The 124,500-nt window shown below is 46.5% G+C and overlaps 5 protein-coding genes across 5 annotated transcripts in view; 3 read left to right on the forward strand and 2 right to left on the reverse strand.

Annotated features, from left to right (window-relative positions):
* The window catches only part of znf106a (zinc finger protein 106a), a 65,824-nt gene extending 59,324 nt beyond the window's left edge, over positions 1-6,500 (reverse strand). Inside the window, 2 exon segments of the mRNA XM_065025940.1 lie at positions 363-462; positions 6,393-6,500. Of these exon segments, the coding sequence (XP_064882012.1) occupies positions 363-416 (54 nt within the window). The 5' untranslated portion in view covers positions 417-462; positions 6,393-6,500.
* Positions 6,501-13,615: 7,115 nt separating this feature from the next.
* pacc1 (proton activated chloride channel 1) lies at positions 13,616-20,126 on the reverse strand. Its single transcript, XM_029675973.2, is given in 9 exon segments — positions 13,616-14,550; positions 14,553-14,694; positions 14,901-15,011; positions 15,256-15,397; positions 16,318-16,460; positions 18,223-18,377; positions 18,698-18,907; positions 19,433-19,538; positions 19,876-20,126. Coding segments are annotated over 9 exon segments (1,080 nt in total). The 5' UTR covers positions 19,912-20,126; the 3' UTR covers positions 13,616-14,515.
* A 2,659-nt stretch (positions 20,127-22,785) lies between these two features.
* nenf (neudesin neurotrophic factor) lies at positions 22,786-28,352 on the forward strand. Its single transcript, XM_029675983.2, has 4 exons — positions 22,786-23,345; positions 23,659-23,719; positions 24,286-24,389; positions 27,627-28,352. The coding sequence occupies exons 1-4, from the start codon at positions 23,163-23,165 to the stop codon at positions 27,801-27,803; spliced, it is 525 nt and encodes a 174-aa protein (XP_029531843.1). The 5' UTR covers positions 22,786-23,162; the 3' UTR covers positions 27,804-28,352.
* A 4,174-nt stretch (positions 28,353-32,526) lies between these two features.
* On the forward strand, positions 32,527-83,583 carry ezra (ezrin a). The gene is made up of 14 exons (XM_065025941.1): positions 32,527-32,970; positions 40,975-41,058; positions 43,541-43,636; positions 47,393-47,515; positions 47,639-47,790; positions 57,912-57,995; positions 68,642-68,788; positions 69,774-69,870; positions 70,516-70,679; positions 74,024-74,154; positions 77,037-77,197; positions 79,900-79,992; positions 80,406-80,654; positions 81,531-83,583. Exons 1-14 carry the CDS (start codon positions 32,959-32,961, stop codon positions 81,693-81,695), a joined length of 1,758 nt encoding a protein of 585 aa, XP_064882013.1. The 5' UTR covers positions 32,527-32,958; the 3' UTR covers positions 81,696-83,583.
* A 2,194-nt stretch (positions 83,584-85,777) lies between these two features.
* kcnk3b (potassium channel, subfamily K, member 3b) lies at positions 85,778-88,662 on the forward strand. Its single transcript, XM_029676204.2, has 2 exons — positions 85,778-86,105; positions 87,731-88,662. The coding sequence occupies exons 1-2, from the start codon at positions 85,823-85,825 to the stop codon at positions 88,660-88,662; spliced, it is 1,215 nt and encodes a 404-aa protein (XP_029532064.1). The 5' UTR covers positions 85,778-85,822.
* The last annotated feature ends 35,838 nt before the right edge of the window (positions 88,663-124,500 follow it).

Genomic DNA, 124,500 nt, shown 5'->3' on the forward strand with positions numbered 1-124,500 from the left:
CAAACCATTCACACCTAAAGACATGATATTTATCACAACAAACCATTCACACCTAAAGACATGATATTTATCACAACAAACAAACCATTCACACCTAAAGAAGACATGATATTTATCACAACAAACAAACCATTCACACCTAAAGAAGACATGATATTTATCACAACAAACAAACCATTCACACCTAAAGAAGACATGATATTTATCACAACAAGCCATTCACACCTAAAGACGACATGATATTTATCACAACAAAAAGGTCATGGTGATGAAAGCGCCGTCTTTAGGTTTTAGAAAAGCGCTATAAAAAATGTTTTATATGACTCGATTTCTTTCCAGGAGGCTTTGAAAAGGTTTTTTACCTGTTTGGAGCCGTAAACGATCTGACAGAGAATGCACTTCCTTTCCCTCCCCATGGTGGATATTGGTGATGGGTTTTTTATTAAATCAGGCCATTACGTACTGTTGGGAGAGAAAAATTGAAAAGGAGAATTATTGAAAACAGTCTAAAAAGCTTCACTGACTGAACTGACACTGTGCAAATTGTTTGTATAACATAGATATAATATATATATAAACGTCAGCTGCCCAAATACATGTGGACTATATTATGTTACGTACAAGCATGCAGGACTGCTGCCAGTGACCAGCTATCCTCTGACTGCCCAAAGCCCCAGCGGAGTGTGTGTGTGTATATGAGACTTGACTGGCAAAGGCCCATCAGCTGGGACAGAGGGGAGCGGAGGTCATCTCTGCCCCATCAGCTGGGACAGAGGGGAGCGGAGGTCATCTCTGCCCCATCAGCTGGGAAAGAGGGGAGCGGAGGTCATCTCTGCCCCATCAGCTGGGACAGAGGGGAGCGGAGGTCATCTCTGTCCCATCAGCGGGTGACAGAGGGGAGCGGAGGTCATCTCTGTCCCCATCAGCTGGGACAGAGGGGAGCGGAGGTCATCTCTGCCCCATCAGCTGGGACAGAGGGGAGCGGAGGTCATCTCTGTCCCCATCAGCTGGGACAGAGGGGAGCGGAGGTCATCTCTGCCCCCATCAGCTGGGACAGAGGGGAGCGGAGGTCATCTCTGCCCCATCAGCTGGGACACAGGGGAGCGGAGGTCATCTCTGCCCCATCAGCTGGGACAGAGGGGAGCGGAGGTCATCTCTGTCCCCATCAGCTGGGACAGAGGGGAGCGGAGGTCAGCTCTGCCCCCATCAGCTGGGACAGAGGGGAGCGGAGGTCATCTCTGCCCCCATCAGCTGGGACAGAGAGGAGCGGAGGTCATCTCTGCCACATCAGCTGGGACAGAGGGGAGCGGAGGTCGTATCTGCCCCCATCAGCTGGGACAGAGGGGAGCGGAGGTCATCTCTGCCCCATCAGCTGGAACAGACGGGAGCGGAGGTCATCTCTGCCCCATCAGCTGGGACAGAGGGGAGCGGAGGTCATCTCTGCCCCCATCAGCTGGGACAGAGAGGAGCGGAGGTCATCTCTGCCACATCAGCTGGGACAGAGGGGAGCGGAGGTCGTATCTGCCCCCATCAGCTGGGACAGAGGGGAGCGGAGGTCATCTCTGCCCCATCAGCTGGAACAGACGGGAGCGGAGGTCATCTCTGCCCCATCAGCTGGGACAGAGGGGAGCGGAGGTCATCTCTGCCCCATCAGCTGGGACAGAGGGGAGCGGAGGTCATCTCTGCCCCATCAGCTGGGACAGACGGGAGCGGAGGTCAGCTCTTTCCCAGCGCCCACGTCTAGCTGGCTCTTCCTCAACATGCTTAAGATCACCACCCAACCCTAACCCAATCTGGCCTCCCCTGAATGCCAGCCCTACAGCACAGACTCTGCCAGTCCACAGAGTTCACACTAGCCTAATTCCAGACTCAGAGTACATCTCAAATGGCAATTTTCCCTATATATAGTGCACTGCTGTTACAAATTACTCCACTACATAGGGAATAGGGTGCCAGTTGTGGTTAACAGTAGTGCACTACATAGGGAATAGGGTGCCATTTGGATGACCTGGTGATAGAACAGCTCTAGAGCCAGACAGCAGGGCTGGTGGAGAAGCTGGTGGAGAGAACAACTCCAACCCCTCTCCAGGAACAGGGTTAGAGTTCAAACCCACAGGACGGTATCTCTCCAAGAACAGGGTTGGAATGAAAACCCACAGGACGGTCTCTCTCCAGGAACAGGGTAGGAGGGAAAACCCACAGGACGGTCTCTCTCCAGGAACAGGGCTGGAGTGAAAACCCACAGGACGGTCTCTCTCCAGGAACAGGGCTGGAGTGAAAACCCACAGGACGGTCTCTCTCCAGGAACAGGGTAGGAGGGAAAACCCACAGGACGGTCTCTCTCCAGGAACAGGGCTGGAGTGAAAACCCACAGGACGGTCTCTCTCCAGGAACAATTGCTTTGTCACATGTTTTGTAGTTTTACTTTAGTTCCTTGTTGCAAACAGGAAGAATGTTTTGGAATATTAGTATGTCTTTTATTTGTATTTTTTTCAATTTCGTGATTATTATCTTGTCTCATCGCTTCAACTCCCCAACGGGCTCAGGAGAGGCGAAGGTAGAGTCATGCGTCCCCCGAAACATGACCCGCCTAACCACGCTTCTTAACACCCGCTCGCTTAAACCCGGTAGCCAGCAGCACCAATGTGTCAACTGATGACCGGAGTCAGCTTGCAGGTGCACGGCCTGCCACAAGGGGGAGCTAGAGGGCGATGTGCCAAGTAAAGCCCGCCCCTGGCCAAACCCTCCCCTAACCCAGAAGCCAGCAACACCAATGAGAGGAAACGCTGTTCAACTGACGACCGAAGTCAGCCGGTTGTGACGCCCGACCCGCCACAAAGAGTCGCTAGAGCGCGATTAGTCAAGTAGAGGATCGAACCACAGGCTGTAGTGACGCTGCAACACAGCGATGCAGTGCCTTAGACCGCAGTGCCCTTTGGGAGGCCAGGGATATCTTGTATCTGTAACAGGTTTCCTTCTTCTCACTCTGTCATTTAGGTTAGTATTGTGGAGTAACTACAATGTCGTTGATCCATCCTCAGTGTTCTCCTATAACAGCCATTAAACTCTGTCATTTAGGTTAATATTGTGGAGTAACTACAATGTCGTTGATCCATCCTCAGTGTTCTCCTATAACAGCCATTAAACTCTGTAACTGTTTTAAAGTCACCATTGACCTCCATGGTGAAATCGCTAAGCGGTTTCCTTCCTCTCCAGCAACTGAGTTAGGAAGGACACCTGTATCTTTGTAGTGACTGGGTGTATTGATACACCATCCACAGTGTAATTAATAACTTCACCATGCTCAAAGGGATAAACAATGTCTGCTTTTTACCCAGCTACCAATAGGTGTCCTTCTTTGTGAGGAAATTGGAAAACCTCCCTGGTCTGTGTGTTTGAAATTCACTGCTCGACCAAGGGACCTTAAAGATAATTCTATGTGTGGGGTCAAAACCCATGCAACTTATGCTAATTTTGACTCCTGAACTTATTTAGGATTACCATAACAAAGGGCTTGAATACTTATTGACAAGAAATTTCAACTTTTTAAAAACTTTTATTATTTACATTTTTTTTTAATGGCGAAAAACTATTTAACTTTGACATTATGGGGTATTGTGTGTAGGCCATTGACAAAACATCTCAATGTAATCCATTTTAAATTCAGGCTGTAACAACAAAATGTGGAAAAAGTCCAGGGGTGTGAATACTTTCTGAAGGCCCTGTAATATGGTTCAGTTTACCACTGAGGTAAAAACCGAATATCAAATATACAATTAACTTTACCTAGTTTCAGGATGTATACCAATTCATTGTGTATTACAAGCCTGATTCATCAGACGAACCTTAGTAGTTTGCTAACTAGCTGTGTGTGTGTGTGTGTGTGTGTCTGTGTGTCTGTCTGCGTGTGTGTGTGTCTGCGTGTGTGTGTGTCTGCGTGTGTGTGTCTGCGTGTCTGTGTGTGCGTGTCTGCGTGTGTCTGCGTGTGTGTGTGTCTGTGTGTCTGCGTGTGTGTCTGCGTGTGTGTGTGTGTGTGTCTGCGTGTGTGTGTGTCTGCGTGTGTGTGTGTGTGTGTGTGCGCGCAGTAGCGACCTGTCATTCAGGGCTTTGACCTGTTTTAGTTTATTTGTTTATTTATTTGTTTTAGTTTATTTAGTTTATTATTTTAGTTTATTATTAGTTTATTTAGTTTATTATTTTATTGTTTTGCTTGTTATTTTGGCATTAATGTGTCACATGTCAGTTTGAAAACAATGTAAAAAAAAATAATAATAATTGAGTTAATAAAGCCGCATATAAACATGGTCTCTTTTTGTTTTCTTGAGTAAGGCAGCTCCAAAATACAGGTGTTTCAGCCTAGATCCGTGCTTTCTGTGGTGGTGGTGGTTGGCAGCAATGCAGAAAAAAAAACAGAGCATAGGGGTTGGTAATGTTCTCTAGTTGTGCCGTGATTGGCTCAGTGTTCTGTCACTCATGGGGACACCCCATCACTGCAAACTCTAAGGGTAGAGCTCGAACATTCAAGCCCCTTGGGTGCTGCCATAGTTACATTAAAAGTGCCCATCAAAGAACGCTCAAGGTCATTGGCCACAGATAAAATGAGGTCAAATCACACTATATCTACCGTAGCTTTGATTGGGCTGATCACGTCAACATCATACTTTCACAATCTTAGCTCATCGGCCATTGGACAAACATTACACAACAAGTTGGAAATCGCAAATTCAAAAGCGGAGTGGTTTGGAAGGAATCAGTGGCTAACTGCAAAGCAATCAATACACTGCTGTGTGTAAGGGTCTCTTTTCCAAGCTTAACAGGATAAACATTCACATGCAACACCATCAGCCAGAAAAGATTGAGAACATTGGTCATGCTGTCAATCCTGCATGACTTCTGGGAACTCTGGGGAAGAAAACGGTCTTCCGACTCGGTATTCCAAGTCGGGAACTATGGCCTCTTTCTAGATCTCCAACCTGAAGATCCCTGACGTCATGATTCAACATTGTGTCGCCCCCAGAGTTCACAATTGTCTTGGGAAGAGAATGCCACAATTTGCTGACAAAATTTGCCCTTCCTGTTCAAGTGAGCACAGCACAACAAGGTGAGTCCAAATATGCATTGTATGCTGCTGCATATATGATGTAATATGCCAGGGAGATATGTATACTGTAGCTAAGATAGTAATACTAAGTGTATGTTGTGTAGTAAGCTATTAGTAGCACATGTGCCTCACCCTAATAATTTGGTCACTTTCCCCCTCATAACTTAGCCTACTGTTCTGAATTGGTGGTGCACATGTAGCCTATCGCCTGTTTAAGATAAACGTAATCACGGAATATTGTAAGAGCTTTCAATGTCTGCTTATAAGCCCCCTTTATTTATCCCGCAGTTATGACTTGGTGTACCGGGAGAATACTGTAAGAACGGCTCATGTTCTGAATATTGTCACTGTACATTTCAAAAGTGCTGAACAACTAGTTATAGTGACTACGTCCGTCCTAGCTCGGCCATGAATGTCTTAATAGAAATTACAGATGGCCTCTTATCTGCTCCTCATCCCCTTATGCCATAGTTTGTACATCTCAATTGACAGTAGAAACCACATTTGTTTAAACAAGTCAGCCATATCAGCTATGTTTCTTTCAAATGCAGTAAATGAAGCTGAACTAACTGTTTCACTGCCAGAAAGAGCTCTGCTGATATTAAGATGTAGCAGTGGTAAGGATTCACTCCATGGTGCTGAACAAAAAAAGGTCTGCTGTTGGGACAGCTTTATGTATACCCTAACAGTTGGTGGGCACCGTTCGTCACCGTTATAGTGTAAATAATGTGTTGTATTGTGTACTGGCTTCGCTGACATGTACCTAAAAAAAGAAAATAAAAAAATTAGTTTGCCAACCAAGACTGACATGCTAAAATCGCCACTGTTTTGTGTGTTTGTGGGGGGGCGTGGGTTGTCAATACATGCGTTGCGTGGCTATCAACAAACACCTGCCATATCCAGTCCATTGTTTTGCTAGCAAGCTAGCCTTGTTTAGGATGGAGCCTTTCCGTACACATGGCTCTGTTCACAACTAGCTAACTGCTCTGGCGAACAAGTGGCTAGCCAACGTAGCTACTTCAGACACAAATGTAAATATATTAGCTACTTTGTTATATTGTTGTTTGTATACGCATGAGGTTAGCTACTAACTACATACGGTTAGCTAGCTAGCTACCGTTAGCTAAAATATGTATGTCTAACTAGCTACATTAGCTAACGTTACTTCTATCTAGCAAGGAAACAAACGAACTGTTCTCACGGCAGTTCTTCAAAACTGACCCAAAACTCTTCTCATTTAAGTTATAACTGTGTGTATGTAGCTAAACGCATGTACATTTAGCAAGAATACCTGTGAAAATATATCGTTTAGTGGCGCAAGTTCATCCACTTCCCGTCTTGTCGCTGCATCGACCCGGGTGACCCTCCCAGATGTGGACACGGCCGTGAAGACGCGAAGCCAAAAAGGTTTTTACCACAGATAGAACAATGAGACAAATATTTCACCGGATGTATCTATTTGAAGCTTCCGCCCGGCATTTCCCCTCACTACCAAATATGGCCAATACCACAATCAGTGGGGAGAAGATTGGATGAAATAAATATTTAAAAATATTTAATCTCAACACAGTTTTCTTTTCCAAAAACTAAAATATGTTACGACAGACTTTACCCGGTTAGACTTTTTTAAAATTCGCATTGTTTAGAAGGGGCGCAAAGGCACAAGCGCACATCGCAGAGTAGGCGCTCTCTAACGGAAATATGCAAATGATTGACAGAACGAACCAATAGGTTCGCGCTAAATCGTGCTTGGCTCTGCCCACCTCCTTGCTTGTTCTGCCCACTGTGACTACTTTGTTTCCGTTTGAAACGATAGGCTGTGGGTTATCTTGGATTAGTTATAAAATCTTTAGTTTCATTCAACCCAAAATCTGTCCATGAAAATAAGCCCAAGAAGTGTGGAATTTTTGTGTTGAAGTCACCGAGAGAGATTGTCGAAATTAGTCAGCAAAACATGTAATTGCTAATTTACTATGTGAGGCTTATTTGATCGAGTATAATTGAGAATCTATCAAAAAAAGTGCAACATCCAGAACTCTCAGTTTTACAATTATTTACAAGTAAAGAAGCCATCTTACTAAAGCAGTGGAACGTAATAAAACCCGTAGTGATATACATCCTTTAATTAAACATATAACAAAGACCTATAACCAAGTAAATGCTAAGAATGTGCTGGGGGACATATACAGAATTATCCAAGAAGAAACAAAATATGAGAATATTACAGTGGTAACTGACTGGGAAGATGAGCTGCAAATAGTACTAACCAAAGAGGACTGAGAGGGCATATCAAGAGACATGTCCAAGATAACCAACTCTCTACTTTGGAGGAGGTAATATTCTTGGAAAACTCCTATAATACAATGAAAATACAACCGTGACATCACACCAAGTTGCTGGCGTTACTGTAGGGAGAGCAGAGCTAACTCACATATTATATTCCTGCCCGGTCCTCAATCATTTCTGGATTGAAGTATATAAAGTATTGGACGATACTTTCAAACGTTTGGCGCTTTCTCTAAATCCAGAACACATACTCTGAGGGGAGAACCCCTCATGCCCTGTTCCTCTACTCTGATAAACATACTCTGAGGGGAGAACCCCTCATGCACTGTTCCTCTATTCTGATAAATATACTCTGAGGGGAGAACCCCTCATGCCCTGTTCCTCTACTCTGATAAACATACTCTGAGGGGAGAACCCCTCATGCCCTGTTCCTCTACTCTGAACACATACTCTGAGGGGAGAACCCCTCATGCCCTGTTCCTCTACTCTGATAAACATACTCTGTGGGGAGAACCCCTCATGCCCTGTTCTGTTCCTCTACTCTGATAAATATACTCTGAGGGGAGAACCCCTCATGCCCTGTTCCTCTACTCTGATAAATATACTCTGAGGGGAGAACCCCTCATGCCCTGTTCCTCTACTCTGATAAATATACTCTGAGGGGAGAACCCCTCATGCACTGTTCCTCTATTCTGATAAACATACTCTGAGGGGAGAACCCCTCATGCCCTGTTCCTCTATTCTGATAAATATACTCTGAGGGGAGAACCCCTCATGCCCTGTTCCTCTACTCTGATAAACATACTCTGAGGGGAGAACCCCTCATGCCCTGTTCCTCTACTCTGATAAATATACTCTGAGGGGAGAACCCCTCATGCCCTGTTCCTCTACTCTGATAAATATACTCTGAGGGGAGAACCCCTCATGCACTGTTCCTCTACTCTGATAAATATACTCTGAGGGGAGAACCCCTCATGCCCTGTTCCTCTACTCTGATAAATATACTCTGAGGGGAGAACCCCTCATGCCCTGTTCCTCTACTCTGATAAATATACTCTGAGGGGAGAACCCCTCATGCCCTGTTCCTCTACTCTGATAAATATACTCTGAGGGGAGAACCCCTCATGCCCTGTTCCTCTACTCTGATAAACATACTCTGAGGGGAGAACCCCTCATGCCCTGTTCCTCTACTCTGATAAATATACTCTGAGGGGAGAACCCCTCATGCCCTGTTCCTCTACTCTGATAAATATACCTCTTCAGAATTATGAGAATAACAGCGTGTAAACAGATAACTAGAAAGAAACTGGCTTAAACAGCTGGAACCACAAATAACCAATTGGAAAGAAACAATTAATTACAAATATAGTATGGAAATAATTACTCATAGAATTACTATTTGAGACATGATGGCGGAACGGACATAATATTATGAAATATATATATAGGCCCTAACTGGAGATAACATATACATGTTTTGAACGGACAGTGTGTGTGTGTGTGTGTGTGTGTGTGTGTGTGTGTGTGTGTGTGTGTGTGTGTGTGTGTGTGTGTGTGTGTGTGTGTGTGTGTGTGTGTGTGTGTATGAGTGGGTGCATATCTGCGTGTGTGTGTGTGTGTGCATGGGCGTGTCAATGTAGATTAGGGGATGCCAGGATGCCAATACAACACTAAGAGATTTAACCATCAAAATAATAAATACATACATTAAAACACTACAGATTCAATGCCCAATGGCAAACAAAGGATCCATTCAGAAAGTAACCAAAAAAGTGTTAAACAAACCTGAAATGTATTTTATATTTGAGATTATTCAAAGTAGCCAGCCTTTCCCTCGAAGACGGCTTTGCACACTTATTTTGTATAATACATTTTGTAGCCTACAAAAAAGTCATCATTTGGTGTGTCATCATAGTGGTTTCTGATTGGTGGTCATCATTTGGTGTGTCATCATAGTGGTCTCTGATTGGTGGTCATCATTTGGTGTGTCATCATAGTGGTCTCTGATTGGTGGTCATCATTTGGTGTGTCATCATAGTGGTCTCTGATTGGTGGTCATCATTTGGTGTGTCATCATAGTGGTCTCTGATTGGTGGTCATCATTTGGTGTGTCATCACAGTGGTTTCTGATTGGTGGTCATCATTTGGTGTGTCATCATAGTGGTCTCTGATTGGTGGTCATCATTTGGTGTGTCATCACAGTGGTTTCTGATTGGTGGTCATCATTTGGTGTGTCATCATAGTGGTTTCTGATTGGTGGTCATCATTTGGTGTGTCATCATAGTGGTTTCTGACTGGTGGTCATCATTTGGTGTGTCATCACAGTGGTTTCTGATTGGTGGTCATCATTTGGTGTGTCATCATAGTGGTTTCTGATTGGTGGTCATCATTTGGTGTGTCATCACAGTGGTTTCTGATTGGTGGTCATCATTTGGTGTGTCATCATAGTGGTTTCTGATTGGTGGTCATCATTTGGTGTGTCATCACAGTGGTTTCTGACTGGTGGTCATCATTTGGTGTGTCATCATAGTGGTTTCTGATTGGTGGTCATCATTTGGTGTGTCATCACAGTGGTTTCTGATTGGTGGTCATCATTTGGTGTGTCATCATAGTGGTTTCTGATTGGTGGTCATCATTTGGTGTGTCATCATAGTGGTCTCTGACTGGTGGTCATCATTTGGTGTGTCATCGTAGTGGTTTCTGATTGGTGGTCATCATTTGGTGTGTCATCATAGTGGTCTCTGATTGGTGGTCATCATTTGGTGTGTCATCATAGTGGTCTCTGATTGGTGGTCATCATTTGGTGTGTCATCATAGTGGTCTCTGATTGGTGGTCATCATTTGGTGTGTCATCATAGTGGTCTCTGATTGGTGGTCATCATTTGGTGTGTCATCATAGTGGTTTCTGATTGGTGGTCATCATTTGGTGTGTCATCATAGTGGTCTCTGACTGGTGGTCATCATTTGGTGTGTCATCATAGTGGTTTCTGATTGGTGGTCATCATTTGGTGTGTCATCATAGTGGTTTCTGATTGGTGGTCATCATTTGGTGTGTCATCATAGTGGTTTCTGATTGGTGGTCATTTGGTGTGTCATCACAGTGGTTTCTGATTGGTGGTCATCATTTGGTGTGTCATCATAGTGGTTTCTGATTGGTGGTCATCATTTGGTGTGTCATCATAGTGGTTTCTGACTGGTGGTCATCATTTTGTGTGTCATCATAGTGGTTTCTGATTGGTGGTCATCATTTGGTGTGTCATCATAGTGGTTTCTGATTGGTGGTCAGTGGTTTCTGATTGGTGGTCATCATTTGGTGTGTCATCACAGTGGTTTCTGATTGGTGGTCATCATTTGGTGTGTCATCATAGTGGTTTCTGATTGGTGGTCATCATTTGGTGTGTCATCATAGTGGTCTCTGATTGGTGGTCATCATTTGGTGTGTCATCATAGTGGTCTCTGACTGGTGGTCATCATTTGGTGTGTCATCATAGTGGTTTCTGATTGGTGGTCATCATTTGGTGTGTCATCATAGTGGTTTCTGATTGGTGGTCATCATTTGGTGTGTCATCATAGTGGTCTCTGACTGGTGGTCATCATTTGGTGTGTCATTATAGTGGTCTCTGATTGGTGGTCAAACTCGCTCAGGTGGAACAAACTTAAACTTGCGCCTTTCTTCAATGCTTATTTGAATGTCATTGAGAAAACAGAGAAGTGTCAAAATGTTTTTTTGCAAAAAATCCTCTGAGTTTTAAAAGAAATCCTCGAAGTAATCATCTAGTTTTTCAAAAGAATCTGTAATCTGATTACAATATTTTTGCTGGTAACGTAACGGATTACAGTTACTTTGTTGTTGTTTTTGTAATCCCTTACATGTGACAGATTACATGTCATCTATTACTCCCCAACCCAGGGTACTGATGGGATTGAAGCCACCAGGTCGGCCATATTAGTACTCCCCAGTAGGAGCAGTCCTCCATAGGAATGAATAGAATTCTACAGTATTTCAATGAAATATTTCAAGGACAAAATTACATGTATTTAAGTATATACTTTAGAAAGGATTTTTTAATTTTTAATTTGTTATGTTTAGCTCACATAATATCATTTAAAAGTATGAATGAAGGTGTCTGTAATAGAAGAAATGTGGCAAAGACAAATGTAGACATTCATAAATGGATTTCTATAGATTCCTAAATACTTGTTACTATGGTGGGGGAGTTCCAAGATGGAGGCACGGTGGCTTCAACAGCGCCCCCCTATCAGTCATCTAGTGTATATATAAATCAATGGTGGGGGAGTTCCAAGATGGAGGCACGGTGATTCAACAGCGCCCCCCTATCAGTCATCTAGTGTATATATAAATCAATGGTGGGGGAGTTCCAAGATGGAGGCACGTTGATTCAACAGCGCCCCCCTATCAGTCATCTAGTGTATATATAAATCAATGGTGGGGGAGTTCCAAGATGGCGGCACGGTGGCTTCAACAGCGCCCCCCTATCAGTCATCCAGTGTATATATAAATCAATGGTGGGGGAGTTCCAAGATGGAGGCACGTTGATTCAACAGCGCCCCCCTATCAGTCATCTAGTGTATATATAAATCAATGGTGGGGGAGTTCCAAGATGGAGGCACGTTGATTCAACAGCGCCCCCCTATCAGTCATCTAGTGTATATATAAATCAATGGTGGGGGAGTTCCAAGATGGAGGCACGGTGATTCAACAGCGCCCCCCTATCAGTCATCTAGTGTATATATAAATCAATGGTGGGGGAGTTCCAAGATGGAGGCACGTTGATTCAACAGCGCCCCCCTATCAGTCATCTAGTGTATATATAAATCAATGGTGGGGGAGTTCCAAGATGGAGGCACGGTGATTCAACAGCGCCCTCCTATCAGTCATCTAGTGTATATATAAATCAATGGTGGGGGAGTTCCAAGATGGCGGCACGGTGGCTTCAACAGCGCCCCCCTATCAGTCATCTAGTGTATATATAAATCAATGGTGGGGGAGTTCCAAGATGGCGGCACGGTGGCTTCAACAGCGCCCCCCTCCCCCCAAAATAGTAATCTAGTGTATACTGTATATAAATCATTCGTTAACCAACAACTGATTCTTATAGTGGATTTGGGGCGCCTGGTCATAGAAAGTGACTAAACACAATCAATTTGCACAGCAAATGGTTTTATTTCACAGTAAAAGCTCTACACAATTTCAAGTAAATCCCAGGTGCTTGTTGATCAGTCCAGTTTTTCCAAGATGTGTAAATAAAGTAGAAAGCTCACAGGCAGGATGAGGTGGTATTCGTAAATATTTGCCTAGTGTGTAGAAGCAAAGAAAACAGTAGTAGACTATTACTCTGGGTTCAGTAACAGTCAGTCGTTCAGTCGTATGAGTCAGTCGTTCAGTCGTATGAGTCAGTCGTTCAGTCGTATGAGTCAGTCGTTCAGTCGTATGAGTCCGTCGTTCAGTCGTATGAGTCCGTCGTTCAGTCGTATGAGTCAGTCGTTCAGTCGTATGAGTCCGCCGTTCAGTCGTATGAGTCCGCCGTTCAGTCGTATGAGTCAGTCGTTCAGTCGTATGAGTCCGCCGTTCAGTCGTATGAGTCCGCCGTTCAGTCGTATGAGTCCGCCGTTCAGTCGTATGAGTCAGTCGTTCAGTCGTATGATTCAGTCGTTCAGTCGTATGAGTCAGTGGTTCAGTCGTATGAGTCAGTGGTTCAGTCGTATGAGTCAGTCGTTCAGTCGTATGAGTCAGTCGTATGAGTCAGTCGTTCAGTCGTATGAGTCAGTCGTTCAGTCGTATGAGTCCGTCGTTCAGTCGTATGAGTCAGTCGTATGAGTCAGTCGTATGAGTCAGTCGTATGAGTCAGTCGTTCAGTCGTATGAGTCAGTCGTTCAGTCGAATGAGTCCGTCGTTCAGTCGTATGAGTCCGTCGTTCAGTCGTATGAGTCCGTCGTTCAGTCGTATGAGTCCGTCGTTCAGTCGTATGAGTCCGTCGTTCAGTCGTATGAGTCATCCAGTGAGATTGACTCCTTCGTTCTAGATTCACCCATTCTTTGTATAAAAAAAGGAAACAAACAACGGAAGAACAAACAAATAAGCAATTGCATCATGGTCCACATTTGGTCAGTATTACACATTGTTCCCTTTACATTGTTTTTATCTACAGTATATACATAGAATATCCAGTAATTTAGAGGTGATAAGATACTTAAGAATTTTTTAAAAAATCAAAAAAAAAAAACATGTTTTAAAACATCTCGCTGCTCAATTGAAACTCAGATTTAAGAATGTTATGGAAGGTAAACTGAGGGAGTTCCCTTTGGCTTACATGTCAGTAGTTCATGTCAGTAGTTGATGTCAGTAGTTCATGTCAGTAGTTGATGTCAGTAGTTGATGTCAGTAGTTCATGTCAGTAGTTCATGTCAGTAGTTCATGTCAGTAGTTCATGTCAGTAGTTGATGTCAGTAGTTCATGTCAGTAGTTCATGTCAGTAGTTCATGTCAGTAGTTCATGTCAGTAGTTCATGTCAGTAGTTCATGTCAGTAGTTCATGTCAGTAGTTCATGTCAGTAGTTCATGTCAGTAGTTGATGTCAGTAGTTGATGTCAGTAGTTGATGTCAGTAGTTGATGTCAGTAGTTGATGTCAGTAGTTGATGTCAGTAGTTGATGTCAGTAGTTGATGTCAGTAGTTCATGTCAGTAGTTGATGTCAGTAGTTCATGTCAGTAGTTGATGTCAGTAGTTCATGTCAGTAGTTCATGTCAGTAGTTGATGTCAGTAGTTCATGTCAGTAGTTGATGTCAGTAGTTGATGTCAGTAGTTCATGTCAGTAGTTGATGTCAGTAGTTGATGTCAGTAGTTGATGTCAGTAGTTCATGTCAGTAGTTGATGTCAGTAGTTGATGTCAGTAGTTGATTTTCCCAGTCACATTTTGGAACGCTACAAATGACGTATGTATAAAGGAATAAAAATCGTTGTGAATTCGACCTTTAGTTGAGTTGTCTAAAATCAGATTACGTTACAAACTCATCAATACTTAAAACATACTAAATGTGAAACAACATTTCAAGAAGTTTGTTCACGGAAAAAAATGAAAGTTATTCTTCTATTCTATTAATGTCAGTATTAGTTACTACGTATCTCTGAGACGATGTGGTCGGTTCCCTGTTTCTGTTCCTCAGATGCCTCTTACGAATCTTGATGACCCATTTCACACTAAAACTGGCAAAGTTAGCCGCCTTGAACAGAGCCATGAACACACCACACAGGATGGCTACAGTATTCCACGGATTGGCTGTCACAATCTGAGGAGGAAACAATGGGTCAAATATTTCATTGATTCGTTATAGGCTCCCCTCCTCTTCTCAGAACAGAGATAGGCGAAATAACTACACGAGTAGTCTAGAATAAGATAACCTAGAATAGGATAGAATGGAATAAAACAGAATATAGAAGGGGGGAATAAAAACAGATACTTCTCTCATAATACAATCTGAATGTGTTCACTTACATCTCTGACTTCTTGTACGAAGGGATCCCTCCATTCAAACACAACAAAGAAAAGCTGGATTGCTTTTTGCTCTGATACAGGCCTCTTGTCATTATATTTGACCACACTAGACTGGGAAGAACAGACAACTTTTCTATAACTTTGTCATGATGAAAAAAGAAAAAACAAATTTGTAGCTGTCGTTAGAAAATAATGTCAGCTACAACAAGGAACATGTCATCTTTGTGCGACATGTTGTATGTTTTCTGCCACAGTAGATGCTAAACTTAATAATTTTGCTTTAATCTTATTAAACATTTTAAAAAAAATAGACAACATTTAAGGAAACCTGAATGTTTACAAACGATAAACTGACCTCTTGCCGGAACTCCATGGACTCGTTTTTCTTCCCAGAGGTCTTGACCAGTGACATCTTGACCCAGGTCCTGAAGCCTCCAGAGAACGTCACCATGGAGTAGTTCCTCTCACAGTCCTGCATGAACCCTGATTTATCCAGACTACAACAGAAGGTCAAAGGGCAAAACGGTTGTTGTTGTAACGCACATCTCATTACACGTAGGTTTCACGCTATTTCACTCTAAACCAGAGATTTAAAACTCTATTACACTCTAAACCAGAGATTTAAAACTCTATTACACTCGGAACCAGAGATTTAAAACTCTATTACACTCGGAACCAGAGATTTAAAACTCTATTACTCTCTAAAGCAGGGATTTTAAACTCTATTCCTGGAGGCCTGAGTTTGTGCTGGTGTTTAAAAAAAAAATCTCTTTTCAATTCATGTCCAATCAAGACCTAGATAAGGGGAGGTGAGAGGAGTTCCTAACTAATCAATTACCTCAATTGATCTATCAAGTATAAGGGGGAGTGAAAAAACCTGCAGACACTCGGCCCTCCAGGAATTAAGTTTGAAACCTGTGCTCTAAACGAACAAACTGGGCCAGTGCATTACCTCCCGGACGGGTCGTTGCATTAAACTGGGCTGACAGGTCGTTGTATTAAACTGGGCCAGTGCATTACCTCCCGGACAGGTCGTTGTATTAAACTGGGCCAGTGCATTACCTCCCGGACGGGTCGTTGTATTAAACTGGGCTGACGGGTCGTTGTATTAAACTGGGCTGACGGGTCGTTGTATTAAACTGGGCTGACGGGTCGTTGCATTAAACTGGGCTGACGGGGTCGTTGTATTAAACTGGGCTGACGGGTCGTTGTATTAAACTGGGCTGACGGGTCGTTGTATTAAACTGGGCTGACGGGTCGTTGTATTAAACTGGGCTGACGGGTCGTTGTATTAAACTGGGCTGACGGGTCGTTGTATTAAACTGGGCTGACGGGTCGTTGTATTAAACTGGGCTGACGGGTCGTTGTATTAAACTGGGCTGACGGGTCGTTGTATTAAACTGGGCCAGTGCATTACCTCCCGGACAGGTCGTGGTATTTGTCGAAGAGCATGTATGTGATGGCACTAAAATCCTCTTCCGTCTCGTTCTGACTGAACTGCAGGAAGATCAACTCTCTGTTTCTGACATCTGTTGGACCGCTGACCACCAAGGCTTGCTTCTACAACAACCAGGAGAGGAATTAATGTATTAAATGAATGACTGAATGGCTGACTGAACCAACCAACTAACTAATCTCAGAAACCCAGAACTAAAATATTACATAACTCCGTCAAATACCATTTATGTTACGTGTCCTGTCCATGAGAGATTAATAAGCAATCAAGCAACCAACAGATCAACCAAGCAAACAATCAAGCAACCAAGCAACCAACCGACCAATCAACCAATCAAGCAACCAACCGACCAATCAACCAAGCAACCAACCAAGCAACCAACTGACCAATCAACCAACTGACCAATCAAGCAACCAAGCAACCAACCGACCAATCAACCAATCAAGCAACCAACCGACCAATCAACCAAGCAACCAACCAAGCAACCAACTGACCAATCAACCAACTGACCAATCAAGCAACCAAGCAACCAACCAAGCAACCAACCGACCAATCAACCAAGCAACCATCCAAGCAACCAACTGACCAATCAAGCAACCAAGCAACCAACCGACCAATCAACCAAGCAAGCGACTAACGAGTGAATGAAAATGCTTAGAAGAAATGTTGCCGTGATCTATCTATAGACGTGTTGTTCTCACCAGTGTGGTTGGTGTAGGGGCTCTATAATAGTATGGTTCTCACCACAGTGTGGTTGGTGTAGGGGCTCTATAATAGTATGGTTCTCACCACAGTGTGGTTGGTGTAGGGGCTCTATAATAGTATGGTTCTCACCACAGTGTGGTTGGTGTAGGGCTCTATAATAGTATGGTTCTCACCACAGTGTGGTTGGTGTAGGGCTCTATAATAGTATGGTTCTCACCACAGTGTGGTTGGTGTAGGGGCTCTATAATAGTATGGTTCTCACCACAGTGTGGTTGGTGTAGGGGCTCTATAATAGTATGGTTCTCACCACAGTGTGGTTGGTGTAGGGGCTCTATAATAGTATGGTTCTCACCACAGTGTGGTTGGTGTAGGGGCTCTATAATAGTATGGTTCTCACCACAGTGTGGTTGGTGAAGGGGCTCTATAATAGTATGGTTCTCACCACAGTGTGGTTGGTGTAGGGGCTCTATAATAGTATGGTTCTCACCACAGTGTGGTTGGTGTAGGGGCTCTATAATAGTATGGTTCTCACCACAGTGTGGTTGGTGTAGGGGCTCTATAATAGTATGGTTCTCACCACAGTGTGGTTGGTGTAGGGGCTCTATAATAGTATGGTTCTCACCACAGTGTGGTTGGTGTAGGGGCTCTATAATAGTATGGTTCTCACCACAGTGTGGTTGGTGTAGGGGCTCTATAATAGTATGGTTCTCACCACAGTGTGGTTGGTGAAGGGCTCTATAATAGTATGGTTCTCACCACAGTGTGGTTGGTGTAGGGGCTCTATAATAGTATGGTTCTCACCACAGTGTGGTTGGTGTAGGGGCTCTATAATAGTATGGTTCTCACCACAGTGTGGTTGGTGTAGGGGCTCTATAATAGTATGGTTCTCACCACAGTGTGGTTGGTGTGGGGGCTCTATAATAGTATGGTTCTCACCACAGTGTGGTTGGTGTAGGGCTCTATAATAGTATGGTTCTCACCACAGTGTGGTTGGTGTAGGGGCTCTATAATAGTATGGTTCTCACCACAGTGTGGTTGGTGTAGGGGCTCTATAATAGTATGGTTCTCACCACAGTGTGGTTGGTGTAAGGGGCTCTATAATAGTATGGTTCTCACCACAGTGTGGTTGGTGTAGGGGCTCTATAATAGTATGGTTCTCACCACAGTGTGGTTGGTGTAGGGGCCAGTGTAGGTCACTTCCTCCATGACACAATCTCCTGGCTGGGGCTTCCCTGGGGTGACCAGCGGGGGGATATGGGCGTGGTAGTGGTGTTTACAGCTCAGTAGCTGAGCCGAACCAGGGTACAGGGCGATGCCTGCTCACAAACAAAGACAAGAAAATAAAGTTTCATCAAGAAAACTAAGAATTAAATCAAATTGAACTTGTTCTCTCAAAAAAAGATAAATATAAGCGTGTAATTCTTTTACTTCTTTTTTTAAAGTATGCTTAAAAGCGACATTCTCTCTGATCAGTATTGTAAAAATAAAACCTGCTGAATTGACACCTTTATTAAACATAGGGTGAAGTTGCCCCTGGACGCTGATCTAGGGTCAGTTTTTTGCATCCCACCCCTTTAAGGTTAGGATTGAGCGAGGCTGATCCTAAGATCTGTACTTAAGAGCAGTTCCACCTTACCCGGGGCAGAGAAGGCATCCACCTCCTTGTATGTGACAGACATGACAGGGTGACTGAGCTTCTCCATGAAGTCAGTGACGGTTTGATAGGCCAGGAACACAGCCACAGCAGTCAGCACCAGGTAGATGAACAGCAGCAGGACCGTGAACACGTTCTTCAGACAGGCCTTGTTGAACAGTGTAAATGGACTGCTGTTCACCATGTCCTCCTCTGGAATAATGCAGTGAATATAAAGGACAAAACTATTCAAATAATAATTAAATAGTAAGGAAAGATTGTTAATCAATACATTAATTACATATTATAGGTAATAAAATAGAGATTATATGAATATTACAGTAGTCTTTACAATATTTTTTGTGGGGGAATAGACTATAATAGGATAGAAAAGAATAGGATATAATATAATAGACTATAATAGCATAGAAAATAATAGGATATAATATAATAGACTATAATAGGATAGACTATAATACGATATAATATGATATAATAGACTATAATAGGATAGAAAAGAATAGGATATAATATAATAGCCTATAATAGGATAGACTATAATACGATATAATATGATATAATAGACTATAATAGGATAGAAAAGAATAGGATATAATATAATAGACTATAATAGCATAGAAAAGAATAGGATATAATATAATAGACTATAATAGGATAGACTATAATAGACTATAATAGAATAGAAAATACAATTGAATATAGTAAAAAAAATAGAACCTGGTAGAACACTGGCAATGGATTCTTCTGGCTCCTCCGGGCCACCGTTGGCACTGTCATTGTCTTGGTAGAAGTCTGGGGTTTGAAGTTCTTCCTCGTCATTGAACTGTATCAAATAAGGGTACAGATTTATATTGTTAATGGTTGATTTAACACAAAAGTATCAGCGTATATAAAGTACACAGTGTCATCCACTTTTCGATCAGGTAGGTCTGTAGACTTCCAAGTACCCTACTGTAATTGTAAAGCAAACGTCTTAAAAGTCACATGATATTGTTTCTATACGAGGATCACCTCCTCGAGAAGTCCCAATGTTTTCCCCCCAACTTCCTGAAAAATGATCGATCAATACAGATAGATGCGATTGTAAAGTAATCGATAATGATGTGAAATCAATAATCAATTAAAAATCCATAACAGTCAGTGGCCATAACAGAACTTACTTCGTGGTATGACCGGGAGGTCTCCTTCCGAAGCATTCCGATTCGTCTTTAAAGAATACTTTGACTTACTATATAGTTCATTAAAACTCCGGATATTATAAATGATCCATTTTTATTCATAATATAATTTTCTCATCATGTGGATCTCGCGCAGGTGGAGATATTAAACCGGCGGATTCGTTCACGTTCGTGCGTAGTTTTAAAGCAGTAGAAAACACCTTTATTGTACTACTTATTCTGCGAGCACTGACGATGTGACGTCCATTTCCTATGGTAATGAGGAAACTTTCAAAATAAAAGCCCGCGTTTCAAAACATTGCAAGGTGGATAACTAATTTAAAAGATATTACATTTTAATCAATGTCGAATTTCTTACTGTGCTTATAAACAAATGCAAGAAGGAATTTATGTTAAAAAAAAAATAGTTAAACGTTATTTTAAGACCATGTTGCCAATATTGGGCTTATAGTTACATTTACATTTACATTTAAGTCATTTAGCAGACGCTCTTATCCAGAGCGACTTACAAATTGGTGCGTTCACCTTAAGACATCCAGTGGAACAGCCACTTTACAATAGTGCATCTAAATCTTTTAAGGGGGGTGAGAAGGATTACTTTATCCTATCCTAGGTATTCCTGAAAGAGGTGGTGTTTCAGGTGAAACATTTTTTTTATTTGTGCCAATGTAAACGTGGGGTCTGTAGAATCTATATATGGTGTCATTTAATTTCAACAAGTGCTCTGCTCAGCATATGTGGGAACTCCTTCAAGACTGTTGGAAAATCATTGATTGAGAGAATGTGTGCAAAGCTGTCATCAAGGCAAAGGGTGGCTACATTGAAGAATTTGATATTTTAACACCTCTTTGGTTACTACATGATTCCATATGTGTTATTTCATAGTTTTGATGTTTTCACTATTATCTTACAATGTAGAAAATAGTAAAAAATAAAGAAAACCCCTTGAATGAGTAGGTGTGTCCAAACTTTAGACTGGTACTGTAAGTATTCAGATCCTTTGGAATGAGGTTCTAAATTGAGCTCAGGTGCATCCTGTTTCCATTGATCATCCTTTAGATGTTTCTACAACTTGATTGGAGTCCACCTGTGGTAAATTCAATTAATTGGACATGATTTGGAAAGGCACACCTGTCTATATAAGGTCCCACAAGTTGACAGTGCATGTAAGAGCAAAAACCAAGCAATGAGGTCAAAGGAATTGTCCGTAGAGCTCCGAGACAGGATTGTGTCGAGGCACAGATCTGGGGAAGGGTACCAAAACATTTCTGCAGCATTGAAGGTCCCCAAGAACACAGTGGCCTCCATCATTCTTAAATGGAAGAAGTTTGGAAAAACTCTTCATAGAGCTGGCTGCCAGGCCAAACTGAGCAATCGGGGAAGAAGGGCCTTGGTCAGGGAGGTGACAAAGAACCCAGTGGCCACTCTGATAGAGCTCCAAAGTTCCCCTGTGGAGATGGGAGAACCTTCCAGAAGGACAACCATCTCTGCAGCACTCCAGTAATCAGGCCTTTATGGTAGAGTGGCCAGACAGAAGCCACTCCTCAGTAAAAGGCACATGACAGCCTGCTTGGAGTTTGCCAAAAGGCACCTAAAGACTCTCAGACCATGAGAAACAAGATTTTCTAGTCTGATGAAACCAAGATTGAACTCTTTGGCCTGAATGCCAAGCGTCAAGTCTGGAGGAAACCTGGCACCGTCCCTACGGTGAAGCCTGGTGGTGGCAGCATCATGCTGTGGGGATGTTTTTCAGCGGAAGGGACTGGGAGACTAGTCAGGATCGAGGCAAAGATGAACGGAGCAAAGTACAGAGAGATCCTTGATGAAAACCTGCTCCAGAGAGCTATGGACCTCAGACTGGGAAAAGGTTCACCTTCCAACAGGACAACAGCCCTAAGCTTGTTGTGACTTAGTTTAAGATCAGATCAAATTTGATGACCAATTTATACATAAATCCAGGTAATTCCAAAGGGTTCACATACGTTTATCTTGCCACTGTATATAAATAAGGTATTTCTGTTTTAAATGTTTATTACATTTGCTAAAATTTAAAAAACAGTTTTGGCTTTTTCATTATGGGGTGTAGACTGATGAGGCGAAAGTTTGGAGCCTGCTGGTTTTACATTCTACCTGATAATTTTTTACCTTGATGACTTAAATGACTTAAATGTACCTTTATTTAACTAGGCAAGTTAAGAACAAATTCTTATTTTCAATGACGGCCTAGGAACAGTGGGTTAACTGCCTGTTCAGGGGCAGAACGACAGATGTGTACTTGTCAGCTCAGGGGTTTGAACTTGCAACCTTCCGGTGACTAGTCCAACGCACCCCCCTGGTGTCCCAGGTCTAAATCAGTCCCTGATTAGAAGGGAACAATGAAAAAACACATTGGAACTGGCTTGGAGGTCCAGATTTGAGTTTGAAAGCGCAACACAATAGTTTTCAACATACCAGTATTGGTGTAAACTTTCTAAAGAAATGCTGGTATAAATAATACAATATATGTATAAACGAAGTTATTACATTTAAGTTAATTATCAATAGAAAAAAAAATGCAATGCCGTGAAAAAATAGTTGTACTGCACTAGATTAGGGGTACCCAAACGTTTTCGTACGGGTCCCCCCTTCCAGCATTGGGGGACATCTACCCAATTTCGAAATTGCACCTTGTGCGTTCTAATATTACAATCACTGAACTAGATTTTTTAAAATCGATATTCCCAAAGTTTAGTACGTCTTTGTAGGGGGACTCTTATTTTGAGGAAAAATAATCCGCAACCGTGCTGCCAGCATTATGTCCTACTGCCAGGAGAACGGTAATATATATTTCCGTCTATTGGTAGAGGAGTGGAGGCATTGCCCTTAACTGCTGATGACAGGGCAGTTTTATTTTTTCTTTCTCGGTAACTGTTCTTGGATTGTGTGGAAGTGTAAACTGGTCCCAGAACGGTTTTAAAAGAGGAAACCAATTTGTCCCGACTATCACATGCACAGCACAGCACTGTTTTGGCCGCGGGCAGCATATCATTCTTAGGAACGTGATCAGAAACCACATGACCCATCTATTCAACGTTAGGGAAATCAAATATTTATCTGGGGACATGGATCAAGTTTACCTCAAACTTTAATTCAACTCTCCTCTCTAGTAGCCTACTTGTGTTAGCGGACTCATTTCTTGGTTTCTTAGGGCAGTTAGAGCGAAAGAGAGAGAGAGAACCGGAACTAAAAGAAGCAAATGATCTCCCAAGAAGAGGACATCGGAATTATTTATGAATGTTGTTGATGCTTGTCCAAATAGCCAGACAACCATGGTAACACCAGTGCAACTTTTTATCACATTTGTGCTTCTCGTGTTGAGTTTGGCAGGCGATAATAAACTAAAACACAAACCAGCCTCAAAACCAGTCCGACTGTTCACAGACGAAGATTTAAAAAGGCACGATGGGAGTGAGGTAGGTACTTGTTATTATGTAAGTCTATGGGTAGGCTACCTCTGGTCGATGGCGTTAGATAGTTAGTGGAGGAACACGCACTAACGCCTTGGACCAGAGCTATGGATGTAGCTAACCCGTGATTTTCACTACAGTAGTCCTAGTCTACAGTAGACTAATGGAGGTATGAATAGCTCGTCTTGGTATATGTAAATGCAATGGACTATCAGCGTGAGGGTGTGGTCAGCCAACACAGTGACATCGTTTTCTTTATCACTGATAATGCTAATTGATCTTTAATAAAAAACATAATGTAACTGTTGCTGTGTTTTAGGACGGGCATCCCATTTACATGGCCATAAAAGGAGTGGTATTTGATGTCACCAAGGGGAAAGGTAAATAGCACACACACAATGTTGGGATCCTCCCCATCTCTGGAACAGTGGGCGATAAAGGTATCAAACTCCACAGACTGCTAGTGTGGCGTGATGATAATGTCACCAATGATATCAATAGTAGTTCAGGCCAGTAAAGAGACAAGATAAAGTTATGTGTCAATGCTGAATGAATGATCCTTCACAATCACTGGTATCTGCATAGGAAGCTGTGTAATTACCAGGGTTGGGGTCAATGCTTGCTGTTTGGGGTTTTAGGCTGGGTTTCTGTACAGCACTTTGAGATATCAGCTGATGTACGAAGGGCTGTATAAAATACATTTGATTTGATTTGAATTGCAGTCAATTCATAAAGTAAACCAAATTCCAATTCCACATTTTTCTACTTGAAAAGCATTGAAGAGAATTGGAATTGGAGTTTGAATTGTCTGGAATTGAAATAGAATAGACTCCAATCCTGGTGATTACATGGGAAATAACAAGATAGTACAAACGGCAAATATGTAACAGCTGTAAGTACTGAGGAGCTATTGTTACAGTGGGACTAATATAGTTTATCTTTGTAGAGTTCTATGGGAAAGATGGACCATACAATGCCTTGGTTGGAAAGGACTGCACCAGGGCTGTGGCCAAGATGTCCCTTGAGCCAGCTGATCTGACTTCTGACACTGTGAGTAAAGGAAAACAAAACAAACGGTTGGGCTGGGGAAGGGGTGCAGCGTCACCAAGGGGTGCAGCGTCACCAAGGGGTGCAGCGTCACCAAGGGGTGCAGCGTCACCAAGGGGAAGGGGTGCAGGGTCACCAAGGGGAAGGGGTGCAGCGTCACCAAGGGGAAGGGGTGCAGCGTCACCAAGGGGAAGGGGTGCAGCGTCACCAAGGGGAAGGGGTGCAGGGTCACCAAGGGGAAGGGGTGCAGCGTCATCAAGGGGTGCAGCGTCATCAAGGGGAAGGGGTGCAGCGTCATCAAGGGAAGGGGTGCAGCGTCACCAAGGGGAAGGGTGCAGGGTCACCAAGGGGAAGGGTGCAGCGTCACCAAGGGGAAGGGTGCAGGGTCACCAAGGGGAAGGGTGCAGGGTCACCAAGGGGAAGGGGTGCAGCGTCACCAAGGGGAAGGGTGCAGGGTCACCAAGGGGAAGGGTGCAGCGTCATCAAGGGGAAGGGGTGCAGCGTCATCAAGGGGAAGGGTGCAGGGTCATCAAGGGAAGGGGTGCAGCGTCACCAAGGGGAAGGGGTGCAGCGTCACCAAGGGGAAGGGGTGCAGCGTCACCAAGGGGAAGGGTGCAGCGTCATCAAGGGGAAGGGTGCAGCGTCATCAAGGGAAGGGTGCAGCGTCACCAAGGGGTGCAGCGTCACCAAGGGGAAGGGTGCAGCGTCATCAAGGGAAGGGGTGCAGCGTCACCAAGGGGAAGGGTGCAGCGTCACCAAGGGAAGGGTGCAGCGTCACCAAGGGGAAGGGGTGCAGCGTCACCAAGGGGAAGGGGTGCAGCGTCACCAAGGGGAAGGGTGCAGCGTCACCAAGGGGAAGGGTGCAGCGTCACCAAGGGGAAGGGTGCAGCGTCACCAAGGGGAAGGGTGCAGCGTCATCAAGGGGAAGAGGTGCAGCGTCACCAAGGGGAAGGGTTGCAGCGTCACCAAGGGGAAGGGGTGCAGCGTCACCAAGGGGAAGGGGTGCAGGGTCACCAAGGGGTGCAGCGTCACCAAGGGGAAGGGGTGCAGCGTCACCAAGGGGAAGGGGTGCAGGGTCACCAAGGGGTGCAGCGTCATCAAGGGGAAGGGGTGCAGCGTCACCAAGGGGAAGGGGTGCAGCGTCATCAAGGGGAAGGGGTGCAGCGTCACCAAGGGGAAGGGGTGCAGCGTCACCAAGGGGAAGGGGTGCAGGGTCACCAAGGGGAAGGGGTGCAGCGTCATCAAGGGGTGCAGCGTCATCAAGGGGAAGGGTGCAGCGTCACCAAGGGAAGGGGTGCAGGGTCACCAAGGGGAAGGGTGCAGCGTCACCAAGGGAAGGGGTGCAGGGTCATCAAGGGGAAGGGTGCAGCGTCACCAAGGGGAAGGGGTGCAGCGTCACCAAGGGGAAGGGGTGCAGGGTCACCAAGGGGAAGGGGTGCAGCGTCATCAAGGGGTGCAGCGTCATCAAGGGGAAGGGGTGCAGCGTCACCAAGGGGAAGGGGTGCAGGGTCACCAAGGGGAAGGGGTGCAGCGTCACCAAGGGGAAGGGGTGCAGGGTCACCAAGGGGAAGGGGTGCAGCGTCACCAAGGGGAAGGGGTGCAGCGTCACCAAGGGGAAGGGGTGCAGGGTCACCAAGGGGAAGGGGTGCAGCGTCACCAAGGGGTGCAGCGTCACCAAGGGAAGGGGTGCAGCGTCACCAAGGGGAAGGGTGCAGCGTCACCAAGGGAAGGGTGCAGGGTCACCAAGGGAAGGGTGCAGCGTCATCAAGGGGAAGGGTGCAGCGTCATCAAGGGGAAGGGTGCAGGGTCATCAAGGGGTGCAGGGTCATCAAGGGAAGGGGTGCAGCGTCACCAAGGGGAAGGGTGCAGCGTCACCAAGGGGAAGGGTGCAGCGTCACCAAGGGGAAGGGGTGCAGGGTCACCAAGGGGAAGGGTGCAGCGTCACCAAGGGGTGCAGCGTCACCAAGGGAAGGGGTGCAGCGTCACCAAGGGGAAGGGTGCAGGGTCACCAAGGGGAAGGGGTGCAGCGTCATCAAGGGAAGGGTGCAGCGTCATCAGGGGAAGGGTGCAGCGTCACCAAGGGAAGGGTGCAGCGTCACCAAGGGGAAGGGGTGCAGCGTCACCAAGGGGAAGGGTGCAGGGTCACCAAGGGGTGCAGCGTCATCAAGGGAAGGGGTGCAGCGTCACCAAGGGGAAAGGGTGCAGCGTCACCAAGGGGAAGGGGTGCAGCGTCACCAAGGGTGCATCGTCACCAAGGGGAAGGGGTGCAGCGTCACCAAGGGGTGCAGCGTCATCAAGGGGAAGGGTGCAGCGTCACCAAGGGGAAGGGTGCAGCGTCACCAAGGGGAAGGGTGCAGCGTCACCAAGGGGAAGGGTGCAGCGTCACCAAGGGGAAGGGGTGCAGCGTCACCAAGGGAAGGGTGCAGCGTCACCAAGGGAAAGGGTGCAGCGCCACCAAGGGGAAGGGGTGCAGCGTCATCAAGGGGTGCAGGGTCATCAAGGGGTGCAGCGTCATCAAGGGGAAGGGGTGCAGCGTCACCAAGGGGAAGGGGTGCAGCGTCACCAAGGGGTGTAGCGTCACCAAGGGGAAGGGGTGCAGCGTCACCAAGGGGAAGGGGTGCAGCGTCATCAAGGGGAAGGGGTGCAGGGTCACCAAGGGGAAGGGGTGCAGCGTTACCAAGGGGAAGGGGTGCAGCGTCATCAAGGGGAAGGGGTGCAGCGTTACCAAGGGGACAGTTAAATTCAGGGCTGGACAAGGTAGAGATGGCTGTAGTAAATGGCATGGCTAGCTAACTGTTGACATGAAACTAAACTCGAGTTTTAACCCCGGTGTTGCGCTTGTGCGTAGCAGGAAGCTAATTCTTATATGACCTGTTTGTAGAATGTTAAGTCCCCTTGTTGACTGAGGTGAATGAAACTACAGCATCAAGGTGATAATGGCTAGAGTCAATGTTGCTTGTTTTTGCTGTTCTCCAAAATTGCATTTATTTTTCTTTTCTCCAATTGTGTAGAAGTGCAGTAAAAATAAAAATCATTGAGGGGGGATGATGCCCCTGCTCTGGTCTGCAAAGAACCTGTGTAGATGTTTAACTCCCATCGAACCCTTTTTGCAGAACTATAAAGGGTTCTTCAGAAAAGGTTCCACAAAGAACCCATAGAAAACCCTCTTTTTTTTCCTACTTTTCTCTTAGTAATGAAATGGGTGTCTCTTGTCCTTTTTTCCCTCCCTCTCTCTTTCAGACGGGCCTTACTGAAGAGCAGCTCCAATCCCTAGAGAGTGTATTTGAGGGCACATACAAGACAAAGTACCCTATTGTAGGCTACACTGCCATACGCATCCTCAACCAGGATGGAAGCCCCAATGAGGACTTCAAGCCTGAAGACCAACCTCATTTTAACATTAGAGACGAGTTCTAATCCAAAGGATTTATTTTTATTTTTATGGGTACTGTTTTTGTTCTTCTTTTTTCTCTGATATATTTTGGTACGCCAACAAAACAAAAAAAACTGTGGAGACCATGAAGATTCAATACTGTGTGATCCTCAATTTGCTCATGATTTGAAAAATGATTATTTCTGAATTCCCAGGCAGATCCATGTGTTAGGACTGCATGTCTGGATGTTCTGTGATGAAGCCCGTAAAGGGTGGCCTTTACCAAGGGATAGGCAGCCATGTGTTTCAGCTCTATTTTTCCTTTACCTTATTTGAAGACCATATTTATATCTTTAAAAGATATGTTATTTTTTTAAGATATAATTTTATGTTGACGACCAATGAAAAACATGGAATGTTTGTTACCATGTTGTTAGTCAAATACACAAGAATTGAATGTTTTCCATTGATCATTTAAATCATTGTAATTGGTTATAATGAGCTATGAAGCTGCACAGGCCCTATACCATTAATTGAATGTTAAAGTCGTTTAAAACATTATTATTATTATTATTAAAATAGTAGGAGCGAAAGGTTTGTTGGCTTATTTTCAAATCAAATCAAATTTTATTTGTCACATACACATGGTTAGCAGATGTTAATGCGAGTGTAGCGAAATGCTTGTGCTTCTAGTTCCGGCAATACATTTCCACCTGGATAGGACAGGTAGTTTCCTCCTGGATAGGACAGGTAGTTTCAACCTGGATAGGACAGGTAGTTTCCTCCTGGATAGGACAGGTAATGCAGACATCTTCTACATAGAAGAATACAGTGCCTTTGAAAGTTATTCAGACCCCTTTACTTTTTCCACATTTTGTGACGTTACAGCCTTATTCTAAAATAGATTAAATATACAATTTTCCTTTAGCAATCTACACACAATACCCTATAATGACGAAGCAAAAACTGTTTTTTAAATTTTAGCAAATGTATTAAATATTTAAAACAAAAATACCTTATTTATATACAGTGGCAAGAAAAAGTATGTGAACCCTTTGGAATTACATGGATTTCTGCATAAATTGGTCATCAAATTTGATCTGATCTTAAACTAAGTCTCAACAGTAGACATACATAGTGTGCTTAAACTAATAACACAAATTATTGTATTCAAAATACATCTTTTAAAGAAAAATACACCTTTTAAACATTCGCAGTGTAGGTTGGGTAAAGTATGTGAACCCCTAGGCTAATGACTTCTCCAAATGCTAATTGGAGTCAGCTAACCTGGAGTCCAATCAATGAGACAAGATTGGAGATGTTGGTTAGAGCTGCCCTGCCCGATAGAAAACACTCACAAAAATTGAGTTTGCTATTCACAAGAAGCATTGCCTGATGTGAACCATGCCTGGAACAAAAAAGATCTCAGAAGACCTAAGATGAAGAAGTGTTGACTTGCATAAAGCTGGAAAGGGTTAAAAAAGTATCTCTACATTCATGATGTTCATCAATCCAGGTTAAGACAAATTGTCTATAAATGGAGAAAGTTCAGCGCTGTTGCTACTCTCCCTAGGAGTGGCCATCTTGCAAAGATGACTGCAAGAGCACAGCGCAGAATGTTCAATGAGGTTAAGAAGAATCCTAGAGAGTCAGCTAAAGACATCCAGAAATCTCTGGGACATGCTAACATCTCTGTTGACAAGTCTACGATACGTAAAACACTAAACAAGAATGGTGATCATGGGAGGACACCACGGAAGAAGCCACTGCTGTCCACAAAAAACATTGCTGCAAGTCTGAAGTTTATAAAAGAGCACCTGGATGTTCCACAGCGCTACTGGCAAAATATTCTGTGGGCAGATGAAACTACAGTCGAGTTGTTTGGAAGGAACACACAACACCATGTGTGGAGAAAAAAAGACACCAACATCAAAACCTCATCCCAACTGTAAAGTCTGGTGGAGGGAGCATCATGGTTTGAAGCTGCTTTGCTGCTTCAGAGCCCGGACAGCTTGCTATCATCGACGGAAAAAATGAATTCCCAAGTTTATCAAGACATTTTGCAGGAGAATGTTAGGCTATCTGTTCTCCCAATTGAAGCTCAACAGAAGTTGGGTGATGCAGCAGGATAACAACCCAAAACACAGAAGTAAATCAACAACAGAATGGCTTCAACAGAAGAAAATACGCCTTCTGGAGTGGCCCGGTTAGAGTCCTGACCTCAACCCGATTTGAGATGCTGTAGCAAGACCTCAAGAGAGCAGTTCACACCAGAAATCCCAAGAATATTGCTGAACTGAAACAGTTTTGTGAAGAGGAATGGTCCAAAATTCCTCCTGACTGTTGTGTAGGTCTGATCCACAACTACAGAAAACATTTGGTTGTGGTTATTGCTGCCAAAGGAGGGTCAACCAGTTATTAAATCCAAGGGTTCACATACTTTTCCCACCCTGCACTGTGAATGTTTACACGGTGTGTTCAATAAAGACATGAAAACCCATAATTATTTGTGTGTTATTAATTTAATCAGATTGGTTGTCTATTGTTGTGACCTAGATGAAGATCAGATCTAATTTAAAGACCAATTTATGCAGAAATCCAGGTACTTCCAAAGGGTTCACATACTTTTTCTTGCCACTGAAAGTATTTAGACCCTTTGCTATGAGACTTGAAACTGAGCTCAGGTGCATCCTGTTTCCACTGATCATCCTTGAGATGTTTCTACAACTTGATCGGAGTCCACCTGTGGTAAATTCAATTAATTGGACATGATTTGGAAAGGCACACACCTGTATATATAAGGTCCCACAGTTGACAGTACACGTCAGAGCAAAAACCAAGCCATGAAGTCAAAGGAATTGTCCGTAGAGCTCAGAGACAGGATTGTGATTATGGCACAGATCTGAGGAAGGGTACCAAAACATTTCTGCAGCATTGAAGGTCCCCAAGAACACAGTGGCTTTCGTCATTCTTAAGTGGAAGAGGTTTGGAACCACGAAGACTCTTCCTAGAGCTGCCCGGCCAAACTGAGCAATCGGGGGAGAATGGCCTTGGTCAGGAAGTTGACCAAGAACCTGATGGTCACTCTGACAGAGCTCCAGAGATGGAGAGAACCTTCCAGAAGGAGAACCATCTCTGCAGCACTCCACCAATCAGGCCTTTATGGTAAAGTGGCCAGACGGAAGCCACTCCTCAGTAAAAGGCCTATGACATCCCGCTTGGAGTTTGCCAAAAGGCACCTAAAGGACTCTCAGACCATGAGAAACAAGATTCTTGGTCTGATGAAACCAAGATTGAACTCTTTGGCCTGAATGCCAAGCGTCACATCTGGAGGAAACATGGCTCCATCCCTACGGTGAAGCATAGTGGTGGCAGCATCATGCTGTGGACAACGCAGGAGTGGCTTTGGGAGTCTCTGAATGTCCTTGAGTGGCCCAGCCAAAGCCCAGACTTGAACCCGATCGTACGTCTCTGGAGAGACCTGAAAATAGCTGTGCAGCAACACTCTCCATCCAACCTGACAGAGCTTGAGAGGATCTGCAGAGAAGAATGGGAGAAACACCGCAAATACAGGTGTGCCAAGCTTGTAGTGTCATACCCAAGAAGACTCAAGGCTCTAATCGCTGCCAAAAAATGCTTCAACAAAGTACAGTCGTGGCCAAAAGTTTTGAGAATGACACAAATATGAATTTCCACAAAGTTTGCTGCTTCAGTGTGTTCAGATATTTTTGTCACATGTTACTATGGAATACCGAAGTATAATTACAAGCATTGCATAAGTGTCAAAGGCTTTTATTGACAATTACATGAAGTTGTTCTAAAGAGTCAATATTTGCAGTGTTGACTCTCTTTTCTTGATGATCTGATAAATGGTTGATTCAGGTGAAATCTTACTGGCAGCAATATCCTTGCCTGTGAAGCCCTTTTTGTGCAAAGCAATGATGACGGCACGTGTTTCCTTGCAGGTAGCCATGGTTGACAGAGGAAGAAAAATTATTCCAAGCACCCAACCTCCTTTTGAAGCTTCCAGTCTGTTATTCAAACTCAATCAGCATGACAGAGGGATCTCCAACCTTGTCCTCGTCAACACTCACACCTGTGTTAACGAGAGAATCACTGACATGATGTCAGCTGGTCCTTTTGTGGCAGGGCTGAAATGCAGTGGAAATGTTTTTTGGGGGATTCAGTTCATTTGCATGGCTGAGGGACTTTGCAATTAATTGCAATTCATCTGATCACTCTTCATAACATTCTGGAGTATATGCAAATTGCCATCATACAAATTGAGGCAGCAGACTTTGTGAAAATGAATATTTGTGTCATTCTCAAAACTTTTGGCCACAACTGTACAGAGTAAAGGGTCTGAATACTTATGTAAATGTGATGTTTTAGTAGTTTATTTGTAAACCATTTGCAAAATTGTCTAAAAATCTCTTTTTGCTTTTTTCATTATGGGGTATTGTGTGTAGATTGATGAGGATGTATTTAAAAAATATATATAAACCTGTAAAGTAACAAAATGTGGAAAAAGTCAAGGGGTCTGAATACTTTCCGAAGGCTCTGTTTGTCACATGTACATTTTGAGGGTAGTGGTATAGTTTTTATTTAAAAAAGTCTAGGATAGTATTTTTTTCTGACCCTGGAATATAAATACAATATACATGTATCACTAGTCATAACTTCAAGGCTGTAGCTGTCGTCTGAACGACCAAAGGTCCCCATTGACACTAGTCATAACTTCAAGGTTGTAGCTGTCGTCTGAACGACCAAAGGTCCCCATAGACACTAGTCATAACTTCAAGGCTGTAACTGAAAGGACCCAACGGCCACGGTGCGTCCGGATGGCACTACAGTAGTAGTCAGCAGCCCGTTCTGTTCTGTAGGGTGGAGCTTTTAACCACACTCAGGTAGGTCTTCGGCGTCATCGAACAAGGTTAGGCTCTCCTCTGCTCTGGCATTTTTATGTATCTGATTATGAGTCAGACATGAGTAGCCTACCACGTCAGTATAAGTAATCTTCACAGCCAAGTTCAGAGGACAGGCGCCCAACCGTTTCAGAGAGTGTCCCCTTACAGAGAAGGAGTAGCGTTCTTTATCACGGACTGAGAGTTCCCCAGACAAGTAAACTACTACGATCTCTTTCCGGTACTTTGGAGTCCGCGTTCCGTCGCTAAACCTGATACACCACCCAGAACAAAGATGCCTAAAACGGTGAGTTTAAAAAAAATAAAAAATAAACATTTTATTTGTCCGACTATATAAAATGTCATGTATGTACACGTAACGGTAATCGGTTACTTTCTATCTGAATAAATGTAACGGAGCCTAAACCAAACACAAGGCAGGTCAAATGAATGATCATGTTATTTCAATGTCCAGTATACCAGAATAACCTCTTGTTTTCTATTAATTGTCCATTGTTGTCTAAGATTGATGATATAGCCTTACACTAATTAATTTACGATGACAATCACTGAAGTTGCCCTGATTATTTGTCAGTGTTATTTGGCCTTATTTGTAATAGCTGTGAGTTACATTTGAGGTGTCCTGGCCTTAGTTATCTTTGTTTTCTTTATTATCTTGGTCAGGTCAGGGTGTGACATGGGGGATTAATGTGTTTTGTCTGGTCTAGGGGTTTTGTATGTTTTATGGGGTGTTTTCTAAGTCTAGGTGATTATGTAAGTCTATGGTTGCCTAGATTGGTTCTCAATTAGAGGCAGGTGTTTATCGTTGTCTCTGATTGGGAACCATATTTAGGCAGCCATATTCTTTGGGTATTTTGTGGGTGGTTGTCTTCTGTCTTAGTGTCATTGCACGAGATAGGACTGTTTCTACTTTTTTCCACGTTTTTTTGGGGTTTTTGTAATTGTGTTCATGTTTAGTTTCTCCTATTAAAAAAAGATGTTGAACACTAGACCACGCTGCATTTTGATCCTCCTCTCCTTCAGCGGACGAAAGACGTTACATGAGGCCTCTCAAAAAGTTAATCAATATGATCCAAAACCATTTGAGGCCTGCCATCTCAAAAAAGTTAATCAATATGATCCAAAACCAGAGTTGGGAGGGTATATGCTTTAATGTGATGCAATCTTTAAGAATATGCTTTGGTTTAACTTAATATATAATAAAGATAATATAATAAAGATTGAATATATAATAATTATTTAACGTAATATATAATAATTATTTAACGTAATATATAATAATTATTTAACGTAATATATAATAATTATTTAACGTATTAGTTAATATATAACCCAGTTCCTTGACAAAGTTATTCGGTAAAAGTGTTCCGTTTCTCTACAATGGAGGATTTTCCTTCAGAGCAGCAAGATGGTGGTACTGAATGATACTGTTTCTCTCCCTCCCTATTTCAGCAATGTTCTCATGGTGACTGAGATGCACCATTTGTAAAATAACTACAGACCAAGTCTGCAGTGGATGAGTATTGTATTGTGTCGATAACAGTATCGGAAGGAAGCCATCTTCTGTTTGAAAGAAACCGTAAGAGTCCATTTTAAGTGTGAATCCTTACCCGGGCCTTACTTATTAACTAAACTCAAGAGTTTGACCCACAGGTCTCTGTCTCCTGACTGGCTACGGTAGGCATTACTGGATAACCATAGATTAGCTCTCGCTGCTGTGCTAAGGCATTTGCACAGCAGTTCTAGAATCATTAAGAGATTCTGTGTTGGAACCCCATGATGTAATTTTGATAACGTAGAGCCACGTAGACATTTTAATCAGAGAGCTCAGTTTTACGTGGCTCGGTCTCGGTTCCATAAAAGTACTGCGTCTTAAACAAACACTACAATAGCAATAACCTTGGGATGGTATTCTGTTGATGGAGTTTCACTTGGAGCATAGCAACAGCACTCCTTGAGAGAGTCCGACCGCAGGGGTCAGTCTGACATCAATCTGACGTCATTTCTGTGACATTCTTCTCTGGAGAGTCAGAGTAGATAAAGCTTTCACCACTATAGTAAATACTCCAGGGCTGTATCCCCAATGGCACCCTACTGTATACCCTATATAGTGCACTACTTTACGACCAAGCACTACGGGCCCTGGTCAAAAGTAGTGCACTATAATGGGAATAGGGTACAATTTGAGATTAGTCCCAGGGTTACTAGGGTTACCCAGGGAGGTGAGATGAGACCTTGGGTTACCCAGGGAGATGAGACCTAGGGTTACCCAGGGAGATGAGACCTAGGGTTACCCAGGGAGATGAGACCTAGGGTTACCCAGGGAGATGAGACCTAGGGTTACTCAGGGAGATGAGACCTAGGGTTACCCAGGGAGATGAGACCTAGGGTTACCCAGGGAGATGAGACCTAGGGTTACCCAGGGAGATGAGACCTTGGGTTACCCAGGGAGATGAGACCTAGGGTTACCCAGGGAGATGAGACCTAGGGTTACCCAGGGAGATGAGACCTAGGGTTGCCCAGGGAGATGAGACCTAGGGTTGCCCAGGGAGATGAGACCTAGGGTTACCCAGGGAGATGAGACCTAGGGTTACCCAGGGAGATGAGACCTAGGGTTACCCAGGGAGATGAGACCTAGGGTTACCCAGGGAGATGAGACCTAGGGTTACCCAGGGAGATGAGACCTAGGGTTACCCAGGGAGATGAGACCTAGGGTTACCCAGGGAGATGTTGTCCGGGTTTTACCGGGTTAGGCCGCCATTGTAAATAAGAGTTTGATTTTGAAACTGACTTGCCTTGTTAAATAAAGGTTAAATAAATGTTTTTATTAAATACCCAGGAAGATACTGGGGAGTGGGTAGAACAGGGTTCAATCATGATTGTTGTTGTTCTCCAAATCCAATGGAACAAAATCCACATCTGATCAACTGGTCCTGTATCTCATCTCTAAACCCAAATCTTCTTTGATCAGTAAAATAATAAACAAAAAAATGTGCCTGACTAGAAAGTGTAGCATAGAAAGTGTAGCATAGAACGTGTAGCATAGAAAGTGTAGCATAGAACATGTAGCATAGAACATGTAGCATAGAACATGTAGCATAGAACGTGTAGCACAGAAAGTGTAGCACAGAACGTGTAGCATAGAAAGTGTAGCATAGAAAGTGTAGCATAGAACGTGTTGCATAGAAAGTGTAGCATAGAAAGTGTAGCATAGAAAGTGTAGCATAGAACGTGTAGCATAGAAAGTGTAGCATAGAACGTGTTGCATAGAAAGTGTAGCATAGAAAGTGTAGCATAGAACGTGTTGCATAGAAAGTGTAGCATAGAACGTGTAGCATAGAAAGTGTAGCATAGAACGTGTAGCATAGAACGTGTTGCATAGAAAGTGTAGCATAGAAAGTGTAGCATAGAACGTGTAACATAGAAAGTGTAGCATAGAACGTGTAGCATAGAAAGTGTAGCATAGAACGTGTAGCATAGAACGTGTTGCATAGAAAGTGTAGCATAGAAAGTGTAGCATAGAAAGTGTAGCATAGAAAGTGTAGCATAGAACGTGTAGCATAGAACGTGTTGCATAGAAAGTGTAGCATAGAAAGTGTAGCATAGAAAGTGTAGCATATAGATCGAGCCCGTGTCCAGTATGCTCATGGTGAGTATATGGTGATTTGCTAGGAAACGTAGCTGTTAAATGGTCAGATATGATCAGACTGAAAAAAGAGCAGCATACAGATCATGTATATATATATCTATCTACTCACGGTGATGTGTTAGGAAACATGGAGGTGGTGGAGGCCGATGTTCCAGTTGTTGTTGCGCAATTTAAGATGGGTTTATCTTTATGGCGCTGGGGCGTGTTGGAGGGTAAGTTTATAAAGAGGTTGTGTAACGCAGCAGAGAAAGCCAACGCTTCAATTCTCTGTCAAGGTTCAGGGAACAGTTATGAGAGAGAGAGAGAGAGACAGAGTCAGAGAGAGAGAGAGAGAGAGTCAGAGAGAGAGAGACTGGTTGCCCTTTTCTTGTTGCCACGAGAAAAGGGCAACTACTGAAGAACAAACAACATTGTAAATACAACCCATATCTATGCTTATTTATTTTCCCTTGTGTACTTTAACTATTTGTACATTGTTACAACACTGTATATATATATATATATATATATATATGTCATATATGTCAATGTCATATTATATATATATATATATATATATATATAATATGACATTTGTAATGTCTTTATTGTTTTGAAACTTCTGTATGTGTAATGTTTACTGTTCATTTTTATTGTTTATTTCATTTTTGTATAATATCTGCCTCACTTGCTTTGGCTAACACATGTTTCCCATGCCAATAATGCCCCTTGAATTGACAGAGAGAGACAGAGAGAGAGTGGTACACAAGTACTGTTCTGTGTGTTGCTATATTGCCTGGCCTTGCACCTCTTTATGTACAGATGCCACATCTTAATTTGATAGCACTGTTGTTGCAGACATGTTCCTGCCATGCAGGAAATGCAAACTTATAGTGCATGCAAGGTTTAAAATGCTTCTAAAGTTTGTAATTTCACCTTTCAAATGTCAGACTTGAAACAGGGTCAAATTAAGATGCAGCATCTGTATCATATCAATGGTATATATTATATAAAGTATATATTATATAAAGTGCCATCGGAAAGTATTCAGACCCCTTGACTTTTTTAACATTTTGGTAGGTTGCAGCATTATTTTAAAATGGATTAAATAGTTTTTTTCCACCTCATCAATCTGCCTGCACATAATTGCCCGTAATGACAAAGCAAAAACAGGATTTTAGAAATGTTTGATAATTTATAAAAAAAAATTTAAAAAACTGATATCACATTTACATAAGTATTCAGACCCTTTACTCAGTACTTGGTTGACGCACCTTTGACAGCGATAAGAGTCTCAAGTCTTCTTGAGTATGACGCTACAAGCTTGGCACACCTGTATTTGGGGAGTTTCTCCCATTCTTCTCTGCAGATCCTCTCAAGATCTGTCAGGTTGGATGGGGAGCGTCGCTGCACAGCTATTTTCAGGTCTCTCCAGAGATGTTAGATCAGGTTCAAGTCTGGGCTCTGGCTGGGCTTCTCAAGGACATTCAGAGACTTGTCCTGAAGCCCTTCCTGCAATGTCTTGGCTGTGTGTTTAGGTTCGTTGTCCTGTTGGAAGGTGAACCTTCACCCCAGTCTGAGGTCCTGAGTGCTCTGGAGCATGTTTTCATCAAGCATCTCTCTGTACTTTGCTCCGTTCATCTTTGCCTCGATCCTGACTAGTCTCCCAGTCCCTTCCACTGAAAAACATCCCCACAGCATGATGCTGCCACCACCAGGCTTCACCGTAGGGATTGTGCCAGGTTTCCTCCAGATGTGACGCTCGGCATTCAGGCCAAAGAGTTCAATCTTGGTTTCATCAGACCGGAGAATCATGTTTCTCAAGGTCTGAGAGTCTTTAGGTGCCTTTTGGCAAACTCCAAGCGGGCTGTCATGTGCCTTTTACTGAGGAGTGGCTTCCGTCTGGCCACTGTACCATGAAGGCTTGATTGGTGGGTTACTGTAGAGATGGTTGTTCTTCTGGAAGTTTCTGCCATCTCCACAGAGGAACTCTAGAGCTCTGTCAGAGTGACCATCGGGTTCTTGGTCACCTCCCTAACCAACGCCGTTCTCCCACGATTGCTTTGTTTGGCCGGGAGGCCAGCTCTAGGAAGAGTCTTGGTGGTTCCAAACTTCTTCCATTTAAGAATGATGGAGGTCACTGTGTTCTTGGGGACCTTCAATGCTGCAGAAATGATTTGGTACCCTTCCCCAGATCTGTGCCTTGACAGAATCCGGTCTCGGCGGTCTATGGACAATTCCTTCGACCTCGTGGCTTGGTTTTTACTCTAACATGCACTGTCAAGTGTGGGACCTTATATAGAAAGGTGTGGGCCTTTCCAAATCATCCAATCAATTGAATTTACCTCAGGTGGGATACCAATCAAATTGTAGAAACATCTCCAGGATGATAAATGGAAACAGGATGCACCTGAGCTCAATGTCGAGTCTCACAGCAAAGGGTCTGAATAGTTATGGAAATAAGGTGTTTCTGTTTTTTTTTATTTTTAATACATTTGCAAAAATAAAAAAAAAAAACAGTTTTTGCTTTGTCATTATGGGGTATTGTGTGAAGATTGCTGAGGCTGTAACGTTACAACATTTGGAAAAAGTCAAGGGGTCTGAAAGTACTGTGAAAATAAAAGATCGTCTGAAAGTACTGTACCTTTAAAAGATGTCTTGGCTGAAAATAGGCAAGACATCTTTTCAATAATCCACAATCTCTCTGCCTACAATCGTTTTCCATGGTAGAAAATCTGATTATGATACCTGGTCTGTATTGAAGAAGCAGTCTGTTACAATACTCATCCTTTTTCATAAGTCTTATTTCTAAACCACTGTGAAATATATTTTGTACCTCAAAATATTGTATTTTCAGCTGTTTGAAGCTGAAATAGAGCACGTAGAACAGATCTACAGCTTCTTAGACTGGCTTTCAATGAGAATGACAGCTCTATAACACACATTTCTATGTGAATTTGGTTGGGTCGCCCAAAAAGTTCAATATTGCAGCTTGAAGTGATTGTGATATCTGTCTATCCCTCCTCAGTAACAGATTAAAGGCAGTCCCTCAGTAACAGTGTAAGGGTAGTCCCTCAGTAACAGTGTAAGGGTAGTCCCTCAGTAACAGTGTAAGGGTAGTCCCTCAGTAACAGTGTAAGGGTAGTCCCTCAGTAACAGCGTAAGGGTAGTCCCTCAGTAACAGTGTAAGGGTAGTCCCTCAGTAACAGTGTAAGGGTAGTCCCTCAGTAACAGTGTAAGGGTAGTCCCTCAGTAACAGTGTAAGGGTAGTCCCTCAGTAACAGCGTAAGGGTAGTCCCTCAGTAACAGCATAAGGGTAGTCCTCAGTAAGTCCTCAGTGTAAGGGTAGTCCCTCAGTAACAGTGTAAGGGCAGTCCCTCAGTAACAGCGTAAGGGTAGTCCCTCAGTAACAGTGTAAGGGTAGTCCCTCAGTAACAGTGTAAGGGTAGTCCCTCAGTAACAGCGTAAGGGTAGTCCCTCAGTAACAGCATAAGGGTAGTCCCTCAGTAACAGCATAAGGGTAGTCCCTCAGTAACAGCGTAAGGGCAGTCCCTCAGTAACAGTGTAAGGGCAGTCCCTCAGTAACAGTGTAAGGGTAGTCCCTCAGTAACAGCGTAAGGGCAGTCTCTCAGTAACAGCGTAAGGGTAGTCTCTCAGTAACAGCGTAAGGGTAGTCCCTCAGTAACAGCGTAAGGGTAGTCCCTCAGTAACAGTGTAAGGGCAGTCCCTCAGTAACAGATTAAGGGTAGTCCCTCAGTAACAGTGTAAGGGTAGTCCCTCAGTAACATATTAAGGGCAGTCCCTCAGTAACAGTGTAAGGGTAGTCCCTCAGTAACAGATTATTGGCAGTCCCTCAGTAACAGATTAAGGGCAGTCCCTCAGTAACAGATTAAGGGCATATTTGGTTTCTACCACCTCATAAAACTTGCCCACCCCTAGACGTTGAGGTTCATGTTTTTCTTGAGAGAGACATCTGTACTTTGGCAAGCGTCGAATGCGTTGTTATGTCAACCTTGCAGGCCCTGCTAGTCCAAAGTCTACTGAGATAGTAGTTAGCAATTAGAGATGGTTTATGAGGAAATTACATCACAGCAGCACCACAAAAGGTATAGTTTACCTTAAACAATGACATTATTTATGTTTCCTTACCTTGAAAGTAGGTGTATGGACTAGAATAGATTGCGATCTACATTCTGTCTCTGTATACACAGCTACAGCCACTATTAACTAACGTCAGCTGACTAAATCAACTATGAGAGAATGAATGAACTAAGCCTCAATGAACCTTTATCCCCAAAATCACCTCAAAGTAACTTCAAATCAAGTCACTGAGTTGCACAATACCTTCTGAAGGTGAAAAGGGTTGCAATCATTCAACAAAGTATATTGGAGAAGAAAGCGTGCACCGTCGGATGAGCTGTATTCTGTGTATTCTGTGTTTTCTGTGTATTCTGTGTATTCTGTGTATTCTGTGTTTTCTGTGTATTCTGTGTACTCTGTACTCTGTGTATTCTGTGTGTATTCTGTGTATTCTGTGTTTTCTGTGTATTCTGTGTATTCTGTGTAATGTAAGTTCATGTCAGCACCACTTGACCAGCTCAGATTCCTGGTACATGGAAACGTTGCTGGTGAATAAAGGCGGTTCTTATTCTGAATCTCCAGGTCAATGTCCGGATCACCACAATGGATGCTGAGCTGGAGTTCTCCATTCTTCCCAGCACCACCGGCAAACAGTTGTTCGATCAGGTCAGTTCACATTCACTAACTAACTAACTCTCTGTCTCACACACACACACTCCCTCACTAACTAACTAACTAACTAACTAACTCTCTGTCTCACACACACACACACTAACTAACTAACTAACTAACTAACTAACTAACTAAGTCTCTCTCACACACACACACTCCCTCCCCCTCCCTCCCTCCCTCACTAACTAACTAAGTCTCTCTCTCACACACACACTCCCTCCCTCACTAACTAACTAACTAACTAAGTCTCACTCACTCACTCACTCACTCACTCACTCACTCACTCACTCACTCACTCACTCACTCACTCACTCACTCACTCACTCACTAACTAACTAACTCACTAACTAACTAAGTCTCACACACACACACACACTCACTCCCTCACTAACTAACTAACTAAGTCTCACACACACACACTCCCTCCCTCACTAACTAACTAACTAACTAACTAACTAACTAAGTCTCACTCACTCACTCACTCACTCACTCACTCACTCACTCACTCACTCACTCACTCACTAACTAACTAACTAACTAACTAACTAACTAACTAACTAACTAAGTCTCACTCACTCACTCACTCACTCACTCACTCACTCACTCACTCACTCACTCACTCACTCACTCACTCACTCACTAACTAACTAACTAACTAAGTCTCACTCACTCCCTCACTAACTAACTAAGTCTCTCTCACACACACACTCCCTCCCTCACTAACTAACTAACTAACTAAGACTCACTCACTCACTCACTCACTCACTCACTCACTCACTCACTCACTCACTCACTCACTCACTCACTCACTCACTCACTAACTAAGTCTCACTCACTCCCTCACTAACTAACTAACTCTCTGTCTCACACACACACACTCCCTCACTAACTAACTAACTAACTAACTCTCTGTCTCACACACACACACACACTCCCTCACTAACTAACTAACTAACTAACTAACTAAGTCTCTCTCACACACACACTAAGTCTCCCTCCTCCCTCCCTCCCTCCCTCCCTCCCTCCCTCCCTCCCTCCCTCCCTCCCTCCCTCCCTCCCTCCCTCCCTCCCTCACTAACTAACTAAGTCTCTCTCACACACACACACTCCCTCCCTCACTAACTAACTAACTAACTAAGTCTCACTCACTCACTCACTCACTCACTCACTCACTCACTCACTCACTCACTCACTCACTCACTCACTCACTCACTAACTCACTAAGTCTCACACACACACACACACACTCACTCCCTCACTAACTAACTAACTAAGTCTCACTCACTCACTCACTCACTCACTCACTCACTCACTCACTCACTCACTCACTCACTCACTCACTCACTCACTCACTCACTCACCACTCAAACTAACTAACTAAGTCTCACACACACACACTCCCTCCCTCACTAACTAACTAACTAACTAAGTCTCACTCACTCACTCACTCACTCACTCACTCACTCACTCACTCACTCACTCACTCACTCACTCACTCACTCACTAACTAACTAACTAAGTCTCACTCACTCCCTCACTAACTAACTAACTAACTAACTAACTAACTAACTAAGTCTCACTCACTAACTAACTAACTAACTCACTCACTAACTAACTAACTAAGTCTCACTCACTCCCTCACTAACTAACTAAGTCTCTCTCACACACACACACTCCCTCCCTCACTAACTAACTAACTAACTAAGTCTCACTCACTCACTCACTCACTCACTCACTAACTAACTAACTAAGTCTCACTCACTCCCTCACTAACTAACTAAGTCTCTCTCACACACACACACTCCCTCCCTCACTAACTAACTAACTAACTAAGTCTCACTCACTCACTCACTCACTCACTCACTCACTCACTCACTCACTCACTCACTCACTCACTCACTCACTCACTCACTCACTCACTAACTAACTAACTAACTAACTAACTAACTAAGTCTCACTCACTAACTAACTAACTAACTCACTCACTAACTAACTAACTAACTAAGTCTCACTCACTCCCTCACTAACTAACTAAGTCTCTCTCACACACACACACTCCCTCCCTCACTAACTAACTAACTAACTAAGTCTCACTCACTCACTCACTCACTCACTCACTCACTAACTAACTAACTAAGTCTCACTCACTCCCTCACTAACTAACTAAGTCTCTCTCACACACACACACTCCCTCCCTCACTCACTCACTCACTCACTCACTCACTCACTCACTCACTCACTCACTCACTCACTCACTCACTCACTCACTAACTAACTAAGTCTCACTCACTAACTAACTAACTAACTAACTAACTAACTAACTAACTAACTAAGTCTCACACACTCCCTCACAAACTAACCCGTCTCATTATAATGACCATGTTGTAGGAAAAGGTGAACAAGGTTTTGTAAAAATCGTCTCTCCAGTGTAAAATTTTTATTTTGTTTTTCTCTCTGTCTCCTCTGTTTTCTCCAGGTGTCCAGAACGGTCGGTCTGCGGGAGCTCTGGTACTTCGGCCTGCTGTTCGTCAACAACAAAGGGTTCCAAACATGGCTGAAGTTTGATAAAAAGGTAAGTTGGTATGTGTGATCCAGTGGTTACAGCTCTGTATGCCTGAGTCGACATGGGTTGGAACCCGACTCCGTGCTCTGTATGCCTGAGTCGGCGTGGGTTGGAACCCGACTCGCTGCTCTTTGCCTGAGTCGGCGTGGGTTGGAACCCGACTCGCTGCTCTTTGCCTGAGTCGGCGTGGGTTGGAACCCGACTCGCTGCTCTTTGCCTGAGTCGACGTGGGTTGGAACCCGAATCGCTGCTCTGTATGCCTGAGTCGGCGTGGGTTGGAACCCGACTTGCTGCTCTTTGCCTGAGTCGGCGTGGGTTGGAATCCGAATCGCTGCTCTGTATGCCTGAGTTGACGTGGGTTGGAACCCGACTCCCTGCTCTGTATGCCTGAGTCGACGTGGGTTGGAACCCGAATCGCTGCTCTGTATGCCTGAGTCGGCGTGGGTTGGAATCCGACTCGCTGCTCTTTGCCTGAGTCGGCGTGGGTTGGAACCCGACTCGCTGCTCTTTGCCTGAGTCGGAGTGGGTTGGAATCTGACTCGCTGCTCTTTGCCTGAGTCGACGTGGGTTGGAATCTGACTCGCTGCTCTGTATGCCTGAGTCGACGTGGGTTGGAACCCGAATCGCTGCTCTGTATGCCTGAGTCGGCGTGGGTTGGAATCCGACTCGCTGCTCTTTGCCTGAGTCGACGTGGGTTGGAACCCGAATCGCTGCTCTGTATGCCTGAGTCGGCGTGGGTTGGAATCCGACTCGCTGCTCTTTGCCTGAGTCGGCGTGGGTTGGAACCCGACTCGCTGCTCTGTATGCCTGAGTCGGCGTGGGTTGGAACCCGACTCGCTGCTCTTTGCCTGAGTCGGCGTGGGTTGGAACCCGACTCCCTGCTCTGTATGCCTGAGTCGGCGTGGGTTGGAACCCGACTCCCTGCTCTGTATGCCTGAGTCGGCGTGGGTTGGAACCCGACTCCCTGCTCTGTATGCCTGAGTTGGCGTGGGTTGGAATCCGACTCCCTGCTCTGTATGCCTGAGTCGGCGTGGGTTGGAACCCGACTCCCTGCTCTGTATGCCTGAGTCAGCGTGGGTTGGAACCCGACTCGCTGCTCTGTATGCCTGAGTCGGCGTGGGTTGGAACCCGACTCCCTGCTCTGTATGCCTGAGTCGGCGTGGGTTGGAACCCGACTCGCTGCTCTTTGCCTGAGTCGGCGTGGGTTGGAACCCGACTCCCTGCTCTGTATGCCTGAGTCGGCGTGGGTTGGTGGGTGAGTGGAACCCGACTCCCTGCTCTGTATGCCTGAGTCGGCGTGGGTTGGAACCCGACTCCCTGCTCTGTATGCCTGAGTCGGCGTGGGTTGGAACCCGACTCGCTGCTCTTTGCCTGAGTCGGCGTGGGTTGGAACCCGACTCCCTGCTCTGTATGCCTGAGTCGGCGTGGGTTGGAACCCGACTCCCTGCTCTGTATGCCTGAGTCGGCGTGGGTTGGAACCCGACTCGCTGCTCTTCCTATCTAAATTATGATGGCTACACCTTAAGCTGCACAGTGACACCTAAATGAAGAATCAACACAGCCGTTGATACGTAGTGCCATCTGACATACATAGCTCACCATTATGTACTGTATAAGTGCGCTGTAATGTTAGGAACTGCCCTAAGGACACAAATCATGTTTATTTGAATGGAATGGTTTCAAACACTATGGTCCCACTTATTCCATTCTAGACATAACAATGTAACCTACCCCTGATTTATTGTGTAGGTCAGTGGTATTCAAACTATTTCAGGGAGGGACCCCATTGGTTTCTGTCAGAATTTATGCGACCCCATTGGTTTCTGTCAGAATTTATCGCGACCCCATTGGTTTCTGTCAGAATTTATCGCGACCCCATTGGTTTCTGTCAGAATTTATCGCGACCCCATTGGTTTCTGTCAGAATTTATGCGACCCCATTGGTTTCTGTCAGAATTTATGCGACCCCATTGGTTTCTGTCAGAATTTATGGCGACCCCATTGGTTTCTGTCAGAATTTATGGCGACCCCATTGGTTTTTGTCAGAATTTATCGCGACCCCATTGGTTTCTGTCAGAATTTATCGCGACCCCACCTCCAATGACACAACCTTAAAATCTGTACATTTCGAATTTTTACATTGATGGGTTCGGATTTCTAAACTTTTAAATATTGATAATCATCAGTTATAGTAGAGACATGAGGGGTGCCGTAGTCTGGTTTCCACACCAGGAGTTAATGGGTATCGGTAGGAGGAAGGTATATGGTGGAGGCAATTTTAAGCTTGGAATGTACTGAGTGAAGGAAAGATGATCACATGGTTGCAGTCACTGATAATGGTGGAGAGATGTGGTTTAGTGAGGAATGGGGGTCGAGGTCAGGTCAGGTCACATTAAGGGAGAAGGAACAGTCACTTCCTGCCTAGCAATAAGGATGTAATGTTTAGAGAGAGTCCACCCAAATTAGGGTGTATTTGCAAATAAATTCATTAAATATCCTACAATGTGATTTTCTGGATTTTTTTTCTTTCTCATTTTGTCTGTCATAGTTGAAGTGTACCTATGATGAAAATTACAGGCCTCTCTCATCTTTTTAAGTGGGAGAACTTGCACAATTGGTGGCTGACTAAATACTTTTTTTGCCCCACTGTATATTACCACTGGTGAATACATGTCTTTGTCTTGTGCAGCTTGTACCAACCCAGTGGGTGAAGACATGTCTTTGTCTTGTGCAGCTTGTACCAACCCAATGGGTGAAGACATGTCTTTGTCTTGTGCAGCTTGTACCAACCCAGTGGGTGAAGACATGTCTTTGTCTTGTGCAGCTTGTACCAACCCAATGGGTGAAGACATGTCTTTGTCTTGTGCAGCTTGTACCAACCCAGTGGGTGAAGACATGTCTTTGTCTTGTGCAGCTTGTACCAACCCAATGGGTGAAGACATGTCTTTGTCTTGTGCAGCTTGTACCAACCCAATGGGTGAAGACATGTCTTTGTCTTGTGCAGCTTGTACCAACCCAATGGGTGAATAAACTCCGTTTAAGCTTTACTAATCAACATATGACCTTCAATTCATTGCAACAAAAAAAAATCCAATTCATTTACTCAATAACATTTTATTTTTCAAATGATCTCTCTCAGAAACGTGTGTGTATATTGTCCCAGATATTCATCTCTACTCTTTGGTTTTTTATTCCTAAATAAATACATATTTTGGCAGCCCCACTGCTGTTTCCCCTGACGTTCAATACCACTGACATGGGGGTTACTCATGTCATAACCACACCCCATCATCCCCTCTCCTCTCCTCCTCTCTCCCTCTCCTCCCCTCTCATCCTCTCTCCTCTCTGACCCATCCTCTCCTCTCATCTCCTCTCTCCTCTCCTGTCTCCCTCTCCTCTCTGACCCATCCTCTCCTCTCCTCTCCTGTCTCCCTCTCTTCTCTGACCCATCCTCTCCTCTCATCTCCTTCCCTTTCCTCTCTCCTCTCCTGTCTCCCTCTCCTCTCTGACCCATCCTCTCCTCTCCTCTCCTGTCTCCCTCTCCTCTCTGACCCATCCTCTCCTCTCCTGTCTCCCTCTCCTCTCTGACCCATCCTCTCCTCTCCTCTCCTCCCCTTTCCTCTCTCCTCTCCTGTCTCCCTCTCCTCTCTGACCCATCCTCTCCTCTCCTCTCCTGTCTCCCTCTCTTCTCTGACCCGTCCTCTCCTCTCATCTCCTTCCCTTTCCTCTCTCCTCTCCTATCTCCCTCTCCTCTCTGCCCCCCCAGGTGATATCCCAGGAAGTAAAGAAAGAGGTTCCTCTCAAGTTCCGTTTCCGGGCCAAGTTCTACCCAGAGGACGTGGCTGAGGAGCTGATCCAGGAGAGCACCCAGAAACTGTTCTTCCTGCAGGTAACACACACACACACACACACACACACACACACACACACACACACACACACACACACACACACACACACACACACAGACCCCCTCCCCCAAGTGATCCAGACGTTTGTCTCCCACCTCCAGGTGAAGGAGGACATCCTAACTGATGAGGTGTACTGCCCTCCAGAGTCTGCTGTTCTGCTAGCCTCCTACTCTGTACAGGCCAAGTTTGGAGACTTCAATAAGGAGACACACCAGAATGGTTACCTGACCAATGAACGCATGCTGCCCAAGAGGTGAGTCAGTGAGGAGCAGGGGGTAAATGAACCTCCAGATGGACAGGGGGTAAATGAACCTCCAGATGGAGCAGGGGGTGGATGAACCTCCAGATGGAAAGGGGGGTGGATGAACCTCCAGATGGAGCGGGGGGTGGATGAACCTCCAGATGGAGAAGCAGCAGGGGGTGGATGAACCTCCAGATGGAGAAGCAGCAGGGGGTGGATGAACCTCCAGATGGAGAAGCAGCAGGGGTGGATGAACCTCCAGATGGAGAAGGGGGTGGATGAACCTCCAGATAGAGCAGGGGGTGTATAAACCTCCAGATGGAGAAGGGGGTGGATGAACCTCCAGATGGAGAAGGGGGTGGATGAACCTCCAGATGGAGAAGGGGGTGGATGAACCTCCAGATGGAGCAGGGGGTGGATGAACCTCCAGATGGAACAGGGGGTGGATGAACCTCCAGATGGAGAAGCATTAGGGGGTGGATGAACCTCCAGATGGAGCAGGGGGTGGATGAACCTCCAGATGGAGAAGGGGGTGGATGAACCTCCAGATGGCAGCTGTATGACTTGTTCACTACAGAATTAATACCCATATATCTAATATATATATAATACCAAGAAGTGTTCTCACTTCCTGTTATTTCATGGCAAAATTAGCATCATAAGCAACAGGTGTATGGTGTGGTATATTTACGACATGCTGTCTGTGCTTGAGGTTAGGTGTTATATTACAGTAAGATGTGTGCTTGAAGTAAGGTGTTATATTACAGTAAGACATGTGCTTGAGGTAAGGTGTTATATTACAGTAAGACGTGCTTGATGTGGGTGTTATATTACAGTAAGACGTGCTTGATGTGGGTGTTATATTACAGTAAGACGTGCTTGATGTGGGTGTTATATTACAGTAAGACGTGCTTGATGTAAGGTGTTATATTACAGTAAGACGTGCTTGATGTGGGTGTTATATTACAGTAAGACGTGCTTGATGTAAGGTGTTATATTACAGTAAGACGTGCTTGATGTGGGTGTGCATTACACAGCCTCACGAAACCTACAGTACCGTATGTGATATCAACAGAGAAGTGTATTTTCTGGGTGATTTTTAAATATTGACTGGCTCTCGTCAAGCTGCCCACTCAAGAAAATGCTTCAAACTGTAACCAGTACCTGCAACCTGGTTCAGGATGTCAGTCAACCTACCAGGGTAGTTACAAACAGCACAGGAATGAAATCAATATGTATTGATCACATCTTTACTAATGCTGCAGAAATGTGCTTGAAAGCAGTATCCAGATCCATAGGATGTAGTGATCAGTATATAATATCCATATCTAGGAAAACCACAGTTCCAAAGACTGGGCCTAATATAGTGTATAAGAGGTCAGGCTGGGCCTAATATAGTGTATAAGAGGTCAGGCTGGGCCTAATATAGTGTATAAGAGGTCAGACTGGGCCTAATATAGTGTATAAGAGGTCAGGCTGGGCCTAATATAGTGTATAAGAGGTCAGACTGGGCCTAATATAGTGTATAAGAGGTCAGACTGGGCCTAATATAGTGTATAAGAGGTCAGGCTGGGCCTAATATAGTGTATAAGAGGTCAGACTGGGCCTAATATAGTGTATAAGAGGTCAGGCTGGGCCTAATATAGTGTATAAGAGGTCAGGCTGGGCCTAATATAGTGTATAGGAGGTCAGGCTGGGCCTAATATAGTGTATAAGAGGTCAGGCTGGGCCTAATATAGTGTATAAGAGGTCAGGCTGGGCCTAATATAGTGTATAAGAGGTCAGGCTGGGCCTAATATAGTGTATAAGAGGTCAGACTGGGCCTAATATAGTGTATAAGAGGTCAGACTGGGCCTAATCTAGTGTATAAGAGATCAGGCTGGGCCTAATATAGTGTATAAGAGGTCAGACTGGGCCTAATATAGTGTATAAGAGGTCAGACTGGGCCTAATATAGTGTATAAGAGGTCAGACTGGGCCTAATATAGTGTATAAGAGGTCAGACTGGGCCTAATATAGTGTATAAGAGGTCAGGCTGGGCCTAATATAGTGTATAAGAGGTCAGACTGGGCCTAATATAGTGTATAAGAGGTCAGGCTGGGCCTAATATAGTGTATAGGAGGTCAGGCTGGGCCTAATATAGTGTATAAGAGGTCAGGCTGGGCCTAATATAGTGTATAAGAGGTCAGGCTGGGCCTAATATAGTGTATAAGAGGTCAGACTGGGCCTAATATAGTGTATAGGAGGTCAGGCTGGGCCTAATATAGTGTATAAGAGGTCAGGCTGGGTCTAATATAGTGTATAAGAGGTCACAAAATACATTTTGTAGAGATTCCTATGTTGATGATGTAAAGAATAGTTGCTGGTCTGTGGTGTGTAATGAGGAGCAACCAGATGGTGAACTTGACACATTTATGAAATTGTTTATTCCAGTTACTAATAAACATGCACCCATTTTAAGAAAATGACTGTAAAAACTGTTAAATCCTCGTGGATTGATGAGGAATTGAAAAATTGTATGGTTGAGAGGGATGATGCTGTTACGGTTTTCTTGAGTTGAAGGAGAGGCGGACCAAAATGCAGCGTGGTTTCTATTCATGGTACTTTAATAAAGACACATGAACAAACTAACAAATCAATAAACGTAACGAGAAAACCTAACAGCCTATACTGGTGCACAAACAAACACAGAGACAGGAACAATCACCCACAAAACCCAACACAAAACAGGCTACCTAAATATGGTTCCCAATCAGAGACAATGACTAACACCTGCCTCTGATTGAGAACCATATCAGGCCAAACATAGAAATAGACAAACCAGACACACAACATAGAATGCCCACCCAGATCACGTCCTGACCAACACTAAAACAAGGAAAACACATACGAACGATGGACAGAACGTGACAGATGCAAAAGGAATGGAAATTAAGTCTGACTGTACAATTGATTGGCAAACGTATTGCAAATTTAAAAATCACGTGAATAAACGAAATAAAAATAAACTATACTATGAAACAAAAATAATTGATATAAAGAATGATAGTAAAAAGATTTGGAGCACATTAAATGAAATTTTGGGAAAAAAGGCAAACTCTGCTCCATCATTCATTGAATCAAATGACTCATTCATTACAAAACCCACTGATATTTCCAACTACTTTAATGATTTTTTCATTGGCAAGATTAGCAAACCTAGGCATGACATGTCAGACAATAAAAGCTGACACTACACATCCAAGTATATCGGACCAAATTATGAAAGACAAGCATTGTCCTTTTGAATTACGTAAAGTCCGTGTGGAAGAAGTGAAAAAAGGATTGTTGTCTATCAACAATGACAAGCCACCAGAGTCTGACAATCTGGATGGAAAATGACTGAGGATAATAGCAGATGATATTGCCACTCCTATTTGCCACATCTTCAATTTAAGCCTACTAGAGCCCTCAGGCCTGGAGGGAAGCTAAAGTCATTCCACTACCTAAGAATAGTAAAGCCCCCTTTACTGGCTCAAATAGCCGACCAATCGGCCTGTTACCAACCCTTAGTAAACTTCTGGAAAAATGGTGTTTGACCAGAAACAATGCTATTATACAGTAAACAAATTGACAACAGACTTTCAGCTGATAGGGAAGGACATTCAACAAGCACAACACTTACACAATGACTGATGATTGGCTGAGAGAAATTGATGATACAATGATTGTGGGGGCTGTTTTGTTAGACTTCAGTGCAGCTTTTGACATTATTGATCACAGTCTGCTGCTGGAAAAACGTATGTGTTATGGCTTTACACCCCCTGCTATAATGTGGATAAAGAGTTACTTGTCTAACAGAACACAGTGTTCTTTAATGGAAGCCTCTCCAACATAATCCAGGTAGAAGCAGGAATTCCTCAAGGCAGCTGTTTAGGCCCCTTGCTTTTTTCAATCTTTACTAACGACATGCCACTGGCTTTGAGTAAAGCCTGTGTGTCTATGTATGTGGATGACTCAACACTATACACGTCAGCTACTACAGCGACTGAAATGACTGCAACACTTAACAAAGAGCTGCAGTTAGTTTCAGAATAGGTGGCAAGGAATAGGTTAGTCCTAAATATTTCAAAAGCTAAAAGCATTGTATTTGGGAAAAATCATTCACTAAATCCTTAACCTCAACTAAATATTGTAATAAATCATGTGGAAATTGAGCAAGTTGAGGTGACTAAACTGCTTGGAGTAACCCTGAACTGTCATGGTCAAAACATATTGATGCTGTAGTAGCTAAGATGGGGAGAAGTCTGTCCATAATAAAGCGCTGCTCTGCCTTCTTAACAACACTATCAACAAGGCAGGTCCTACAGGCCCTAGTTTCTACCTTCTTAACAACACTATCAACAAGGCAGGTCCTACAGGCCCTAGTTTCTACCTTCTTAACAACACTGTCAACAAGGCAGGTCCTACAGGCCCTAGTTTCTACCTTCTTAACAGCACTATCAACAAGGCAGGTCCTACAGGCCCTAGTTTCTACCTTCTTAACAACACTGTCAACAAGGCAGGTCCTACAGGCCCTAGTTTCTACCTTCTTAACAACACTATCAACAAGGCAGGTCCTACAGGCCCTAGTTTCTACCTTCTTAACAGCACTATCAACAAGGCAGGTCCTACAGGCCCTAGTTTCTACCTTCTTAACAACACTATCAACAAGGCAGGACCTACAGGCCCTAGTTTCTACCTTCTTAACAACACTATCAACAAGGCAGGTCCTACAGGCCCTAGTTTCTACCTTCTTAACAGCACTATCAACAAGGCAGGTCCTACAGGCCCTAGTTTCTACCTTCTTAACAACACTATCAACAAGGCAGGTCCTACAGGCCCTAGTTTCTACCTTCTTAACAACACTATCAACAAGGCAGGTCCTACAGGCCCTAGTTTCTACCTTCTTAACAACACTATCAACAAGGCAGGTCCTACAGGCCCTAGTTTCTACCTTCTTAACAGCACTATCAACAAGGCAGGTCCTACAGGCCCTAGTTTCTACCTTCTTAACAACACTATCAACAAGGCAGGTCCTACAGGCCCTAGTTTCTACCTTCTTAACAACACTATCAACAAGGCAGGTCCTACAGGCCCTAGTTTCTACCTTCTTATCAACACTATCAACAAGGCAGGTCCTACAGGCCCTAGTTTCTACCTTCTTAACAACACTATCAACAAGGCAGGTCCTACAGGCCCTAGTTTCTACCTTCTTAACAGCACTATCAACAAGGCAGGTCCTACAGGCCCTAGTTTCTACCTTCTTATCAACACTATCAACAAGGCAGGTCCTACAGGCCCTAGTTTCTACCTTCTTAACAACACTATCAACAAGGCAGGTCCTACAGGCCCTAGTTTCTACCTTCTTAACAGCACTATCAACAAGGCAGGTCCTACAGGCCCTAGTTTCTACCTTCTTATCAACACTATCAACAAGGCAGGTCCTACAGGCCCTAGTTTCTACCTTCTTAACAACACTATCAACAAGGCAGGTCCTACAGGCCCTAGTTTCTACCTTCTTATCAACACTATCAACAAGGCAGGTCCTACAGGCCCTAGTTTCTATCTTCTTAACAACACTATCAACAAGGCAGGTCCTACAGGCTCTAGTTTCTACCTTCTTAACAACACTATCAACAAGGCAGGTCCTACAGGTCCTAGTTTCTACCTTCTTAACAACACTATCAACAAGGCAGGTCCTACAGGCCCTAGTGTTGTCTCACCTGGACTACTGTTCAGTCGTGTGGTCAGGTGACACAAAGAGGGACTTGGGAAAATTGCAAATGGCTCAGAACAGGACAGCGCGGCTGGCCCTTGGATGTACACAGAGAGCTAACATTAATGAGATGCATGTAATTCTCTCATGGCTCAAAGTGGAAGAGAGATTGACTTCATCACTACTTGTTTTTGTAAGAGGTATTGACCGAGCTGTCTGTTTAAAATACTTGCACACAGCTTGGCCACCCATGAAGAGTAGCTGCTGCCTTGGCAGGAACTAATGGGGATCCATAATAAACCCCAGGAAGAGTAGCTGCTGCCTTGGCAGGAACTAATGGGGATCCATAATAAACCCCAGGAAGAGTAGCTGCTGCCTTGGCAGGAACTAATGGGGATCCATAATAAACCCCAGGAAGAGTAGCTGCTGCCTTGGCAGGAACTAATGGAGATCCATAATAAACCCCAGGAAGAGTAGCTGCTGCCTTGGCAGGAACTAATGGGGATCCATAATAAACCCCAGGAAGAGTAGCTGCTGCCTTGGCAGGAACTAATGGAGATCCATAATAAACCCCAGGAAGAGTAGCTGCTGCCTTGGCAGGAACTAATGGGGATCCATAATAAACCCCAGGAAGAGTAGCTGCTGCCTTGGCAGGAACTAATGGGGATCCATAATAAACCCCAGGAAGAGTAGCTGCTGCCTTGGCAGGAACTAATGGAGATCCATAATAAACCCCAGGAAGAGTAGCTGCTGCCTTGGCAGGAACTAATGGGGATCCATAATAAACCCCAGGAAGAGTAGCTGCTGCCTTGGCAGGAACTAATGGGGATCCATAATAAACCCCAGGAAGAGTAGCTGCTGCCTTGGCAGGAACTAATGGGGATCCATAATAAACCCCAGGAAGAGTAGCTGCTGCCTTGGCAGGAACTAATGGGGATCCATAATAAACCCCAGGAAGAGTAGCTGCTGCCTTGGCAGGAACTAATGGGGATCCATAATAAACCCCAGGAAGAGTAGCTGCTGCCTTGGCAGGAACTAATGGGGATCCATAATAAATACACATACAGTGCATTCGGAAAGTATTCAGACCCATTGACAATTTCCACATTTTGTTTTACGTTACAGCCTTATTCTAAAATGGATTCAATTGTTTTTCCCCTCATCAATCTACACACAATTCCCCATAAAAAGCAAAACTGTTTTTTACAAATGTTTACAATTTTATTCTAAATAAAAAACTGAAATGTACGTAAGAATTCAGACTCTTTACTCAGTACTTTGTTGAAGCACCTTTGGCAGTGATTACAGCTTTGAGTCTTCTTGGGTATGACGCTACAAGATTTGCACACCTACATTTGGGTAGTTTCTCCCATTCTTTCCTGCAGATCCTCTCAAGCTCTGTCAGGTTGGATGGGGAGCGTTGCTGTACAGCTATTTACAGGTCTCTCCAGTGATGTTCAACTGGGTTCAAGTCCGGGCTCTGGCTGGGCCACTCAAGGACATTCAGAGACTTGTTCCGAAGCCCCTCCTGCATTGTCTTGGCTGTGTGCTTAGGGTCGTTGTCCTGTTGGAAGGTGAACCTTCAACCCAGTCTGAGGTCCTGAGCACTCTGAGCCGGGTTTCATCAAGGACCTCTCTGTACTTTGTTCTGTTCATCTTTCCCTCAATCCTGACTAGTCTCCCAGTCCCTGACACTGAAAAAAATCCCCACAGCATGATGCTGCCCCCACCATGCTTCACCGTAGGGATGGTGCCAGGTGTCCTCCAGACATGATGCTGCCATCACCATGCTTCCCCATAGGGATGATGCCAGGTGTCCTCCAGACATGATGCTGTCACCACCATGCTTCACCGTAGGGATGGTGCCAGGTTTCCTCCAGATGTGATGCTTGGCATTCAAGTCAAAGAGTTCAATCTTGGTTTCATCAGACCAGAGAATCTTGTTTCTCATGGTCTGAGAGTCCTTTAGGTGCCTTTTGGTAAACTGCCAGCGGGCTGTAATGGGCCTTTTACTGAGAAGTGGCTTCTGTCTGGCCACTCTACCATAAAGGCTTGATTGGTGGGGTACTGTAGAGATGGTTGTTCTTCTGGAAGGTTCTGCCATTTCCACAGAGGAACTCTGGAGCTCTGTCAGAGTGACCATCAGGTTTGTGGTCACCTCCCTGACCAAGGCCCTTCTCCTCCGATTTTCAGTATGGCCGGGCGGCCAGCTCTAGGAAGAGTCTTGGTTGTTCCAAACTTCTTCCATTTAAGAATGATGGAGGCCACTGTGTTCTTGGGGACGTTCAATGCTGCAGAAATGTTTTGGTACCCTTCCCCAGGTCTGTGCATCGACACAATCCTGTCTCGGAGCTCTACAAACAATTTCTTCCACCTCATGGCTTGGTTTTTGCTCTGACATACACTGTCAACTGTGGGACCTTCTATAGAAAGGTGCCTTTCCAAATCATATCCAATCAATTGAAGTTACCAAAGGTGGCCTCCAATCAATTCGAGTCTCATAGCAAAGTGTCTGAATACTTACGAAAATAAGGCATTTCTGGGGGGGGGGGGGGGTGGTTCTAATACATTTCCCTCCATTTCTAAAAGCCTATTTTCACTTTGTAATTATGGGGTATTGATGTGATGTCGTTATGGGGTAGTGTGATGTCGTTATGGGGTAGTGTGATGTCGTTATGGGGTAGTGTGATGTCGTTATGGGGTAGTGTGATGTCGTTATGGGGTTGTGTGATGTCGTTATGGGGTAGTGTGATGTCGTTATGGGGTAGTGTGATGTCGTTATGGGGTAGTGTGATGTCGTTATAGGGTAGTGTGATGTCAATATGGGGTAGTGTGATGTCGTTATGGGGTAGTATGATGTCGTTATGGGGTAGTGTGATGTCGTTATGGGGTAGTGTGATGTCGTTATAGGGTAGTGTGATGTCAATATGGGGTAGTGTGATGTCGTTATGGGGTAGTGTGATGACGTTATGGGGTAGTGTGATGTCGTTATGGGGTAGTGTGATGTCGTTATAGGGTAGTGTGATGTCAATATGGGGTAGTGTGATGTCGTTACGGGGTAGTATGATGTCATTATGGGGTAGTGTGATGTCGTTATGGGGTAGTGTGATGTCGTTATAGGGTAGTGTGATGTCAATATGGGGTAGTGTGATGTCGTTATGGGGTAGTGTGATGTCGTTATGGGGTAGTGTGATGTCGTTATAGGGTAGTGTGATGTCGTTATGGGGTAGTGTGATGTCGTTATAGGGTAGTGTGATGTCGTTATGGGGTAGTGTGATGTCATTATGGGGTAGTGTGATGTCGTTATGGGGTAGTGTGATGTCGTTATGGGGTAGTGTGATGTCGTTATGGGGTAGTGTGATGTCGTTATGGGGTAGTGTGATGTCGTTATGGGGTAGTGTGATGTCGTTATAGGGTAGTGTGATGTCGTTATGGGGTAGTGTGATGTCGTTATGGGGTAGTGTGATGTCGTTATAGGGTAGTGTGATGTCATTATGGGGTAGTGTGATGTCGTTATGGGGTAGTGTGATGTCATTATGGGGTAGTGTGATGTCATTATGGGGTAGTGTGATGTCGTTATAGGGTAGTGTGATGTCGTTATGGGGTAGTGTGATGTCGTTATGGGGTAGTGTGATGTCATTATGGGGTAGTGTGATGTCGTTATAGGGTAGTGTGATGTCGTTATGGGGTAGTGTGATGTCGTTATAGGGTAGTGTGATGTCGTTATGTGGTAGTGTGATGTCATTATGGGGTAGTGTGATGTCGTTATAGGGTAGTGTGATGTCATTATGTGGTAGTGTGATGTCATTATGGGGTAGTGTGATGTCGTTATAGGGTAGTGTGATGTCGTTATGTGGTAGTGTGATGTCGTTATGGGGTAGTGTGTAGATTGATGAGGATCTTTTTTTTATCCATTCAACAATAATGGAAAAAGTCAGAGTTTGAATAGTTTCCGAAGACACTGTGTGTGTGTGTGTGTGTGTGTGTTAGTGTGTCTTTCAGAGGTGATAAACAGAAGACACATTTCCTGACTGAAAAGAAAATGGACTAATAAAGTCTTCTTCTTCTCCTTCTTCTCTTCTTCTTCTTCTTCTTCTCCTTCTTCTCCTTCTTCTTCTTCTCCTTCTTCTTCTTCTCCTTCTTCTCCTTCTTCTTCTCCTTCTTCTTCTTCTTCTTCTCCTTCTTCTCTTCTTCTTCTTCTTCTCCTTCTTCTCCTTCTTCTTCTTCTCCTTCTCCTTCTTCTTCTCCTTCTTCTTCTTCTCCTTCTCCTTCTTCTTCTTCTTCTCTTCTTCTTCTTCTTCTCCTTCTTCTTCTTCTTCTTCTCCTTCTTCTTCTTCTTCTTCTTCTTCTTCTTCTTCTCCTTCTCCTTCTTCTTCTCCTTCTTCTTCTTCTCTCAGAGTGCTGGATCAACACAAGCTGTCTAAAGAACAGTGGGAGCAGCGGATCCAGACCTGGCACGAGGAACACAGAGCTATGCTCAAGTAAGTGTGAACGCTAATTACAGTTAGGATCCAGACCTTTCCCACCAATTACATTTAGGATCCAGACCTTTCCCACCAATTACAGTTAGGATCCAGACCTTTCCCACCAATTACAGTTAGGATCCAGACCTTTCCCACCAATTACAGTTAGGATCCAGACCTGGCACGAGGAACACAGAGCTATGCTCAAGTAAGTGTGAACGCTAATTACAGTTAGGATCCAGACCTTTCCCACCAATTACAGTTAGGATCCAGACCTTTCCCACCAATTACAGTTAGGATCCAGACCTTTCCCACCAATTACAGTTAGGATCCAGACCTGGCACGAGGAACACAGAGCTATGCTCAAGTAAGTGTGAACGCTAATTACAGTTAGGATCCAGACCTTTCCCACCAATTACAGTTAGGATCCAGACCTGGCACGAGGAACACAGAGCTATGCTCAAGTAAGTGTGAACGCTAATTACAGTTAGGATCCAGACCTTTCCCACCAATTACAGTTAGGATCCAGACCTTTCCCACCAATTACAGTTAGGATCCAGACCTGGCACGAGGAACACAGAGCTATGCTCAAGTAAGTGTGAACGCTAATTACAGTTAGGATTCAGACCTTTCCCACCAATTACAGTTAGGATCCAGACCTGGCACGAGGAACACAGAGCTATGCTCAAGTAAGTGTGAACGCTAATTACAGTTAGGATTCAGACCTTTCCCACCAATTACAGTTAGGATCCAGACCTGGCACGAGGAACACAGAGCTATGCTCAAGTAAGTGTGAACGCTAATTACAGTTAGGATCCAGACCTTTCCCACCAATTACAGTTAGGATCCAGACCTGGCACGAGGAACACAGAGCTATGCTCAAGTAAGTGTGAACGCTAATTACAGTTAGGATCCAGACCTTTCCCACCAATTACAGTTAGGATCCAGACCTGGCACGAGGAACACAGAGCTATGCTCAAGTAAGTGTGAACGCTAATTACAGTTAGGATCCAGACCTTTCCCACCAATTACAGTTAGGATCCAGACCTTTCCCACCAATTACAGTTAGGATCCAGACCTTTCCCACCAATTACAGTTAGGATCCAGACCTGGCACGAGGAACACAGAGCTATGCTCAAGTAAGTGTGAACGCTAATTACAGTTAGGATCCAGACCTTTCCCACCAATTACAGTTAGGATCCAGACCTGGCACGAGGAACACAGAGCTATGCTCAAGTAAGTGTGAACGCTAATTACAGTTAGGATTCAGACCTTTCCCACCAATTACAGTTAGGATCCAGACCTTTCCCACCAATTACAGTTAGGATCCAGACCTTTCCCACCAATTACAGTTAGGATCCAGACCTTTCACCACAATTACAGTTAGGATCCAGACCTTTCTCACCAATTACAGTTAGGATCCAGACCTTTCTCACCAATTACAGTTAGGATTCAGACCTTTCCCACCAATTACAGTTAGGATCCAGACCTTTCCACCAATTACAGTTAGGATTCAGACCTTTCCCACCAATTACAGTTAGGATTCAGACCTTTCCCACATTCAGACCTTTCCCACCAATTACAGTTAGGATTCAGACCTTTCCCACATTCAGACCTTTCCCACCAATTACAGTTAGATCCAGACCTTCCCACATTCAGACCTTTCCCACCAATTACAGTTAGGATTCAGACCTTTCCCACCAATTACAGTTAGGATCCAGACCTTTCCCACATTCAGACCTTTCCCACCAATTACAGTTAGGATTCAGACCTTTCCCACCAATTACAGTTAGATTCAGACCTTTCCCACCAATTACAGTTAGGATTCAGACCTTTCCCACCAATTACAGTAAGGATTCAGACCTTTCCCACCAATTACAGTTAGGATTCAGACCTTTCCCACCAATTACAGTTAGGATTCAGACCTTTCCCACCAATTACAGTTAGGATCCAGACCTTTCCACCAATTACAGTTAGGATTCAGACCTTTCCCACCAATTACAGTTATGATTCAGACCTTTCCCACATTCAGACCTTTCCCACCAATTACAGTTAGGATCCAGACCTTTCCCACATTCAGACCTTTCCCACCAATTACAGTTAGGATTCAGACCTTTCCCACCAATTACAGTTAGGATCCAGACCTTTCCCACATTCAGACCTTTCCCACCAATTACAGTTAGGATTCAGACCTTTTCCCACCATTACAGTAAGGATTCAGACCTTTCCCACCAATTACAGTTAGATTCAGACCTTTCCCACCAATTACAGTTAGGATTCAGACCTTTCCCAACAATTACAGTAAGGATTCAGACCTTTCCCACCAATTACAGTTAGGATCCAGACCTTTCCCACCAATTACAGTTAGGATTCAGACCTTTCCCACCAATTACAGTTAGGATTCAGACCTTTCCACTAATTACAGTTAGATTCAGACCTTTCCCACCAATTACAGTAAGGATTCAGACCTTTCCCACCAATTACAGTTAGATTCAGACCTTTCCCACCATTTACAGTTAGGATTCAGACCTTTCCCACCAATTACAGTTAGGATCCAGACCTTTCCCACCAATTACAGTTAGGATTCAGACCTTTCCCACCAATTACAGTTATGATTCAGACCTTTCCCACATTCAGACCTTTCCCACCAATTACAGTTAGATCCAGACCTTTCCCACATTCAGACCTTTCCCACCAATTACAGTTAGGATTCAGACCTTTCCCACCAATTACAGTTACAGTTAGGATCCAGACCTTTCCACCACATTCAGACCTTTCCCACCAATTACAGTTAGGATTCAGACCTTTCCCACCAATTACAGTTAGGATCCAGACCTTTCCCACCAATTACTCCAGTTAGGATCCAGACCTGGCATCGAGGAACACTTTCCCAGTTAGGATCCAGACCCTTACAGTTAGGATCCAGACCTTTCCCACCAATTACAGTTAGGATCCAGACCTTTCCCACCATTACAGTTAGGATCCAGACCTTCCCATGCCTGTAAGTGTGAACGCTAATTACAGTTTCCAGACCTTTCCCACCAATTACAGTTAGGATCCAGACCTTTCACGAGGAACACAGAGCTTCAGTAAGTTGAACGCTAATTACAGTTAGGATCCAGACCTTTCCCACCAATTACAGTTAGGATCCAGACCTTTCCCACCATTACAGTTAGGATCCTTTGCCCACGCTAATTACAGTTAGGATTCAGACCTTTCCCACCAATTACAGTTAGGATCCAGACCTGGCACGAGGAACACAGAGCTATGCTTAAGTGTGAACGCTAATTACAGTTAGGATTCAGACCTTTCCCACCAATTACAGTTAGATCCAGACCTGGCACGAGGAACACAGAGCTATGCTCAAGTAAGTGTGAACGCTAATTACAGTTAGGATCCAGACCTTTCCCACCAATTACAGTTAGGATCCAGGCTCAAGTAAGTGTGAACGCTAATTACAGTTAGGATCCAGACCTTTCCCACCAATTACAGTTAGGATCCAGACCTCACGAGGAACACAGAGCTATGCTCAAGTAAGTGTGAACGCTAATTACAGTTAGGATCCAGACCTTTCCCACCAATTACAGTTAGGATCCAGACCTTTCCCACCAATTACAGTTAGGATCCAGACCTTTCCCATTACAGTTAGGATCCAGACCTTCAGAACACAGAGCTATGCTCAAGTAAGTGTGAACGCTAATTACAGTTAGGATCCAGACCTTTCCCACCAATTACAGTTAGATTGGCACGAGGAACACAGAGATTCAGACTAATTACAGTTAGGATTCAGACCTTTCCCACCAATTACAGTTAGGATCCAGACCTTTCCCAGATTACAGTTTCCAGACCTTTCCCACCAATTACAGTTAGGATCCAGACCTTTCCCACCAATTACAGTTAGATCCAGAGTTAGGATCCAGACCTTTTCACCAATTACAGTTAGGATTCAGACCTTTCCCACCAATTACAGTTAGGATCCAGACCTTTCCCACCAATTACAGTTAGATTCAGACCTTTCCCACCAATTACAGTTAGGATTCAGACCTTTCCACATTCAGACCTTTCCCACCAATTACAGTTAGGATTCAGACCTTTCCCACATTCAGACCTTTCCCACCAATTACAGTTAGGATCCAGACCTTTCCACATTCAGACCTTTCCCACCAATTACAGTTAGGATTCAGACCTTTCCCACCAATTACAGTTAGGATCCAGACCTTTCCCACATTCAGACCCACCAATTACAGTTAGGATTCAGACCTTTCCCACCAATTACAGTTAGGATTCAGACCTTTCCCACCAATTACAGTTAGGATTCAGACCTTTCCCACCACAGTAAGGATTCAGACCTTTCCCACCAATTACAGTTAGGATTCAGACCTTTCCCACCAATTACAGTTAGGATTCAGACCTTTCCCACCAATTACAGTTAGGATCCAGACCTTTCCCACCAATTACAGTTAGGATTCAGATCTTTCCCACCAATTACAGTTATGATTCAGACCTTTCCCACATTCAGACCTTTCCCCAATTACAGTTAGATCCAGACCTTTCCCACATTCAGACCTTTCCCACCAATTACAGTTAGATTCAGACCTTTCCCACCAATTACAGTTAGGATCCAGACCTTTCCCACATTCAGACCTTTCCCACCAATTACAGTTAGGATTCAGACCTTTCCCACCAATTACAGTAAGGATTCAGACCTTTCCCACCAATTACAGTTAGGATTCAGACCTTTCCCACCAATTACAGTTAGGATTCAGACCTTTCCCAACAATTACAGTAAGGATTCAGACCTTTCCCACCAATTACAGTTAGGATCCAGACCTTTCCCACCAATTACAGTTAGGATTCAGACCTTTCCCCACCAATTACAGTTAGGATTCAGACCTTTCCCACACAGTTAGGATTCAGACCTTCCCACCAATTACAGTAAGGATTCAGACCTTTCCCACCAATTACAGTTAGGATTCAGACCTTTCCCACCATTTACAGTTAGGATTCAGACCTTTCCCACCAATTACAGTTAGGATCCAGACCTTTCCCACCAATTACAGTTAGGATTCAGACCTTTCCCACCAATTACAGTTATGATTCAGACCTTTCCCACATTCAGACCTTTCCCACCAATTACAGTTAGGATCCAGACCTTTCCCACATTCAGACCTTTCCCACCAATTACAGTTAGGATTCAGACCTTTCCCACCAATTACAGTTAGGATCCAGACCTTTCCCACATTCAGACCTTTCCCACCAATTACAGTTAGGATTCAGACCTTTCCCACCAATTACAGTTAGGATTCAGACCTTTCCCACCAATTACAGTAAGGATTCAGACCTTTCCACCAATTACAGTTTCCAGACCTTTCCCACCAATTACATTTAGGATCCAGACCTTTCCCACCAATTACAGTTAGGATCCAGACCTTTCCCACCAATTACAGTTAGGATCCAGACCTTTCCCACCAATTACAGTTAGGATCCAGACCTGGCACGAGGAACACAGAGCTATGCTCAAGTAAGTGTGAACGCTAATTACAGTTAGGATCCAGACCTTTCCCACCAATTACAGTTAGGATCCAGACCTTTCCCACCAATTACAGTTAGGATCCAGACCTTTCCCACCAATTACAGTTAGGATCCAGACCTGGCACGAGGAACACAGAGCTATGCTCAAGTAAGTGTGAACGCTAATTACAGTTAGGATTCAGACCTTTCCCACCACAGTTATCCAGTTAGTAAGTGTGAACGCTAATTACAGTTAGGATCCAGACCTTTCCCACCAATTACAGTTAGGATCCAGACCTGGCACGAGGAACACAGAGCTATGCTCAAGTAAGTGTGAACGCTAATTACAGTTAGGATCAGACCTTTCCCACCAATTACAGTTAGGATCCAGACCTGGCACGAGGAACACAGAGCTATGCTCAAGTAAGTGTGAACGCTAATTACAGTTAGGATCCAGACCTTTCCCACCAATTACAGTTAGGATCCAGACCTTTCCCACCAATTACAGTTAGGATCCAGACCTTTCCCACCAATTACAGTTAGGATCCAGACCTGGCACGAGGAACACAGAGCTATGCTCAAGTAAGTGTGAACGCTAATTACAGTTAGGATCCAGACCTTTCCCACCAATTACAGTTAGGATCCAGACCTGGCACGAGGAACACAGAGCTATGCTCAAGTAAGTGTGAACGCTAATTACAGTTAGGATTCAGACCTTTCCCACCAATTACAGTTAGGATCCAGACCTTTCCCACCAATTACAGTTAGGATCCAGACCTTTCCCACCAATTACAGTTAGGATCCAGACCTTTCCCACCAATTACAGTTAGGATCCAGACCTTTCTCACAGTTAGGATCCAGACCTTTCTCACCAATTACAGTTAGGATTCAGACCTTTCCCACCAATTACAGTTAGGATCCAGACCTTTCCCACCAATTACAGTTAGGATTCAGACCTTTCCCACCAATTACAGTTAGGATTCAGACCTTTCCCACATTCAGACCTTTCCCACCAATTACAGTTAGGATTCAGACCTTTCCACATTCAGACCTTTCCCACCAATTACAGTTAGGATCCAGACCTTTCCCACATTCAGACCTTTCCCACCAATTACAGTTAGGATTCAGACCTTTCCCACCAATTACAGTTAGGATCCAGACCTTTCCCACATTCAGACCTTTCCCACCAATTACAGTTAGGATTCAGACCTTTCCCACCAATTACAGTTAGGATTCAGACCTTTCCCACCAATTACAGTTAGGATTCAGACCTTTCCCACCAATTACAGTAAGGATTCAGACCTTTCCCACCAATTACAGTTAGGATTCAGACATTTCCCACCAATTACAGTTAGGATTCAGACCTTTCCCACCAATTACAGTTAGGATCCAGACCTTTCCCACCAATTACAGTTAGGATTCAGATCTTTCCCACCAATTACAGTTATGATTCAGACCTTTCCCACATTCAGACCTTTCCCACCAATTACAGTTAGGATCCAGACCTTTCCCACATTCAGACCTTTCCCACCAATTACAGTTAGGATTCAGACCTTTCCCACCAATTACAGTTAGGATCCAGACCTTTCCCACATTCAGACCTTTCCCACCAATTACAGTTAGGATTCAGACCTTTCCCACCAATTACAGTAAGGATTCAGACCTTTCCCACCAATTACAGTTAGGATTCAGACCTTTCCCACCAATTACAGTTAGGATTCAGACCTTTCCCAACAATTACAGTAAGGATTCAGACCTTTCCCACCAATTACAGTTAGGATCCAGACCTTTCCCACCAATTACAGTTAGGATTCAGACCTTTCCCACCAATTACAGTTAGGATTCAGACCTTTCCCACTAATTACAGTTAGGATTCAGACCTTTCCCACCAATTACAGTAAGGATTCAGACCTTTCCCACCAATTACAGTTAGGATTCAGACCTTTCCCACCATTTACAGTTAGGATTCAGACCTTTCCCACCAATTACAGTTAGGATCCAGACCTTTCCCACCAATTACAGTTAGGATTCAGACCTTTCCCACCAATTACAGTTATGATTCAGACCTTTCCCACATTCAGACCTTTCCCACCAATTACAGTTAGGATCCAGACCTTTCCCACATTCAGACCTTTCCCACCAATTACAGTTAGGATTCAGACCTTTCCCACCAATTACAGTTAGGATCAGACCTTTCCCACATTCAGACCTTTCCCACCAATTACAGTTAGGATTCAGACCTTTCCCACCAATTACAGTTAGGATTCAGACCTTTCCCACCAATTACAGTAAGGATTCAGACCTTTCCACCAATTACAGTTAGGATCCAGACCTTTCCCACCAATTACATTTAGGATCCAGACCTTTCCCACCAATTACAGTTAGGATCCAGACCTTTCCCACCAATTACAGTTAGGATCCAGACCTTTCCCACCAATTACAGTTAGGATCCAGACCTGGCACGAGGAACACAGAGCTATGCTCAAGTAAGTGTGAACGCTAATTACAGTTAGGATCCAGACCTTTCCCACCATTACAGTTAGGATCCAGACCTTTCCCACCAATTACAGTTAGGATCCAGACCTTTCCCACCAATTACAGTTAGGATCCAGACCTGGCACGAGGAACACAGAGCTATGCTCAAGTAAGTGTGAACGCTAACAGTTAGGATCCAGACCTTTCCCACCAATTACAGTTAGGATCCAGACCTGGCACGAGGAACACAGAGCTATGCTCAAGTAAGTGTGAACGCTAATTACAGTTAGGATCCAGACCTTTCCCACCAATTACAGTTAGGATCCAGACCTTTCCCACCAATTACAGTTAGGATCCAGACCTGGCACGAGGAACACAGAGCTATGCTCAAGTAAGTGTGAACGCTAATTACAGTTAGGATTCAGACCTTTCCCACCAATTACAGTTAGGATCCAGACCTGGCACGAGGAACACAGAGCTATGCTCAAGTAAGTGTGAACGCTAATTACAGTTAGGATTCAGACCTTTCCCACCAATTACAGTTAGGATCCAGACCTGGCACGAGGAACACAGAGCTATGCTCAAGTAAGTGTGAACGCTAATTACAGTTAGGATCCAGACCTTTCCCACCAATTACAGTTAGGATCCAGACCTGGCACGAGGAACACAGAGCTATGCTCAAGTAAGTGTGAACGCTAATTACAGTTAGGATCCAGACCTTTCCCACCAATTACAGTTAGGATCCAGACCTGGCACGAGGAACACAGAGCTATGCTCAAGTAAGTGTGAACGCTAATTACAGTTAGGATCCAGACCTTTCCCACCAATTACAGTTAGGATCCAGACCTTTTCCCACCAATTACAGTTAGGATCCAGACCTTTCCCACCAATTACAGTTAGGATCCAGACCTGGCACGAGGAACACAGAGCTATGCTCAAGTAAGTGTGAACGCTAATTACAGTTAGGATCCAGACCTTTCCCACCAATTACAGTTAGGATCCAGACCTGGCACGAGGAACACAGAGCTATGCTCAAGTAAGTGTGAACGCTAATTACAGTTAGGATTCAGACCTTTCCCACCAATTACAGTTAGTTTCAGATCCAGACCTTTCCCACCCAGTTAGGATCCAGACCTTTCCCACCAACAGTTAGGATCCAGACCTTTCCCACCAATTACAGTTAGGATTCAGACCTTTCCCACCAATTACAGTTAGGATTCAGACCTTTCTCACCAATTACAGTTAGGATTCAGACCTTTCCCACAATTACAGTTAGGACCAGACCTTTTACAGTTAGGATTCAGACCTTTCCCACCAATTACAGTTAGGATTCAGACCTTTCCCACCAATTACAGTTAGGATTCAGACCTTTCCCACATTCAGACCTTTCCCAATTACAGTTAGGATTCAGACCTTTCCCACCAATTACAGTTAGGATTCAGACCTTTCCCACCAATTACAGTTAGGATTCAGACCTTTCCCACATTCAGACCTTTCCCACCAGATTCCCACCAACAGTTATTACCAGACCTTTCCCACATTCAGACCTTTCCCACCAATTACAGTTAGGATTCAGACCAGTTTTCCCACCAATTACAGTTAGGATCCAGACCTTTCCCCAATTACATTCAGACCTTTCCCACAATTACAGTTTGACAGTTAGGATTCAGACCTTTCCCACCAATTACAGTTAGGATTCAGACCTTTTCCCACCAATTACAGTTAGGATTCAGACCTTTCCCACCAATTACAGTTAGATTCAGACCTTTCCCAACAATTAAGTAAGGATTCAGACCTTTCCCACCAATTACAGTTAGATTCAGACCTTTCCAGACCAGTTAGGATTTCCCACCAATTACAGTTAGGATTCAGACCTTTCCCACCAATTACAGTTAGGATTCAGACCTTTCCCACTAATTACAGTTAGGATTCAGACCTTTCCCACCAATTACAGTTAGGATTCAGACCTTTCCCACCAATTACAGTTAGGATTCAGACCTTTCCCACAATTACAGTTAGGATTCAGACCTTTCCCACCCAGTAAGGATTCAGACCTTTCCCATTTACAGTTAGGATTCAGACCATTTACAGTTAGGATTCAGACCTTTCCCACCAATTACAGTTAGGATCCAGACCTTTCCCACCAATTACAGTTAGGATTCAGACCTTTCCCACCAATTACAGTTATGATTCAGACCTTTCCCACATTCAGACCTTTCCCACCAATTACAGTTAGGATCCAGACCTTTCCCACATTCAGACCTTTCCCACCAATTACAGTTAGGATTCAGACCAGTTAGGATCCAGACCTTTCCCACATTTCCCACCAATTACAGTTAGGATCCAGACCTTTCCCACATTCAGACCTTTCCCACCAATTACAGTTAGGATTCAGACCTTTCCCACCAATTACAGTTAGGATTCAGACCTTTCCCACCAATTACAGTAAGGATTCAGACCTTTCCCACCAATTACAGTTAGGATTCAGACCTTTCCCACCAATTACAGTTAGGATTCAGACCTTTCCCAACAATTACAGTAAGGATTCAGACCTTTCCCACCAATTACAGTTAGGATCCAGACCTTTCCCACCAATTACAGTTAGGATTCAGACCTTTCCCACATTCAGACCTTTCCCACCAATTACAGTTAGGATTCCATTGATGCTTTGTGAACAGGGAGGATGCTATGCTGGAGTATCTGAAGATCGCCCAGGACTTGGAGATGTATGGAGTAAACTTCTTTGACATCAAGAACAGGAAGGGGACAGAGCTGTGGCTGGGGGTAGATGCCCTGGGACTCAACATCTACGAGAAGGACGACAGGTAAACATCTACCTCTACCGCTACTATTACTTTACCTCTACCTCTACTTATACTCTATCCCTACTCTACTCCACTCTACCTATACTCTACCTCTACTATACCTCCACCTCTACTCTACCTCTACCTCTACTATACCTCTACTCTACCTCTTCTACGCCTGCTAACTGTACTCTACTCTACCTCTACTCTACCTCTACTATAACTCTACCTCTAACTCTACTCTACTCTACCTCTACTCTACCTCTACGCCTGCTAACTGTACTCTACTTATACTCTACTCTACTCTGCTCTACTCTACTCTACTCTACTCTACTCTACTCTACTCTACTCTACTCTACTCTACCTCTACTCTACTCTACCTCTACTCTACTCTACTCTACTCTACTCTACTCTACTCCACTCTACCTCTACTATACCTCTACCTCTTCTGTACTCTACCTCTACTCTACTCCACTCTACCTCTACTATACCTCTACCTCTTCTGTACTCTACTCTACCTCTACTCTACTCCACTCCACTCTACTCTACTCTACCTCTACTCTACTCTACTCTACTCTACTCTACTCTACTCTACTCTACTCTACTCTACTCTACTCTACTCTACTCTACCTCTACCTCTACCTCTACCTCTACCTCTACCTCTACATGACCGGCAGGTTGTGGATGTTATGGGGAGGTCGTTACCCTAGTTCTACTCTACTCTACTCTACTCTACTCTGTTCTACTCTACTCTGTTCTACTCTACTCTACTCTGTTCTACTCTACTCTACTCTACTCTGTTCTACTCTACTCTGTTCTACTCTACTCTACTCTACTCTACCTCTACATGACCGGCAGGTTGTGGATGTTATGGGGAGGTCGTTACCCTAGTTCTCCTGAGTCCTCTAAACAGTATTGATTACATCATGATATTAGTAGTACGTAAAGGAGTCACAACGCTTTGTTTGCACTTTTTTAGCTGCTGAATGTTTGTTCTCTCTTCCAGACTGACACCAAAGATCGGGTTTCCCTGGAGTGAAATTAGGAACATTTCATTCAATGATAAAAAGTTCATCATCAAGCCCATTGATAAGAAAGCTCCCGTGAGTCCTCTGATATTCCTTTAATGATGTCAGTCAAGTTACTGCTGTAAGCCTCAGGTCTTGTTCAGTACACCAGAGAGAGTGTAAACAAGTGTCTGTGTGTGTGTGAGAGAGAGCGATTGAGATTGAGAGCAATTGAGATTGAGAGAGCGATTGAGATTGAGAGAGCGATTGAGATTGAGAGAGCGCGAGAGAGCGATTGAGATTGAGAGAGCGCGAGAGAGCGATTGAGATTGAGAGCGATTGAGATTGAGAGCGATTGAGATTGAGAGCGATTAAGATTGAGAGAGCGATTGAGATTGAGAGCGATTGAGACTGAGAGAGCGCGAGAAAGCGATTGAGATTGAGAGCGATTGAGATTGAGAGCGATTGAGACTGAGAGAGCGCGAGAGAGCGATTGAGATTGAGAGCGATTGAGATTGAGAGCGATTGAGATTGAGAGAGCGCGAGAGAGCGATTGAGATTGAGAGCGATTGAGATTGAGAGAGCGATTGAGATTGAGAGAGCGATTGAGATTGAGAGAGCGATTGAGATTGAGAGAGCGCGAGAAAGCGATTGAGATTGAGAGCGATTGAGACTGAGAGAGCGATTGAGACTGAGCGAGCGCGAGAGAGCGGTTTAATAAAACCCAACATATATTCTCAGGATTTTGTGTTCTACGCCCCTCGGCTGGGCATGAATAAGCGTATCCTGGCTCTGTGCATGGGGAACCATGATCTATACATGAAACGCAGGAAGCCAGACACCATCGAGGTGCAGCAGATGAAGACTAAGGCCAGGGAGGAGAAGCACCAGAAACAGATGGAAAGGTAAGACACAGGACCACACCTTCACCTGTACACAGGACCACACCTTCACCTGTATACAGGACCACACCTTCACCTGTACACAGGGCCACACCTTCACCTGTACACAGGACCACACCTTCACCTGTACACAGGGCCACACCTTCACCTGTACACAGGGCCACACCTTCACCTGTATAGACCTGTACACAGGACCACACCTTCACCTGTACACAGGACCACACCTTCACCTGTACACAGGACCACACCTTCACCTGTATACAGGACCACATCTTCACCTGTATACAGGACCACACGTTCACCTGTACACAGCACCACACCTTCACCTGTACACAGGACCACACCTTCACCTGTATAGACCTGTACATAGGACCACACCTTCACCTGTACACAGGACCACAACTTCACCTGTACACAGGACTACACAGGACCACACCTTCACCTGTACACAGGACCACACTTTCACCTGTACACAGGACCACACCTTCACCTGTATAGACCTGTACACAGGACCACACCTTCACCTGTATAGACCTGTACACAGGACCACACCTTCACCTGTACACAGGACCACACCTTCACCTGTATAGACCTGTACACAGGACCACACCTTCACCTGTATAGACCTGTACACAGGACCACACCTTCACCTGTACACAGGACCACACCTTCACCTGTATAGACCTGTACACAGGACCACACCTTCACCTGTATAGACCTGTACACAGGACCACACCTTCACCTGTACACAGGACCACAGCTTCACCTGTATACAGGACCACATCTTCACCTGTACACAGGACCACAGCTTCACCTGTACACAGGACGACACCTTCACCTGTACACAGGACCACACCTTCACCTGTATACAGGACCACACCTTCACCTGTACACAGGACCACACCTTCACCTGTACACAGGACCACACCTTCACCTGTACACAGGACCACACCTTCACCTGTACACAGGACCACACCTTCACCTGTACACAGGACCACACCTTCACCTGTATACAGGACCACACCTTCACCTGTACACAGGACCACACCTTCACCTGTATAGACCTGTACACAGGACCACACCTTCACCTGTACACAGGACCACACCTTCACCTGTATAGACCTGTACACAGGACCACACCTTCACCTGTACACAGGACCACACCTTCACCTGTACGCCTATGTAGATATTCCATAAAAAAATCAGCCGTTTCCAGCTACAATCGTCATTTACAACATTAACAATGTCTACACTGTATTTCTGATCAATATGATATTATTTTAATGGACAAAAAATGTGCTCTTCTTTGAAAAACAAGGACATTTCTAGGTGACCCCAAACTTTTGAACAGTAGTGTATGTAAATAAGGTATCTGCTGTTTTTTTTTCATACATATGAAGAAAAAAAATTGAAAAACCTGTTTTCGCTTTGTCATTATAGGTTTATTGTGATGTCATAATGGGGTATTGTGATGTCATTATGGGGTATTGTGATGTCATTATGGGGTATTGTGATGTCATTATGGGGTATTGTGATGTCATTACGGGGTATTGTGTGCAGATTCACGAGGAAAACATTATTTCATCAATTTAAGAATAAGGCTGTAATGTAACAAAATGTGGGAAAAGTGAAGAAGGGGTCTGAATACTTTCCGAAGGCTCTGTAGGTCACTATTATTTGATGTAGAGACACGCAGAGAGAGACGCAGAGAGAGATACATAGCATTTATTATCACATGGATTCTGTGGAATACACAGCTCCGTCTATGAATTTCAGAGTGGTTATATTTCTACAGCTCCGTCACTCAGCTTTATAGCAAACCTTTATATGAAACCTTTACAGCTAACAAGCATTAAAGTGTTACGAGTTTATTAGCCAACGTCGCGTGGCGTAATGTGGCGTTCACTGTATAATTGTGTTTTTATGATGCTTGTGAACTGCTGGCTGTGCTGTGCGTCTTCGGTCTCTCACAATCCCTTCTCCTGTACCTGTACCCCATTTTCACCCTCCTGTACCCCACCTTCACCCTGCTGTACCCCACCTTCACCCTACTGTACCCTACCTTCACCCTCCTGTACCCCACCTTCACCCTACTGTACCCCACCTTCACCCTACTGTACCCTACTGTACCCCACCTTCACCCTACTGTACCCTACTGTACCCCACCTTCACCCTCCTGTACCCCATCTTCACCCTCCTGTACCCTATCTTCACCCTCCTGTACCCCACCTTCACCCTACTGTACCCCATCTTCACCCTACTGTACCCCACCTTCACCCTACTGTACCCCACTTTCACCCTACTGTACCCCACCTTTACCCTCCTGTACCCCACCTTTACCCTCCTGTACCCCACCTTCACCCTCCTGTACCCCACCTTCACCCTCCTGTACCCCACCTTTACCCTCCTGTAGCCCACCTTTACCCTCCTGTAGCCCACCTTCACCCTGCTGTAGCCCACCTTCACCTTGCTGTAGCCCACCTTCACCCTACTGTAGCCCACCTTCACCCTGCTGTAGCCCACCTTCAACCTGCTGTACCCCGCCTTTACCCTCCACCTTTACCCTCCTGTACCCCACCTTCACCCTGCTGTAGCCCACCTTCACCCTGCTGGACCCCGCCTTTACCCTCCTGTACCCCACCTTCACCCTCCTGCACCTCATCTTCACCCTCCTGCACCTCATCTTCACCCTCCTGTACCTCATCTTCACCCTCCTGTACCTCATCTTCACCCTCCTGTACCTCATCTTCACCCTGCTGTACCCAACCTTTACCCTCCATCTTCACCCTCCTGTACCCCACCTTCACCCTCCTGTACCTCACCTTCACCCTTCTGCACCCCCACCTTCACCCTCCTGTACCTCATCTTCACCCTCCATCTTCACCCTACTGTACCCCACCTTCACCCACCTGTACCCCATTTTCACCTTTCTGCACCCCCACCTTCACCCTCCTGTACCTTATCTTCACCCTCCACCTTCACCCTCCTGCACCTCATCTTCACCCCCACCTTCACCATCCTGTACCCTACCTTCACCCTACTGTACCCCACCGTCACCCTCCTGTACCTCATCTTCACCCTACTGTACCCCACCTTTACCCTACTGTACCCCACCTTCACCCTACTGTACCTCATCTTTACCCTCCTGTACCTCATCTTCACCCTCCACCTTCACCCTCCTGTACCTCATCTTCACCCTTCTGCACCCCCACCTTCACCATCCTGTACCCCGCTTTCACCTTATCTGTGAACTGCTGTCTGTACTGTGTGGCTTCCGTGTCTCAGGAGTCGAACCGGGCGAAGATACACCAATATAAAAAGTCCCAATCACCTACTCCTGTTTTCAGGGCCCAGCTGGAGAATGAGAAGAAGAAACGGGAGGCCATGGAGAAAGAGAAGGATCAGATGGAGAGAGAGAAGCAGGACTTGATGCTGAGGCTGTACCAGTTTGAGGAGACAACCAAGAAGGCAGAGAGAGGTAAGGACATGTACTATTGGTAAGGAAGGTAGGGTGCACCACAGATTTCCAGACAGACTTCCATCCTTCATAATCTAATCATTCATAGGAAGGCAGGGTGTGCCAGAGACTCCCTTCCTTCATAATCTAATCATTCATAGGAAGGCAGGGTGTGTCAGAGACTCCCTTCCTTCATAATCTAATCATTCATAGGAAGGCAGGCTGTGCCAGAGACTCCCTTCCTTCATAATCTAATCATTAAATAGACTGTATTGTCTGTAGAGATACTACCATCAAATGTTGACTTGCTTCCCTTCAGACTTGGGATGCGTCCCAAGTAGTATCTCCTTTCTCCTGAAGTGTACACTCGTTCACTACTTCCCAATCATATAAAATCCTTGGATTGGTGGAGGCATAGACCGGTGGGAGTTTCCGCCATATTTCTTAGCCAAATATCAAATCAGAGGGGAAGGGAACACTTTGGGATAAATTAGAGACAACAGCCTTGCTCTTTATAAGGCTGAGTGAAGTTGAAACTCATGTATTAACTAGTCAGATCTTTGATTACAGAGGAATAGTCAAGATAACCTTTTAACTAGCAGCATAGCTTGCCTTAATCCCCTACACTTCCCCTGGGTAAAGTGAACACAAACATATATGATTTACTATATAATCTCAGTGGGAATTGAACCTACAACCTTGGTGTTGATAGTGTCACTCTTTTACCAACTGAGCCATACAAGACCACCTCTACCCCACCTTCACCCTCCTCTACCCCACCTACACCCTCCTGTACCCCATCTTCACCCCCCTGTACCTCACCTTCACCCCCCTGTACCTCACCTTCACCCCCCTGTACCCCATCTTCACCCTCCTCTACCCCATCTTCACCCTCCTCTACCCACATTCACCCTCCTGTACCCCACCTTCACCCTCCTGTACCCCACCTTCACCTTCCTCTACCCCACCTTCACCCTCCTGTACCCCACCTTCACCCTCCTGTACCCCACCCTCCTGTACCCTACCTTCACCCTCCTGTACCCCACCTACACCCTCCTCTACCCCACCTTCACCCTCCTCTACCCCACCTTCACCCTCCTCTACCCCACCTTCACTCTCCACTACCCCACCTTCACCCTCCTCTACCTCACCTACACCCTCCTGTACCCCACCTTCACCCTCCTCTACCCCACCTTCACCCTCCTCTACCTCACCTTCACTCTCACCTACCCCACCTTCACTCTCACCTACCCCACCTTCACCCTCCTCTACCTCACCTTCACCCTCCTCTACCCTACCTTCACCCTCCTCTACCCTACCTTCACCCTCCTCTACCCTACCTTCACTCTCCTCTACCTCACCATCACTTTCCTCTACCTCACCTTCACTCTCACCTACCCCACCTACCCCACCTACACCCTCCTGTACCCTACCTTCACCCTCCTGTACCCTACCTTCACCCTCCTGTACCCCACCTTCACCATCCTGTACCCCACACTACAGGCTGATCCAACTTTGATGTAATGTCCTTAAAACAAGTCAAAATTAGGCTCAGTAGTGTGTGTGGCCTCCACGTGCCTGTATGACCTCCCTACAACGCCTGGGCATGCTCCTGATGAGGTGGCGGATGGTCTCCTGAGGGATCTCCTCCCAGACCTGGACTAAAGCATCCGCCAACTCCTGGACAGTCTGTGGTGCAACGTGGCGTTGGTAGATGGAGCGAGACATGATGTCCCAGATGTGCTCAATTGGATTCAGGTCTGGGGAACGGGCGGGCCAGTCCATAGCATCAATGTCTTCCTCTTGCAGGAACTGCTGACACACTCCAGCCACATGAGGTCTAGCATTGTCTTGCAGTAGGAGGAACCCAGGGCCAACCGCACAAGCATATGGTCTCACAAGGGGTCTGAGGATCTCATCTCGGTACCTAATGGCAGTCAGGCTACCTCTGGCGAGCACATGGAGGGCTGTGCAGCCCCCCAAAGAAATGCCACCCCACACCATGACTGACCCACCACCAAACTGGTCATGCTGGAGGATGTTGCAGGCAGCAGAACGTTCTCCACGGCGTCTCCAGACTCTGTCACGCCTGTCACATGTGCTCAGTGTGAACCTGCTTTCATCTGTGAAGAGCACAAGGCGCCAGTGGCGAATTTGGCAATCTTGGTGTTCTTTGGCAAATGAAAAACGTCCTGCACGGTGTTGGGCTGTAAACACAACCCCCACCTGTGGACGTCGGGCCCTCATACCACCCTCATGGAGTCTGTTTCTGACCGTTTGAGCAGGCACATGCACATTTGTGGCCTGCTGGAGGTCATTTTGCAGGGCTCTGGCAGTGCTCCTCCTGCTCCTCCTTGCACAAAGGCGGAGGTAGTGGTCCTGCTGCTGGGTTGTTGCCCTCCTACGGCCTCCTCCACGTCTCCTGATGTACTGGCCTGTCTCCTGGTAGCGCCTCCATGCTCTGGACACCACATCTCGCATTCATGTTCCATCCTGGATGAGCTGCACTACCTGAGCCACTTGTGTGGGTTGTAGACTCCGTCTCATGCTACCACTAGAGTGAAAGCACCGCCAGCATTCAAAAGTGACCAAAACATCAGCCAGGAAGCATAGGAACTGAGAAGTGGTCTGTGGTCCCCAACTGCAGAACCACTCCTTTATTGGGGGTGTCTTACTAATTGCCTATAATTTCCACCCGTTGTCTATTCCATTTGCACAACAGCATGTGAAATTTATTGTCAATCAGTGTTGCTTCCTAAGTGGACAGTTTGATTTCACAGAAGTGTGATTGACTTGGAGTTACACTGTGTTGTTTAAGTGTTCCCTTTGTTTTTTTGAGCAGTGTATATATGTGTATATATGTGTATATGTATTTCAATATAATGTCTGTCTGTCTGTCACAGAACTGCAGGAGCAGCTGGAGAGAGCTGTCCGTCTGGAAGAGGAGAGGAGGAGGGTGGAGCAGGATGCAGCCAGGCTGGAGGCTGAGAGACAGGCTGCTCTCCTGGCCAAAGACGAGCTGGCCAGGCAGGCCGTGATTCAGCTAGAGAGTCAGGAACAGCTGGTGAGTACACTGGGATGAGTCAGGAACAGCTGGTGAGGACACTGGGATGAGTCAGGAACAGATGGTGAGGACACTGGGGTGAGTTAGGAACAGCTGGTGAGGACACTGGGATGAGTCAGGAACAGCTGGTGAGGACACTGGGTTGAGTCAGGAACAGCTGGTGAGGACACTGGGATGAGCTAGGAACAGCTGGTGAGGACACAGGGATGAGTCAGGAACAGCTGGTGAGGACACTGGGATGAGTCAGGAACAGCTGGTGAGGACACTGGGATGAGTCAGGAACAGCTGGTGAGGACACTGGGATGAGTCAGGAACAGCTGGTGAGGACACTGGGATGAGTCAGGAACAGCTGGTGAGGACACTGGGATGAGTCAGGAACAGCTGGTGAGGACACTGGGATGAGCTAGGAACAGCTGGTGAGGACACTGGGATGAGTTGGGAACAGCTGGTGAGGACACTGGGATGAGTTATGAACAGCTGGTGAGGACACTGGGATGAGTCAGGAACAGATGGTGAGGACACTGGCATGAGTTAGGATCAGCTGGTGAGGACACTGGGGTGAGTTAGGAGCAGATGGTGAGGACACTGGGATGAGTCAGGAACAGCTGATGAGGACACTGGGATGAGTCAGGAACAGCTGGCGAGGACACTGGGATGAGTCAGGAACAGCTGGTGAGGACACAGGGATGAGTCGGGAACAGCTGGTGAGGACACTGGGATGAGTCAGGAACAGCTGGTGAGGACACTGGGATGAGTTAGGAACAGCTGGTGAGGACACTGGGATGAGTCAGGAACAGATGGTGAGGACACTGGGGTGAGTTAGGAGCAGATGGTGAGGACACTGGGATGAGTCAGGAACAGCTGGTGAGGACACTGGGATGAGTCAGGAACAGCTGGTGAGGACACTGGGATGATTCAGGAACAGCTGGTGAGGACACTGGGATGAGTCAGGAACAGCTGGTGAGGACACTGGGATGAGTCAGGATCAGCTGGTGAGGACACTGGGATGAGTTAGGATCAGCTGGTGAGGACACTGGGATGAGTCAGGATCAGCTGGTGAGGACAGTGGGATGAGTCAGGAACAGCTGGTGAGGACAGTGGGATGAGTCAGGATCAGCTGGTGAGGACACTGGGATGAGTCAGGAACAGATGGTGAGGACACTGGGATGAGTCAGGAACAGATGGTGAGGACACTGGGATGAGTCAGGAACAGATGGTGAGGACACTAGGATGAGTCAAGAGGACTTCTGTATAAATGCTTGATGTTCTGGTCTTTATGTAAAATTAGGGCTGGGAGTCGATTCCCAAAGTAATTGATTCCCGGTTCCTTGAGAATACCCAAACATCAATGACATCACCCTGCCCCGATCCACCTGTTCTCAGCCTTCTTCTTGAACTCTCTAGGCTGCAGAATGGATTTTATAATGACGTATGTTTTTACCCCCAACACCACCTTCCATCAATTTGTTATAGCAGACCCTCATTTAGTTTTTTTTGTTGCTTTTTTGAAATCAACAAAGAATGAGAAGACTTTGCCTTTGTTTTGGTTTGTTTGGTTGTCAATTAGGGTGTGCAGGGTGAATGCGTAGTCTGTTGTACGGTAATTTGGCAAAAAGCCAATTTGACATTTGCTCAGTACATTGTTTTCACTGAGGAAATGTACAAGTCTGCTGTTAATGATAATGCAGAGGTTTTTCCCAAGGTTACTGTTGACGCATATCACACGGTAGTTATTGGGGTCAAATTTGTCTCCACTTTTGCTGATTGGGGTGATCAGTCCTTGGTTCCAAATATTGGGGAAGATGCCAGCTGAGGATGATGTTAAAGAGTTTAAGAATAGCCAAATGGAATTTGTGGTCCGTATATTTCATAATTTAATTTAGGATACCATCAACCCCACAGGCCTTTTTGGGTTGGAGGGTTTGTATTTTGTCCTGTAGTTCATTCAAGGTAATTGGAGAATCCAGTGGGTTCTGGTAGTCTTTAATAGTTGATTCTAAGAGTTGTATTTGATCATGTTTATGTTTTTGCTGTTTGTTCTTTGTTATAGAGTCAAAAAGACTAGAGAAGTGGTTTATCCACACATCTACATTTTAGATAGATAATTATTCGTGTTGTTGTTTGTTTAGTGTTTTCCAATTTTCCCAGAAGTGGTTAGATTCTATGGATTCTTCAATTACATTGAGCTGATTTCTGACGTGCTGTTCCTTCTTTTTCCGTAGTGTATTTCTGTATTTTTTTAGTGATTCACCATAGTGAAGGCGAAGGTTTTCTGGGTCTCTATGTTTTTGGTTGGACAGGTTTCTAAATTTTTTTTCTTAGATTTTTGCTTTCTTCATCAAACATTTACATTTTACATTTAAGTCATTTAGCAGACGCTCTGCAGACGCAATACACTGCTAAGATCTGACACCTTTTCTCTCTCTCTCTGTCTCTCTTGGCTGCAGAGCTGGCAGAGTACACTGCTAAGATCTGACACCTTTTCTCTCTCTCTCTCTCTCTCTCTCTCTCTCTCTCACTAGGCTGCAGAGCTGGCAGAGTACACTGCTAAGATCTGACACCTTTTCTCTCTCTCTCACTAGGCTGCAGAGCTGGCAGAGTACACTGCTAAGATCTGACACCTTTTCTCTCTCTCTCACTAGGCTGCAGAGCTGGCAGAGTACACTGCTAAGATCTGACACCTTTTCTCTCTCTCTCACTAGGCTGCAGAGCTAGCAGAGTACACTGCTAAGATCGCCCTGCTGGAGGAGGCCAAGAGGTTCCAGGAGGAAGAGGCTGAAACATGGCAGAGCAGGGTGAGTCTCCTTCCCTTGGGCACCATCAGCATGTCCTCATACACTTCAACTCTGAGGGATCAACTGAACGTGAAAGCTAAACCATAGCGATCCTAGCCAGCCACTGTTAATGCAAAAAAAGGGCTTTATGAATCAATTTGATTGAATTATTGATAGATCTCTCTCTCTCTCTCTCTCCCTCCTCTCTCTCTCTCTCTCTCTCTCCCTCTCTCTCTCTCTCTCTCTCTCTCTCCCCCTCTCTCTCTCTCTCTCTCTCTCTCTCTCTCTCTCTCTCTCTCTCTCTCTCTGTCTCTCTCTCTCTGTCTCTCTCTCTCTGTCTCTCTCTCTCTCTCTCTCTCTGTCTCTGTCTCTGTCTCTCTCTCTCTGTCTCTCTCTCTCTCTCTCTCTCTCTCTCCCTCTCTCTCTCTCTCCAGGCTAGGGAGGTACAGGAGGATCTTCTGAAGACTAAGGAGGAGCTTCACCTGGTAATGGCCGCCCCCGCTGTCATCCCAGCCCCTCCCTCACCTGACAGCAGCGACAGCAGCCACAGTGACCAGGAGGAAAGCGAGGAGAACAGCACGTACAGCGCTGAGTTCCAGCAGCAGGACGTCAACGACCACCGGGAGGAGGAGGAGCGTGTTACCGAGGCCGAGAAGAACAAACGCATTCAGGCACAACTAATGGTGAGTCTCAGTCCATCTGGGGCCCTGTGGTCTCTGGTGGGCTGTGGTCTCTGGTGGGCTGTGGCCTCTGGGGCCCTGTGGTCTCTAGGGCCCTGTGGGCTGTGGTCTCTGGGGCCCTGTGGGCTGTGGTCTCTTGTGGGCTGTGGCCTCTGGGGCCCTGTGGTCTCTGGGGCGCTGTGGGCAGTGGTCTCTGGTGGGCTGTGGTCTCTGGGGCGCTGTGGGCAGTGGTCTCTGGTGGGCTGTGGCCTCTGGGGCCCTGTGGTCTCTGGGGCCCTGTGGTCTCTGGTGGGCTGTGGTCTCTGGTGGGCTGTGGCCTCTGGGGCCCTGTGGTCTCTAGGGCCCTGTGGGCTGTGGTCTCTGGGGCCCTGTGGGCTGTGGTCTCTGGTGGGCTGTGGCCTCTGGGGCCCTGTGGTCTCTGGGGCGCTGTGGGCAGTGGTCTCTGGTGGGCTGTGGTCTCTGGGCCCTGTGGGCTGTGGTCTCTGGTGGGCTGTGGCCTCTGGGGCCCTGTGGTCTCTAGGGCCCTGTGGGCTGTGGTCTCTGGGGCCCTGTGGGCTGTGGTCTCTTGTGGGCTGTGGCCTCTGGGGCCCTGTGGTCTCTGGGGCGCTGTGGGCAGTGGTCTCTGGTGGGCTGTGGTCTCTGGGCCCTGTGGGCTGTGGTCTCTGGTGGGCTGTGGCCTCTGGGGCCCTGTGGTCTCTAAATTATCTGTTTGAGGTGTGTGGGGGGGGGTGGTTTAATGTGTTTTTCTCCAATTTATGCTTTGGACAAAAAAATACAAATATAGAACGAGTCAACAACATTATTTGTGTACGAGTTAAGAGACTATGACCTTTTAAAAGTGACATTTTTTTACTGGGCGGTTACCCTTTCTGTCTGCAGTCCCTGAGTGCTGACCTGGCCGAGACCAGAGACGACACCATGAAGACCCAGAACGACCTGCTCCACACGGAGAACGTCCGCGCTGGCCGAGACAAGTACAAGACCCTGCGGCAAATCCGTATGGGTAACACCAAACAGAGAGTGGACGAGTTTGAATCCTTGTAGACCACAGAGAAAGAGAGAGAGAGGGGGAGAGAGAGAGAGAGAGAGAGGGAGGGAGAGAGAGACAGAGAGAGAGGGGGTAGAGAGGGAGAGCGGGAGAGAGGGGGGAGACAGGGAGAGAAGGGGGGAGACAGGGAGAGAGAGAGAGAGAGAGAGGGAGAGAGGGAGAGAGAGAGAGATGGAGTAAGTGAGAGACAGAGATGGAAAGAGAGAGGGAGAGAGGGAGGGAGAGACTGAGATGGAAAGAGAGATCGAGAGAGACTGAGATGGAGAGAGAATGGTCCTGGAGAAAACTTTAAAACAAGAAAACGTACCTTGTTAGTCCATAGGAAGCTTTGGTAGAAGTAATACCGCTCACTGTTAAGCAAGGACCTAAATATCTCCAACTCCAACAGTAATCTCATTGAGAAAAGTCACAGTATCACACCGACTGAGAGATAAAGTTTGTAACATTATAAAACGATAACATATAACATTTTAGATCAGAGATAGTGTTGCCCTTCTTTTTTTTTAAAATAAAAAATAACTGATTTAAAAAAAAAAATCCAAACTCTAATAAGAAATAATTCTTAAAGAGAAAATGAAATGCTTCCTCATTTTAATGACACGTCGTTTTGTCTCTTCAATAGATATAGCTAGGAGGGGAAAGAGAGCAAGTTGTTTTCTATGATCATTATTTACAAATGATTTACTGTCACACCATACTGTCAACATGCAAGGTGAAAGCACCAATTTGTAAGTCGCTCTGGATAAGAGCGTCTGCTAAATGACTTAAATGTAAAATGTAAATGTGTGTGTGTATGTGGTTAAAATGGAACGTACATTGCTATATTAAAAAAAAAAAAAAACTATGGTACCTTCTTCAGTAATCAGTGTCTTCACAAGACCCTGACTCTATCTATACTTACCAAAATAAGAATGATTGAATGTGATTACACAATGACTTAAGTAAAGAAATGACTCGGTAGGTTGTATTGATCAGAAGAGGGTGCTGAGTGTCACTCCTTCCTTTGATATAGGATGTATCCCAGATCCCTGTCCCCTTTATAGTGGCCTACATTCACCAGGGCCACCCTATCCCCTTTATAGAGCCCTACATTCACCAGGGCCCAACCTATCCCCTTTATAGTGCCCTACATTCACCAGGGCCCACCCTATCCCCTTTATAGTGGCCTACATTGACCAGGGCCCACCCTATCCCCTTTATAGTGCCCTACATTCACCAGGGCCCACCCTATCCCCTTTATAGTCCCCTACATTGACCAGGGCCCACCCTATTCCCTTTATAGTGCCCTACATTGACCAGGGCCCACCCTATTCCCTTTATAGTGCCCTACATTGACCAGGGCCCACCCTATCCCCTTTATAGTGCCCTACATTGACCAGGGCCCACCCTATTCCCTTTATAGTGCCCTACATTGACCAGGGCCCACCCTATCCCCTTTATAGTGCCCTACATTCACCAGGGCCCACCCTATTCCCTTTATAGTGCCCTACATTGACCAGGGCCCACCCTATTCCCTTTATAGTGCCCTACATTGACCAGGGCCCACCCTATTCCCTTTATAGTGCCCTACATTGACCAGGGCCCACCCTATCCTCTTTATAGTGCCCTACATTGACCAGGGCCCACCCTATTCCCTTTATAGTGCCCTATATTCACCAGAACCCGATCACTACATAGGGAATATGGGACGGTAGATTTATTTATGTAATTTTGTCCATTAAACAACAACAGCATTTTGCCTGGGTTGCAGCTGTATATTGAAGAGAACCAATTGACTATAAAGATCGTACCGATGATTATTTGTGATATCGTATGCCTGTCATGTGCTCGGAAGACGAAACATTATCTTGGCCTCACACTGTTCAATTAAAAAACATCAATCAAGTTTGTTTGATTTCTTCATGTTTTGTTATTGAGGTAGAGCCTATTAATGAACTGAACAACCTGTTTGTTATTGAGGTAGAGCCTATTAATGAACTGAACAACCTGTTTGTTATTGAGGTAGAGCCTATTAATGAACTGAACAACCTGTTTGTTATTGAGGTAGAGCCTATTAATGAACTAAACCTGTTTGTTATTGAGGTAGAGCCTATTAATGAACTGGACAACATGTTTGTTATTGAGGTATCAGCCTATTAATGAACTGAACAACCTGTTTGTTATTGAGGTAGAGCCTATTAATGAACTGGACAACCTGTTTGTTATTGAGGTAGAGCCTATTAATGAACTGGACAACCTGTTTGTTATTGAGGTAGAGCCTATTAATGAACTGAACAACCTGTTTGTTATTGAGGTATCAGCCTATTAATGAACTGAACAACCTGTTTGTTATTGAGGTAGAGCCTATTAATGAACTGGACAACCTGTTTGTTATTGAGGTAGAGCCTATTAATGAACTAAACCTGTTTGTTATTGAGGTAGAGCCTATTAATGAACTAAACCTGTTTGTTATTGAGGTAGAGCCTATTAATGAACTGAACAACCTGTTTGTTATTGAGGTAGAGCCTATTAATGAACTGAACAACATGTTTGTTATTGAGGTAGAGCCTATTAATGAACTAAACAACCTGTTTTATTGAGAGTTGTAAAGAAAAAGCCATATCTCAGACTGGCCAATAAAAAGAAAAGATTAAGATGGGCAAAAGAACACAGACACTGGACAGAGGAACTCTGCCTAGAAGGCCAGCATCCCGGAGTCGCCTCTTCACTGTTGACGTTGAGACTGGTGTTTTGCGGGGTACTATTTAATGAAGCTGCCATTTCTGATCAATTTGATGCTATTTTAATGGACAAAAAAATGTGCTTTCCTTTAAAAAAGTGACCCCAAACTTTTCATAATGCTTGCAATTGTGCATCCCACAAACAGGTATAACAACTGTAGGATACTGACCATGTTGTAGCCTATTTGCTGTGTGTGTTAACTACCATGTAAAATTACATCAGCTAGGGAGACATTGTAAAGTGTGACTACAAAAAACAATGGCCCAGAATATAGAGAAAATATTCCTGGTCCCGTTCAGATGAAAGACAGAGTGCTGTTGAGTTTATGTTATAGCTGCTGTCCACATTGAGGCATACATCCACATCCGCTCTGGACCAGAGCTACTTCCATATGCTCCTAGTAACACCCTGGACCAGAGCTAGATCCATATGCTCCTAGTAACACCCTGGACCAGAGCTAGATCCATATGCTCCTAGTAACACCCTGGACCAGAGCTAGATCCATATGCTTCTAGTAACACCCTGGACCAGAGCTAGATCCATATGCTCCTAGTAACACCCTGGACCAGAGCGACATAGATATGCTCCTAGTAACACCCTGGACCAGAGCTACATAGATATGAGCCTAGTAACACCCTGGACAAGAGCTACACATATGCTCCTAGTAACACCCTGGACCAGAGCTAGATCCATTTGCTCCTAGTAACACCCTGGACCAGAGCTAGACCCACATGCTCCTAGTAACACCCTGGACCAGAGCTAGATCCATATGCTCCTAGTAACACCCTGGACCAGAGCTAGATCCATTTGCTCCAAGTAACACCCTGGACCAGAGCTAGATCCATATGCTCCTAGTAACACCCTGGACCAGAGCTAGACCCACATGCTCCTAGTAACACCCTGGACCAGAGCTAGATCCATATGCTCCTAGTAACACCCTGGACCAGAGCTAGACCCACATGCTCCTAGAAACACCCTGGACCAGAGCTACATATATGCTCCTAGTAACACCCTAGACCAGAGCTACATCCACATGCTCCTAGTAACACCCTGGACCAGAGCGACATAGATATGCTCCTAGTAACACCATGGACCAGAGCTACATAGATATGAGCCTAGTAACACCCTGGACCAGAGCTACACATATGCTCCTAGTAACACCCTGGAACAGAGCTAGATCCATATGCTCCTGACAAGATGACCAAATAGGGAAAGACATCCCACTGAGCCGTGGGGATGCTGCTGAAAGAACAGACATCCCACTCCGCCGTGGGAGTGGTGCCCTGAAAAGGATCGTGAAGGTTTTCTACGACCACAGAAGGAGGAAGTTAAAAAACCTAGTAGATGTTTAATAAGACGAGAGCCAGTCTGTCTCCAAGGGAACTAAACTCTCCAAATCGTGATGAAGAAACAGAACGTACGCACCCTCGTTCTCATCATGAGCATCTTTACCTACCTGCTGGTCGGGGCTGCCGTCTTCGACACTCTGGAGTCCAAACAAGAGAGAAGCCAAAAGAGAAAGCTGGACGAGAGGAAGTGGGAGTTAATACAAAAATACAACTTGACCAAAGTGAACTTTGATGAGCTCGAAGTCGTGATGCTGCAACTGAAACCGCACAAAGCCGGGGTGCAGTGGAAGTTCGCCGGATCTTTTTACTTCGCTATCACTGTGATAACTACAATAGGTAAGCTACGCTAACGTCTCCTCAGGTGGTCTATCACTGTGATAACTACAATAGGTAAGCTACGCTAACGTCTCCTCAGGTGGTCTATCACTGTGATAACTACAATAGGTAAGCTACGCTAACGTCTCCTCAGGTGGTCTATCACTGTGATAACTACAATAGGTAAGCTACGCTAACGTCTCCTCAGGTGGTCTATCACTGTGATAACTACAATAGGTAAGCTACGCTAACGTCTCCTCAGGTGGTCTATCACTGTGATAACTACAATAGGTAAGCTACGCTAACGTCTCCTCAGGTGGTCTATCACTGTGATAACTACAATAGGTAAGCTACGCTAACGTCTCCTCAGGTGGTCTATCACTGTGATAACTACAATAGGTAAGCTATGCTAACGTCTCCTCAGGTGGTCTATCACTGTGATAACTACAATAGGTAAGCTATGCTAACGTCTCCTCAGGTGGTCTATCACTGTGATAACTACAATAGGTAAGCTATGCTAACGTCTCCTCAGGGTTTCTGTCACTGTGATAACTACAATAGGTAAGCTACGCTAACGTCTCCTCAGGTGGTCTATCACTGTGATAACTACAATAGGTAAGCTATGCTAACGTCTCCTCAGGTGGTCTATCACTGTGATACCTACAATAGGTAAGCTATGCTAACGTCTCCTCAGGTGGTCTATCACTGTGATAACTACAATAGGTAAGCTATGCTAACGTCTCCTCAGGGGGTTCTATCACTGTGATAACTACAATAGGTAAGCTATGCTAACGTCTCCTCAGGTGGTCTATCACTGTGATAACTACAATAGGTAAGCTATGCTAACGTCTCCTCAGGTGGTCTATCACTGTGATAACTACAATAGGTAAGCTATGCTAACGTCTCCTCAGGGGGTTCTATCACTGTGATAACTACAATAGGTAAGCTATGCTAACGTAGAGCCACTTATTTCTACCACACACATTTGGAGATTAGTGTGTGTGCAGAATTCTTCATGCCGGCAGCAGTACCCTCATTCTGATTATAAATAGTCGTGGAACACAACAAGGCACAGTGGAGTGGCTTACAGTTGGGCAGCGTCATAAATGGCACCCTATTCCCTATATAGTACACTACTACCAGAGCCGGGTTAACAGTAGTGCACTATATAGGGAATAGGGCCCTGGTCAACAGTAGTGTACTATATTGGGAATAGGGCCCTGGTCTAAAGTAGTGTACTATATTGGGAATAGGGCCCTGGTCTAAAGTAGTGTACTATATAGGGAATAGGGTGCCATTTATGACGCTAGCCAACTGTAAGCCACTATCATTATGACTTTTTATGTTCCACCACTATTTATAATCAGAATGAGGACATTGATTGATTGATCTCTCCTCTCCTCTCCTCTCCTCTCCTCTCCTCTCCTCTCCTCTCCTCTCCTCTCCTCTCCTCTCCTCTCCTCTCCTCTCCTCTCCTCTCCTCTCCTCTCATCTCCCCTCCCCCTCACCTCCTCTCCTCTCCTCTCCTCTTCCCTCCTCTCCTCTCCTCTCCTCTCCTCTTCTCTCCTCTCCTCTCCCCTCCCTCCTCTCCTCTCCTCTCCTCTCCTCTCCTCTCCCCTCTCCTTCTTCTCCTTCTCCTCTCCCAGGGTACGGCCATGCTGCACCCAGCACGGACTCAGGGAAGGTGTTCTGCATGTTCTACGCCCTCCTGGGGATCCCCCTGACCCTTGTCATGTTCCAGAGCATGGGAGAACGCATCAACACACTGGTCCGCTTCCTTTTCCATCGGGTCAAGCAGTGTCTGGGCCTGCACCACACCGAGGTGTCCATGGCCAACATGGTGACCGTCGGCTTCTTCTCCTGCATGTCAACGCTGTGTGTCGGGGCGGCAGCCTTCTCCCACTACGAGGGCTGGAGCTTCTTCCACGCCTACTACTACTGCTTCATCACCCTGACCACCATCGGCTTCGGGGACTACGTGGCGCTGCAGAAGGACCACGCCTTGCAGAACGACCCGCGCTACGTGGCGTTCTGCTTCGTATACATCTTGACGGGACTCACCGTGATCGGCGCCTTCCTCAACCTGGTTGTGTTGAGGTTCCTGATGATGAACACAGAGGACGAACGGCGCGACGCCGAGCAGAAAGCCCTCCTCTCCACGAGGGGTGAGAAGAACGCCGACGGCGGTCTGTCTGCTGTTTCTGTCTCGGCCTCCACTTCCTCCTCCACTCCCCTAGCCACTACTACCGGCGGCACCAAGCGAGGCCCGAAGGATGTGTACAACGAGGTGCTGGGCTTCCAGACAGTGTGTTCGTGTCTGTGGTACCGCAGCAGGGAGAATCTGCAGGGCCAGGGATCCATCCCAATGATTATAAACCGGGACCTGGGCTTCTCTGACCAATACGTAGAGAACTGTACCATGCTCTCTCCTCACTGGGACATGATGTCCTCTCACTACTGTGAGCCAGGTGATACAGGGTGTGTATGCAGCCCTAACCAGTGCATCAGTTCCATAGCCTCTGGCTTAAACTTCCTCACCCCATTCAGGGCCTTCTCCAAGAGACGCAGCTCGGTCTAGATCAGACCAATTTCAAATCTGGGACATCAAAACCAGTTCCACAGCTGATTTGAATCCGTCCACTCTAATCAGGGAATCATTTAGACCTGGGACACCAGGTGGGTGATTCCCCTCTAATCAGGGAATCATTTAGACCTGGGACACCAGGTGGGTGATTCCCCTCTAATCAGGGAATCATTTAGACCTGGGACACTAGGTGGGTGATTCCCCTCTAAATCAGGGAATCATTTAGACCTGGGACACCAGGTGGGTGATTCCCCTCTAATCGGGGAATCATTTAGACCTGGGACACCAGGTGGGTGATTCCCCTCTAATCGGGGAATCATTTAGACCTGGGACACCAGGTGGGTGATTCCCCTCTAATCAGGGACTCATTTAGACCTGGGACACCAGGTGGGTGATTCCCCTCTAATCAGGGAATCATTTAGACCTGGGACACCAGGTGGGTGATTCCCCTCTTATCAGGGAATCGTTTAGACCTGGGACACCAGGTGGGTGATTCCCCTCTAATCAGGGAATCGTTTAGACCTGGGACACCAGGTGGGTGATTCCCCTCTAATCAGGGAATCGTTTAGACCTGGGACACCAGGTGGGTGATTCCCCTCTAATCAGGGAATCGTTTAGACCTGGGACACCAGGTGGGTGATTCCCCTCTAATCAGGGAATCGTTTAGACCTGGGACACCAGGTGGGTGATTCCCCTCTAATCAGGGAATCATTTAGACCTGGGACACCAGGTGGGTGATTCCCCTTTAATCAGGGAATCATTTAGACCTGGGACACCAGGTGGGTGATTCCTCTCTAATCAGGGAATCATTTAGACCTGGGACACCAGGTGGGTGATTCCTCTCTAATCAGAGAATCATTTAGACCTGGGACACCAGGTGGGTGATTCCCCTCTAATCAGGGAATCATTTAGACCTGGGACACCAGGTGGGTGATTCCTCTCTAATCAGGGAATCATTTAGACCTGGGACACCAGGTGGGTGATTCCTCTCTAATCAGGGAATCATTTAGACCTGGGACACCAGGTGGGTGATTCCCCTCTAATCAGGGAATCATTTAGACCTGGGACACCAGGTGGGTGATTCCCCTCTAATCAGGGAATCATTTAGACCTGGGACACCAGGTGGGTGATTCCTCTCTAATCAGGGAATCATTTAGACCTGGGACACCAGGTGGGTGATTCCTCTCTAATCAGGGAATCATTTAGACCTGGGACACCAGGTGGGTGATTCCCCTCTAATCAGGGAATCATTTAGACCTGGGACACCAGGTGGGTGAAAATAATGATCAGGTAGAACAGAAAACAAGCGGGACTCTGGACCACCAGGCTGGGATTTGAAGATCCCTGGTCGAGACTCAGTGATCAGGCGGTACTCTGGACCACCAGGCTGGGATTTGAAGATCCCTGGTCGAGACTCGGTGATCAGGTCAGATTCCTTTAAGCACCAAACAGAGGAAATCAGCCTGAAACTGGGATAGACCACCTAAATTGGGATAGACCACCTAAACTGGGATAGACTACCTGAAACTGGGATAGACTACCTGAAACTGGGATAGACCACCTGAAACTGGGATAGACTACATGAAACTGGGATAGACTACCTGAAACTGGGATAGACTACCTGAAACTGGGATAGACTACCTAAAACTGGGATAGACTACCTGAAACTGGGATAGAATACCTGAAACTGGGATAGGCTACCTGAACTGGGATAGACCACCTGGACTGGGACAATAAGAAATGCTTGTTTTCCCATGCAAAACGTATTGCTACAGTGTGCCCTAATGAATGTCCCAGTAGTAGGCTACTGTAGTACATCTCCATAGACACTGTGATCAATAGCCTAGTCCTGCACTTATGTTCAGCTCGGCATAAACTGACACTGGCTTTTAATGCTGGACTCATTCTGTTATATTTTACAAGATCATGGTCCTTGTGTGGCTCTGTTGGTAGTAGTGTCTGCTCTCACTGTAAAGACTGGAGAAGAAGTGTCTGCTCTCACTGTAAAGACTGGAGAAGTGGTGTCTGCTCTCACTGTAAAGACTGGAGAAGTGGTGTCTGCTCTCACTGTAAAGACTGGAGAAGTGGTGTCTGCTCTCACTGTAAAGACTGGAGAAGAGGTGTCTGCTCTCACTGTAAAGACTGGAGAAGTGGTGTCTGCTCTCACTGTAAAGACTGGAGAAGTGGTGTCTGCTCTCACTGTAAAGACTGGAGAAGAAGTGTCTGCTCTCACTGTAAAGACTGGAGAAGTGGTTTCTGCTCTCACTGTAAAGACTGGACAGTAAGTGTCTGCTCTCACTGTAAAGACTGGAGAAGAGGTGTCTGCTCTCACTGTAAAGACTGGAGAAGTGGTTTCTGCTCTCACTGTAAAGACTGGAGAAGTGGTGTCTGCTCTCACTGTAAAGACTGGAGAAGTGGTGTCTGCTCTCACTGTAAAGACTGGACAGGAAGTGTCTGCTCTCACTGTAAAGACTGGAGAAGAGGTGTCTGCTCTCACTGTAAAGACTGGAGAAGTGGTTTCTGCTCTCACTGTAAAGACTGGAGAAGTGGTGTCTGCTCTCACTGTAAAGACTGGACAGGAAGTGTCTGCTCTCACTGTAAAGACTGGACAGGAAGTGTCTGCTCTCACTGTAAAGACTGGAGAAGTAGTTTCTGCTCTCACTGTAAAGACTGGAGAAGAGGTGTCTGCTCTCACTGTAAAGACTGGACAGGAAGTGTCTGCTCTCACTGTAAAGACTGGAGAAGAGGTGTCTGCTCTCACTGTAAAGACTGGAGAAGTGGTTTCTGCTCTCACTGTAAAGACTGGAGAAGTGGTGTCTGCTCTCACTGTAAAGACTGGACAGGAAGTGTCTGCTCTCACTGTAAAGACTGGACAGGAAGTGTCTGCTCTCACTGTAAAGACTGGAGAAGTGGTTTCTGCTCTCACTCAGGAAGTGTCTGCTCTCACTGTAAAGACTGGAGAAGAAGTGTCTGCTCTCACTGTAAAGACACTGCTCACTGTAAAGACTGGAGAAGAAGTGTCTGCTCTCACTGTAAAGACTGGAAAGAGTGTCTGCTCTCACTGTAAAGACTGGAGAAGAAGTGTCTGCTCTCACTGTAAAGACTGGAGAAGTGGTTTCTGCTCTCACTGTAAAGACTGGAGAAGTGGTTTCACTGTAAAGACTGGAAGAAGTGTCTCTCACTGTAAAGACTGGAGAAGAAGTGTCTGCTCTCACTGTAAAGACTGGAGAAGACGTGTCTGCTCTCACTGTAAAGACTGGAGAAGAAGTGTCTGCTCTCACTGTAAAGACTGGAGAAGAAGTGTCTGCTCTCACTGTAAAGACTGGAGAAGTGGTTTCTGCTCTCACTGTAAAGACTGGAGAAGAAGTGTCTGCTCTCACTGTAAAGACTGGAAGAAGTGTTTCTGCTCTCACTGTAAAGAGACTGGTAAAGACTGGAGAAGAAGTGTCTGCTCTCACTGTAAAGACTGGAGAAGTGGTTTCTGCTCACTGTAAAGACTGGAGAGGAAGTGTCTGCTCTCACTGTAAAGACTGGAGAAGAAGTGTCTGCTCTCACTGTAAAGACTGGAGAAGAAGTGTCTGCTCTCACTGTAAAGACTGGAGAAGAAGTGTCTGCTCTCACTGTAAAAGACTGGAGAAGAAGTGTCTGCTCTCACTGTAAAGACTGGAGAAGTGGTTTCTGCTCTCACTGTAAAGACTGGACAGGAAGTTTCTGCTCTCACTGTAAAGACTGGAGAAGAGTGTCTGCTCTCACTGTAAAGACTGGAGAAGTGGTTTCTGCTCTCACTGTAAAGACTGGAGAAGTGGTGTCTGCTCTCACTGTAAAGACTGGAGAAGTGGTTTCTGCTCTCACTGTAAAGACTGGAGAAGTGGTTCTGACTCTCACTGTAAAGACTGGACAGGAAGTGTCTGCTCTCACTGTAAAGACTGGAGAAGAAGTGTCTGCTCTCACTGTAAAGACTGGAGAGGAAGTGTCTGCTCTCACTGTAAAGACTGGAGAAGAAGTGTCTGCTCTCACTGTAAAGACTGGAGAAGGAAGTGTCTGCTCTCACTGTAAAGACTGGAGAAGAAGTGTCTGCTCTCACTGTAAAGACTGGAGAAAGTGTCTGCTCTCACTGTAAAGACTGGAGAAGAAGTGTCTGCTCTCACTGTAAAGACTGGACAGGAAGTGTCTGCTCTCACTGTAAAGACTGGAGAAGACTGGAGAAGGGTTGTCTGCTCTCACTGTAAAGACTGGAGAAGTGGTTTCTGCTCTCACTGTAAAGACTGGAGAAGTGGTGTCTGCTCTCACTGTAAAGACTGGACAGGAAGTGTCTGCTCTCACTGTAAAAGACTGTCTGCTCTCACTGTAAAGACTGGAGAAGTGTCTGCTCTCACTGTAAAGACTGGAGAAGTGGTTTCTGCTCTCACTGTAAAGACTAAAGAGTGTCTGCTCTCACTGTAAAGACTGGAGGTGTCTGCTCTCACTGTAAAGACTGGAGAACTGGAGAAGTGTCTGCTCTCACTGTAAAGACTGGAGAAGAAGTGTCTGCTCTCACTGTAAAGACTGGAGAAGAAGTGTCTGCTCTCACTGTAAAGACTGGAGAAGTGGTTTCTGCTCTCACTGTAAAGACTGGAGAAGTGGTTGTCTGCTCTCACTGTAAAGACTGGAGAAGAAGTGTCTGCTCTCACTGTAAAGACTGGAGAAGAAGTGTCTGCTCTCACTGTAAAGACTGGAGAAGAAGTGTCTGCTCTCACTGTAAAGACTGGAGAAGTGGTGTAAAGACTGGAGAAGGTGTCTGCTCTCACTGTAAAGACTGGAGAAGAAGTGGTTTCTGCTCTCACTGTAAAGACTGGAGAAGAAGTGTCTGCTCTCACTGTAAAGACTGGAAGAAGTGTCTGCTCTCAGGACAGGAAGTGTCTGCTCTCACTGTAAAGACTGGAGAAGTGGTTTCTGCTCTCACTGTAAAGACTGGAGAAGACTGTAAAGACTGGAGAAGAAGTGTCTGCTCTCACTGTAAAGACTGGAGAAGTGGTGTCTGCTCTCACTGTAAAGACTGGAGAAGTGGTTTCTGCTCTCACTGTAAAGATGGAGAAGAAGTGTCTGCTCTCACTGTAAAGACTGAGAAGAAGTTTCTGCTCTCACTGTAAAGACTGGAGAAGAAGTGTCTGCTCTCACTGTAAAGACTGGACAGGAAGTGTCTGCTCTCACTGTAAAGACTGGAGAAGTGGTGTCTGCTCTCACTGTAAAGACTGGAGAAGCTCTCACTGGACTTGTCTGCTCTCACTGTAAAGACTGGAGAAGAAGTGTCTGCTCTCACTGTAAAGACTGGACAGGAAGTGTCTGCTCTCACTGTAAAGACTGGAGAAGTGGTTTCTGCTCTCACTGTAAACACTGGAGAAGTGGTTTCTGCTCTCACTGTAAAGACTGGAAGAAGTGTCTGCTCTCACTGTAAAGACTGGAGAAGAAGTGTCTGCTCTCACTGTAAAGACTGGGAGAAGTGGTCTGCTCTCACTGTAAAGACTGGAGAAGTGGTGTCTGCTCTCACTGTAAAGACTGGAGAAGTGGTTTCTGCTCTCACTGTAAAGACTGGAGACTGCTCTCACTGTAAAGACTGGAGAAGAAGTGTCTGCTCTCACTGTAAAGACTGGACAGGAAGTGTCTGCTCTCACTGTAAAGACTGGAGAAGTGGTTTCTGCTGTAAAGACTCACTGTAAAGACTGGAGAAGAAGTGTCTGCTCTCACTGACTAAAGACTGTAAAGACTGGAGAAGTGGTGTCTGCTCTCACTGTAAAGACTGAGAGTGGTTTCTGCTCTCACTGTAAAGACTGGAGAAGAAGTGTCTGCTCTCACTGTAAAGACTGGAGAAGAAGTGTCTGCTCTCACTGTAAAGACTGGACAGAAGAAGTGTCTGCTCTCACTGTAAAGACTGGAGAAGTGGTGTCTGCTCTCACTGTAAAGACTGGAGAAGTGGACTTGTCTGCTCTCACTGTAAAGACTGGAGAAGAAGTGTCTGCTCTCACTGTAAAGACTGGACAGGAAGTGTCTGCTCTCACTGTAAAGACTGGAGAAGAAGTGTCTGCTCTCACTGTAAAGACTGGAGAAGTGGTGCTCTCACTGTAAAGACTGGAGAAGAAGTGTCTGCTCACTGTAAAGACTGGAGAAGAAGTGTCTGCTCTCACTGTAAAGACTGGACAGAAGTGTCTGCTCTCACTGTAAAGACTGGAGAAGTGGTTTCTGCTCTCACTGTAAAGACTGGAGAAGTGGTTTCTGCTCTCACTGTAAAGACTGGAGAAGTGGTGTCTGCTCTCACTGTAAAGACTGGACAGGAAGTGTCTGCTCTCACTGTAAAGACTGGACTGGAGAAGAAGTGTCTGCTCTCACTGTAAAGACTGGAGAAGTGTGTCTGCTCTCACTGTAAAGACTGGAGAAGAAGTGTCTGCTCTCACTGTAAAGACTGGAGAAGTGGTGTCTGCTCTCACTGTAAAGACTGGAGAAGTGGTTTCTGCTCTCACTGTAAAGACTGGAGAAGTGGTGTCTGCTCTCACTGTAAAGACTGGAGAAGAAGTGTCTGCTCTCACTGTAAAGACTGGAGAAGAAGTGTCTGCTCTCACTGTAAAGACTGGAGAAGTGGTTTCTGCTCTCACTGTAAAGACTGGAGAAGTGGTTTCTGCTCTCACTGTAAAGTAAAGACTGTAAAGAGAAGAAGTGTCTGCTCTCACTGTAAAGACTGGAGAAGTGGTGTCTGCTCTCACTGTAAAGACTGGAGAAGTGGTGTCTGCTCTCACTGTAAAGACTGGAGAAGTGGTGTCTGCTCTCACTGTAAAGACTGGAGAGGAAGTGTCTGCTCTCACTGTAAAGACTGGAGAAGTGGTTTCTGCTCTCACTGTAAAGACTGGAGAAGTGGTTTCTGCTCTCACTGTAAAGACTGGAGAAGTGGTGTCTGCTCTCACTGTAAAGACTGGAGAAGAAGTTTCTGCTCTCACTGTAAAGACTGGAGAAGTGGTTTCTAAAGACTCTCACTGTAAAGACTGAGAAGTGGTTTCTGCTCTCACTGTAAAGACTGTTTCTGCTCTCAGAAGACTGGACAGGAAGTGTCTGCTCTCACTGTAAAGACTGGAGAAGTGGTTTCTGCTCTCACTGTAAAGACTGGAGAAGAAGTGTCTGCTCTCACTGTAAAGACTGGAGAAGAGGTGTCTGCTCTCACTGTAAAGAAAGCTCTCACTGTAAAGACTGAGAAGAAGTGTCTGCTCTCACTGTAAAGACTGGAGAAGGAAGTGTCTGCTCTCACTGTAAAGACTGGAGAAGTGGTTCTGCTCTCACTGTAAAGACTGGAGAAGAAGTTTCTGCTCTCACTGTAAAGACTGGAGAAGAGGTGTCTGCTCTCACTGTAAAGACTGGAGAAGAAGTGTCTGCTCTCACTGTAAAGACTGGAGAAGAAGTGTCTGCTCTCACTGTAAAGACTGGAGAAGTGGTTTCTGCTCTCACTGTAAAGACTGGAGAAGTGGTTTCTGCTCTCACTGTAAAGACTGGACAGGAAGTGTCTGCTCTCACTGTAAAGACTGGAGAAGAAGTGTCTGCTCTCACTGTAAAGACTGGAGAAGTGGTTTCTGCTCTCACTGTAAAGACTGGAGAAGTGGTTTCTGCTCTCACTGTAAAGACTGGAGAAGAAGTGTCTGCTCTCACTGTAAAGACTGGACAGGAAGTGTCTGCTCTCACTGTAAAGACTGGTAAAGACTGGAGAAGTGGTTTCTGCTCTCACTGTAAAGACTGGAGAAGAAGTGTCTGCTCTCACTGTAAAGACTGGAAAGACTGGAGAAGAAGTGTCTGCTCTCACTGTAAAGACTGAGAGAAGTGTCTGCTCTCACTGTAAAGACTGGAGAAGAAGTGTCTGCTCTCACTGTAAAGACTGGAGAAGTGGTTTCTGCTCTCACTGTAAAGACTGGAGAAGTGGTTTCTGCTCTCACTGTAAAGACTGGAGAAGAAGTGTCTGCTCTCACTGTAAAGACTGGAGAAGAAGTGTCTGCTCTCACTGTAAAGACTGGAGAAGAAGTGTCTGCTCTCACTGTAAAGACTGGAGAAGTGGTTTCTGCTCACTGAGAGAGAAGTTTCTGCTCTCACTGTAAAGACTGGAGAAGAAGTGTCTGCTCTCACTGTAAAGACTGGACAGGAAGTGTCTGCTCTCACTGTAAAGACTGGAGAAGAAGTGTCTGCTCTCACTGTAAAGACTGGAGAAGAAGTGTCTGCTCTCACTGTAAAGACTGGAGAAGTGGTTTCTGCTCTCACTGTAAAGACTGGAGAAGAAGTGTCTGCTCTCACTGTAAAGACTGGAGAAGTGGTGTCTGCTCTCACTGTAAAGACTGGAGAAGTGGTTTCTGCTCTCACTGTAAAGACTGGAGAAGAAGTGTCTGCTCTCACTGTAAAGACTGGAGAAGAAGTGTCTGCTCTCACTGTAAAGACTGGAGAAGTGGTTTCTGCTCTCACTGTAAAGACTGGAGAAGTGGTTTCTGCTCTCACTGTAAAGACTGGAGAAGAAGTGTAAAGACTGGAGAAGAAGTTTCTGCTCTCACTAAAGACTGGAAAGTGGTTTCTGACTGTAAAGACTGGAAGAAGTGTCTGCTCTCACTGTAAAGACTGGAGAAGAAGTGTCTGCTCTCACTGTAAAGACTGGAGAAGAAGTGTCTGCTCTCACTGTAAAGACTGGAGAAGAAGTGTCTGCTCTCACTGTAAAGACTGGACAAGAAGTGTCTGCTCTCACTGTAAAGACTGGAGAAGTGGTTTCTGCTCTCACTGTAAAGACTGGAGAAGAAGTGTCTGCTCTCACTGTAAAGACTGGAGAAGAAGTGTCTGCTCTCACTGTAAAGACTGGAGAAGAAGTGTCTGCTCTCACTGTAAAGACTGGAGAAGAAGTGTCTGCTCTCACTGTAAAGACTGGAGAAGAAGTGTCTGCTCTCACTGTAAAGACTGGAGAAGTGGTGTCTGCTCTCACTGTAAAGACTGGAGAAGAAGTGTCTGCTCTCACTGTAAAGACTGGAGAAGTGGTTTCTGCTCTCACTGTAAAGACTGGAGAAGTGGTTTCTGCTCTCACTGTAAAGACTGGAGAAGAAGTGTCTGCTCTCACTGTAAAGACTGGAGAAGAAGTGTCTGCTCTCACTGTAAAGACTGGACAGGAAGTGTCTGCTCTCACTGTAAAGACTGGACAGGAAGTGTCTGCTCTCACTGTAAAGACTGGAGAAGTGGTTTCTGCTCTCACTGTAAAGACTGGAGAAGAAGTGTCTGCTCTCACTGTGACTGGAAAGAGTGTCTGCTCTCACTGTAAAGACTGGAGAAGTGTCTGCTCTCACTGTAAAGACTGGAGAAGAAGTGTCTGCTCTCACTGTAAAGACTGGAGAAGAAGTTTCTGCTCTCACTGTAAAGACTGAGAAGAGGTGTCTGCTCTCACTGTAAAGACTGGAGAAGAAGTGTCTGCTCTCACTGTAAAGACTGGAGAAGAAGTGTCTGCTCTCACTGTAAAGACTGGAGAAGTGGTTTCTGCTCTCACTGTAAAGACTGGCTCTCACTGTAAAGACTGGAGAAGAAGTGTCTGCTCTCACTGTAAAGACTGGAGAAGAAGTGTCTGCTCTCACTGTAAAGACTGGAGAAGTGGTTTCTGCTCTCACTGTAAAGACTGGAGAAGTGGTTTCTGCTCTCACTGTAAAGACTGGAGAAGTGGTTTCTGCTCTCACTGTAAAGACTGGAGAAGAAGTGTCTGCTCTCACTGTAAAGACTGGACTGTAAAGACTGGAGAAGTGTCTGCTCTCACTGTAAAGACTGGAGAAGTGGTTTCTGCTCTCACTGTAAAGACTGGAGAAGAAGTTTCTGCTCTCACTGTAAAGACTGGGAAGAAGTGTCTGCTCTCACTGTAAAGACTGGAGAAGTGGTTTCTGCTCTCACTGTAAAGACTGGAGAAGAAGTGTCTGCTCTCACTGTAAAGACTGGAGAAGAAGTGTCTGCTCTCACTGTAAAGACTGGAGAAGTGGTTTCTGCTCTCACTGTAAAGACTGGAGAAGAAGTGTCTGCTCTCACTGTAAAGACTGGAGAAGAAGTGTCTGCTCTCACTGTAAAGACTGGAGAAGAAGTGTCTGCTCTCACTGTAAAGACTGGAGAAGAAGTGTCTGCTCTCACTGTAAAGACTGGAGAAGAAGTGTCTGCTCTCACTGTAAAGACTGGAGAAGAAGTGTCTGCTCTCACTGTAAAGACTGGACAGGAAGTGTCTGCTCTCACTGTAAAGACTGGAGAAGTAGTTTCTGCTCTCACTGTAAAGACTGGAGAAGAGGTGTCTGCTCTCACTGTAAAGACTGGACAGGAAGTGTCTGCTCTCACTGTAAAGACTGGAGAAGAGGTGTCTGCTCTCACTGTAAAGACTGGAGAAGTGGTTTCTGCTCTCACTGTAAAGACTGGAGAAGTGGTGTCTGCTCTCACTGTAAAGACTGGACAGGAAGTGTCTGCTCTCACTGTAAAGACTGGACAGGAAGTGTCTGCTCTCACTGTAAAGACTGGAGAAGTGGTTTCTGCTCTCACTGTAAAGACTGGACAGGAAGTGTCTGCTCTCACTGTAAAGACTGGAGAAGACGTGTCTGCTCTCACTGTAAAGACTGGAGAAGAAGTGTCTGCTCTCACTGTAAAGACTGGAGAAGACGTGTCTGCTCTCACTGTAAAGACTGGAGAAGAAGTGTCTGCTCTCACTGTAAAGACTGGAGAAGAAGTGTCTGCTCTCACTGTAAAGACTGGAGAAGTGGTTTCTGCTCTCACTGTAAAGACTGGAGAAGTGGTTTCTGCTCTCACTGTAAAGACTGGAGAAGAAGTGTCTGCTCTCACTGTAAAGACTGGAGAAGAAGTGTCTGCTCTCACTGTAAAGACTGGAGAAGAAGTGTCTGCTCTCACTGTAAAGACTGGACAGGAAGTGTCTGCTCTCACTGTAACGACTGGAGAAGAAGTGTCTGCTCTCACTGTAAAGACTGGAGAAGAAGTGTCTGCTCTCACTGTAAAGACTGGAGAAGTGGTTTCTGCTCTCACTGTAAAGACTGGAGAAGTGGTTTCTGCTCTCACTGTAAAGACTGGAGAAGAAGTGTCTGCTCTCACTGTAAACACTGGAGAAGAAGTGTCTGCTCTCACTGTAAAGACTGGAGAAGTGGTTTCTGCTCTCACTGTAAAGACTGGAGAAGTGGTTTCTGCTCTCACTGTAAAGACTGGAGAAGTGGTTTCTGCTCTCACTGTAAAGACTGGAGAAGAAGTGTCTGCTCTCACTGTAAAGACTGGACAGGAAGTGTCTGCTCTCACTGTAAAGACTGGATAAGTGGTTTCTGCTCTCACTGTAAAGACTGGAGAAGAAGTGTCTGCTCTCACTGTAAAGACTGGAGAAGAAGTGTCTGCTCTCACTGTAAAGACTGGAGAAGTGGTTTCTGCTCTCACTGTAAAGACTGGAGAAGAAGTGTCTGCTCTCACTGTAAAGACTGGACAGGAAGTGTCTGCTCTCACTGTAAAGACTGGAGAAGAGATGTCTGCTCTCACTGTAAAGACTGGAGAAGTGGTTTCTGCTCTCACTGTAAAGACTGGAGAAGTGGTTTCTGCTCTCACGTTAAAGACTGGAGAAGAAGTGTCTGCTCTCACTGTAAAGACTGGACAGGAAGTGTCTGCTCTCACTGTAAAGACTGGAGAAGTGGTTTCTGCTCTCACTGTAAAGACTGGAGAAGAAGTGTCTGCTCTCACTGTAAAGACTGGAGAAGAAGTGTCTGCTCTCACTGTAAAGACTGGACAGGAAGTGTCTGCTCTCACTGTAAACACTGGAGAAGAAGTGTCTGCTCTCACTGTAAAGACTGGAGAAGTGGTTTCTGCTCTCACTGTAAAGACTGGAGAAGTGGTTTCTGCTCTCACTGTAAAGACTGGAGAAGAGGTTTCTGCTCTCACTGTAAAGACTGGAGAAGAGGTTTCTGCTCTCACTGTAAAGACTGGAGAAGTGGTTTCTGCTCTCACTGTAAAGACTGGACAGGAAGTGTCTGCTCTCACTGTAAAGACTGGAGAAGAAGTGTCTGCTCTCACTGTAAAGACTGGACAGGAAGTGTCTGCTCTCACTGTAAAGACTGGAGAAGAAGTGTCTGCTCTCACTGTAAAGACTGGACAGGAAGTGTCTGCTCTCACTGTAAAGACTGGATAAGAGGTGCTATGCTATGATTAAAGACCAGCCATCTTGTAATCTCAGGCTGTTTAGGTAAAATCACTGCAGTCCTCTTCAGTGGTGGAAAAAGTACTACATTGTTATACTTGAGGAAAAGTGAAGATACCTTAATAGAAAATTACTCAAGTAAAAGTCACCCAGTAAAATACTACATTAGACTAAAGCCTAAAAGTATTTGGTTTTAAATATACTTAAGTATCAAAAGTAAATGGAAAAGTGTTAACCATTTCAAATTCCTTATATTAAGCAAACCAGACAACACACATTTTTTTGGGGGGGGGTGGATAGCCAGGGGCCCACTCCGACACTCAGACATAATTTACAGATAGCCTGGGGAACACTCCAACTCTCAGACATTATTTACAGATAGCCTGGGGAACACTCCAACTCTCAGACATTATTTACAGATAGCCAGGGGCCCACTCCAACACTCAGACATCATTTACAGATAGCCAGGGGCCCACTCCGACACTCAGACATCATTACAGATAGCCTGGGGCACACTCCAACACTCAGACATCATTTACAGATAGCCAGGGGAACACTCCAACACTCAAACATTAACAGATAGCCAGGGGCACACTCCAACACTCAGACATCATTAACAGATAGCCAGGGGAACACTCCAACACTCAGACATCATTTACAGATAGCCAGGGGAACACTCCAACACTCAGATATTAACAGATAGCCAGGGGAACACTCAGACACTCAGACATCATTACAGATAGCCAGGGGCCCACTCCGACACTCCGACATCATTACAGATAGCCAGGGGAACACTCCAACTCTCAGACATCATTTACAGATAGCCAGGGGAACACTCCAACTCTCAGACATTATTTACAGATAGCCAGGGGCCCACTCCGACACTCAGACATCATTTACAGATAGCCAGGGGAACACTCCAACACTCAGACATCATTTACAAATGAAGCATTTGTGTTTAGTGAGTCCGCCAGATCAGAGGCAGTAAAGATGACCAGGGATGTTCTCTTGATAAGTATGTGAATTGGACCATTTTCCTGTCCTGCTAGTACTTTTGAGTGTCAGGGGAAAGTTTACATTATTTTCATTAGCAATGTAGTGAAGTAAAAATCGCCATAAATATAAATAGTAAAGTAAAAAATACAGATACTACCAAAAAACGACTTAAGTAGTACTTTAAAGTATTTTTTCCTACTGAAGTACTTTCCACCACTGGTCCTCTTGCACAGGACAGAAACAGACCGTCGGCTGTTGAAACGGAGGCAAGAAGCGAAGTAAGCGAAGCTCACTCCACAGCTAGCTTAAAAACGCCACCAACGCTGCTATCGAATCGGATCCTTGGCTATAGGACTACCGGTTTTGGTACGTTGACAAGCACCTCTGGTTCGAGGAAAGAGACGGTGGACTGGTGTCAGTTTCACTGTGGAACAATAAACACTTCTACGTACTGTATGTTTACTCTGTTGTAGCGCAGAAATGTTCATGAATTGAATCTGTTAATGACATTGCACTCGTGTAGTGTACATTTTATGTATAATTCTGCTCCGTCACTATGAATGGTTATCACTGTGGCTAGGCAATCATTTATTTCTGATCGTCTAATCAATTTCAATTTAAAATAAAATAACATGTTTATTTTAAACTCTCCAGCTATTACTTTTATTGTGCATATTTTTTCTTAAACTTTAAATTGCTCTCAATGGTCATTCACCAAGTACGACCATATTTAACTTATTTGACTTGATTTGTGCCTACTCTTGACAACACAGAACCCAGCAAATATCCAGCAAACTACATAATCTATATGTATATATATATATATATATATATATATATATATATATATATATATATATATATGTATGTATATATAATCTATATCGACAAGAGATTAGTACAAACCAGAGCTGAAATGCACCAGAAACAACAGCATTGTGACGAACCAAGGCATGTGACAAGTCCTACACCAGGACAGGTGGTTTCACCACAGGACCACTGACGCCAGGCCCAGGTCCTACTCTGCTCTTCTAGCTATTCCAACAGACCCTTTTCTGAGGTGTCATCATACCCCAACCTGTGCCACTGCATCACAACTAACGCTGAAACGTTCCAGTAACTCCCCCCCTCCCCCCAAACAATGTCCAGGTTTCCCAGAAATCTTAGTTTGGAAGATTTTGGAATCGTAATCTGAAGTAAAACAACATTGGATGTACAGTTTATGAGTATTATTTATTATTATTTATAGTTTATGTTATTCTGTCTGGTATGTTATGTGCTTTAAACGGTACGAAGAGATTAAATAAAGCTTTTTCTGAACTCGTAATGTAAAGGAAATGTTACGTCTTGTGTACTAGTTCCAGTACATGGCTACAATCAGAGTTCCAGTACATGGATACAATCAGAGTTAGAGTACATGGGTACAATCAGAGTTCCAGTACATGGGTACAATCAGAGTTCCAGTACATGGGTACAATCAGAGTTCCAGTACATGGAGACAATCAGAGTTCCAGTACATGGAGACAATCAGAGTTCCAGTACATGGAGACAATCAGAGTTCCAGTACATGGAGACAATCAGAGTTCCAGTACATGGGTACAATCAGAGTTCCAGTACATGGGTACAATCAGAGTTCCAGTACATGGAGACAATCAGAGGTACAGTACATGGGTACAATCAGAGTTCCAGTACATGGGTACAATCAGAGTTCCAGTACATGGAGACAATCAGAGTTCCAGTACATGGATACAATCAGAGTTCCAGTACATGGAGACAATCAGAGTTCCAGTACATGGGTACAATCAGAGTTCCAGTACATGGAGACAATCAGAGTTCCAGTACATGGATACAATCAGAGTTCCAGTACATGGAGACAATCAGAGTTCCAGTACATGGGTACAATCAGAGTTCCAGTACATGAAGACAATCAGAGTTCCAGTACATGGAGACAATCAGAGTTCCAGTACATGGATACAATCAGAGTTCCAGTACATGGAGACAATCAGAGTTCCAGTACATGGAGACAATCAGAGTTCCAGTACATGGATACAATCAGAGTTCCAGTACATGGGTACAATCAGAGGTGCAGTACATGGGTACAATCAGAGTTCCAGTACATGGGTACAATCAGAGTTCCAGTACATGGGTACAATCAGAGTTCCAGTACATGGATACAATCAGAGTTCCAGTACATGGGTACAATCAGAGTTCCAGTACATGGAGACAATCAGAGTTCCAGTACATGGAGACAATCAGAGTTCCAGTACATGGGTACAATCAGAGTTCCAGTACATGGGTACAATCAGAGTTCCAGTACATGGAGACAATCAGAGTTCCAGTACATGGATACAATCAGAGTTCCAGTACATGGAGACAATCAGAGTTCCAGTACATGGGTACAATCAGAGTTCCAGTACATGGAGACAATCAGAGTTCCAGTACATGGATACAATCAGAGTTCCAGTACATGGAGACAATCAGAGTTCCAGTACATGGGTACAATCAGAGTTCCAGTACATGAAGACAATCAGAGTTCCAGTACATGGAGACAATCAGAGTTCCAGTACATGGATACAATCAGAGTTCCAGTACATGGAGACAATCAGAGTTCCAGTACATGGAGACAATCAGAGTTCCAGTACATGGATACAATCAGAGTTCCAGTACATGGGTACAATCAGAGGTACAGTACATGGGTACAATCAGAGTTCCAGTACATGGGTACAATCAGAGTTCCAGTACATGGGTACAATCAGAGTTCCAGTACATGGATACAATCAGAGTTCCAGTACATGGGTACAATCAGAGTTCCAGTACATGGAGACAATCAGAGTTCCAGTACATGGAGACAATCAGAGTTCCAGTACATGGGTACAATCAGAGTTCCAGTACATGGGTACAATCAGAGTTCCAGTACATGGAGACAATCAGAGTTCCAGTACATAGGTACAATCAGAGTTCCAGTACATGGGTACAATCAGAGTAGCCAACAAATGATTTTTTGCCTTGGTCACATTATTCCACACATTCACTTTTAAATGTCCTTGTCTTTTAATCTTACCTGGTACCCAGGCTATTGTAGGCAGAGGTGGCTGTGAACCAGATTACCATAGCAGGCATATACAGCACAGTAGTCTAGTTTAGGCTTCCATAGGGCTCTAGTCAAAAGTAGTGCACTATATAGGGCATAGGGTTTCATAGGGCTCTGGTCAAAAGTAGTGCACTATATAGGGCATAGGGTGCCATTTTGGAAGCACTCTTGACCAAAACAGCATCAGAAGGATGACCCATTCAACAAATCCCTGTTTTGCCTCCCTATGAAGAGAGCATCTGCTGTTTTCTGCTGACAGAAATAGTTTCCCTGGGAAGGTCAGAGATGATATTACATCATCACAGGAAGTCTTCTACTCATCACGGCCTTGACCATATTAGGACAGTCTTTTTTTATGTTGCTGATTGTAAGAGTAGATAGAGCATTCGGAAAGTATTCTGACCCCTTGACTATTTCCACATTTTGTTACATTACAGCCTTATTCTAAAATGGATTAAATTGTTTTTTCCCCTCTTCAATCTACACACAACACCCCATAATGACATCACATTACCCCATAATGACATCACAATACCCCATAATGACATCACAATACCCCATAATGACATCACAATACACCATAATGACATCACAGTACCCCATAATGACAAAGAAAAAAGGTTTTTAGACTTTTTAGCAAATTTATATTTAAAAAAACACCCCGGAAATATCACATTTACATAAGTATTCAGAACCTTTACTCAGTACTTTGTTGAAGCACCTTTGGCAGCGATTACAGCCACAAGTCTTCTTGGGTATGACGCTGCAAGCTTGGCACACCTACATTTGGGGAGTTTCTCCCATTCTTCTCTGCAGATCCTCTCAAGTTCTGTCAGGTTGGATGGGGAGCGTTGCTGCACAGCTATTTTCAGGTCTCTCCAGAGATGTTCGATCGGGTTCAAGTCTGGGCTCTGGTTGGGCCACTCAAGGACATTCAGAGACTTGTCACGAAGCCACTCCTGCGTTGTCTTGGCTGTGTGCTTAGAGTCATTGTCCTGCTGGAAGGTGAACCTCTGCCCGAGTCTAAGGTCCTGAGTGCTCTGGAGCAAGTTTCCATCAAGGATCTCTCTGTACTTTGCTCAGTTCATCTTTCGCTTGATCCTGACTAGTCTCCCAGAACCTGCTGCTGAAAAACATCCCCACAGCATTATGTTGCCACCACCATGCTTCACCGTAGGGATTGTGCCAGGTTTCCTCCAGACGTGACACTTTGCATTCAGGCCAAAAAGTTCAATCTTGGTTTCATCAGACCAGAGAATCTTGTTTCTGATGATCTGAGAGTACTTTAGGTGCCTTTTGGCAAACTCCAAGTGTGCCTTTTACTGAGAAGTGGCTTCCGTCTGGCCACTTGTACCAATGGAGGCTGGTGACCAGGAAAGGAGGATGGGGAATAGGGGACCCATGAGGAGGAGGATGGGGGACCCATGATATCGGCATCGGTATGCATTGCGACGTCAAAGTGTGTTTCAAAAATCGTCAGAGTGATTATTTTATTTATAGTACAATATTATGAGGAATAGGAATGAGAGGGCTACTCACACAGTGTTGGGAAGGGATCACAGCAGTGATTGAATGAGGGTATGAGAAATGAGTTGAGGTGTTCAGAGGCTTGACTTCAGTGCAGGACAGGATTTGACTGGGAAGATAAACAACAACAACACAACACAATACACAGTTAGACAACAACAACAACACAACACACTACACAGTTAGACAACAACAACAACAACAACAACACAACACACTACTCAGTTAGACAACAACAACAACACAACACACTACACAGTTAGACAACAACAACAACAACAACAACACAACACACTACTCAGTTAGACAACAACAACAACAACAACACAACACACTACTCAGTTAGACAACAACAACAACACAACCCACTACTCAGTTAGACAACAACAACAACAACAACAACACAACACTCTACTCAGTTAGACAACAACAACAACAACAACAACACACTACACAGTTAGACAACAACAACAACAACACACTACACAGTTAGACAACAACAACACAACACACTACACAGTTAGACAACAACAACAACAACAACAACACAACACACTACACAGTTAGACAACAACAACAACACAACACACTACACAGTTAGACAACAACAACAACAACAACAACACACTACTCAGTTAGACAACAACAACAACACAACACACTACTCAGTTAGACAACAACAACAACACAACACACTACACAGTTAGACAACAACAACAAAACACACTACAAAGAGACAACAACAACAACAACAACAACACAACACACTACACAGTTAGACAACAACAACAACACAACACACTACTCAGTTAGACAACAACAACAACAAAACACACTACACAGTTAGACAACAACAACAACAACAACAACACAACACACTACACAGTTAGACAACAACAATAACACAACACACTACTCAGTTAGACAACAACAACAACAATAACACAACACAATACACAGTTAGACAACAACAACAACAACAACAACAACACAACACACTACTCAGTTAGACAACAACAACAACACAACACACTACTCAGTTAGACAACAACAACAACAACAACACACTACTCAGTTAGACAACAACAACAACACACTACTCAGTTAGACAACAACAACAACACAACACACTACTCAGTTAGACAACAACAACAACACACTACTCAGTTAGACAACAACAACAACACACTACTCAGTTAGACAACAACAACAACACAACACACTACACAGTTAGACAACAACAACAACAACAACACAACACACTACACAGTTAGACAACAACAACAACACAACACACTACACAGTTAGACAACAACAACAACAACAACACACTACTCAGTTAGACAACAACAACAACACACTACTCAGTTAGACAACAACAACAACACAACACACTACTCAGTTAGACAACAACAACAACACAACACACTACTCAGTTAGACAACAACAACAACACAACACACTACTCAGTTAGACAACAACAACAACAAAACACACTACACAGTTAGACAACAACAACAACAACAACACAACACACTACACAGTTAGACAACAACAACAACAACAACAACACAACACACTACTCAGTTAGACAACAACAACACAACACAACACACTACTCAGTTAGACAACAACAACAACACAACACACTACTCAGTTAGACAACAACAACAACACAACACACTACTCAGTTAGACAACAACAACAACACAACACACTACTCAGTTAGACAACAACAACAACAACACACTACACAGTTAGACAACAACAACAACAACAACAACAATAACACAACACACTACACAGTTAGACAAAAGAGCTAAGAATGTGTTAGTCCAACCAGGGAGTAAAATCATTGATGTGTAATAACGTGATTGTGTTTGTGTATGTGATTGACTCTACATACAGTCAATTGATAGGTGTACTCTCAGTGCTTGGAGAGGAAACATTCAATGGACGAGCGAGAGCACATGAGACATATGGCTTCAGTTCGTGTCAGGAGAGAGTTGACGACGGTAGTGGAGTGGTCATCACCTCTTAAAATCAGGGAACAGGAAGGGACTTAGTTGTAAATACAAATAGCAGATAGATTCCATTACAGCTGTAACACCAGTCTGACCACTCTGGGACCTATGGTGCCTCCAGTCTGACCACTCTGGGACCTGCCTCCAGTCTGACCACTCTGGGACCTGCCTCCAGTTTGACCACTCTGGGACCTGCCTCCAGTCTGACCACTCTGGGACCTATGGTGCCACCAGTCTGACAACTCTGGGACCTATGGTGCCTCCAGTCTGACCACTCTGGGACCTATGGTGCCTCCAGTCTGACCACTCTGGGACCTGCCTCCAGTCTGACCACTCTGGGACCTATGGTGCCTCCAGTCTGACCACTCTGGGACCTGCCTCCAGTCTGACCACTCTGGGACCTGCCTCCAGTCTGACCACTCTGGGACCTGCCTCCAGTCTGACCACTCTGGGACCTATGGTGCCTCCAGTCTGACCACTCTGGGACCTATGGTGCCTCCAGTCTGACCACTCTGGGACCTATGGTGCCACCAGTCTGACCTCTCTGGGACCTACCACCAGTCTGACCACTCTGGGACCTGCCTCCAGTCTGACCACTCTGGGACCTGCCTCCAGTCTGACCACTCTGGGACCTGCCTCCAGTCTGACCACTCTGGGACCTATGGTGCCTCCAGTCTGACCACTCTGGGACCTGCCTCCAGTCTGACCACTCTGGGACCTATGGTGTCACCAGTCTGACCACTCTGGGACCTATGGTGTCACCAGTCTGACCACTCTGGGACTTATGGTGCCTCCAGTCTGACCACTCTGGGACCTATGGTGCCTCCAGTCTGACCACTCTGGGACCTATGGTGCCTCCAGTCTGACCACTCTGGGACCTATGGTGCCTCCAGTCTGACCACTCTGGGACCTGCCTCCAGTCTGACCACTCTGGGACCTATGGTGCCTCCAGTCTGACCACTCTGGGACCTATGGTGCCTCCAGTCTGACCACTCTGGGACCTGCCTCCAGTCTGACCACTCTGGGACCTGCCTCCAGTCTGACCACTCTGGGACCTATGGTGCCTCCAGTCTGACCACTCTGGGACCTGCCTCCAGTCTGACCACTCTGGGATCTGCCTCCAGTCTGACCACTCTGGGACCTATGGTGCCTCCAGTCTGACCACTCTGGGACCTGCCTCCAGTCTGACCACTCTGGGACCTGCCTCCAGTCTGACCACTCTGGGACCTATGGTGCCTCCAGTCTGACCACTCTGGGACCTATGGTGCCTCCAGTCTGACCACTCTGGGACCTGCCTCCAGTCTGACCACTCTGGGACCTGCCTCCAGTCTGACCACTCTGGGACCTATGGTGCCTCCAGTCTGACCACTCTGGGACCTATGGTGCCTCCAGTCTGACCACTCTGGGACCTGCCTCCAGTCTGACCACTCTGGGACCTGCCTCCAGTCTGACCACTCTGGGACCTATGGTGTCACCAGTCTGACCACTCTGGGACCTATGGTGCCTCCAGTCTGACCACTCTGGGACCTGCCTCCAGTCTGACCACTCTGGGACCTGCCTCCAGTCTGACCACTCTGGGACCTATGGTGCCTCCAGTCTGACCACTCTGGGACCTGCCTCCAGTCTGACCACTCTGGGACCTGCCTCCAGTTTGACCACTCTGGGACCTGCCTCCAGTCTGACCACTCTGGGACCTATGGTGCCACCAGTCTGACCACTCTGGGACCTATGGTGCCTCCAGTCTGACCACTCTGGGACCTATGGTGCCTCCAGTCTGACCACTCTGGGACCTGCCTCCAGTCTGACCACTCTGGGACCTATGGTGCCTCCAGTCTGACCACTCTGGGACCTGCCTCCAGTCTGACCACTCTGGGACCTGCCTCCAGTCTGACCACTCTGGGACCTGCCTCCAGTCTGACCACTCTGGGACCAATGGTGCCTCCAGTCTGACCACTCTGGGACCTATGGTGCCTCCAGTCTGACCACTCTGGGTCCTATGGTGCCACCAGTCTGACCTCTCTGGGACCTACCACCAGTCTGACCACTCTGGGACCTGCCTCCAGTCTGACCACTCTGGGACCTGCCTCCAGTCTGACCACTCTGGGACCTGCCTCCAGTCTGACCACTCTGGGACCTATGGTGCCTCCAGTCTGACCACTCTGGGACCTGCCTCCAGTCTGACCACTCTGGGACCTATGGTGTCACCAGTCTGACCACTCTGGGACCTATGGTGCCTCCAGTCTGACCACTCTGGGACCTGCCTCCAGTCTGACCACTCTGGGACCTATGGTGTCACCAGTCTGACCACTCTGGGACCTATGGTGCCTCCAGTCTGACCACTCTGGGACCTATGGTGCCTCCAGTCTGACCACTCTGGGACCTATGGTGCCTCCAGTCTGACCACTCTGGGACCTGCCTCCAGTCTGACCACTCTGGGACCTGCCTCCAGTCTGACCACTCTGGGACCTATGGTGCCTCCAGTCTGACCACTCTGGGACCTATGGTGCCTCCAGTCTGACCACTCTGGGACCTGCCTCCAGTCTGACCACTCTGGGACCTGCCTCCAGTCTGACCACTCTGGGACCTATGGTGCCTCCAGTCTGACCACTCTGGGACCTATGGTGCCTCCAGTCTGACCACTCTGGGACCTGCCTCCAGTCTGACCACTCTGGGACCTGCCTCCAGTCTGACCACTCTGGGACCTATGGTGTCACCAGTCTGACCACTCTGGGACCTATGGTGCCTCCAGTCTGACCACTCTGGGACCTGCCTCCAGTCTGACCACTCTGGGACCTGCCTCTAGTCTGACCACTCTGGGACCTATGGTGTCACCAGTCTGACCACTCTGGGACCTATGGTGCCTCCAGTCTGACCACTCTGGGACCTGCCTCCAGTCTGACCACTCTGGGACCTGCCTCCAGTCTGACCACTCTGGGACCTGCCTCCAGTCTGACCACTCTGGGACCTATGGTGTCACCAGTCTGACCACTCTGGGACCTATGGTGTCACCAGTCTGACCACTCTGGGACCTATGGTGCCTCCAGTCTGACCACTCTGGGACCTGCCTCCAGTCTGACCACTCTGGGACCTAATGGTGCCTCCAGTCTGACCACTCTGGGACCTATGGTGCCTCCAGTCTGACCACTCTGGGACCTGCCTCCAGTCTGACCACTCTGGGACCTATGGTGCCTCCAGTCTGACCACTCTGGGACCTATGGTGCCTCCAGTCTGACCACTCTGGGACCTGCCTCCAGTCTGACCACTCTGGGACCTGCCTCCAGTCTGACCACTCTGGGACCTATGGTGCCTCCAGTCTGACCACTCTGGGACCTGCCTCCAGTCTGACCACTCTGGGATCTGCCTCCAGTCTGACCACTCTGGGACCTATGGTGCCTCCAGTCTGACCACTCTGGGACCTATGGTGCCTCCAGTCTGACCACTCTGGGACCTGCCTCCAGTCTGACCACTCTGGGACCTGCCTCCAGTCTGACCACTCTGGGACCTATGGTGCCTCCAGTCTGACCACTCTGGGACCTATGGTGCCTCCAGTCTGACCACTCTGGGACCTGCCTCCAGTCTGACCACTCTGGGACCTGCCTCCAGTCTGACCACTCTGGGACCTATGGTGCCTCCAGTCCTGGGACCTGACCACTCTGGGACCTATGGTGCCTCCAGTCTGACCACTCTGGGACCTGCCTCCAGTCTGACCACTCTGGGACCTGCCTCCAGTCTGACCACTCTGGGACCTATGGTGTCACCAGTCTGACCACTCTGGGACCTATGGTGCCTCCAGTCTGACCACTCTGGGACCTGCCTCCAGTCTGACCACTCTGGGACCTGCCTCCAGTCTGACCACTCTGGGACCTATGGTGCCTCCAGTCTGACCACTCTGGGACCTGCCTCCAGTCTGACCACTCTGGGACCTGCCTCCAGTTTGACCACTCTGGGACCTGCCTCCAGTCTGACCACTCTGGGACCTATGGTGCCACCAGTCTGACCACTCTGGGACCTATGGTGCCTCCAGTCTGACCACTCTGGGACCTCCAGTCTGACCACTCTGGGACCTGCCCAGTCTGACCACTCTGGGACCTATGGTGCCTCCAGTCTGACCACTCTGGGACCTATGGTGCCTCCAGTCTGACCACTCTGGGACCTGCCTCCAGTCTGACCACTCTGGGACCTGCCTCCAGTCTGACCACTCTGGGACCTATGGTCCCTCCAGTCTGACCACTCTGGGACCTATGGTGCCTCCAGTCTGACCACTCTGGGACCTATGGTGCCACCAGTCTGACCACTCTGGGACCTATGGTGCCACCAGTCTGACCACTCTGGGACCTGCCTCCAGTCTGACCACTCTGGGACCTCCAGTCTGACCACTCTGGGACCTGCCTCCAGTCTGACCACTCTGGGACCTGCCTCCAGTCTGACCACTCTGGGACCTATGGTGCCTCCAGTCTGACCACTCTGGGACCTGCCTCCAGTCTGACCACTCTGGGACCTATGGTGTCACCAGTCTGACCACTCTGGGACCTATGGTGCCTCCAGTCTGACCACTCTGGGACCTGCCTCCAGTCTGACCACTCTGGGACCTATGGTGTCACCAGTCTGACCACTCTGGGACCTATGGTGCCTCCAGTCTGACCACTCTGGGACCTATGGTGCCTCCAGTCTGACCACTCTGGGACCTATGGTGCCTCCAGTCTGACCACTCTGGGACCTGCCTCCAGTCTGACCACTCTGGGACCTGCCTCCAGTCTGACCACTCTGGGACCTATGGTGCCTCCAGTCTGACCACTCTGGGACCTATGGTGCCTCCAGTCTGACCACTCTGGGACCTGCCTCCAGTCTGACCACTCTGGGACCTGCCTCCAGTCTGACCACTCTGGGACCTATGGTGCCTCCAGTCTGACCACTCTGGGACCTATGGTGCCTCCAGTCTGACCACTCTGGGACCTGCCTCCAGTCTGACCACTCTGGGACCTGCCTCCAGTCTGACCACTCTGGGACCTGCCTCCAGTCTGACCACTCTGGGACCTATGGTGCCTCCAGTCTGACCACTCTGGGACCTATGGTGCCTCCAGTCTGACCACTCTGGGACCTGCCTCCAGTCTGACCACTCTGGGACCTGCCTCCAGTCTGACCACTCTGGGACCTATGGTGTCACCAGTCTGACCACTCTGGGACCTATGGTGCCTCCAGTCTGACCACTCTGGGACCTGCCTCCAGTCTGACCACTCTGGGACCTGCCTCCAGTCTGACCACTCTGGGACCTATGGTGCCTCCAGTCTGACCACTCTGGGACCTGCCTCCAGTCTGACCACTCTGGGACCTGCCTCCAGTTTGACCACTCTGGGACCTGCCTCCAGTCTGACCACTCTGGGACCTATGGTGCCACCAGTCTGACCACTCTGGGACCTATGGTGCCTCCAGTCTGACCACTCTGGGACCTATGGTGCCTCCAGTCTGACCACTCTGGGACCTGCCTCCAGTCTGACCACTCTGGGACCTATGGTGCCTCCAGTCTGACCACTCTGGGACCTGCCTCCAGTCTGACCACTCTGGGACCTGCCTCCAGTCTGACCACTCTGGGACCTGCCTCCAGTCTGACCACTCTGGGACCTATGGTCCCTCCAGTCTGACCACTCTGGGACCTATGGTGCCTCCAGTCTGACCACTCTGGGACCTATGGTGCCACCAGTCTGACCTCTCTGGGACCTACCACCAGTCTGACCACTCTGGGACCTGCCTCCAGTCTGACCACTCTGGGACCTGCCTCCAGTCTGACCACTCTGGGACCTGCCTCCAGTCTGACCACTCTGGGACCTATGGTGCCTCCAGTCTGACCACTCTGGGACCTGCCTCCAGTCTGACCACTCTGGGACCTATGGTGTCACCAGTCTGACCACTCTGGGACCTATGGTGCCTCCAGTCTGACCACTCTGGGACCTGCCTCCAGTCTGACCACTCTGGGACCTATGGTGTCACCAGTCTGACCACTCTGGGACCTATGGTGCCTCCAGTCTGACCACTCTGGGACCTATGGTGCCTCCAGTCTGACCACTCTGGGACCTATGGTGCCTCCAGTCTGACCACTCTGGGACCTGCCTCCAGTCTGACCACTCTGGGACCTGCCTCCAGTCTGACCACTCTGGGACCTATGGTGCCTCCAGTCTGACCACTCTGGGACCTATGGTGCCTCCAGTCTGACCACTCTGGGACCTGCCTCCAGTCTGACCACTCTGGGACCTGCCTCCAGTCTGACCACTCTGGGACCTATGGTGCCTCCAGTCTGACCACTCTGGGACCTATGGTGCCTCCAGTCTGACCACTCTGGGACCTGCCTCCAGTCTGACCACTCTGGGACCTGCCTCCAGTCTGACCACTCTGGGACCTATGGTGTCACCAGTCTGACCACTCTGGGACCTATGGTGCCTCCAGTCTGACCACTCTGGGACCTGCCTCCAGTCTGACCACTCTGGGACCTGCCTCCAGTCTGACCACTCTGGGACCTATGGTGTCACCAGTCTGACCACTCTGGGACCTATGGTGCCTCCAGTCTGACCACTCTGGGACCTGCCTCCAGTCTGACCACTCTGGGACCTGCCTCCAGTCTGACCACTCTGGGACCTATGGTGTCACCAGTCTGACCACTCTGGGACCTATGGTGCCACCAGTCTGACCACTCTGGGACCTATGGTGCCTCCAGTCTGACCACTCTGGGACCTATGGTGCCTCCAGTCTGACCACTCTGGGACCTGCCTCCAGTCTGACCACTCTGGGACCTATGGTGCCTCCAGTCTGACCACTCTGGGACCTGCCTCCAGTCTGACCACTCTGGGACCTATGGTGCCTCCAGTCTGACCACTCTGGGACCTGCCTCCAGTCTGACCACTCTGGGACCTGCCTCCAGTCTGACCACTCTGGGACCTGCCTCCAGTCTGACCACTCTGGGACCTATGGTGCCTCCAGTCTGACCACTCTGGGACCTATGGTGCCACCAGTCTGACCTCTCTGGGACCTACCACCAGTCTGACCACTCTGGGACCTGCCTCCAGTCTGACCACTCTGGGACCTGCCTCCAGTCTGACCACTCTGGGACCTGCCTCCAGTCTGACCACTCTGGGACGTATGGTGCCTCCAGTCTGACCACTCTGGGACCTGCCTCCAGTCTGACCACTCTGGGACCTATGGTGTCACCAGTCTGACCACTCTGGGACCTATGGTGCCTCCAGTCTGACCACTCTGGGACCTGCCTCCAGTCTGACCACTCTGGGACCTGCCTCCAGTCTGACCACTCTGGGACCTATGGTGTCACCAGTCTGACCACTCTGGGACCTATGGTGCCTCCAGTCTGACCACTCTGGGACCTATGGTGCCTCCAGTCTGACCACTCTGGGACCTATGGTGCCTCCAGTCTGACCACTCTGGGACCTATGGTGCCTCCAGTCTGACCACTCTGGGACCTGCCTCCAGTCTGACCACTCTGGGACCTATGGTGCCTCCAGTCTGACCACTCTGGGACCTATGGTGCCTCCAGTCTGACCACTCTGGGACCTGCCTCCAGTCTGACCACTCTGGGACCTGCCTCCAGTCTGACCACTCTGGGACCTATGGTGCCTCCAGTCTGACCACTCTGGGACCTATGGTGTCACCAGTCTGACCACTCTGGGACCTATGGTGCCTCCAGTCTGACCACTCTGGGACCTGCCTCCAGTCTGACCACTCTGGGACCTGCCTCCAGTCTGACCACTCTAGGACCTATGGTGTCACCAGTCTGACCACTCTGGGACCTATGGTGCCTCCAGTCTGACCACTCTGGGACCTATGGTGCCTCCAGTCTGACCACTCTGGGACCTATGGTGCCTCCAGTCTGACCACTCTGGGACCTATGGTGCCTCCAGTCTGACCACTCTGGGACCTGCCTCCAGTCTGACCACTCTGGGACCTGCCTCCAGTCTGACCACTCTGGGACCTATGGTGCCTCCAGTCTGACCACTCTGGGACCTATGGTGCCTCCAGTCTGACCACTCTGGGACCTGCCTCCAGTCTGACCACTCTGGGACCTGCCTCCAGTCTGACCACTCTGGGACCTGCCTCCAGTCTGACCACTCTGGGACCTATGGTGCCTCCAGTCTGACCACTCTGGGACCTATGGTGCCTCCAGTCTGACCACTCTGGGACCTGCCTCCAGTCTGACCACTCTGGGACCTGCCTCCAGTCTGACCACTCTGGGACCTATGGTGCCTCCAGTCTGACCACTCTGGGACCTATGGTGCCTCCAGTCTGACCACTCTGGGACCTGCCCAGTCTGACCACTCTGGGACCTGCCTCCAGTCTGACCACTCTGGGACCTGGTGTCACCAGTCTGACCACTCTGGGACCTATGGTGCCTCCAGTCTGACCACTCTGGGACCTGCCTCCAGTCTGACCACTCTGGGACCTGCCTCCAGTCTGACCACTCTGGGACCTATGGTGTCACCAGTCTGACCACTCTGGGACCTATGGTGCCTCCAGTCTGACCACTCTGGGACCTGCCTCCAGTCTGACCACTCTGGGACCTGCCTCCAGTCTGACCACTCTGGGACCTATGGTGTCACCAGTCTGACCACTCTGGGACCTATGGTGCCTCCAGTCTGACCACTCTGGGACCTGCCTCCAGTCTGACCACTCTGGGACCTGCCTCCAGTCTGACCACTCTGGGACCTATGGTGCCTCCAGTCTGACCACTCTGGGACCTATGGTGCCTCCAGTCTGACCACTCTGGGACCTGCCTCCAGTCTGACCACTCTGGGACCTGCCTCCAGTCTGACCACTCTGGGACCTATGGTGCCTCCAGTCTGACCACTCTGGGACCTATGGTGCCTCCAGTCTGACCACTCTGGGACCTGCCTCCAGTCTGACCACTCTGGGACCTGCCTCCAGTCTGACCACTCTGGGACCTATGGTGTCACCAGTCTGACCACTCTGGGACCTATGGTGCCTCCAGTCTGACCACTCTGGGACCTGCCTCCAGTCTGACCACTCTGGGACCTGCCTCCAGTCTGACCACTCTGGGACCTATGGTGTCACCAGTCTGACCACTCTGGGACCTATGGTGCCTCCAGTCTGACCACTCTGGGACCTGCCTCCAGTCTGACCACTCTGGGACCTGCCTCCAGTCTGACCACTCTGGGACCTATGGTGTCACCAGTCTGACCACTCTGGGACCTATGGTGCCTCCAGTCTGACCACTCTGGGACCTGCCTCCAGTCTGACCACTCTGGGACCTGCCTCCAGTCTGACCACTCTGGGACCTATGGTGTCACCAGTCTGACCACTCTGGGACCTATGGTGCCTCCAGTCTGACCACTCTGGGACCTGCCTCCAGTCTGACCACTCTGGGACCTATGGTGCCACCAGTCTGACCTCTCTGGGACCTGCCTCCAGTCTGACCACTCTGGGACCTGCCTCCAGTCTGACCACTCTGGGACCTGCCTCCAGTCTGACCACTCTGGGACCTATGGTGCCTCCAGTCTGACCACTCTGGGACCTGCCTCCAGTCTGACCACTCTGGGACCTGCCTCCAGTCTGACCACTCTGGGACCTATGGTGTCACCAGTCTGACCACTCTGGGACCTATGGTGCCTCCAGTCTGACCACTCTGGGACCTGCCTCCAGTCTGACCACTCTGGGACCTGCCTCCAGTCTGACCACTCTGGGACCTATGGTGTCACCAGTCTGACCACTCTGGGACCTATGGTGCCTCCAGTCTGACCACTCTGGGACCTGCCTCCAGTCTGACCACTCTGGGACCTGCCTCCAGTCTGACCACTCTGGGACCTATGGTGTCACCAGTCTGACCACTCTGGGACCTATGGTGTCACCAGTCTGACCACTCTGGGACCTGTGGCGCCATCGTACGTTTAGACAACGAGTTTCTCCATCATGTCAAACACAGACTGCGTATCTCCGCCCACTTGACACATCAAAGTAGCCCAAGAAACGTTCCTGAATAAAGCCCTGATCATCCACATACCTGATGAGAACTGACAACTGCAAGCAGACTGGCGGCACCATAGGTCCCAGAGTGGTCAGACTGGAGGCACTATAACTCCCAGAGTGGTCAGACTGGTGGCAGGTCCCAGAGTGGTCAGACTGGTGGCACCATAGGTCCCAGAGTGGTCAGACTGGTGGCACCATAGGTTCCAGAGTGGTCAGACTGGTGGCAGGTCCCAGAGTGGTCAGACTGGTGGCACCATAGGTCCCAGAGTGGTCAGACTGGTGGCACTATAGGTCCCAGAGTGGTCAGACTGGTGGCTGGTCCCAGAGTGGTCAGACTGGTGGCACCATAGGTCCCAGAGTGGTGAGGCAGTTTTTACCCTCTGGGGCCCCATAGTTTTTCCATATCTGTTAAACCTAACCAAGAAAACTCTGGACCCTATTAGGTATGACAGTAATCAATCAGTTGTAAAAACGTTTTAAAGGGCCACGATGGGACCAGTTTTTTCCTAATCAGGTCACATGGTTTTTTTAAAAACTGGGGGAAAAAACTCCTAGCCCTGGAGGGGTGAAAACCCTGTCAAACTGCAGCTACAGTACCTTATATTTGTTCATATAAATGATATTTATACTAGATTTATTCTACCCAGAGACAACAACGGCTTGTGTAGTGATTATATGTTACCATCATTTCTAAATAAAAAGTGGAAATCTCTCTTCAATCTAACTTTAATGGATGATGCGATGGAAACAACTATTGAATTGATTTCGACAGAAAAAGACAGTAGAAAGTAGACAGATGTCTAGCCCCCCCCCCCCCCCTCCAGTGGTGTTGATAAACCGCTTCAGACTATCCCTGTTTCTTCTTACTTTTTCGTTGCGTTGTGCAGTTTGTGAATAAGCAGATCTGAATCATGATCGATGCCCCCCCCCCCCCCCGACGTGGGCGTTTATACACTCCTTGCGTTTAGCTGAACAATCGATGTTCTTTAGGTCACTGTACCCCTCTTTCTCCCCCCAAAAACAGGCAAGGCCAGCAATACAGCCGGTTTGATGTAAGACTCCCTGTCAACCAACTAACGTTATACTTTTGATACCAGTTGGTATTAAAATCCCTCACCTTTTCATCCTTCTTCATGAAACTGGTCTCTGGTAGAGGTCGACACCTCTGTTTTAACTCTGAACCTTTTCCGTGTTTTCAACAACAACAAAAAGTCAACAACATGTTCAGTAACTTAGGGGGCGAAAACTGGTAGCACTGCTGGCTGGTAGCACTGTAGCAGGTAGCACTGCTGGCTGGTAGCACTGTAGCTGGTAGCACTGCTGGCTGGTAGCACTGCTGGCTGATAGCACTGCTGGCTGGTAGCACTGCTGGCTGGTAGCACTGTAGCTGGTAGCACTGCTGGCTGGTAGCACTGCTGGCTGGTAGCACTGTAGCTGGTGGCACTGCTGGCTGGTAGCACTGTAGCTGGTAGCACTGCTGGCTGGTAGCACTGCTGGCTGGTAGCACTGTAGCTGGTAGCACTGCTGGCTGGTAGCACTGTAGCTGGTAGCACTGCTGGCTGGTAGCACTGCTGGCTGGTAGCACTGTAGCTGGTAGCACCGTAGCTAGTAGCACTGCTGGCTGGTAGCACTGTAGCTGGTAGCACTGTAGCTGGTAGCACCGTAGCTGGTAGCACTGCTGGCTGGTAGCACTGTAGCTGGTAGCACTGCTGGCTGGTAGCACTGTAGCTGGTAGCACTGTAGCTGGTAGCACTGCTGGCTGGTAGCACTGTAGCTGGTAGCACTGCTGGCTGGTAGCACTGTAGCTGGTAGCACTGCTGGCTGGTAGCACTGCTGGCTGGTGGCACTGCTGGCTGGTAGCACTGTAGCTGGTAGCACTGTAGCTGGTGGCACTGTAGCTGGTAGCACTGCTGGCTGGTAGCACTGCTGGCTGGTAGCACTGTAGCTGGTAGCACTGCTGGCTGGTAGCACTGTAGCTGGTAGCACTGCTGGCTGGTAGCACTGCTGGCTGGTAGCACTGTAGCTGGTAGCACTGCTGGCTGGTACCACTGTAGCTGGTAGCACTGTAGCTGGTAGCACTGCTGGCTGGTAGCACTGTAGCTGGTAGCACTGCTGGCTGGTAGCACTGTAGCTGGTAGCACTGTAGCTGGTAGCACTGCTGGCTGGTGGCACTGCTGGCTGGTAGCACTGTAGCTGGTAGCACTGTAGCTGGTGGCACTGTAGCTGGTAGCACTGCTGGCTGGTGGCACTGCTGGCTGGTAGCACCGTAGCTGGTGGCACTGTAGCTGGTAGCACTGCTGGCTGGTAGCACTGTAGCTGGTGGCACTGTAGCTGGTAGCACTGCTGGCTGGTAGCACCGTAGCTGGTGGCACTGTAGCTGGTAGCACTGCTGGCTGGTAGCACTGCTGGCTGGTAGCATCGTAACTGGTAGCACTGCTGGCTGGTAGCACTGTAGCTGGTAGCACTGCTGGCTGGTAGCACTGTAGCTGGTAGCACTGTAGCTGGTAGCACTGTAGCTGGTAGCACTGCTGGCTGGTAGCACTGCTGGCTGGTAGCACTGTAGCTGGTAGCACTGCTGGCTGGTAGCACTGTAGCTGGTAGCACTGTAGCTGGTAGCACTGCTGGCTGGTAGCACTGTAGCTGGTAGCACTGCTGGCTGGTAGCACTGTAGCTGGTAGCACTGTAGCTGGTAGCACTGTGGCTGGTAGCACTGCTGGCTGGTGGCACTGCTGGCTGGTAGCACTGCTGGCTGGTAGCACTGCTGGCTGGTAGCACTGTAGCTGGTAGCACTGCTGGCTGGTACCACTGTAGCTGGTAGCACTGTAGCTGGTAGCACTGCTGGCTGGTAGCACTGTAGCTGGTAGCACTGCTGGCTGGTAGCACTGTAGTTGGTAGCACTGTAGCTGGTAGCACTGCTGGCTGGTGGCACTGCTGGCTGGTAGCACTGTAGCTGGTAGCACTGTAGCTGGTGGCACTGTAGCTGGTAGCACTGCTGGCTGGTGGCACTGCTGGCTGGTAGCACCGTAGCTGGTGGCACTGTAGCTGGTAGCACTGCTGGTTGGTAGCACTGTAGCTGGTGGCACTGTAGCTGGTAGCACTGCTGGCTGGTAGCACCGTAGCTGGTGGCACTGTAGCTGGTAGCACTGCTGGCTGGTAGCACTGCTGGCTGGTAGCACCGTAGCTGGTAGCACTGCTGGCTGGTAGCTAGCTACTGCTACTTGCATACTGATGTTAGCAATGCAAATTGAACTGGACATAAAAATACAGTTTTAAAACCAAGAAAACATCATGTCAAGTATTTTGTACTAGTTCCAGTACATGGGTACAATCAGAGTTCCAGTACATGGATACAATCAGAGTTCCAGTACATAGATACAATCAGAGGTACAGTACATGGATACAATCAGAGTTCCAGTACATGGATACAATCAGAGTTCCAGTACATGGATACAATCAGAGTTCCAGTACATAGATACAATCAGAGGTACAGTACATGGATACAATCAGAGTTCCAGTACATGGGTACAATCAGAAGCAGCCAACAAATGATTTTTTGCCTCTTTCACTTTTTATTTTCAACAAGCATTTATTTTGGCATTCCTTGTTGCTTGTAGTCTTACCTGGTACCCAGGCTACTGTGATTACTTACAGCAGGCGTACAGTACAGCAGTGACCAGTTTAGGTTTTGCCTGGTAATCAGGTTTGCTTGCCATTTCAACATCAAGCCAAATAGAGAGACCTGGCTGTGTGCCTTACACTCTGCCTTTAGCCATTAAACCAATCGTGCAGTCCCAAATGGCACCTTATTCCCTATATAGTGCACTTATTTAGGCTTCCATAGGGCTTCAATAGGGCTCTGGTCAAAAAGTAGTGTACTATGTAGGGCATAGGGTGTCCATTCTCTGGTCCAAAAGTAGTGTACTATGTAGGGCATAGGGTGCCCATTCTCTGGTCCAAAAGTAGTGTACTATATAGGGCATAGGGTGCCCATTCTCTGGTCAAAAGTAGCTTGGGAAGCACTCCCGCACAAAACAGCAACAGAAGGAGGATCCATTTAACAAATCCCCGTATTGCCTCCCTATGAAGAGAGCATCTGCTGTTTTCTGCTTGGCCACAGACTTTGGTATTCATGTCAAAGACAGAAATAGTTTCCCTGGGAAGGTCAGACATGACATCATCACAGGAAGTCTTCTCATCATCACTGTCTTGACCATATTAGGTATTTTCTTCTTCGCTACTTGTATTAAAGAGTATAAACCAGGGATGTTCTCTGTTTAGTGAGTCCTCCAGATCAGAGGCAGTAGGGATGACCAGAGATGTTCTCTGTTTAGTGAGTCCATCAGATCAGAGGCAGTAGGGATGACCAGGGATGTTCTCTGTTTAGTGAGTCCACCAGATCAGAGGCAGTAGGGAGGACCAGGGATGTTCTCTGTTTAGTGAGACCATATCACCTCCACCCTACCTGACACCCTAGACCCACTCCAAAAGGCTTACTGCCCCAATAGGTCCACAGACGACGCAATCGCAACCACACTGCACACTGCCCTATCCCATCTGGACAAGAGGAATACCTATGTAAGAATGCTGTTCATCGATTACAGCTCAGCATTTAACACCATAGTACCCTCCAAACTCGTCATCAAGCTCAAGACCCTGGGTCTCGACCCCGCCTTGTGCAACTGGGTACTGGACTTCCTGACGGGCCGCCCCCAGGTGGTGAGGGTAGGTAACATCTCCAGCCCGCTGATCCTCAACACTGGGGCCCCACATGGGTGCGTTCTGAGCCCTTTCCTGTACTCCCTGTTCACCCACGACTGTGTGGCCATGCGCTCCTCCAACTCAATCGTCAAGTTTGCAGACGACACTACAGTGGTAGGCTTGATTACCAACAACGACGAGACGGCCTACAGGGAGCCCTCGGAGTGTGGTGTCAGGAAAATAACCTCAGACTCAACGTCAACAAAACAAAGGAGATGATTGTGGACTTCAGGAAACAGCAGAGGGAACACCCCCCTATCCACATCGACAGGACAGTAGTGGAGAGGGTAGTAAGTTTCAAGTTCCTTGGCGTACACATCACGGACAAACTGAATTGGTCCACCCACACAGACAGCGTCGTGAAGAAGGCGCAGCAGCACCTCTTCAACCTCAGGAGGCTGAAGAAATTTGGCTGGTCACCAAAAACACTTACAAACTTCTACAGATGCACAATCGAGAGCATCCTGTCAGGCTGTATCACCGCCTGGTACGGCAACTGCTCCGCCCACAACCGTAAGGCTCTCCAGAGGGTAGTGAGGTCTGCACAACGCATCACCGGGGGCAAACTACCTGCCCTCCAGGACACCTACACCACCTGATGTCACAGGAAGGCCATAAAGATCATCAAGGACAACAACAATCCGAGCCACTGCCTGTTCACCCCTCTATCATCCAGAAGGCGAGGTCAGTACAGGTTCATCAAAGCAGGGACCGAGAGACTGAAAAACAGCTTCTATCTCAAAGCCATCAGACTGTTAAACAGCCACCACTAACATTGAGTGGCTGTTGCCAACATACTGACTCAATGTAACAGTATAACTTTAGACTGTCCCCTCGCCCATACCCGGGCGCAAACCAGGGACCCTCTGCACACATCACCAACAGTCAACCCCGAAGCATCGTTACCCATCGCTCCACAAAAGCCACGGCCCTTGCAGAGCAAGGGGAACTACTACTTCAAGGTCTCAGAGCAAGTGACGTCACCGATTGAAACGCTATTTAGCGCGCACCGCTAACTAAGCTAGCCGTTTCACATCCGTTACATGGGCCAACTGACTCAACTCCAGCCACTTTAATAATGGGAATTGATGGAAATTGATGTAAAAAATGTATCACTAGCCACTTTAAACAATGCCACTTAATATAATGTTTACATACCCTACATTATTCATCTCATATGTATATACTGTACCCTATATCATCTACTGCATCTTTATGTAATACATGCATCACTAGCCACTTTAAACTATGCCACTTTGTTTACATACCCTACA

The sequence above is a fragment of the Oncorhynchus nerka genome, linkage group LG12 (assembly GCF_034236695.1).
Source record: "Oncorhynchus nerka isolate Pitt River linkage group LG12, Oner_Uvic_2.0, whole genome shotgun sequence".
NCBI classification, from domain to species: domain Eukaryota; kingdom Metazoa; phylum Chordata; class Actinopteri; order Salmoniformes; family Salmonidae; genus Oncorhynchus; species Oncorhynchus nerka.

What these genes read in the sequence shown, in the direction of transcription:
- nenf (XM_029675983.2), top strand. Translation starts at nt 23,163, where the DNA reads ATGAATGTTGTTGATGCTTGTCCAAATAGCCAGACAACCATGGTAACA. An exon ending in TGATGTCACCAAGGGGAAAG is followed by an intron (nt 23,720 to 24,285) that starts GTAAATAGCACA and finishes TTATCTTTGTAG; the next exon opens with AGTTCTATGGGAAAGATGGA. An exon ending in CTGATCTGACTTCTGACACT is followed by an intron (nt 24,390 to 27,626) that starts GTGAGTAAAGGA and finishes TCTCTCTTTCAG; the next exon opens with ACGGGCCTTACTGAAGAGCA.
- ezra (XM_065025941.1), top strand. An exon ending in GAACACAGAGCTATGCTCAA is followed by an intron (nt 57,996 to 68,641) that starts GTAAGTGTGAAC and finishes CTTTGTGAACAG; the next exon opens with GGAGGATGCTATGCTGGAGT. An exon ending in CTGAAACATGGCAGAGCAGG is followed by an intron (nt 79,993 to 80,405) that starts GTGAGTCTCCTT and finishes CTCTCTCTCCAG; the next exon opens with GCTAGGGAGGTACAGGAGGA.
- kcnk3b (XM_029676204.2), top strand. Translation starts at nt 85,823, where the DNA reads ATGAAGAAACAGAACGTACGCACCCTCGTTCTCATCATGAGCATCTTT. An exon ending in CACTGTGATAACTACAATAG is followed by an intron (nt 86,106 to 87,730) that starts GTAAGCTACGCT and finishes CTCCTCTCCCAG; the next exon opens with GGTACGGCCATGCTGCACCC.